The sequence below is a fragment of the Schistocerca americana genome, chromosome 4, assembly GCF_021461395.2.
Source record: "Schistocerca americana isolate TAMUIC-IGC-003095 chromosome 4, iqSchAmer2.1, whole genome shotgun sequence".
Classification (NCBI taxonomy): Eukaryota; Metazoa; Arthropoda; class Insecta; order Orthoptera; family Acrididae; genus Schistocerca; species Schistocerca americana.
The window spans coordinates 632,986,039-633,130,217 of NC_060122.1; the positions used below are offsets into that span (position 1 = coordinate 632,986,039).

At 39.4% G+C, this 144,179-nt stretch overlaps 1 protein-coding gene across 3 annotated transcripts; it reads left to right on the plus strand.

The window, feature by feature from the left end:
• Positions 1 to 1,306: 1,306 nt before the first annotated feature.
• Positions 1,307 to 108,266, plus strand: LOC124612910. Of its 3 annotated transcripts, none has more exons than XM_047141396.1 (6): positions 1,307 to 1,531; positions 8,525 to 8,729; positions 20,365 to 20,569; positions 33,354 to 33,422; positions 57,888 to 58,091; positions 107,841 to 108,266. In XM_047141396.1, exons 2-6 carry the CDS (start codon positions 8,555 to 8,557, stop codon positions 108,007 to 108,009), a joined length of 822 nt encoding a protein of 273 aa, XP_046997352.1. In that variant the 5' UTR covers positions 1,307 to 1,531; positions 8,525 to 8,554; the 3' UTR covers positions 108,010 to 108,266. The 3 variants fall into 3 exon arrangements, with proteins under 3 accessions (XP_046997352.1, XP_046997354.1, XP_046997353.1); XM_047141397.1 differs by lacking the exon at positions 1,307 to 1,531 and adding an exon at positions 2,024 to 2,247; XM_047141398.1 differs by lacking the exon at positions 33,354 to 33,422 and having other exon boundaries at positions 1,311 to 1,531.
• The last annotated feature ends 35,913 nt before the right edge of the window (positions 108,267 to 144,179 follow it).

A 144,179-nucleotide genomic window follows, 5' to 3' on the forward strand; every position in this document is an offset into this window, starting at 1 on the left:
TTGCAGGACATTGTCACATATGTCTACTCTGTACTTCACAATACTGCGAAACATTGACTAAAACTTCTGTCATACGATGTTGAATCGTTATTGGGTAATGTATGCAATGAGTTTTCTTCAAGCATGAAGGATGTGAGTGAGTTGAAGAACTTGTTGAGTTCCTGCAGTCAGAGTACTCCACACTATTTCGGCATGTTCCTACACGATTTTTGACTCTATTTTTCTGCTGTAGATAGACTGTTTCAGTTGGACTCCTATTTTCTAAGATAGGGTGAAGACAATACTGCCAAACTTATTTGGACATTTGTAGCCCATGAAAACGACCGTGAAGTGGACGATGAAGTAACAATCCTAGAGATTAAAATTTATTTTATCCACAATGTAATGCAATTATTTAATACAATCAAAACACGTAGAAAGTGATTTTATATTGAAAACTAAAATATATTCTTTATTCCTGAAGTTGCGTACAGAAATTATTAATAGACAAGTAGTTCATTCATATTCAAGGTATTACAAGAGCTGAAAAAAATGTATGCAATGTGAACAAGCAAAATTTGTCAGAGAAGCTCAGCAAGACTAAACTAGGATTCTAGAATATCTAGAAAAATGGCTTGACTTCAGTGAAGACACAGTTTTCAAGCTTAGCTCTCAGTTAAATTTTGAAGAGCCCCTTAAATGAAGAACATAAAGAAACTCATAGGTTATTTCAACATAAATGTAAACGGTGACGAACTGCTTTCTAAAATAGGTGCACTGATCAACGTTTTGCCATTCATAGACATTTCAATCAAATGGGTAACATTTTTTAAGAGACGCGAAGCACATAATTTGCTGAAAGTTGTTCAACATGTGCTAGTCGTATCATCGCCCAATGCCTTTGTAGAGCGGATTTTCAGTGTGATGCTAAATATCTGGAGTAATGAAAGAAACAAACTGAAAGTAAAAATGGTGAAAGTTGAACTATTTTTGAATTTTAACTACCGTATGAAATGTGCTGTGTTTCCTAAATTTGTCAGATACGACAACGTGAAAGAACTTGTTAAAGTTGTGAAGACAGAGAAGAAGTTTAACTTCAAAATATAACCAGCAAAGAAATTGCTGGATTCACAGCATTAACAGAAATTATCGTATTAAATAAATGCATGCTTCCTGTTGTAGCAGCTATAATGTATGTCTTGTGAATAATAATAATAATAATAATACATTTTTTAGTTGTCCGGTTTTAGCTCCAGTTATAAGACCTTAACTGCGTTATGGGTCTTTGCTTGCCCAGCTTGGGCGTATTGCCCCTGTGTCCTGTTATTTTCAAATTTCTGTAATGTTGGTAGACACCTCGTCGTCACGTAGTTATAACAACTTTGCTTAATTTGGTGCGGCGCTTTTGATTTGAAATATTGAATGTTTGTGCTGTGTAATGTGTCAAAGTAATATCAATAATAGTGGCGATTGCATGAGCTCTTGACTTTAGTACTATTGTTTGAGCCATTAGCATACAGAGACGGTATAAAGAGGATTAGCGTTCAATAAGGTAAAATCTTCTTTTGTTTAGTTGCCCGAATTTTAATTGATACGTTGTTACTCAATTTTTGCATGTGGTCTCCTTCCAAAATAAAGAAAAGTTGAAACGATTTTAAAATTAGTTTTATACTGGGTTGAGGTCAAATGTTGCTAACTCGGAATGTAGCGTCTATAGAAAGATGCTGAGGTGAATGTTTTATGCGAAATTCGGACGAGTGCCACACAGCAATTCACATTTAGGTGAAACGCAATGGTGATGGTTATTGTGTTTATAGTTGACGTGTTCACATACAACTAGGAAAGTTGTGTTAATGAACTGTACATTGGTTAAAGTTTGCGACGTATATCATTGCCATCGCAAAAACATTTGTAAGTAACGACGTGTATTTATTTAATAGTTTGAGATGTAGGTCTATCTAACAAGTCGAAGAACACATTATTTTTATATTCGTTTCACAATGAAGCAATTAGTAAATATATGCGTTCAAAACTTTACAGATCGAGTGGAACAGTTTTCAAATTTTAAACATGAGACTTGAACTCTGCATCACTGTGGATAAAAAAAAAAATTAATTTTCCTGCAACAAACGAGCCCACTGATGTAAAATAACAGAGATAGACTGAAGCAAAACTTCTGGCATGTATGGTATATCAGAAAAGGACATCTCCCACTGACTGTGTTGGTTGGAAGCTTGGGATCTTTTAAACCTAACGTGACAACAAAACGTAGGTTTACTCATAAAAATGTGCATTTCATTCGTGGAGCTGTTGTTATAATAGTAACTGTATTGGCTTAATTTTAAGAAACATGCCTTGTTATTTTGGGCAATACAGTCCGACCACTGGCACCGTGTAGTTAATATATGGGACTTTCGTGTCACATGTTAGTTCCTTCACATGCCTTCGTTGTCAGATGTTTGCTTTATACTACTTAGAAATTAATTCTTTCTGGAGTTCTTTTCTTTAATATGTTGTTTTCATGACAAAAATGCCCTGGTAGTTCGTATAAGTGCCTTATTTTATGCTGTTGTTGAATCTCTGCAAGTTAAATATTTTGCTACATGTCAGAAATAGTTTTCCTCATCAATGTGGCAATTTAAATTCATGACACAAATAAACAATTTTATGAAAAATACAGACGCTTACCAAGTAGAGAAACTGTTGAGCAACACTGACTGTGCAGCTTTCAGAAGATAGATTGCTGTAGTTGGTTACTAGTAGTGATACTATGTGGCGAGATTTGGCTTGCACCTGTAACAAGGAGGTCGTGCAGTGAGCTTTTATGGTTTGCCTAAATTGGTTAGGCATGTGACTGGAGGGTTCTTTTGAAAAGGGTGCAGTGAATTTGCTTTTCCAGCTTGTGGTTGTTCACTAATGACCTCATCATTGACAGGCCATTGAACTTTCGTATTCAGTCAGGTTAACTGAGATCATCAGTACCCCCTCACCAGGTTTTGATCAAATTATCACCTTTCTAACTTAGGTAGGCATTGAGCTATGCTACAGATAAGTCTGCCACCCAAACTTGCAGTCCAGTAATCAATATGGACTCAAGAAATATTGTCCTTGTGCTATTCTCTTCCTGTCGATGCATATGGGGCAATACAGTCACTGCATTACAGGCTGAAGCTGATGTTTGGTACTGGTAGCTTCAGCTCACCCTTTCATTCCTACATACAATTGTTAGAGGTCCATCTTGGCAATGGAAAAATTGTGTTTCATTGCAGTTTTTTGTATTTTCAAAACTATTCTTGTGCCACATAACATCTTATTGTTAGATCTGAACTCCCAACTTTCCATTCTTAAGCATGTAGTCACAAATGTTTGGTATGCTGTAGCAACATACAGTGAATACATCTGTTCAGTTAAACAGTATGTACATTCTGTATTCATATATATAAATGTGGTAAACTTATTTCGATACTATATTTAACAGTTTTTCACCATTAGTTCCCAAATGTGCAATCTTTAGGTATGCGTATTGTTAGCCAAAAACACACAATTTTTGCATGTCATAAATACATTAAAAGGTGTAAACAGAAAACTCCATCCAGTGATAGCATGTCAGTCAAAACCCATAGTAAATTTAAATAAACATAAACTGAAGCTAAAAATCAATATTATTAGTATAGCCGACTATCTAACTGTCAAATGGCCATGCAGCAGATCACCAAAGTCGGGCTGGGCTGGGCTAGCACTTGAATGAGTGACCATCCTGTCTGCTGAGTGCTGTTAGCAAGTGGGGGTCCACTCAGCCCATGTGAGGCAAATTGAGGAGCTACTTGATTGAGAAGTAGCTGCTCTGGTCTCGTAAACTGACATACAACCAGGAGAGTGGTGTGCTGACCACATTGCCCCTGTGTATCTGCATCAAGTGATGTCTGTGAGCTGAGGATGACACAGCAGCTGGTTGGACAGGTGGGCCGTTCAGACGGAGTTTAGTTTAGTTTTTACTATCTAATCGGGCACAGCTCTTCATAAAGGTGTTTTTTAGATCTGTTGTTCACAAATAGTATAGGTAATGTCTGTGTTATTCTTCTTAGATACCTGGAGCTCGGATAATCGTATGTCGTATTCCAAATGCCTTTTGTATTGTACTGTTTGTAGATTATGATGGGCCTATATTTTGTTATGACAAATATTTCTTGAGAATGTGTTATTAGCATTGACCTAGTTATTCTACTTTCCATGGCTTCGATGCAGAAAGCTGTAGGCATATGCCATATCAATTCAGGCAGGTTAGGAAAAAATCTTACCTTCATAGTCTTGGATGTTTTTAAATTTACCATGTGTTAAAAGGAGGACTAAGTAAGGAACATGTATTTTTTTTGTTTTCTCAAAAAAAAAAAAATTCTGCTCAGGGATAAAGCCCTCCCAAGATGACACTGCGCATATCATTTTGAAGATGCGAATTTTGGAAAAAATTTTAAAATTCTGTATCTCTGCAACAGTTCTAGATATTTTGTTGTATTTTTTTTTTATTTTAAAGGAAATTGATTTATGATTACAAAGAAATCCTCCATTTGGACTTAACCTGTCAAAGTTCTTTCACTGTAGCATTCCGAAAATTATAATAAAAAAAATTCCAGAAATGTCTAGCCATAAAATTTTGGAACCTTTTTTTTTTCCTGTTGATTAGTGCCATATAGTTCTACATTAGCTGAAAAGGAGAGCTTCCACTTTTAGGTTTTATAAACAATAGAAATTTTTGCTATACGTAAAACATGTTTTATTACATTATCACATAACAAGCTCATAAAAATCACCTAGCCTTGTTTAACATGATTTTAGTTTTGTAAGATGAGTAAGAGACTCATTTTTTCCAAGCATTTTAAATGGTTCCAAAATGTATGTGAAAGGTCCAAAGACTATAAAAAAAGCTTCTGTGTACTTGGTTTTGTACTGAAATTAGCCAGTCTATCAACTAAAAATGTATTCCACTGCTTCAGTATCTTCCTTTGATGTAGAGGGATGCCTTCCTGTTGAACCAATAGGAATTGGAGTACTCACAATCTTCAAAACATTGTGAACAGGATGTGAGCACTGATGGCATTGTTGCTGTCCTTCAGCTTGAAACCTTTATCCAGCAGCTGGCCCATGTGGTAGTATAAAGTTCAATATAAGTTCATTTAGCTTATAACTGGTGTCTATTATATCTGCCATCCACCAGTCTCTCTCTCTCTCTCTCTCTCTCTCTCTCTCTCTCTCTCTCTCTCTCTCTCTCTCTCTCTCTCTCTCTCTCTCTCACACACCCACACACCCCTTGCCAGGTTGTGAATCTGGATATTATCCTGCTGTTTCTGAGGTGTTGGCTGAATGAACGAAGTTTCTTCTTTCTTGCTTTTTAAAATGTGTGCAGTATGAGTTCGCCCATCACTTTTAGTCCAAAGTGTGTCTTCTGAATTCCTTTCACAGAAGTAGTTTGTTTGGACCATTCTTCATTTTTCTGCTCATGGAATTCTTCGATTTCCTCTTTGGACAAAAGAATGAAGAATGAAGGCTGTGGATGTGTAAGATTTCACAACTCTCATAAAATCCTTTGCATTCTGAATCGCAGCTGTATTTGGTCTGGAAAGATTGTTTTGTAGCATGGTGCTCCAGCAGGCCGCCTACACCATCACAAGGCCCCTTCCCGTGACCAGTAGCCACTGCACATCCAGTCAGTTGGCACAAGCGACTTACTCAATTCAAACAGCTGGCAATGATTTTCAAAATGACTAGGAGTGCCATCAGAAATGATAATGATCTTCTTTGCCCCTGTTTGCAGTTGAAGAATTTTGCGCATTGCTAGCGAAGCGTGTGCAGAGTCATGCCCTGTGTCATAACTGCAACACTCGTGGTCTTGTTTTGAAAATATGTCGCTCCTGAAAAAAATTGAAACCTGGTCATTACTCCAATGATATCCTTGTACTTCTTGTGGAATAATTGCAGACCAGTTGTCAGCAAAATAACAGCGAAGCACCAAACTTAGTACTTCAGCCTTTACACAAACTTTCACTTCTGCAATGTGTTGTTGTAACAACTTCTTCAAGTGCTGGTGTGTTACTGCTTTCACTGAGCAATTACAAAGTTCATCAATGATACTGTCGAAGGCAACAGTTTTCTTAATTCATTTATTTTCCTCCCATGTCGCATATGTAATTTCTGCAGAGTTATCTGCTATGTCTTCCAGGCCAAGTATCGGTAAAGACAGTCCTCCCTTTCCAGGGCAGTCACCACATTCTGGAAACAAACAAGTGTCTCGCTTTACGTCACAGACTGCTAATGACTTCACATGCCCAAGGTGTCATGTCACATGCTAAAGTTACCACACAAAGATCAAAATTCACGCAGTGCACATATAAACAGACATCTCTAGGTAGGTGTGGAACTATCCACTTAGGTCACAGTGCATAAAATTTTGATCTTTCAGTGAGTGAAGTTGTATAGTTGCTCTTATAATATGCAAAAGTTTCTTTAACACTGAGAGTCGTGTACCTCTTCACTTTCACAAATTTTTGACCTTCGACTGCTGCAGTTAGTGTCTTATTTGTTGGCACTCTGGCGAGAACAATCCCATTTATCTTCCACTATTTGAACTTGAGCTGCTTCTACAGGATGACCATAACAGGGTTCTGGTCTTCCGAAAATTCCTTTTACGGACCTTACATTTCTTGATTTGTCTACCATGTACTTTGATTCTGATGGAACGTGGTTCAAAATTGTTTTCTTTGAAAATGTCTCTGGAGTAATAGTTAAAACTAGCACCTTTTCACTGGAAGATGGTCAGTATTCAACAGCTGAACTGATATTTGTGAAAAATTCCTGGCAGGAGGTGCAAGAGTGCTTTGGTTCATTTTCTTCTGAAGATGGAATTTCTACTTTGAAGAGTGTGGCCAGTTTTGCTGAAGTGTATTAATCCATAGCTTTAGTAATTTCTGTGCACTTTCATGATGCATCAAGCTTATGATGATTTGACTTCACTGACCACAGTTTCTTAACAGAACTAACACCTACCTCTGTAGTTGACTGATTCAGGATATTTAATTCTTGCTCTATTTATGCAAAATCTGCACCATGGGAGAAATAGTCAGCACACTTCACTTTCCTGTGACCCCAGTCAGAAGACAAGACTCTTCAGTAAACAAATTAGCACTGAACAACTACAATACAGAAACCTGCCATGAACAACCCTGACAAAGAAACTGACATAAAACTACAACAAAGTGTAAGAAATAACTGCAACAAGGAAAGTGAAAAGAAATAACTGCAACAAAGACAATACAAAAAAACATTGTAAGAAAGAAATTAGTAAGAAACAACTTCAGTGAAGACATGCATTACCCTTGAAAGTTAAAAAATTTAAAAAAAATAAAATAAAACCTGTCCAGCTTAATAATGGAAGCTCTCCTTTACAGAGAATATAGTACTGCATGGTACTAATCAACAGAAAAAATCTAACTTTTCTGGATCAGAATGTTTGAAAAAAAAAAATTTCTTTAAATTATAGGAAAAAATTCAAAAGGCAATAGTAAAAGAACTTTGACAGTTATGTGTCCAAACAGCGGATATCATTGTAATCATAAAGCAATTATCTTTCAAATAAAAAACACCTCTAACAAAATATCTAGAACTGGTTAGAGATACAGCATTTAAAAAAAAATTCCGAAATTTGCATCTTCAAAATGGTGTTCACAGCATTGTCCTTGGAGGCCTGTATCTCAAGGCAGGTTTTTTATGTAAGCCTGAATTTTAACATATGCTAAATTCAATAACATCAGAGACTATGATATACTATGAAGGCAACTCCGTACATGAAGTGATATGCATTATGCCTGTACTGTCCTTGGACACTTTAAAGTTGGTTAAGTATAATGTGTTAGTCTTTTATATAGTAAATATTAAAAAGTTTGTAAGCTACCCTGAAGTCATTCTGTTTAGCACTAAACTCTTGAGATGTTGAATTAGTATTGCCTTACCTTCCTTTTTGGAGGGACATATTTACAACATCACTGTAAATGAACAACAGCTCAGCTTACTGAGATACAAACTGAGGGCTTTTGTTGCTTTTTGGATTTGATGTCTTTAAGTATTTGTTAGCCGTATGTGTGGAATACCATAAAGAAGACATTAAGCTGCAGACAGGTTGAAGTAAGATACTTACATAAAGCTTTCATCCACAGCCTTCGTCAGTAAAAGAGAAATACACACAAGCAAGCACACCTCACCTCATGCATGCATAATTGTGCGTGTCTGCAACTTAACGTTTCTTGTTTACAATAAGTAGCAATCTGTCTCTTCCTGCATTGTTGTTACTTCTACCTGGAGTTTCTATTGTTCGATTGTGTGTGGAACAGCTGTTTGTAATCCAGAGATATTTTCTTTACTATATTTCCTATATAAGTCTAGAAAATTAATCACATTTTAAGCAGATCTTGCCAGATTTTGTGTTTGCATATCTGTATTGTATCTTTTAGTAACTGTCACAAACAGATTGGTGGCAAGTAGTGTTTCTGATGTTCAGGCTGTGGAGTACTTGCCGTGGGAAGAGGACATGGACTACTTACAGAAAGTGCTTGCAGAAATTTCAGTGAAAGTGGATAATTTTCCTGTTGGAGCAGCAAATGTCCATGACAGCGTTTCACTAGAGTTTGAAATAAACACAATACAGTCCAAGGTACAATGCACTAAAGCTGATGTACTCATCTTACAAGCATTGACAGAAATTGGTGAGTTGTTCTGCTGCTCCTGCTCCATGTGCTTCAAGCATACATGACATATTTAGCAAAATCAGTTTAGTTTTTTGATAAACTTCAGCAAATCACTAATATTTAATTTTAATGTTGGTCTTCACAGAAGCATCAGATTCCACGCGACTGCTTTGACCCATGGCATCATCAGTGTGGTGGAAATGGCTAGTTCCAGTGTACACAAAATGACAACAATGACGTCACTACATACACACACAGACAGATGCGAACAAAATTAAAAATGACACAATAACGTTTCCAAAAGTGAAATGGAACTAACGGGACAACCACAGAAAATTGGGGGTATATGGCAGGGTCAAGCTAAATATACAGCAATAATAAAATGCTGCACCATTCCAAAACAAATAATATCTAAAAAAATTTAAACTACAGAATTCCGCTACATTAACAAAACCACAAGAATCGAACATTTCCTGTGACCTATATTGCTCAACCACAAAAAGAGAGAGAGAGAGAGAGAGAGAGAGAGAGAGAGAGAGAGAGAGAGAGAGAGAGAGAGAGAGAGAGAGAGAGAGAGCTACTACAGGGGAATGGGACATATATAGCTCAACTGCAGCTGTTGATACAAAAAAATTAACAGCTACAATTTCCAGAAATGGATCCAAAACGATCAGCTCAAAACTCTCATAAATCTCCCAAGTTGTTGCCACAAACATGACACCTAACATATCCAGCACAAGACTTAAAAATCTTTCAGTCTTATCCATACGTACCAAAATAACAATTAAAAAAGTTAGACTTCTTTCTGCACAACAAACACCAACCTAATGACCTAACAAAAATTCCAAACATGTCAACAAATAGAAAACCTTAATAACTCACCGAAAATACTTCCACAACCTATGTTATCGCACTAACTATCTAGACTCAAAACCGTGTTAGCACGATGACAGTGAAAACTCAAATAAACCCAATACCACACATTAAGCTCAGCACATTCACATCCACCACCAGAGGGCATCATCAGATATAACAACACGACATGTACAAACACAACCAACTCAAAAACTGCGTGCTGTAGTGGCGTTGCACACCACAACTCTCTTTAAGTCACAGGTCATAGCGGTCGTGTGGAATTGCACAATTCCTTTGTACTCTCTCATCATGCTTTGTGGAACATAACTTACAAGTTAGTAGTGCTTCATTTGCCGATCGATCATACTAACGATATTAGACATATAATGACTGTCCAGATTTAAACAATATTACAGTTTGCTTACAGGTAAATGTTCGATTCAGAGACAAGGAAAAAACAGTGATAAATGGCTATTTTTTCCACCGCTAATAACTGGCATCATTAACCCAAAAATCTTGCAGATAAAGACAGAATACACAAATGTCGTATGTCCATCCCTTACTGCTGAAAAACTAAGAAACGGTTTATAAAAAGGAGACATTATTTCTGAAGTGAATTTACCCTATTATACTGCACAAGAAATGTGGTTCCACTCAAAATGTTCTCAGCATTTGTCTTGATTTCCCTTTTTAACAATTATAACAGTGTTAAATGCAAAATGAGCAAATAAATACAGAAATTTTTGGGTAAATTACTTACACCTGACATCATTTTTTTCATTTATATATTATACACTTCTGCCTATTTATTTATGTCTGCTAGTTCCATATCAATGCACCTAGTATATTTAAACAGTATAAATTATCTTTATTCATTTATGTAATATGTATGCAAGGCTTTGTATTTATGTATGTTAGTTCATCAAAATACCTATGCTTATTAAACAATGTAAATGGCATTTGCTAAGAAAATATTTAGACTTCATCCCATAATTTGTACATTCACTGATGACTTCGACACACTATATGTTGTCTAAGGATGGATAAATAAATAAATGTCCTTATTTTACAAGAGTACTTTTAGCTAGCAAATAGTCACTGAACAGTTAACGTAGCGAGTTATGGTGCTGGAAAAGTACTTACCTGCAAATTCCAGGGATCATAATTGTAAGCTCTATAAATGTGTCAGTCAGTTAACAGACGTAATTATTAGTGAAAACATGAGGCAACATGGAGATTTGTGAATGGAAGATATGTTGTGCAGTTCAGGGAAGCTGGTGACGGGGGAAGAATCTAGATGGCATGGGCACTGAGGCAGTAGGTGTAGTCATATAGTATACTCCAGTGAACACTGCCCAGTGTGACAATGAATGTCATAAAGTACTTCATCAAAATCATTTGATTCATGTACAAGAGAAAAGTCTTACTGCGGTAAAATTTCACCATAAACAAAGAACAGATGATGTTAATGAACAGCATAATAATAATAATAATAATAATAATAATAATAATAATAATAATAATCCCGTGGAGGTCCGGGAAAAGAATAGGCCTCCGGTATGTTCTGCCAGTCGTAAAAGGTGACGAAAGGAACAAACCACCAATAGGGCTAACCCCCCTTTAGTGTGATTAGTTGGTTCAGGACAGAACTAAAGAAGCCTCGGACAAGCGCCGTCATGGTCGGGGACGACGCTTGAACCCTATGCCCGCCCACAATGGTAACGACACTGCTAGCCAACTGGAAAATGATTCAAATCCAAATAGAGGTGTTTTGCAGGATATGTTTCCTGGAACCACCCTAGAAGGAAAACAGAGACAGAGGATGAGATGGTCAGATGAAGTTAATCGACACCTCATGTTCTGTTGTTACCAAGCAACAAACCTAGGAACCAATACAACTGGATACAGATCACAAGTATACACAACATTTATTACCAGATACCCAGAATTAAAAATTTTAACAGAACAACGACTAGCTGATCAGATCCGTATAATAATCAAAAATAACAGGATACCCCAGTCAGAATTAGAAAACATCAAACAAAAAGTACAACAAATACAGGAACAAAATAATGTGCAATCAGAAGAAGAAGAAAATGCAGTAATGGACTCAAACATCCCAGAGCAAACAAACAAAGAACAACACGCATCAATTAAACAGTCGGAGGAAAACGAAATCTTAAGACAGCCACCAGAACAAGCACAAATAGAACACGAAGTCACACACATGTTAGATATAGAAGAAAAATTTCAGCTGACATATATAGAATACAAAGACACAAATACAGACATTAGGCCATTCTTGCATAGACAGCCAAATAACCCACAAGTCGATACAACAATAAAAACTATCAACACAATCATACACAACAAAATAAATGAAAACACAACTATGGAAGAGTTAAAACTACTGGTTTATATAGGAGCACTCACTACACTAAATATACACGCTAGGCAGAGATCAGAACCAACCAACACACAGAAGAAACCCACAAAACCAGCATGGCAACACAGGCTACAGATCGGAATAGAAAAACTGAGAAAAGACATCGGACAGCTAACACAATTTATAAGAAATGAAATGTCAGAAAGAAAACGAAAAAGGTTAGGTAAAATCTCACAACAAGAAGATAGAGCAATTAGATGAAAAGAAGCAGAAATTACAAGCATTGGCCAAACGACTTAGAAGATACAAAAAAAGTGAAAATAGAAGGAAACAAAACCAAACATTCAACACAAACCAAAAGAAATTTTACCAGACAATAGATAACACACACATTAAAATAGACAATCCACCAAACATAAGAGACATGGAACACTTCTGGAGCAACATATGGTCAAATCCGGTACAACATAACAGGCATGCACGGTGGAGACAAGCAGAAACAGATACATACAAGATGATACCACAAATGCCCGAAGTGATAATTTTGCAACATGAAGTCACCCAAGCAATTAATTCTACTCACAATTGGAAAGCCCCTAGAAAAGATAAAATAGCAAATTTCTGGCTAAAGAAATTCACCTCAACACATTCACATCTAACTAAATTATTTAACAGTTACATTGCAGAACCATACACATTCCCTGATACACTTACACATGGAATAACTTATCTGAAACCTAAAGATCAAGCAGACACAGCAAACCCAGTTAAATATCGCCCCATAACATGCCTACCAACAATATACAAAATATTAACTTCAGTCATTACACAGAAATTAATGACACGTACAACACAGAACAAAATTATAAATGAAGAACAAAAAGGCTGTTGCAAAGGAGCACGAGGATGTAAAGAGCAACTGATAATAGATGCAGAGGTGACATATCAAGCTAAAACCAAACAGAGGTCGCTACACTATGCATACATTGATTACCAAAAATCTTTTGGTAGTGTACCCCACTCATGGTTACTACAAATATTGGAAATATACAAAGTAGATCCTAAATTGATACAGTTCCTAAACATAGTAATGAAAAATTGGAAAACCACACTTAATATCCAAACAAATGCAAATAATATCACATCACAGTCAATACAGATTAAGCGTAGAATATACCAAGGAGACTCATTAAGTCCTTTCTGGTTCTGCCTTGCTCTGAACCCACTATCCAACATGCTAAATAATACAAATTATGGATACTATATTACTGGAACATATCCACACAAAATCACACATCAGCTATACATGGATGATCTAAAACAACTGGTAGCAACAAATCAACAACTCAACCAATTACTAAAGATAACAGAAGTATTCAGCAATGATATAAATATGGTCCTTTGGAACAGACAAATGTAAGAAAAATAGCATAGTCAAGGGAAAACACACTAAACAAGAAGATTACATATTGGATAACCACAGCGACTGCATAGAAGCGATGGAAAAAACAGATACCTATAAATATCTAGGATACAGACAAAAAATAGGAATAGATAATACAAATATTAAAGGAGAACTAAAAGAAAAATATAGACAAAGACTAATAAAAATCAGAATTGACAGCAAGGAAACAAGACAAAAGCTATAAATACTTACGCTATAGCAATATTGACCTACTCATTTGGCGTAGTGAAATGGAGTAACACAGACCTAGAAGCACTCAATACACTTACACGATCACAATGCCACAAATATAGAATACATCACATACATTCAGCAACTAAAAGATTCACATTAAGCAGAAAGGAAGGAGGAAGGGGATTTATCGACATAAAAAACCTACATTATGGTAGACAATTTAAGAAAATTCTTTATAGAACGAGCAGAAACTAGCAAAATACACAAAGCAATCACTCATATAAATACATCGGCTACACCACTGCAATTTCATAATCACTTCTACAACCCTTTAGATCACATAACATCAACAGATACGAAGAAAGTAAATTGGAAAAAGAAAACACTACATGGCAAGCACCCGTATCATCTAACACAGCCACACATCGATAAAGACGCATCCAACACATGGCTAAGAAAAGGCAATATATACAGTGAGACAGAAGGATTCATGATTGCAATACAGGATCAAACAATAAACACCAGGTATTACAGCAAGCATATTATTAAAGATCCCAATACCACAACGGATAAATGCAGACTTTGTAAACAACAAATAGAAACAGTACATCACATCACAAGTGGATGTACAATACTAGCAAATACAGAATACCCCAGAAGACATGACAATGTCGCAAAAATAATACATCAACAGCTTGCCTTACAACATAAACTTTTAAAACAACACGTTCCTACATACAAGTATACACCACAAAATGTACTGGAGAATGATGAATACAAATTATACTGGAACAGAACCATTATAACAGATAAAACAATGCCACATAAGAAACCTGACATCATACTCACCAATAAAAAGAAGAAATTAACACAACTAATCGAAATATCCATACCCAATACAACAAATATACAAAAGAAAACAGGAGAAAAAATTGAAAAATACATCCAACTGGCTGAGGAAGTCAAAGACATGTGGCATCAGGATAAAGTTGACATACAGGAGTCATACACACAATATCCACCAGTACATCAATGCAATACAGCTACATCCAAACATATATATACAACTACAGAAATCCGTAATTATTGATACGTGTTCAATTACCCGAAGTTCCTAAATGCAATATAACACATACCGTACAGTTAAAAGGAAGTGACGCTTGATCAAGGTCCGCGTCACTCCATTTTTAACCGGACTTAATGTCTGAGAAAGTGAAGGAAATAATAATAATAATAATACAATTTTGATATATATACTTAATTTCCCCTTGCTCAAATTATCATTTCATCCTCTATGAATTCGTCTATTGAATAGTACTATTTTGCCGACAGAATCTGCTATAGCCTCTTTTCTAAAATTTCTAGCTTCCTATTAAATATATTTTTGCCCATTAACTTGTTGTGTATTGTTGTCCCCCTACATTGTGGAGTCTGTGCATATAATTTCAACTGGAGTGTGGCTAGCATAACATTATTTTTGTTTTGTGTGTAATATGTATGGTTAAAATGATTCTCCTCAAATAATTTTTGTCTGCTGTGTAGGAAGATTATAATTTCATAACTCGGATAGCAAAGAACAGCAGTACGTTGATAGATAACTTTTTTATAGACCAAGATAAGTTTAAGGACATAAATGCTTATCCTGTTGAGAATGGTCTTTCAGATTATGGTGCACAGCTAGTTACAATACATGACATAGCGCCATGCAGTATATCAAATCAGACTTTCAAAGCAGTGCGTTCAATTAACAATATAAATATTGCAAACTTTAGGGAAAGCCTACAGCAGCTAGACTGGGATGAAGTGTATAAGGAACCCGATGCAAACTTGAAATATAACTTATTTCACAACATATTTTTAAGGGTATTTGAAAATTGTTTTCCCAAGAAAATAGTTAAACATAATTCCAAGAAAACATATAAAAAACCTTGGCTAACTAAAGGAATAAGAATATCTTGCAACCGTAAAAGAGAGCTGTATCTAACAGCAAGAGGGAGTACTGCCCCCAAAATTGTTCAATATTATAAAAACTATTGTGCGTTACCAAGAAAAGTTATTAAAAAGTCCAGAAGCATGTGTATCATGTCTGAGATCAGTAACTCTGATAATAAAATTTAAGCAATTTGGAATATTATTGAAAGGGAAACAGGGCAACCAAGAGCACAGGAAGACTTTAGTGGCATAAAACTGAATGACAAGTGTGCTAACAAACAATCAGAAATTGAAAGTATTTTCAATAATCATTTTTTAAATGTTGTGGAGAAAATAGGATCTAGATCTTCACTAGAAGAGGCAAGGCTACTAATAGAAGAGGCCATACCTGTGCAGTTTGATACAACTGTAATTCCATTAACCTCTCCCTCTGAAATCAGTAAAACAATAAACTCACTGAAAAGTAAAAGCTCTTACGGAATTGATGGCATTTCCAGCAAGGTACTTAAAGCTTGTTCTCCACAGATAAGTAGGATTCTCAGCCATGTATGTAATAGCTCTTTGGAGCAGGGTTTTTTCCCCGATAGACTGAAATATGCCATTGTAAAACCATTGCATAAAAAGGGGGACATGTCGGATGTCAACAACTACCGTCCAATCTCTCTTCTGATAGCTCTATCAAAAATTTTTGAGAAAGTAATGTATTCAAGAGTAGCCTCACATATTTGTAAAAATAAAGTACTAACAAAATGTCAGTTTGGTTTTCAGAAAGGCTTTTCAACAGAAAATGCTATATACGCTTTCACTGATCGAATATTAAATGCTCTGAATAACCGGACATCACCCATTGGTATTTTTTGTGATCTCTCAAAGGCCTTTGATTGTGTAAATCATGAAATTCTTTTAGATAAGCTAAGTCATTATGGTTTGAGTGGGGCAGTGCACAAATGGTTTAATTCATACTTAACTGGAAGAATGCAGAAAGTTGAAATAAGTGGTTCATGTAATGTTAAAACAACAGCTGCTTCCTCGAACTGGGGGGCTATCAAGTACGGGGTCCCACAGGGTTCGGTCTTAGGTCCTTTATTGTCTTGATATACATTAATGACTTACCATTCCACACTGATGAAGATGTAAAGTTAGTTCTTTTTGCTGATGATACAAGTATAGTAATAACATCCAAAAACCAAGAACTAAGTGATGTAATTGTAAATGATGTTTTTCACAAAATTATTAAGTGGTTCTCAGCAAACACTCTCTTTAAATTTTGATAAAACACAGTATATACAGTTCCACACAGTAAATGGCACAACTCCAGTAATAAATATAGACTTTGAACAGAAGTTTGTAACTAAGGTAGAATTTTCAAAATTTTTAGGTGTGTCCACTGATGAGAGGTTAAACTGGAAGCAACACATTGATGGTCTGCTGAAATGTCTGAGTTCGGCTACATATTCTATTAGGATTATTGCAAATTTTGGTGATAAGAATCTCAGTAAATTAGCTTACTATGCCTACTTTCATTCACTGCTTTCGTATGGCATCATATTCTGGGGTAATTCATCGTTGAGTAGAAAAGTATTCATTGCTCAAAAACATGTAATCAGAATAATTGCTGGAGCCCACCCACGGTCATCCTGCAGACATCTATTTAAGGATCTAGGGATCCTCACAGTAACCTCACAGTATATATATTCACTTATGAAATTTGTTGTTAATAATCCAACCCAGTTCAAAAGTAATAGCAGTGTGCATAGCTATAACACCAGGAGAAAGGATGATCTTCACTCTGCAGGGTTAAATCTGACTTTGGCACAGAAAGGGGTAAATTATGCTGCCACAAAAGTCTTTGGTCACCTACCAAACAGCATCAAAAGCCTGACAGATAGCCAACTAACATTTAAAAATTAATTAAAAGAATTTCTAGATGACAACTCCTTCTACTCATTGGCTGAATTTTTAGATATAAATTAATGGGGAAAAAAAACAACTTAAACATTAGTGTCGTGCAATATTTTGTGTAATGTAATATCTTGTACAGACATCTTTTATTAACCTGACATGTTCCACATCATTACGAAGTGTCGTATTCATGATCTATGGAACAAGTATTAATCTAATCTACGTGGAGGGAACAGTTAGGATATGTAATTTCCGAAATAATGGGCGACCAGACTCTGTTTCTTGTGCAGTACACATGTATCTGACAATTCTCTTTTGCAGTTTCATATTTGAGATTCAGTACTCGAACTTCGCCAGAAAATTATCCCATATCTAATGACAGATTCAAAATAAATATAATAAGCAATTTTTAATGTACATATCACCTCAACAACAGAATTACATGAGATGTGAAAAAATCTTTAAACTCAAATGAGAAATACACTGAGACAGTAAATGGTAAACATAAGACAACCATTAACATACTGACCCCAAATATTGGTCAAACTACTGTTTCCCTAGCGGTTTGCAGCATCAAATAGGACACTATACACACAGTGGTTTGCTGCCAAGCATTAACACACAACTACTGAAGCACGCTCACTTGTCACCGTTATGGAAATGTGATTATTGTTTTCTAGGTATTAAACCTTGAACAGGCACACCTATGCATAAAGTGCACCAAACACAGATAACGTCTTGTACTATTCCATCAGTTGTTGATTTACAATTGTCAGCCCATATGTGTTCATTCATTATTGCTTCAGCTAACATAGTGACAAGCTAAACTGTCTTATGTCCAAGAAAGCAGCGGTAATGTAAAATAAACAGCAAGCTAGTTGAGAAAAAAATTTACAGTCCCTGCAAGAGAATGATGCAGGTTCCAAGCTAGAAGCACAATCCCACAATGAGGCAGTTGTCTGCAATATCATTAGCAATTAAGCTGTCAACTGGGGTCTGAGGCAGCTGTGCTGTTTAATGCTTAAAGTGGGTAATCACTGTGGGGGTAAGACTTCTACATGGCAACAGAGTAGTGTAATTAAAGTTTATTTCTTTATTGTTTAATTAAACAGTGATTTAGCTCATATAGTGTGTGTTTATTTTTCTTTACTTGAACTAAGATTAAACTGTGATTTTGCTCGTAAATGTTTACTTTGGTAACATAAAGATAGCTGTTTTTTACATGTGTACAAAATACACCATGCCCCCACTCATGTTATAAAAAATGGCACGCCTACTTGAGAGGTTAAATATTGTTGTACTTTTACGTAATGGTTGTCAGTACATGCATTATTCAGATCTGTGAAAGAACTTTTTTTGTAAAACAAACTGAGAATTAAGTCTGGAGAATATGGAAGAGTTGTCGTGGTTTGTAGTCAAAAGAATGGTCCATGCGGCTCTCCAAGCTAGTCTCTTCTGTGCAAGCCTCATCATCTCTGGATAAGTACTGCACCCCACATTCCTTTGACCCTGCCTCTTGTAGTCAAGCCTGGGACAATCTACACAATTTTTGCCCTATCCCATCCTGTCCCTTTGTACATGCCATGTACACACCTCCCTCCATTACCTCGTACCTGTTTCATGATGTCTTAGGATATGTCCTAGAGACCTAGACCTTCCTTTACTGAAGATGTGGCATTAAGCTCTTTTGTCCCAAAGTCAAATTAGTAATCCTTTTTTAGGTTCCCCATATACTCTTCTCTCTCTCTCTCTCTCTCTCTCTCTCTCTCTCTCTCTCTCTTCCCCCCCCCCCCCCCCCCTCCCCCCCTTATTTTTTTCTCCAGAATCTTGTAGACCCTCTTATCTGTACAGTTTCACTGGCATTTCATTTGCATATAACCGCTTTCTAGGCAAATACTTTGAAAAAAAAAAAAACTGTCTAAAACAAATTCTATGTTTGACATTAACATATTGCTCTTCTTGCTGTTACTGCCCTGCATTTTATATCCTCTGTACATCTGTCATCTGCTATTTTTTCACTGCTAAATAGCAAAACTTATTTACTAGTTTGTTTCTCATCTAATCTAATTCTATTGGCATCACCTGATCAAATTTGATTACATTCCATTACCCTCATTTTGTTACGAAGAAATATGCTGTAGGCCACAGCCTAATGCCCATACAACTAAAATCATTAAAAACTTCATGGTTTTATTCCTGATGAATTCAGTTGCTTTTCCACATTACTCCTGAGTTTTGGTTACTGTGTGCTCTATTGCTTTATTATGGAATGGATAGCAATTAAAAAGGGCCATCACATCCTGCTTGCTGTATTTGTGGTTATAGTGAATGTGGTGATCCTGATGAAATTTTTTCCAGTCACATTTTTGCACTGACGAAAATAAATGATGATTAAAAGGTTGCTTATCAGATGAACATGAGGGATGGAGCAAAAGATCCTGTCACACGCAAGTCACATCTGTGTAAATTGTAACATTGTTTTTCATTGATACTACTCATCCGTTTTGAGAGTTCTGAACAGTTAATAATTGTTTTCACTATTATTGTATCTATGGGGTTAACAGTCAATAGTTATCATCCCTAATAATTATTATTAATTGTAATAAATAACACACCATTTTGGTAGTGTGCTGAAATTTTCACATATTAACACATTTTGATCACTTATTAAAGTGACTGAAGATCACAACAACACATTAAAATGTTGGTAGTAAACAGTTTCCTGCTTTTTGCACATCCCCATTCAGTTGTTCTTGCATCCCTACTATCCAGATCCAAGTTCTACCACTCGGTGTTCACTCTTCCATGGTAATATTGTTTGCATTTTTCTTGTTCTTTATTACCTGCTAAAGCAGATCTAATTGTTGTCATTTTAAAATTGATAAATGCAATATGTAATTTTGTGGTCCCATCAGAATAACAGTGTTTTTGGTTTTCAGCTAAAAACTCTAATGCAAATAGAGGCAAAACAGATCTCACACACATAGCAAAATATGAGAATGCTCTGGTGGATGATGCATCAGCCATAAATCACCCACGAAATATGGCAGTTCTTGCAGAGGAGGCAGCAGCTTTACAGGAAGCTCTTGAAATGCAACCCGAAGAAATGGAGCACCAGCCCTTATCGTGTCGCTCACTCTTGGAGTAAGTGAAAGTTTCGTTGTTGTTGTTGTTGTTGTTCCAGTAAGTGATCTTCCCTATTTCCTTCGTAGGGTTCCCATACACCCTGATTTCCCTACAGTAGTCTTTTGTTTCCAAACTCTCTTAGGTGAAAAAAATGTCCCAGATTTTGCAGTCTTCAATCACATAACCTTTCAGAATCCTTTCTATCAGAACTATGGACACATTACTCACGCTTATTGCAATCTGTGAAAATATTATTTATCAATGTTGAAATACTCCTACTGCAAAGTAATCTGCTCACATGTAACCAGCATATGTGAACTCAAGTTAATTGTTGGTTGTTTTTCATCAATCACTTGATTCTGGTGAAACAGTTGTAGAACCATTAAAAGAACTGCCGAGCTCATTAGTGAGGGACTACCCCAATTACACTAAATTAGTTAGAGGCAACTTTAACCTGTTGAGTGTAGTCTGGAACTTCTATAGATGGACTTTAGGTGGTACAATCAGTAAGCCTTGTTTAGTGACTGTCAACACATTTTCTGAAAGCTGTTATGACCAGTTAATTCAACAATCCACAAAGAGTGGAAATATTTTAAACTGTGTAGCTACAAAAAGGCCCAATCTTATCAACAGTGTCCATGTTGTCATACTAACAGTGGTTGGTAAAATTCACAAAGCAATGAAGGAGGAAAGAGCAGATAAACAGGTGTTACCATCCCACTTAGACAATGACTGGACATCAGTTAGTTCAAATATGACGGGCGCAGAAGAATTATGTGAAGAGTTTAAACTGATCGTAAATCAGGCTTGGGAAAAGTATGTGCCAAGTACTTAGATTACAGATGGAAAAGACTCACCATGGTTTAATAACAGAATTTGGAAAATGCTAAAAGAAACATTATTGCACTATCTGTCCAAAAACGCCCCCCACTCCTGGTCCTTTTGTGAGTTCGTGCATACCACATGCAGGGTCCTGAGTTATTCTGGTCCATTCTTCCTTCCCAGGCTGCTTTTGCTCTCCCACATGGGTTTCCTTTCCCTCCCTCCCATCCTTCTGCCTTCTCCTATGCCCCCACCTTGCCTCATTCTTTATTTTTATTGCTTTCATTTATGTTGAGATGGCTATCCACCTTGTTCTCTGTATTCCTTGTGATTTTGTTCATCTTGCCTATTCTGTCATCCTTTTGGCATTTTTGGTCCCTCCTTGGGGTGTGATCTCCACTTCTAAATTTTCTGTCTTTAGTGTAAGCCATTTGGGGAACAACTCCTCCTCTAGCATCTAAAACATGGATTCCTCTCTCTCCTTCCCATCATCTTGTCCCATTATAGTCTGTCCCTCCCTCCTCCTCCCCCTCCCACCCCACCCCTTCGGTCCCGTTAGTTTCCCAGGAAGTGTAGCCAATCCGTGTAGTGGGGCTATTATGTCCCCATCTGGCTGAGCCCACTGACAACACAGGGATCACACTTCTGGTACCTAAACTATTGCCTCCTCATGTATGCCTAGGATTGGTTGTTCTTCATTCTGGAGCATCAGAACTCTTGGTAATGGCTACCTTGCCAGACAGTTCTTGCTGTGGCTGGGTGTTGCCCATGGAGAGATCCCGTGGTCAGAGTGGGTGGTATCAGTGTGGATGCTTTGTGTGTGAAACATTTTAAGCTCCCAAAAACTTTGGCATCTCTTTGGTTTGTAATCGATCATTTAATGCTGTTGCTTATGACCCAGAGGCCAACCCTTCCCTGGCTACACCCTGGGAGAAGGGACAGGTTCGCCGGCTTGTGGTGAAATACTTTCCTTGCTACTTCCTATCTGGTCTCACTGGGATTGAAACCGGCACATTCACTGTCACCAAGCTGTAATTTTTTGCAGTAAATATTGAAGAGTAGCCCTTCATGCTTGCGACCATGCTGCTGACGCCCTGGTGTCCATTACTCCTCAACCAGTCTAGTTTGTCATTTTTCCTAGGGAATCATCCTTCAAATAGATGATGAACTCCAGGGCAATCTGGAATGACAGGACATTCATTTTGTTTAGCATGTTCAAAAAGGTTGTACGGAAAATTGCACTGGTATACCAGCACCTTTATTCTGGCATTTGAGGGAGATAACCTTCTGGAGGTCAAGGTTGTGTGTTATTGGTATGACTTGAAGCAGTATGTCCCAGCACCCATGAGGTGATTTCGGTGCTTGTGTTATTTCTTCACACTGTAGAGCGGACCCTCTATGCAGTGTATGTGGACAACCACTCCTTGAGGGGAGCCCCTGTGTTCTGCTGCCAGTGTGTTAATTGTCTTATTCGTCACTCAGCATGTTCACCAAATTGTCTGGTTTATAAGAAGGGAAAGAAGATACAGAGGTATAAGTTCCTTGATCATTTATCCTACACTGAGTCTCGTCAGAAATATGACTAGACTTCACTGTGTGGATAACATCTGACTTTGCCCCTGTTATGTCCTTTCCCCTTTCTCCCTCCTTATCCCAGTCCTACCCTCCCCCTCCTCTCACCCTCCCCTGCAGTTCCACCCAGGGGGCTCATGGTCCTTTCATGAGTACGTGCATGGTGAGCACGGGGCTCTGAGCTATTGCAGCCTTCCTTCTTTCCAGGGCTACATTTCCTTGCCCTTTTCCTCCTTTCCTCTCCTTGCTCCTTCCCCTTTGCCCTCTCCTCTCCCTCTCTTAGTGTCCTTGTTTAAGTTGGCCCCTCTATCCTCCTGGTTAAGTTGGCTTTGCAATTTGCTTTTGTTGTGTAATTACCTCATCCTTTTGGCATTCCCTGGTCCCCCTCTGGGGTTTGACCTCCATTACTAAATTTCTATTCCATAGTGTGAGCCATTTGGGGAAGAGCACCTTACCTAAAGTGTCTGATGTGTGCCCTCCTAGTTCATTCCACCTTTTCCTTCACGTCGTTGTCTGATGCTAGGGTGTATAGCCATCACGGTAGCCAGCCCGTGTGGTGGGGTTGCTATGTACCCTTTTAGTTGATCCCCTGAGAACACAGGAATCACACTTCTGATACCTGAGCTGTGACCTCCTTAGGTAAGCCCAGGAGTAGTTGCTTGTTGTTCTGGAGCATCAGAACTCCCGCCAATGGCGGCCGTGCCAGACGGCCCTTGCTGTGGCTGAGTAGAGCGTGTGGGGAGAGCCCCCGTTCAGAGTGGGAGGTATCAGGACGGATGCTATGCAAATGAAACGCATACAGATCCAGAACTCTGGCAGTTTTTCTGCGGCCGTCTCTCTGCATGGAGCTTATTCTTTTAGTGCTGCTTCTTCTGCCCCTTCGGCCTTCCCTTCCATGACTACCCCCTGGGGGGAGGGTCAGGCTCGTCGGCTAGGGGCGAAACCTTTCTCCCGCTATCTGGTTTGCACCAGGACTGATGGGGATACTTTCACCAATACCAAACCTTCATTTTTTGTGGAACACATTGAATAGAAGTTTGGTGAAGTGGACTCTCTGAGCAAGATGCGGTCGGGTTTGTTGTTGCTCAAAACTGCCTTAGCTGCCCAGTCTGCAGCCCTTCGTGCCTGTAACCATCTTGGCACAATTCCTGTGTCCATTACCCACCACCAGTCTCTGAATGGGATTCAAGGTGTGATTTTTCACAGGGACCAACATCCTTCAAACTGATGAGGAACTTGGGGACAGTCTCGGATGGCGGGGTGTTCACTTTATTCGACGTGTTCAGAAGGGTCCGAAGAACAATCACATTGATACTGGTGCCTTTATCCTTGCCTTTGAAGGGAATACTCTCCCTGAGAAACTAAAGATTATGGTTTAACAATGTGATGTGAAACCGTATCCCACCACCTATGAGATGTTTTAAGTGTTTGCGTTTTGGATGAAAGTCTTCCTGCTGTTTGCAGGCCCCTCTCTGTGGTGACTGTGAACGTCCACTCCATGAGGGGAGTTCCTGTGTTCCCCATCCTGTGTGTGTTAATTGTCATGGCAATCATTCTCCACGTTGTAATGGATCTGGGAGATGTGTTATTTTCTACCGGATTTGTCAATACCAAATTGTAAATGTTTTCTTATATTTTCTTGCCAGAATTTTGTTTATTATAATTTGCCTTATTATATGTTAATTTACTTATATTTTTGTGAGTGAAAGCATATTGATTACTATTAGTAAATGTGTCGAAGAATAGCAAAGAGACTGATTACAAGCGGAAGCTTGTGTGTTGTGTCAAATGTCTTCGACGCTGGAGTCGTCTTTGACTATAGTCAGTCGGCAGTTAACTCTTGGTGTGTGTTGACAGTAGAACAATGTGCAGGTCGCTGTCATAAATAATTTTGAATTATGTTACTATTTTTTTATATAAACTTGAAGAAGAAACTACATTCGAAGAAATGGTATTTGAAGCACCGAAAATGAGGCAAACACATTGAACCAGGTCATTTCTGCAGCCGACAAAGATGCATTGTGGAATCGTACTTCCACTAGACAACTGAAGCCAAGACCAATATCGCCTTGTAAACATCTAACGGAAAAGGTACTGTCATGAAATATGCCAAATTTAAGTAAATAAAAAATAGTGAGCATATTTCAACTTTGTGTCTCAGCCGGGATACCATATTTCAAGTGGGGGCTCAGCTGGGATAACATATTCAAACTGGGGACTGTAGCCGGGATATTGTGTTCACGAGATCTTCAACAGTGCTACGAGGAAGAAAATTTTTGTGTGTTAATACCAGTTTTTTCAGAATGTGTGTTACAGTATTTGTGTTCATCAGGAAGTAAAAGTTTTGGAGAAGTAATGTTTCGGCAAAAAAATGTAGTTCACGACAGAAGTAATTTCAATGGAAAACGTGGATTTGCAACAGTAGAAGAGTGTTCCAGATAAGTCACGAAACCCTCGTATTTTGTTAAAACAATCTTTTTATCTTGTTTTGTATTGTTGTGTATAAATTTTTTTCTTCACAATGACTTATGAGATTTTCGAGAGTATTGTGCCTAAAGTAGAAAGTAGTAATTTAATAGACTTCGAAAATCAGGACAGGTCAAATGAAACAGAAAGAACCAATCAATTTGATTTAAAAAGTTTTCTCGTAAATTTCACGAAAGAAATTAAACAGTCAGTTGACGATAATAAGACTTACTGGGATGAAAAGATTGATAACATTTTGTTGCACGTCCAAGCAGTCAATACCCAAGTGGGTGATCTTTCGAACAGAGTTGGCAGTGTTGAGGAAAAAATTGAATCTGTGGAAAAAAAAAGTAAATGAAATTGATGCTGAATTGAGCGATGAAATTAATACTGTAAAAAATGAGTTACTGGCAGATAGGGAAAGAAATTTAATTGATTTTAATGAGATAAAAGGGGAAATTAAAAATTTGGATGAGAACACAAAGTTTTAGTAAAAAATGTAGAACAAGAAACTGACAATCGTTTGGTTACTCTAGAAAAAAAAAATAGAGTGCAATGATTTAGAAAACAAAAAAACTGTCAAAGAACTTAGCGAAAAAATTGGAAGTTTTGACATTGAATTTCAAAGCAAAAATCACAATGTCAACACATGCAATCTTGTATCTAATATTCCAGTGAAGCACTTTTCGGTAGATGGACACTTACATCCCGTTGATTTTATACAGTATTGTAAGGATTGTTTTTTACCTCACTCACCGGATGATATGAAAATTAAATTTGTGAAAAAATTCTTGGAAGGGGAAGCTTTGACTTGGGCAAACCAGATTGTAATTGTGGGGATGACCTTTTCAGAATTTGAATCAAAATTTCTGCAAAATTTTTGGGATGATCTTAAACAAACTAGAATCAAAAGTGAATTTTTGAATGGGAGAAACTATAGAGAATCAGATGGGAACATGAAACAATTTTGCAAAAGTGAACTTCACAAACTTATTCATTTAACAAAACCTTTGGATGACTTGGTCAAAACTGATACCTTAAAGAGAAGATTGCCATCAGCAATGCAGTTGAGTTTAGTTCATTGTCCTGATAGTAATGTAGAGCAGTTTCTCAATTATATTGAAAAGTTGGATAGGGTAACAACAAGAACACATAGTGGGTTTACTCAGAAAGGTAATGATCAAAATTGGGGAAATGATAACTTTCAAAAAAGGGAACAAAACAATTATCATGGTATCAGTCAAAATTCACGGGGATATAACAAGATTCAAAAGAAGGACCATAATTTTTATCCAAAACAAGACCAACATATTCGCGGAAATAATCAACAAAATAGAGAACACTTTAGGGATCAAAATCACAGAAATTTTGTTAGAGATCAGTACAACAGAAACTACCAACAATCAGGTAATGTTTGGCATAGGAATGGGAACAGAAATGTTGATCAGAGACATTGGCAGAACCACAATCAGCAGTTCAAGCAGGAACAAGTTGTAATTCAGGAAATAAAAAACGAGTAGACGCCCCCTTGAAGGTCCGCAAGGTTGAAGCAGAAGGTGAGCATGATGAAAGGACCAGTGGATGTGACTATCATAAACCCAAACATGACAGTTCCAAACCTAAACTATCACATGAGGTCATTAGTTGTTTCTGATTGAAGAAATTTCAAGAGGAAAATAATGATGATATTGATAAACATAAAATTTTCAGTACACAAGAATATACAGTAGATAAAAGTAATTGTGATTCATTTAATTTAACAGAGTTTTACACTTGGGCAGAAAAGAACAACACTTTGTCAGATGATGTAATTTGTAGTAGTTCAGAGATGTGTGTGAATGAAAGAGAGAATGCATGCTGTGAGAATGAAAATAATGGTGAAAGGGATCTGGTAACTTTAGAAAGGGGAAATTATATTTTGGGGAATAATTTGAATGTGTGTGACCTGAATATGTATAATGATAATGATGTTGATGATAAAGTTGATTATGATAGTAATGGTATTGATGTTGACGAAAGGTATTTCATTAGTTTAAATAGGGAGTTGGGTATACACATGGTTGAAAATGGATTAAATAGTGAAAATGTTATAGAAATTCCCAGGGATGTTACCAGGATGAATAAGGCTCACATGCTGGGTGTATGTAAAAGTGTGAATTTTGATGTTGTTGGTAAAGAATCTGATTACACAAATAATGATGATACATGTATAACTTCTAGCCTAAGTGAAACTTTTACAGATACTAATGATGCACACACATTTCTTATGAATCTATGGCTGAACAGTTAAACTATTTCTTTTGACAAGAATTTTAGAAAGATGCTTATTAATGTATGTGAAACTATATGTCCAGAGTGGTGGAAAAAGACGAGCTATTTTATTTTTGAAATGCTGAAGGATAAGTACTTCAATAGTATACAATGTGATTTGAATGAAAATTCTTGGCTATTTGAGATAATAGAGTACTAATGACAATTTTGTATCTTGGGCAAATTTTATAACTGTGACAAATAATACATGTAATTATATACCATATGATTCTGATAAGTATAGGTTTGGGGAAATGGAAAGTGATTTATTACATGAGGATACAGGTTCTGAGAAAAGTGATCAATTTTGCAGTCCTTATATAAAGTTCAAATTGGGTCATGGATTGGTAAATGTTTAATTGATACAGGAAGTGAGATCTTGGGAATATCTGAAAGGTTAAGCAAGAAATTGAAAGTGGGGAAAGATTTTGTTGAAATGCCAGTTGTTGAGGTAAAGATAAAAGGTGCTACTGGGAAGAGCAGTAAATTGGTAAAAAGCCAGGCTTTAGTGACATTTTTAATTGAAGGCAACTTGTTCACACATGGATGTTTCGTAATTCAGGAATTTAATGAGGATTTTCTTTTGGGTATGAATTGGATAGTAAAAGTAAATACAGAATTTGATTAGGTTTGAAGAAAACTTTTGATAGAAACTAGTGAAAGGGAATACATTCAGACAAATTTTGTGAACACACTTGGTGATCAGAGTAATGGAAATTTTGACAGTATGAATTTCCTAAAAGAAAATAGATTGGAGAATATTGAAACTCATAGATTTGATACTGATGAAGTTGAATTTGGGAATTTAGTAAATTTGAAAATTTCAGAAACACAAAATTTATCTGGGAAGCAAAAACAAGTTAGAAAATCTGCTGTGGGAATACAGTGATGGTTTCAGTGACATACCTGGTAGGGCAAAGGGTTATCAGTGTGAGCTTCAGGTAAAAACCTCATGAACCATCTTTCATAAAACCATACAGTATTGCAATATCAAAAAGACCTGCTGTTGACAGAGAGCTGAAAAAGATGGAAGGATGTAATATAATAGAAAGGAGTACCAGCGCATATAATAATCCTCTAGTAGTAGTTTCGAAAAAAGATGGTGGAGTAAGATTGGTTTTGGACTCGACACTTAAACAAAATTTTGTTCAGACAGACAGACCATCCTGAAAATGTTGATGAGTTGCTCTATAAATTTACAGATATAAAATATATGTCAAGTTTGGATCTAACTTCGGGTTTTCATCAGGTAATTCTAGGAAATATACTGCTTTCTTGTACAATGGTAAGAGTTACCAATATTGGGTTAAATTCTTCTGTTTCTGAATTTATAAGAGCTTTGGATCATGTACTGGGGCAAGAACTTGCGTCTAAACTGATAATTTATTTAGATGACATTTTGGTTACAGGGCAAAATTGGGAGGAACATTTTTCGATTTTAAAGTCAGTTTGTGAAAACTTAGAAAAGGGGGGATGACATTGAAATTAGAGAAATGTAAATTTGCAGTTTCTGAATTAAAATTTTTGGGTCATGTTGTCACAGACAAGGGAATTTTGGCAGATCCAGAAAAAATTAAAGCAATTTCAGAAATTCCTATTCCTAAGACTAAAAAACAATTAAAGTCGTTCTTTGGGTTATGCGGTTATTACCGAAAACATATAAGTGATCAGAGTCTGAATGCACCATGTTTAAGTCAGTTACTTAAGAAAAACACTGTTTGGGTTTGGGATAGAAGTTGTCAGGAAGAGTTTGACAAAATTAAGCAAGAGTTGAGGAAGCAACACTTATTACACAGACCTGATTTTAATTTACCATTTTGTTTGAACACTGATAGCAGTAATTATGGGCTTGGAGCAGAGTTATTTCAGGAAAGAGTAGAGAATAGAGTTAAGATACATTGTACCATAGCATTTGCAAGCAGAATGTTGCTCAAGCATGAAAAAAATTATACAGTCACAGAGAAGGAACTTTTGGCAATTCATTGGGCTTTTACAAAATTTAGAATTTACCTTATTGGACATAAAACCATAGTATTTTCGGATCACAAACCATTGAGTTACTACAAGAGTGCAAATTATTGCCACAGTAGATTGACCAGGTGGGCAATATTTCTGCAACAGTTTGACTTTGAAATCAAACACCCAAAAGGTTCTGAGAATGTAGTAGCTGATCCACTTTCAAGGTTACCGATTGGGGGAGAAGAGATTTTTGAACAAGAGGAGGAAAAGCAGTTTAAAATTACATACTTGAAATGGGTGGAAAATGAGAAAACAATTAGAGCTATGTGTAACAAAATTAGAAAAAAATCAAAATTTGGATCAGAGTTGGAAATTAATCAAAGAACGTTTAGGCAAGAAGGGGTATGAGAAACTTGATAAATTTTATAAATTACATAAGGGGATTTTATTCCGGAGAACAGATGTAGATTCTGATAATTGGAAACTGTGTTGGCCAGAGGCAGATGCTGATAAGCTGATCATTTACATACATGAAAGTTTTGGTCATTGTGGAATACAGAAGTGCATTCAAAAGATACAAGAAAATGTTTATTTTTACAATATTGGAAAGAAGTTAAGAAAAGAATTGGCAACCTGTGACATGTCAGAGAGTTAAAGTGAGCAGTCAATGATGTGGAGAGATGCAAAACATTATTCCGGAAAAACCTTTAGATCTTATCGCAGTGGACTTATATGGAATGTTACCAAAGAGTAAAGGTGGTCACTGTTACATATTTGTTATGGTAGATGTATTTTCAAAATTAAACTATATCCAGTGAAGAAAGCTACTAGCCATGAAATTATAATAAAAATTGAAAGGGATTATTTCGCACAGGTGGGTAACCCAAAAGCTATATTATCAGATAATGGTTCACAGTTCACCTCTAAAATTTGGAAAAAGTTTATTGAAAGATCAAAATTGAAGCATATACTTATATCTGTTTATTCTCCATCCATCAATCCTGCAGAAAGATATATGAGGGAAATTGGGAGACTTTGTAGAGCCTATTGTAGCCATAAACATCTAACCTGGTTTGAGCACATTCGAAATTTTGAAGATATTATGAATAGCCTACAACATAGTTCCACAGGATTTTCACCGTATGAGATGATGTTTAATATTAGACCTCCAAATCTTATATCAGAACTTATTGAATTTCCTAAATGTACACCTCTAACTATGCAAGAGAGAGAAGATATTGTCAGGGAAACTATGAGGAAACGAGGGGAAAAGAGGAATAAAAGACATAACAATAGGGTAAAATTAACCACTTTCAAAATTGGGGGTCTTGTTCTGGTCAAATCTCGTGAAAAATCAAAAATGTTAACTTCAGAAATTAAAAAAAATTCTTTGATATCTATATTGGGCCTTTTGAAGTCATAGAAAATCCACACCCTAATGCTTATCGTTTGGTGTATCCTAAGTCAAAGAAATTATTTGGTCTCAGGAATGTTGTCTCTTTGAAACTATGTAAACAGAAATTATAATTTCAAAATTTAAATAACCTATTATCATCTAAAACAAAAGTCCTCCACTGGAATATAGAACAAAACTACCTGTACAACCAAGTATGTATATATGCATGTATAAATTAATAATTTGAAGTCACATGTTAATCGAAACTGATGAACAAACACTGTTGTAACAGAGAATGAGAGAAAGATTTATTTTTACTTTTTTGCAAAAAAAAGTCTCCCTAGTGAGCATTTCTGTGTTTTTTTTTTTTTTTTTTTTTTTTTTTTTTTTTTTTTTTTTTTTTTTTTTTTTTTTTTTTTGAAGCTAAGTCTTCCCTGTGGGTGAAGGCATGCATGTGGTGAGGACATGCATGCAAAGGTATAAGTTTCAAAAACAATTTTAGATAAAGCCTCATGATAAATGAGCAATTTATTGTTGTTTATACAAATGTTGTGGGGAGCGAAAGTACTCTTCACAAGAATGTGACTTGTAGTAATATTGTAGTAGAGAGGCAAGTGTACATAAATAATTGCAAAAAATTTAGATAATACTGATGTATCTTTAGCTGTACTGAAAGAAGAAAATCATAAGCAAAAAAAATACAAAATAAAAAAAACCATGAGTAAAAAAAAATTTAAAAAGAAAATCATAAGCAAAAAATATACAAAAAACATGAGTAAAAAAAATTGAAAAAAGAAAATCAGAAGTAAAAATATACAAAAGGCAAATATATAAAAAAACACTACACTATATATGTCCAGTATCATTTTTACTGTACAATATGTAAGCATAATGAAATTAACATTAATATAAAAAAATTTAAATCGTATTCTAGGAAATGAGTTTTACCTTTCTATTATTTTCAATCTGTATGCTGTATGTTAGAATATTTCTCATGTATGTTTTATACCATGTATATTTGTCATGTCAAATAATTTCTTTACTTGAATTTTTTGTGTATGAGATTGATGGGGAAGAATCATTGCAACAACAGCCAGTAACAAATCCACAGATTCAAAGAGTCCAAATTTGGAAGAGGTTATCAGACTGCATCATTAATGTACTAATTGTGTAATACAGATCCATTACTGAGAGTGGTCGGGATTTTGTTGTATATGTTCATAACAACAAAAGCCCTGGGGAGCAGTTGTAATGGATCTGGGAGATGTGTTATTTTCTACCTGATTTGTCGATACCAAATTGTAAATGTTTTCTTATATTTTTTGTCAGAATTTTTTTAATTATAATTTGCCTTATTATATGTTAATTTACTTATATTTTTGTGAGTGAAAGCATATTGATTACTGTTAGTAAATGTGTCGAAGAATAGCAGAGAGACTGATTACAAGTGGAAGCTTGGGTGGTGTGTAAAATGTCTTTGACGCTGGAGTCATCTTTGACTATAGTCAGTCGGCAGTTAACTCTTGGTGTGTGTTGACAGTAGAACGATGTGCAGGTCGCCGTCATAAATAATTTTGAATTATGTTACTATTTTTTTATATAAACTTCAAGAAGAAACTACATTCGAAGAAATGGTACTTGAAGCACCAAAAATGAGGCAAACACATTGAACCAGGTCATTTCTGCAGCCGACAAAGATGCATTGCGGAATCATACTTCCACTAGACAACTGAAGTCGAGACCAATATCGCCTTGTAAGCATCTAACGGAAAAGGTACTGTCACGAAATAAGCCAAATTTAAGTAAATAAAAAATAGTGAGCATATTTCAACTTTGTGTCTCAGCCAGGATACCATATTTCAACTGGGGGCTCAGCCGGGATAACATATTTCAACGTTCACCTGACTGCCCAAGATACAGGAGTACAAGTCCCTTGATCGTCTAACCTACACTGAGGCTCGTAAGAAGTATGCATGTCTTCACCCTGTGTCCATGACGTCTAAATCTGCTTTAGTTACATCTTCACCCCTCCCTTACCCCAGTCCCAAACCCCTATCCTGCCCCCCTCCCCTGCGGCTCCCAAACCCTCCCCTCTGGGTGTCACTCCCCCTCCCCAGCCAGAGAAGTGTTCCACTTCTTCAGCGTCTGCCGGTCAAGGGTGCCCCTCCTGCGATACCCCTTCCCAGCACCTTCCAGGCCAAAGGTCTGCTGCCACACGACGACCACGAGAACCACGGTCTGTGGGCCCCCAGGTCGCCCGATCTCTTTCTGTTCCAGATCTTGCTGCAGATGGCTCGTTTATGCCCCACAGCCCTCCTCAGTCTCAAACAGAAAAGAAGAAGAAACGTAAGTCCCGGGACAAGGTATCACCAGAGGTCCCATCCCCACCTTCGCACCCTGATTCTGACCTGTTGTTCATGGATGTCACCCCCTCCTTGTTGGTGAAAGGTGGTGACCCAGGGGCATGGCTGGCTTTAGCCTGTTCAACCCCATTTTAGTCATTGTTTTGTGGTTATCCAATGGAATTGTAATAGATATTACCGTCAACTTCCGGAGTTGAAATCCCTTATTTCGTCTTACTCTGCAGCTTGTGTTGTTCTACAGGAATCTCATTTTGCTGTTGACCACTCACCAATTCTTTTGTGGGTTCCGTGTTCTCTGTCTAAATCGGGTTGGCCCCCTGCGGGCCTCTGGTGGCGTTTGTACGTTGGTCCGTACGGACATTGCTAGCATTTGGATTCGTCTTCAAACGACATCGGAAGCAGTTGCTGTTAGGGTCCACCTGGACTCTGAGGTCACGGTTTGCAATCTTTTTCTTTCTCCTGACAGGACTCGTACACCTGCTGCCCTAACTGCCCTTCGTAAGGGGAGCTGGAACGATCCATTTCCTCCATGTTAATTTTAGCCAATAAAAGGAACAATTTGTCTAAAAACATGAAACATATTGCTCTGAAGTTTGGACCACATGTTCAGTGAATATTTCTCTACAAAGTTATAATGCCAGGTTGATAACTACTTATTGGTTTTTGTTTTACAATTTTTTTAAACAGATGCTTATTTTTTCTCTAAAATTTTGCACTTTTTCTTGTATAACTCTTGAATTATACAATATTTTTTTTACAATTGCTTATAAAAATTAAGGAAAAGAAGTAAACAATATTGTGTATAAATTTCATTGATACACTGTTAGCAGTTTTTGAGAAAATGTTCCTCAAAGATGAAAATTTTAACATTACGGGAAATGGCTTCCAAAGTTTTTTAATACACTCCTGCCCCCATATGATGGATTATCAGCATCTTCTTCTTTTTCCAGTGTTAGTTTCCTTTTCACCAGTCTTTTCTTCCCCTTTGCTGCATGTTGTAGGCTTTTGTCTCTTCTTCCTACACCTCTCTGTCTTTCTTCATCAATTAGGCACAGTGTAGAAATGGTGTTGTGTCCTGATTGGAAACCTAAATGTTTGAGCACTTCACACTTGATAATGTTTCCTTCATTGTATGATGCCAAAAATGCAGTGTTTTTATCTGTACAAACACTCTTTTGGGAATCCTAATCCCAATTCAATTATTTACACTTTCATTTGGATTTTGTGTTTTCCCGTGTAAACACTCTTCCAATAAACTTGGCTGTGGTAAATGTCTGAACATGGGCTTAATTACATCAATTACAGCATCTGGCTAACTGTTTTTATGTGCATATTCGTCTCCTGATTTGTACTTACACCATGAGTCATCACCTGTGGGGCATAGTGCTTGTTGTGGGTGCTCATTTGTTGATCCAGTATGAAAAAATAATGCCCATACCCTGCTCTACTCATATGCTCAATGCTTCTTGTATTTTGCCTAATTGCACATCCATAATTGCTTTGCAATCTATCTGTCAATCTTCCTCTTCCTCCAAGGGTCTTATCATCACTAAGCTTCTGGGATCTTCATGTCTGCTTTAGTTTGCGCAAGCAATCCCCCATGCGCTTCTGCACATGTCCAGTGCACTCCTGTTTTTTAATGTGAGTTTCATTGCCATAAGGTTTGAGTTCCTCTACAGCTTTATATCCCTTAGAATCACCATCTCCTAGATAGTTCGTGTATCATACATTATACCACTCCTGTGATCTGGAAAAAAATTGCTTTCACTCCCTCTACTTCCATCACTCCACTCGTGTCATGGAAATTTGCTTCACAACTTTCACCATGTTCATCCTTGGTATTGCCCTTACATCTACAATGTTTTGAGAGAATTGAAACATCATGTACTTTGCAACTGTCTCCACTGGTGGCTGTCACAACTCCATTTAGAGTTTCATGACCTCTACGTTACCGTGATCCATCTAAAGCAACAGTTAAATCTCTACAATTCCCATTATCTGTCACACCTTCAACTGCTTTCTTCATTGTAGCTTGAGCAATATCTTCAGCAGAAGACCCCACCAATTCATTATAAAATCAAAACTTGGTTGGTGGTTTTGGCAAGTTCATAATTCCACATAACGTTGTCCCTGCAGCACTGCCCTTACCAATGCAACGCAAGCCGTACACTAGCCTAACGTTTACATCATACACCTTCTTTCCACTATTTCCATTATGAGAACTACTGTTAGAATTAGAAAATGAAACTTCTGCAGCACATTTGTTACACTTCAATAACATTTTACATGCCAAACCAATGTGTGAAGTTATTTTCAATTCCAGTCCTCTTTCTTTGTACACTTGGCATAATACGTTATGTTTCAGAGTAATAGAGAGCAAGGAAATGTTAATTATTTCATTCACATCATCACTGTCACTTTCATAGTTTTCAATTTTTTCTTTGCTGTCACAAAGTGTCTTGCTGGAACAAGTTCTATCACATTCATTTGGAATAGTCAGTGAAGTAGTCTAAACAGCATCTCCCTTTGAAACAAAAGATGATTTCTTCTTCCACTCATCGTGCCTTTTCTTAAACACTCAATTGCTGAAACGGGGCATATTGATATCCAGAAACGAAATACGTAGAACAGGTGCGAGCAAAATTAATCAAATACGCAAAATTGAATAGCGAAACAACACAAAGCAAACTCCACAAGTCAACGCACACGGTATAGCGTTCATGTTTACTGATATGAACAGACACTTGTGACAGAGATAAAGCCATACAACGTTGAAAACAAAACACTGTCTAATTCCACAAAGATACCCTGCTTGCAGCCAGCGAGCGTCGTCGTCAGAGGTGACACAGACAGAGTTGCTACAACCGTTCACGCGGCGCGTCAACTGTGCAGTGATAAAAAACACACTTAGAATTCACTTAGAAGGGTGAAACTTGATTTGTTTTATTCAGAAAACTCCAAATAATTTGATAGTTAAAAAAAAAAAACCATAAAACGTTAATTTTATGTTTTGCGTCTTTCCGGCTCCCCCTAAGCATCTTCTTCCTCCTCGGGGATTTTAATGCTCTTCATCCCTTGTGGGCAGTGCATTTCCATCTAGTCTGGGTCTTTTCAAACTCCTCCCTTCATTAAACTGGTTGCCACACGACAACCTTTGTGGTAGTGACCATTTCCCATTGATTCTCTCGCTCCCTTCCCGCTCCCCAATGCACAGGTTGCCTCGTTGGTCTTTCCAAAGTGCCGATTCCCTCTTTGTCGGGTTGTATTGATGACGTCCTACATGACGTGTTTGACGCGATTGTTTGCGCTGCTAGCCTTGCTGTAACGCGCTCATCTGGACCGTTTCACCGCCAGCAAGTCCCATGGTGTAGTACGACCATGGCCATTGCCATCTGTTGTCGCCGTCAAACTTTGCAACACCTTAAGAGGCACCCATCTGTTGCCAACCTTATTACCTTTAAACACCTTTGTGCTAAAGCCCGTTACTTAATCAAACAGAGCAAACGGGTATGTTGGGAAAGCTTTGTTTCTTCCTTCAGTTCTACTGTCACTGTGTCAGGGGCCTTCCCCCATCTCCTGGATGGCTTTTGCACGGACCTGTTGATTCTTGTGAAACATCTTGCGACCCATTCTGCAACAGGATCAGCTTCCTATCCAGCTACTTTCCTTCACCAGAAACAGCGGGCCGAAGCTTCCGCCTTATGTTTCACCCCTTGTCAGAATCTTCCAACGAACCTTGTACTAAATGGGAACTTCTTTCCACATTTTCTTCTTCTCATGATATGGCCCCTGACACAGACTCCATTCATAACCAAGTGCTTCAACATCTCAGTGCTCCACAACGGCAACATCTCCGGGTGTTTAATTGTATAGTGGAGGGATAGCATCGTGGTTCCTGTCCTTAAGTCTGGTAAGGACCCCCTGTCTGTTGAAAGCTATCGGCCAATTAGTCTGACAAATGTTGTTTGCAAGTTACTTGAAAGGATGGTAGCCTGTCGGCTCAATTGGGCCCTCGAATCTCGGGATACATTGTCCCCTTACTAGTGTGGCTTCCGAGAGGGACGGTCTCCAATCAATCATTTACTTCGCTTGGAATCCCTAGTTCGGCAGACTTTTTCCCAGCGCCGCCATTTGGTTGCAGTATTTTTCGACCTTTGCAAGGCATATGACACGGCTTGGTGCCGCCACATCTTAATTACACTTCAGGGCCCACTCCCGACTTTTACCTGCCAGTTCCTGTTCCATCGGTCATTCAGGGTTCGGGTAGGTACTGTTTTTAGTTTTCCATGGACCCAGGAGAATGGCATCCCACAGGGTTCTGTATTGAGTGCAATTCTTTTCCTCATTGCTATAGATGGACTTGTGGCTTCTGTCGGTCCTTCGGTCACCCCTGCTCTGTATGTGGATGATTTCTGCATTTCGGTTGGTTCCTCTTTGATGGCCTCTGCAGAGCGCCAGCTTCAGGGAGCTATATGGCGTGCCTCTGCATGGACCCTCTCACATGGGTTTCAAATCTCTCCTTTAAAATTGCGGGTGGTCCACTTCTGTTGCTGTACTACGATCCACCCCGATCCCGAGCTCTGTCTCGATGCCCAACGATTACCTGTGGTCCCACAGTTTTGTTTCCTGGGTCTTCTTTTTGACAACAAGCTCACTTGACTGCCTCATATCAGACTTCTGAAGGTAGGATGTTTCCATAAACTCACTGTCCTTCGCTACCTTGCCCACATCTCTTGGGGTGCGGACCGGTCCATCCATCTACGCCTTTATAGGGCTTTAGTGCTTTGACTACGGTTGTAAAGTTTCTGGTTCGGTTGCTCCTGGATCCGGTCCACCATCATGGTATCCATTTGGCCGCCGGTGCCTTCCCTACTAGCCCTGTTGATAGTCTCCTGGTTGAAGCTGGGATCTTCCGCCCCCCCCTCCCCCTCCCCCCTCTTTCTGTTCGGTGGTTCCAGCTCCTGGTTTCTTATGCAATCGCTGTCCATTTCTCTCCCACTCATCCTTCCTATTCTATCCTGTTCCTAGACCATGGACGTCACCCACCTGATTCCTGCCCTCAGGCGGGTTTACCAGTTGGGCTCCACCTTGTCTCTTCACTGAGATTTTCAGCTTCCTTCTTTGTCCTGTCTCCCACGTTCCCTCCCAAACACCCTCCTTGGTTAGTTCCTTGGCCCCGAATTCGGATGGATCTCCGCCGAGGTCCGAAAGATTCCATTCCCCTGATGGCGTTCCGTTGTTTTTTCCGCCAAATTTTATGGGAGTTTCGAGATGCTGTTGTTTTTTACACTGATTGCTGTAAATCTGGGATATGCCTTCATGTCCTCTGTTGGCACAGAAAATCATCTCCTGCCACCTACATGTGGGGTGTTTACTGCTTAATTGATGGCAATTTCCCAAGCCCTTACCTTTATTAAACAGTCCCCACTCATCTACATCTACATCTACATCTACATCCATACTCTGCAAGCCACCTGACTGTGTGTGTGGTGGAGGGTACCTTGAGTGCCTCTATCGGTTCTCCCTGATTATTAAAATAGTTTTATCATTTTAAACACTAATGGCGTCGATGCAACAATGGACTTACACAAAATGACCAGGGCAACTTTTAATTATTACATAAATGATAATCATGGGTCAGAGAAGGTACATTTTGCTACTACCAAAAGAACACATACTACCAAGCTATTTGCATATTTATTTAACAAAAATTATCAAGATACTACATATGATTGAAATAATTATTTACAGACCATGATCTATATGCGACCATTGGATAGGACATCCGAACCAACCAGACGCAGAAGGCAGAGGAGAAGACAAAAGCGTGAAACAACGAAATCTCTTTCTTATACACTATGATACAGAGATAATAGTAATTACCATTCTATGGGCATGTATAGCGGTTCCATTGTAGTTACATATTGATAAGTTAATTTACATTACTTTTTTCAAGAAGCAATGCTGTAATTGTCATTGCTTGCTAAATTTTGTAGTTTAAAAAAATTATTTATGCAGGAGGACTGTACAGACATGCTATCATATGACTTTCACACTGAATCCCATATAGAGGACCTAGAAATAGGCACTCCTGGCTGTGGGAAACAGCTGAAAGTGTTGAAAGCAGATAAGCTGCTAGGTCCTGATGGAATCCCAGTTTGGTTTTTCAGAGAGTACTCTCTGGCACGGACACCTTATTTAGCTTGCATTTATCATGAACCCCTCATCTGGTGTGAAGTCCCAAGCAATTGGAAAGAAGTGCAGGTGACTCCTGTGTATAAGAAGGGTAAGAGAATGGACCTGCAAAATTACAGCTCTGTATCCTTATTAACGGTTTGCTGCAAATTCTTAAAGCATATCCACTGTTTGAATGTAATAAATTTCCTTGAGGCAGAAAATCTGCAAACCAGCATGGAGTTTTCTTAGTTAACAGAACAGAGTACCATATATCGTCCACAACAGTGTGTGTCCATCAGAGAAAGAGTATCATTAGGGGTGTCCTAAAGAAATTTTTGATAGAACTACCCTTGTTCTCTGTAAAGAAAATGATCTAATGGAGAGGATGAGTAGCAGTTTGTGACTGTTTGCTGATGATGCTGTAATGTCACTGTTGACTATAGAATGATACGGGATGATGTGGGTAGATTTCTATTTGTGCGGCAAAGGGCAGCATGCTCCAAGTGTCGAGAAATGCAAAATACTGCACATGAATAGGGAAAACAGTACTCTAGTGTATTAGTATTAGTGGTGTTCTGTTTGACACAGTCATCATTTAAAAATCTACGTGTAATGTTACAAATTGATATGAAATGGAACAAACATGTGAGTTCAGTAGAGGGACTTTCGTTATTTGGGAGAATTTAAGGAAAGTCAGGTAATCTAAAACAGAGACATTATATAGAACAGTAGAGAAACCCATTCTTGGGTAATACTGGAGTGTTTGGAATACCCAACAAGGTCAAATTAAAGGAGGACATCAAAGCAGTTCAGAGGTGTAATGCTAGATTTGTTACCTGTAAGTTAGGTCAGCATGCGAGTGTTACAGAAATGCTCCATGAACTGAAATGAAAATCCCTGGATGAAAGATGACATTTGTTTCACGAAATACTGTTGAGAAAATTTAGATAACTTGTAACCTACATCACTTTGTGGATGAATGTTTATCCATCAGTTTCTAACAGTTAGGCAAAAAGAACAATCGTGCAACAAATTTCTAGAGCAAGTTTTTTTGCAGGCATAACTGGTGGAATAGAGGCACATGCTAACTAGCATTGTAGCAGAACTATTTGCAGGTTTCATCCTCTCGGTGCGAAGCAGCGAGACTGTAACCAGGTATATCCTAGATGCCATACTTAGTCTTCACTCATTCTGACATGCTCCAACTGGATTTTACATAAACGGTGTTTGAGTTAAATAAAGGCCAGTGAGAAGGTTGGTTGGCCAGTAAATAAGTACCAAATGTGTCTAGTAAAAACGGGCTATTTTGTCGAGGCCCTGTGTCCTCCAGTTAAGATGCTGTACACCGATAATAATTTTAAATTGAAAATAAATATGGCACGCACCATAGTTCCCAGAGCCTGCACTGAAGCCACTAATTCCAAGTAATCATCTTCCTAACATAACTTTGACTAACTAGAAATCTCATTGGAATATCAAACAAAGTGAGGTGCCGTGCAAAACATTTATAACTGAAACACCAGGTTAGTTCTGATACTCCATAGCACTTAAACCTACAAGATTGTCCACCGCTATAGAATTTACGCATGCAATCGTGACCAGAAGACAATCTGCACTTACCTGCCACATCATAAAGTGTGTACACAATAAGATAAGAAGTGTAGTCCTGCTTGCCAGTAGCAGTGTGAGATGACATTGTAGTGTGACATAAGATTCGTTCATCCGATCCAGCCATGTCTAAATCTACAGTTACTGTCAGTCAAGAATATAACTTTTAAGCACTAATGGAAGTCGATTCCTATGCAACTGTTAATAATTATACTTCACAAATGTCAAATGAACCATCAAAAAAATTATTGTATAGCTAAGGTTGAGCTGTCATCAGCTACAGGTCTGTCATTAGTCAACACCCATTGTGATCTGCTGGAAACAGATCATATGCCAAGCTTCTAGAACATTCTAAATGCTTCACTTTTGCCCCTCTACGGGCCCTCTCTTTCAACACTCCAGAATGACTAATGTCTTCGTCAGGCACACCTTATCAATCAGTGTGACACCTGCCTGAGTTATGATGTGCTACTCAATTAAAATTCACATAATTCCGTACCCAAGTGTCAGATTTGGATGCGGTCTGCATCAGTCAGTTATAAAATGAAGCAAGCATATATTTAGAATATGTTCCTTCATAACTTATTCTTTTTCTGAACTTGGTAAGCTACAAGATGGTATTTTTTGGAAATGTCTGTGGTCAGTGAAATAGCATATTACTGCCTAATCTCAAACAGGCATTCGCATCTGACTGCTGAATAATCAATGTTTTGCATAAGAACCACAAATTCATGGTAAGAGAAATTAGGGCTTGTATGGAAGCAAATACAGTTGTTTTCTCCTTGCTCCATTTGAGAGTGGAACAGGAAGGGGAATGACAAGTCGTAACTCAAGGTACCCCCTGCCAAGCACCATTTAGTGGCTTGCAGAGTATGCATGCAGAGAGATAAGTAGATTTAACAAGACTTTTAATGAATAGTAACTGCTCAGAGGTAAGACTCAGTCACAGCCTCCAGACCCAGACAAGTTTCACAATCAAATGATTGTTCAAGAGAGTCAGGTAAAGGAAAAAGTGCCTTACCCAGTGGCTCGCAAGTTACTGGCTAGTCGCAAACCCTGTGTTCTCCTGTCTAGCACTTGTCGTTCAGATCTTGTTACCCCTCGCTCCATGAAGGTCATGGCTACTTAGACATGCGACTTCAAATTTGGTTCTGAGATTGTGAAGTCGCCCAGTGTTAAGGTAGCATCACAGTCTCCCTGTCCCGCTGTGCAACAAACTATCAAACTCTCGCCTAAAGGAGCGAAGTTGCCCACTACACAACTGGCTGGCAGGAAAAGGCAGGAGTAGTACTCCTGAGAAGACTTCCTCTGTCCCTCCAGCCAACCACAACCCAAGTCTTCCTCTAATCAGAAGGGCTTGAAGAAGTCCACTAAGGACAAACGGTGTCCTCCTTCACCAACTCAAAAATCCTACTCGACGGTGTCGCCACATGGTCAATAGCCCGGCTGGCCTCTGTCTAGTGTGCACCACCAACCATTTTTCAGCGTTGGCCTCCACACGTTGATGTTTCTGTGGACCCCATGGAGCAGGATCCACCTGCTTCTGTGCCCTGTAGTAGTGACTCTACACCGGCTGTCCCTCGGCGGCTACCGAGTTGACACCCCTACATCTCTTCCTCCTCTTGACTGTCCTCCAATGGAACGTTCACGGCCTTCGGTCCCACAAAGAGGATTTACAGCTGTTTCTAGCATTGCAGCATCCTCTTGTACTCTGCCTTCAGGAAACGAAATTGCACCCTCAACGCAGCTTTGAGCTTCCACATTACATACCGATTCGTTTTGACCTTCCTCCTGAAGTCAGCGTCCCCTCTCATGGGGCTGTCATGCTGCTACTGCGGGATGACCTTCATAGTCAACCCACCTCCCTGACTACCTGTCTTCAAGCTGTTGCTGTTTGCCTTTTCCGTCTCCACCTGACTTTCTCCCTCTGTACCATTTATGTGCCTCTGTCCTTCGATGTCACCAGGGCAGACTTCCTTCAGCTTATTGGTCAGCTACCTCCACTGTTTTTGCTACTCAGTGACTTCAGTGTACATCATCACCTTTGGGTTTCTCCCAGGACCTGCCAGAGAGGTGCCCTCTTGGCTGACATTCTGAACCATCTCAACCTCTTCTGCCTTAACAATGGAGCATCCACTTTCCTTTCTGACTCCTTGCACACCCATTCCCATTTGGACCTATCCTTTTGCACTGCCAAGCTTGCCCATCGTCTTGACTGGTCCGTTCTTTCTGATGCCTACTCGAGTTACCATTGCTCGTGTGCTCTCTGTCTGCTGTCTCCTACCCCATCTACATCTACATCTACATTTATACTCCGCAAGCCACCCAACAGTGTGTGGCGGAGGGCACTTTACGTGCCACTGTCATTACCTCCCTTTCCTGTTCCAGTCGCGTACGGTTCGCGGGAAGAACGACTGTCTGAAAGCCTCCGTGCGCGCTATAATCTCTCTAATTTTACATTCGTGATCTCCTCGGGAGGTATAAGTAGGGGGAAGCAATATATTCGATACCTCATCCAGAAACGCACCCTCTCGTAACCTGGCGAGCAATCTACACCGCGATGCAGAGCGCCTCTCTTGCAGAGTCTGCCACTTGAGTTTATTAAACATCTCCGTAACGCTATCACGGTTACCAAATAACCCTGTGACGAAACGCGCCGCTCTTCTTTGGATCGTCTCTATCTCCTCCGTCAAACCGATCTGCTACGGATCCCACACTGATGGGCAATACTCAAGTATAGGTCGAACGAGTGTTTTGTAAGCCACCTCCTTTGTTGATGGACTACATTTTCTAAGCACTCTCCCAATGAATCTAAACCTGGTACCTGTCTTACCAACAATTAATTTTATATGATCATTCCACTTCAAATCGTTCCGCATGCATACTCCCAGATATTTTGCAGAAGTAACTGCTACCAGTTTTTGTTCCGCTATCATATAATCATACAATAAAGGATCCTTCTTTCTATGTATTCGCAATACATTACATTTGTCTATGTTAAGGGACAGTTGCCACTCCCTGCACCAAGTGCCTATCCGCTGCAGATCTTCCTGTATTTCGCTACAATTTTCTAATGCTGCAACTTCTCTGTACACTATAGCATCATCCGCGAAAAGCCGCATGGAACTTCCGACACTATCTACTAGGTCATTTATATATATTGTGAAAAGCAATGGTCCCACAACACTCCCCTGTGGCACGCCAGAGGTTACTTTAACGTCTGTAGACGTCTCTCCATTGATAACAACATGCTGTGTTCTGTTTGCTAAAAACTCTTCAATCCAGCCACACAGCTGGTCTGATATTCCGTAGGCTCTTACTTTGTTTATCAGGTGACAGTGCGGAACTGTATCGAACGCCTTCCGGAAGTCAAGAAAAATAGCATCTACCTGGGAGCCTGTATCTAATATTTTCTGGGTCTCATGAACAAATAAAGCGAGTTGGGTCTCACACGATTGCTGTTTCCGGAATCCATGTTGATTCCTACATATTAGATTCTGGGTTTCCAAAAACGACATGATACTCGAGCAAAAAACATTTTCTAAAATTCTAAAACAGATCGATGTCAGAGATAGGGGTCTATAGTTTTGCGCATCTGCTCGACGACCCTTCTTGAAGACTGGGACTACCTGTGCTCTTTTCCAATCATTTGGAACCCTCCGTTCCTCTAGAGACTTGCGGTACACGGCTATTAGAAGGGGGGCAAGTTCTTTCGCGTACTCTGTGTAGAATCGAATTGGTATCCCGTCAGGTCCAGTGGACTTTCCTCTATTGAGTGATTCCAGTTGCTTTTCTATTCCTTGGACACTTATTTCGATGTCAGCCATTTTTTCGTTTGTGCGAGGATTTAGAGAAGGAACTGCAGTGCGGTCTTCCTCTGTGAAACAGCTTTGGAAAAAGGTGTTTAGTATTTCAGCTTTACGCGTGTCATCCTCTGTTTCAATGCCATGATAATCCCGGAGTGTCTGGATATACTGTTTCGAGCCACTTACTGATTTAACGTAAGACCAGAACTTCCTAGGATTTTCTGTCAAGTCGGTACATAGAATTTTACTTTCGAATTCACTGAACGCTTCACGCATAGCCCTCCTTACGCTAACTTTGACATCGTTTAGCTTCTCTTTGTCTGAGAGGTTTTGGCTGCGTTTAAACTTGGAGTGAAGCTCTCTTTGCTTGCGCAGTAGTTTCCTAACTTTGTTGTTGTACCACGGTGGGTTTTTCCCGTCCCTCACAGGTTTACTCGGCACATGCTTGCTCAAGTGGCAGATTACTAAGGGTGACTGGCACTTTACTCCTCCCTGGCAACCTTTGCAGACCAAGATTTCCTCAGTTGTGACGACGTGGTGGACTATCCCACCATTATCCTTACTGCTGCAGAACGTTCCATTCCTCGCACTTCCTCTTTACCACGTCGTGTCCCAGTCCCTTTTACACCTGCCCAGTTGAGTGTCTGTGTGCTGAAGCTGCTGAAAGGTATGCATGCTGTTTGTCTGCCATGCGTGGACTGAGGCATGCCGCGACGCAATTCGCTCACGGAGATGTGCTCTCCACGTTTTTAACCGCCACCCTATGCTGGAAAACTGCATTCATTGTAAACAGATGTGTGCAAAGTGTCGTCAGGTTCTTAGAGATAGCAAAAGAGCTAGTTAGATTTTGTTCACTAGTTCTTTTAACAGTTTCATGCCTTCCTATGTCGTGTGGGCCAACCTCAGACGGCTCTCTGCCACGAAGATCAATTCACCCATTTCTGGCCTGACAGTAGTTGCCCATGTCATTGTGGAACCTGTTGCTATCTCAAACACCTTGGGCCACCATTTTGCGGAAGTTTCGAGCTCTTCCCACTGTCACCCTCCCTTCATCCATCAGCAACAAGTGGAGGTGGCTTGGGCGATACCTTTCTCTTCTCTGAACTGTGAGTGCTACAAAGCTGCTTTCACTATCAGGGAGCTAGATAATGCTCTCAGTTCATCCCAGCCCTCCGTCCCAGGGCCAGACGCTATCCACATTCAGATGTTGGAGCACCTCTCTCTTGCGGGCAAGCACTTTCTGCTTAACACATACAGCTGCATCTGGGCTGAGGACACATTTCCTGGATGCTGGCATGAAGCCACCGTCGTACCCATACCTAAAGCCTGGTAAGTACAAAAAACTTCCTTCTAGGTACTGCCCCATCTATATTACCAGCTGCGTTTGCAAGGTGGTGGAACGTATGATTCATGCCCAGCTGGTGTGGTGGCTAGAGTCTCGCCATTTACTCACAAATGCACAGTGTGGATTTAAAGTGCAGTTTTCTGCAGTTCACCATCTCGTTACTTTGTCCACTCGTTACATGAATGGTTTTCTGTGGAAATCCCAGACTGTGGTTGTATTTTCCGATTTGGAGAAGCCCTACGACACCTGCTGGAGAACTCGTATCCTCCGTACTCTTTACATATGGGGCTTCAATGGGTGCCTGCCCTTTTTTGTACGGGCATTTTTACAAGACCGTGTTTTCAAGGTGTGTGTGTGTGGGGGGGGGGGGGGGGGGGGTTCTGCCTTGTCAGACACCTTTAGTCAGGAAAATGGTGTGCCTCAGGGTTCCGTCCTGAGTGTCATCCTCTTTGCTATCACCAGTAACCCTATAACGGCCTGTCTCTTGCCAGGTGTCTCCGGCTCCCTTTTTGTTGATGATTTTTCCATCTATTGCAGTTCTCCGCAGACCTGTCTCACTGAGCGACATCTTCAGAGCTGTCTTGATCGTCTTCATTCCTGGAGCATTGTCAATGGCTTTCGCTTTTCCACTGACAAAACTGTCTGTATAAATTTCTGTCAGCACAAATGGTTTCTCCCACAATCTCTACATCTTGGGCCTGTTGCCTTTCCATTCGCTGACACTACGAAATTCCGGGGCTCCAGCTCGATAGGAAGCTCTCTTGGTCATCGCATGTCTCTTACTTGCCAGCCTGTTGTACGTGGTCCCTCAGTGTCCTGTGTATCCTCAATAGTACTTCTTGGGGTGCCGATCGAACCACCCTCCTCCATTTGTACCGGTTGCTTGTCCGTTCGAAATGTGACTATGGGTGCTTTGTTGATGAATCTGCACGCCCATCCATTTTACGCCGTCCCAACACTATCCATCATCATGTCATCCATTTGGCCACGGATGTCTTTTACAGCAGCCCGGTTGAGAGTCTGTACGCTGAAGTTGCTGAAAGGTATGCATGCTGTTGGTCTGCCATACGTGGCCATCCTTCCTATGCTTCTTTCTTTGATGATTCCTTAGATTGTCAGTATTGGGCTCGTCCCTCTTCTCTGTCACCTCTTGGAGTCCGCTTTTGCCACTTGTTGTGGTGGCTTAACTTCACACTACCTGCAACTTTCCCAGTGGGTGTGAACCCTTCACCACCTTGGATTCGCGAAGTGGCCATATTAACCTTGGTATTCATTCGCTTCCTAAAGACACTACTCCAGCCTCGGTCTATTGCCTTCAGTTTCACAACCTTTGAATGGAACTTACTGCTAGTACCTTTGTATACACTGAAGGCTCTCGGACTGACCATGGGGTCAGGTGTGCCTTCATCATTGGCACCCATGTCATTCAATATCAGTTTCCGGCAAATTCCTCAGTATTTACAGCCAAACTTTTCGCCTTGTATCAGGCCAGTGACACAGCCTCTGCTCAGACTCACTCAGCACCCTCCAAAGTATCTGTATGCTGTACACTGCTCATTCCTTAGTGCATCGGGTCTAGGAAAACTCACTTGCTCACTCTTGGTGGAGCCAGTATCGTGTTTCTGTGGGTCCCTGGTCATGACACTGCTGCCAAGATTGCAGTCCTCGTGCCTCAGCCTGTGAGTGCCTGTATTCCCTCTGTCAGGAGGTGTTGTCCCTTTGATATCGCCAATGGTCCTCCCTCCACAGGAATAAGCCGGGAGTAGATTATTATAACTCGGCTGTGTAATGGGCACTGCCTTCTTAGCCATTGTCATTTACTCAGTGGCGCTGCCCCACCACTTTGTATGCATTGCACCCAAATGAAGCACAGGCTGTCGCCTGTGTTGTACTTTTTATGCGCTGAAGCAATATGGCGAAGGCCATTTAATTTTAAGTTTTGGATGTCCATTTTTGCATGGTGTTTTTTTAGCCCTTTTCCCATATGTCTTCTTTAGCTGTCTCCTATTCTGTCCATTGAGACTGACATATAGTCGTTTCTCTCATCTCTCTGTTTGTGTTGTATAGTTTTGACTTGGGTGCATATGACCTCAGTTGTTTTTTGCGCTCTAAAACAAAACAAAACAAACAGTGACAAGGCAGTATCATCAGCCCTAAGTTCCATTGACAGCTTTGGACCAGTCAGTCTGTAGCGGTTCCCCTACTTTGTTTCTTCGTTTGTTGTTTGCTGTTTGCTGTTCTCAGTGTCGACGTACTGCGTTGCTACACTGGCTGAAAAATGGGGTTTGTAATTTGGACACTGATTACAGTAAAAAATGTAGCCAACAGATGCACAGTTGTTTTTCACAGATGTTTACTTTCACTTTTCACAACCTCCCATATAAACACTTGTTTTGTATTAATTATTTATTTCTCTCTGTGAGACTTGACGCTCAAGTGCAGCTGCCTATGTGCAGTGGCAGCGTATACAACTGAAATAATTGTTTTTAATAAAACTGTACTTCAGGCCCACAAAAAGAAATGAAAGAAGTATTGCAAGATACCATTCTGCATTTATCTAGATTATTGTCTTTAATACTTTTTGCAATTAAATGATTATTAAAATAGTTTTATCATTTTAAACACTAATGGCATCGATGCAACAATGGACTTGCACAAAATGACCAGGGCAACATTTAGTTATTACATAAATGATAATTATGGGTCAGAGAAGGTACTTTTTGCTACTACCAAAAGAACACATACTACCAAGCTATTTGCATATTTATTTAACATAAATGATCAAGACACTACATATGATTGAAATAATTATTTACAGACCATGATCTATATGCGACCGTCAGATAGGACATCCGAACCAACCAGATGCAGAAGACAAAGGAGAAGACAAAAGCGTGAAACAACGAAATCTCTTTCTTATACACTACGATACAAAGATAATAGTAATTACCATTCTATGGGCACGTATAGCGGTTCCATTGTAGTTACATATCGATAAGTTGATTTACATTACTTTTTTCAAGAAGCGATGCTCTGTCATTGCTTTAACACATGGTCTATTGGTGTATCACTGCTGCTGCTGTTAAGTTGACGCGTTGTTGTCGTTCTAACCAACACAGGTTCCTCGTCTGAAACTGGGTCATGAGGTGACGGTCTCATGACCGAAAATCGGGTCCTTATATATCATCGCAATAATAGGTACTGAAACTACACATTCTACAAAGTTAAATTTACAGAAACTACAATTAAAATGTAACTCATTAAATTAACTGAATACATCGAAAAATTTCGTCTTTTTAACAGTTTCTTCTACTACAAGAGTTAAGCCGCATTATTTGTTTAAATCTTGACATCAACAAATATAGTTAAGCAAACAATGCTTTCGACAAAAGTGTTAATTACTTCAGAATTAATTAAGGGCTGGCTTTGCTAACGTGTTTTTGAATAGAACCCAATATATCCTTTAAGATTACTAGTATTTAGTCTTCCAAATGTTTATAATTAGTACAGAATTGATATTTGTGGATAAGTCAACAATAGAATTTAAGTTACAAAATAATTACTGATTTCAACCCATAACAAAAGATACTACCTAGGAATAGTCGAAATAAATTAGAAAATCAATTACATACCTAAAACTAAGCACGAAATTAGATCTGGTGTCATATTCTTTAAAACTTAAGGCCAACCTTTCTCTTCTATGAAAATGCAGATAATATTCACATATGTTAATGGTAATTAGGTAAAATTGAAGAAATGAAGTTTAAGGAGGCAGATGGCAGAACAAGAGGGGAAGTATAAATATCCTAGCCTGCTTAGTCACAAGTCTGATGAATGTTGCTTGAAATAATAGTGTACTGTGATTTTGTGGGAACTTTGAATCACAAGGCCTTTTATACTGATAGCAATGTTGCTTCCAGGAACGGCAGTTCATATGTGATCTCCCTGGTCCAGTTTAAAATAGCCATCTGACAACCTTTTGCCAGGCACGAACACCATATCACTGTTTTTCATGATTCGCGTGAAGCATACAATACTGCCTGGCATCACCATGGTTCACAACAAGGGTTTCAGAGTTCCTTTACTACTTTTTAACCTCTTGGTCAACTTGAATGTTTTGGGTTGGTTGGTGTAGCTGCTGTCACCCATGGAAGTATGAGGACAATTTTTGTCATGGCTCATCCACTTATCCATGTGGCTAGTGATTTCTTTTTCGTACTATTAATACTTTGGCATGTGCTGCAATTGTTTCTTTATTCATCTTTTCTGATTGTTTGTTTATTCTGTGAAACTGCAGATGTACTTTATAGGTTTCCTACTTCCAAATAAATGAAGTGAAAGTGGACTGCCAATAAAACATTGCTATAAACTCTGAACAGTTCTTATACATGTCGGGAACATGTCCTATACACCAACTTCACTCCTGTTACAGTACAAAAATTGGCATGAGCAGGTTCGAACCTGGTATCCTTGTGACAACGAACGAACACCCTACTGGCTCTACGTGATGGAGGCTCACAGCTATGCTTTTCCTGTGCTCTGTTGGTAAACTTACTGTTTACGCACATTCTACTGGATGACAGCACATAGCACAAACTATATCTTAGCTTTGGTTGATACTCGGTCGATATACAATGTTCGGTGTTGATCTGACTGACTGACATCCATAGGTCCGTAAGTCATTGTAAGGTGATTGGAGTATGTACATGGGTAGGACAACCTAAAGGGATAAGTTATACAGAAAACTGGCTGATCTAAGATGGTGACAGCAGTGGCAGGGGACCATTGGTTAGGAATGATGTTAAAAAGGTATGTGTCATAAAGTGTGGTAAAGTTTCTGTTGAGAACAAACAAGGTAAGAAGTGAAAGTAGAAGACCAAATGGTACATGTATTGCAACAAATAGATGCTAAAGTGAGAAAGAATCAGTAACAAACAACTGTATAAATGGTGGCTATTACTATGAAAACAAAGCTGAGACACCAGGCAGCATTGAGCATTAAAACAATTGATGTGTATAATTCTATGTAATCATAGAGATACGAAGCGAAGAGACTTGACAATCATGAGTGCGAGAAATGTGTGTCTATTAGTGTTAAGATTAAGTATGTAATCAGTGTTGGTATTTCTTGTGTAATGAAATGGACTGAGCAGCCATGAGTGCCAGAGCAGACTAGAAAATCACTAAGGTACTTAAATTTAAAGAAAAAAAAAAGAAGAAGAAAGAGAAAAAGGGAGATACTGTTAAAGGTAGAATGTTTCTATCAAAATATTTCAAGGACTGAGGTCAAAAAAATTTAGTTTTATAGCCATTTTTAGGCAGGAGCTTGTAAAGAGTAGTGGGAGCATTCAAATCCTTTCAAGATTACTACAAATAGAACTATGACAATATCATAACTAAGCAGTCACAGCAAGTAGAATGAGTCAAGGCCACAACAAATCATTGCCAGCACTTGGTGGTGTTAGGACACCACTGCATGGCCATGTTAAGAGGTTTGTGAACACAGCCCACACCTGAGAGGGAGAGGGAGAGGGAGAGCTTATGGACTGGCACTGATGTCTGCAATGAGGTGATGTCATCACACCATTTGTTCGAGCAAAATAACCCTTTCCTATCCCATATTTTTTGGAGGCTCTCGCTACCAAAGTGTCCCATCCCAACTGCTTCTATATGACACCAACGTTGCCACGGATAAGAGAATTAGTGTTCTCAGGCTGTGTGCTCAGATAGTTGTAAAAAGAGAGATTGAGTGTTTAATGAGTAAAGTAGTAAATGGCCTAAAGAAGTGTGTAGTGCTATAAAATTTTGAATTGGTTTTGTTTTTGTATTTGTATCTAGCATTTAAGGGTCTTTATTTATTTTTTACTGTGTTTATGTTGGTTTTTGTGTGTTTGTCTTGTAGTAATATCAGTAAATTACTTTTATATATAAACAAAAAATAAACAACCAAAGAAGCGCTAAGAATAATTCAGAACGTCAAGCTATCTGATTTTCAGAATTTTACTTAAGAATAAGAAGGTATATGGGGGAGAAAACTGGCAGCTGTGCAAGAAAATTGCTCTCTAGGTGCTGACTACTCCTGGATCTAGATACCAATGGAGGCAGGGTGAGATAAGGCAGCAATCTGCTATCTCAGTGGCCACACTTATTCATGACTGCTTAAGTTACACAGTTAAGTAGAGTACAAGAAAGAACGATCATGGAAATTATCATGGTGTTCTGTATCAAAAATGAGATTGTTGGGCACAAACCACCTTGTTATCCAATGTTTTTGTCAGCAGATAATTTAATTGTAATGGAGCACTGGCATCCAAATTAGCTGGGTCACATGCTAGCCAAGTACAACTGTTGTAGCGTGGAAGGCAGATGAAGGTCTACTGAGATGCAGCACACACAGGATGAGGCTAGAGTGAGGCAGAGGAAGGGTTCTGAAGTCTTGGCAGAAGGAAACAACTGGAAAATCTAAGATTAAGATACAGTTTGTGAGGACAGACCCCCCCCCCCCTCTCTCTCTCTCTCTCTCTCTCTCTCTCTCTCTCTCTCTCTCTCTCTCTCTCTCTCTCCATCAACAAGCAGTTGGACTCATCTCAGACCCTGAAGGCAGGGATAGGAAAAGTAGTCCACCATCCAGAAATATATTTTTTTTTTGAAAATGGTAAAATTATTTCAAGAAGTGTTAGGGAAGAATTTCTACTGGAGAAACCAGGGTAGGACAAGATATTATCAGTATTACAAAAAGTGTAAATATTAGAAAAGTGACTTGTCTGATGCCACAGTTGTTGAAATTATAAATAAGGGGTCCAAGACCATTGTGCAGATCAAAATGCTTTGAGCTTTGGCTGAGATAGGGCGTTTCTGGTGGCCGCCTTAGTGGTGCAATAAGCTTTGTAGTTGGTGATTTTATGTTGACAAGAGTTGAAGATGACCAGTCCCATAGACTGTGACTTTAATTGATGTTACGAAGGTACAACTTTGTGACAAAACTTAGACGTAGACATTTTTAGCTTAAATGAACAAAGCTTATATCATGTTGTTATATCATCTCTCACCTTGTTGTCACTAAGTTGGCCAATGCTTATTATCTGGTTGTGAATGGTAACTGTGGGTCCATTTTATCATGTTAGTATATATTGTATTTCCTTTTGCCAAGCAGATTCAGAACTGTCCTGGCATTTTGTTTTCCTAGCCTCATGAGACAGTGGCAGTATTACTGTAATCAGTTCCATTTGTTTCTTCTCCATCACAGTGTGTGGTGAGTAAAGCTTTGCATTTTTCTTATTACTAAGGTACACCAAATGAATTCTAGGACATAGCAGCCCAGAAAACAGTGACTTTGCTAAGCAATTCTTGTCCTAAGACCTTGTCCAGTGCAGATATAAACATGCCTGCGCTAATGTTCAGTCCAAAAGGTAGAACACGGAATTCATAACTTCTGCCACCACAAACAAATACTGTATATTTTCGTCTTTATTCATGGAGCTTTATTTGCTAGCAGGACGCCTTGAGGTAGAGTGTACTGCAGTATTTGGTATTGTAAAACTTTAAAAGCTGTTCGTCCAAAGTTGTCTGGTCTGTCTTATGCGTACTGGTCGTAAAATCTTTGTCACCAAGAACTAATTTTAGATATCCGTCTGGTTTACTTACTGATAATATAGTACTAGAATAGGGTGAAAATGAAGGAAGATTGTATAATTCCTCTTTGAGTCATATGATTGATCTCTTCCCTTACTGCATCTCGTTTTGTCCATGAAATAGGATATGACATTACACAAAATGTTTCTCAGGTTACCTTCCATTCGGAAAGTGGTTGCACTGAGTGACTGTTATATGATTTAATAAATTATAGAGAGCAGCAATCAGTTGTGTGTGTTTTTTTTTTGCAGGTTTTATTACGCAAATCCAGATTTTGGATAGTGCCTAGTCATCAATGCACTGTTTTATAATCTCAATGCATGTAAGTTCAGTGTTGTTCGGGCGTCAATCGCAGAACTGTGAGTGACACCCGAACAACAGGGAACTTACATGCATCGATACTAGAAAATAGTGCATTGATAATAACTAGGCACTAGCCAATATCTGGATTTTCATAGAAAAACCTGCAAAAAAGAATTACTGATTGCTGTGTTCTATAATTTATAAAACAGAATGTTTCATTATCAATGTGTGCTTCTTGTTCAGAGTCAAATTTGTTTGTGAAATATACAGTTCGAAAGGAAGACTGTACTATTACATTTGACTCTGGTTTGTTTTTGTTACTTTTATCAAATGTTTGACTAAATCAAAAGAAAAAAATCTGATCCTTTACATAAAAGTGGCATTTACCTTTACCTATGTCAGTCTGTGTTTTGTATGTTCTAAATATGTCCATGGCAATAAGACAGTCAACTGTAAGTTTGCCAATTATAAGAAAATTGCACTTTACTGTAAAATGTGCAATTTGTAATGGAATAAGTGCCTGATGTTTTACCAATTTAATCTTACTGCCTGTAGCAGTTTGCACGTAGCAATTTTGGACAGGAAATGTTGGAAATTTGTCTCTCTTCTTTAGTTAACAGAAAAATGCATTTGACATTAGGTTGGTAGTTGAACCTGTATCTAAAATTAACTTTGTGTCAATGTTAAATATTTTCACATTATTTATTGCTTGTACTTGTTCATCCTGGATATTATTCGTTGTATCTAACTCATGCTGATACAGATCATCCTTGATGTCACCTTGTTCGTCAAATCTTATGAAACATGTTTGTAGTTTCACTGTGCCCCTACTCCCTGAGAGGTCAATAGTATGGGGTTTAACTATGACCTTTGGGTTTTCCATCTGCTTAGATTAGATTAGATTTACTTCATTCCAATTGATCTGTAGGAGAAGGTCCTCCAGGATGTAGAACATGTCAGAAAAACAATAATACATGACAAATATTTACAACTGAAACAAATAAGCTAATGTACCATTCCACAGGTCCCAAGTGGAATGATCGTCATTTTTTAATTAACAATATATGAAAGTCATCTTACAAATACTAATGCACTGAATTTGAAATAAAAAGTTTTTTAATTTATTTATAAAGTAATAAACATGTAATATAACTACTATAATACTTATTTACAATGAACACATTACTGCACTGAAATGGTGCAGAAGTTATACTGTACATATATATTATGTACACAAATCAGTTGGTTTTACTGAGAAATTCATTAATGGAGTAGTAGTAGTAGTAGTAGTAGTAGTAGTTGGCCACCAATAAATCCTTTAGGCTTCTCTTAAACTGAATTTCATTGGTTGTTGAACTTTTTATGGCTGCTGGCAAGTTATTGAAAATGTGTGTTACTGAATAATGCACACCTTTTTGTGCAAGACTAAGTGACTTTAAATTATTGTGAAGATTATTCTTATTTCTAGTATTGTTTCCATGAATTGAGCTGTTGATTTGAAAAAGTGATATATTTTTAATGACAAATTTCATTAAGGTATAAATATATTGGGAAGCAGTAGTTAGTATCCCTAGTTCCCTAAACAGGCTTCTGCAGGATGTTCTTGAGTTCTCACCACATATAACTCTTACTGCATGTTTTCGTGCCCGGAAAACTTTAGCTTGGCTTGATGAATTACCCCAAAAAGTAATCCCATATGACATTATGAAGTGAAAGTAAGCATAGTATGCCAGCTTTTTCATTTTTATATCCCCTATGTCTGACACAATTCGCATTGCAAATAGAGATTAGTTAAGTCGCTTCACTGGTTCTGTGGTGTGCTCCTCTGAGTTGAATTTATTATCAAGCTGTAATCCCAAGAATTCAACACTGTCCATTTCTTCTATCTGCTTGTCATTGTATGTTAGTCATATACTTGTGGGACACCCCTTACAAGTTTTGAACTGCGTGTAGTGTGTTTTTTTCAAAGTTTAGTGACAAAGAATTGGCTAGGAACCAGTGATTAATGTCCACAGATATTTTATTAGCTGATCTTTCTAAGACTACACTTGATTTGCTATTTATTGCAATGTTTGTATCATCGGCAAACAAAAAGAACTTGGCATCTGGTAATGTTACTGATGAAAGGTCATTGATATACACAAGAAAAAGTAAGGGCCCCAAAATGGAACCTTGTGGGACCCCACATGTAATTAGTTCCCAGTTGGATGATGCCTGATAGCTTGATACGTCTCTTTCCTGCCAGAGATGCAAGATTTGGACCATTTTGCAGCATTTCCTGTTACAGTATAATATTCTAATTTATTTGAAAGGATATTGTGATTTACACAGTCAAAGGCCTTTGACAGATCACCATATATACCAGTTGCCTGCAATTTTTTGTCAAATGAATTGAGCACATTTTCACTCTAAGTGTAGATAGCCTTCCCAATATCAGAACCCTTTAGGAATCCAAACCGTGACTTTGACAGTATGTTATCTGAGATAAGATGGTTATAAAGCCAATTGTACATTATTTTTTCTAAAATTTTTGAGAATGCTGGCAACAGTGAAATTGGACGGAAATTTGATGCTATTTCTTTATTTCCCATCGTAAACAGTGGCTTAACTTCAGCATATTTCAACCATTCAGGAAATATTCCACTGATAAATGACTGGTTACACAGATAGCTTAATATGTTACTTAGCTCAGAATCACATTCTTTAATCAACTTTGTTGATATTTCGTCATACTCACTAGATGTTTTTGATTTGAAAGATTTTATGATGGACATTATATCTTCTGGGGTAGTGAGGGTCAAATTCATATTATGGAAGTTACTTGAAATGAAATGTCTGATCTGAGTGACTTAATCCATTACTTGGAGTAATTTCAGTTGGTTACACTGTGTGGGTACTTTGCCAGTTTGTGTCGTTGGCTGCTCGTGACATTCCTTCGCAAGTGCTCATGTTGTTATTAGTAAAAGCTGCTGTGCCGTTATTTTGCTGCCCAAAGGTTGCCTGCAGTACAGCTTATGGCATGGTTAACACATCACTTTATCAAGATGATATGTTATGCCTCACATGGCTAGTCAGATGTTTCTGAGGAGTACAGTTCCTAATTCCATGCATGAATAATATTTAATAATCAATGGAGAGGTGAAAAATGTAACACTGTGGCCTGGCCTTTATCAAGAGTCTTAGCTGTTTTTCAGTTCAGTGCTGACTAATTTCTGTATTTATTTTCGCAATTGTAGCTGTCATAGTCAACAAGCATTTGGACACACAAGATTTAAAGTTTGTTTTCATTATAGTGTAAACTATATGGAATAAATTTTGCTGTTTCTCATTGTGTATATTTTTCAATTTAGCATTAGAGGTAATTATAAAAATCTTTTGTTCATAGTGTTCGTGTGTTAAGCTTCCATTTTGTGTTTTTCTTTATTCACATCTCAAAAGATTTTTTGCTCTCTCTCACTTGAACCAACTAGCATTATGGGTAGGGTAGAGGGTTGACTACCGATTGAAATATTTTGTGATTTGGGTACCACTCTGGGATGTATTATAATTAGTGCTCACTGTTTTCTTATATTGGCAGACGTATAAAAAACATTGTGCCTAAGTGTTCATCAACTCAACTTGAATTATTGGAAATTCAAAACGATATCAACCAAAAACTAAAAGAGATCGAAGAAATGGAATGTACGCTTATGAAGAAGAAAGCAAAGTATGCCAGTGATTTGGTGAAACAGAAGAAACATTTGGATAAAAAGAGAAGTTCTAAAGATGAGGGATATGACAGGTTGGTTGGTATACATAAATCATAAGTTACAGGCATAGTATAAATATTGCACTTTGCGAACTAGTTTCTTTGTTAAAGGTTGTTGGTTGCAGAAAAGTTTCATTTGTATTGTACAGAAATCCAGTCTGTAAGAGGGAGATGAACACATGGCGGAAAATCATTAACTGTTGTCACACACACACACACACACACACACACACACACACACACACACACACCCCTGGTATTGTAAGTTCGTGTGTTTTGGGCACGGTAATTATTATAAGTATTCCTTTCATGAGAAGTTGAAGAGCTGCCATAAGTGCAATGCAATTGTTTTAATATTTATCACATTAAACAGATATTGTTAATGCAAGCCATTACACCCAGACAGGCAGTCTTCCTGTATAAGCAGTTTCACTTAATGATGGTGATATATGGGTGCTCTAGTGCAGAGCATTGCAGGAATTGATACGAAAAAGTATAAACTGGGTAAAAGTGAAATAATCCAGACTGAATCTTTCAGTCCGCAGCACTGTGTGCACTTGCCAGATTAAAACTGTTTGCCAGACCACGATATGAAGTGGGAACCTGGGAAGCAGGAGGGGGAGGTACTGGCAGAATTGATGTTGTGCGAGGATTGCTAAGTTGGTAAGAGTTTTGTCTGCAAAAGACAACATTCTGGCTCTGAATTCCAGTCTGTTGCATAATTTTAATCAGCAAAGAAGTTTAAAAACAGAAATAATCATTACCAAATACTATTAGCATTTGATAACTTAGAGTGGCAACAAATTTAGGTATAAAAATCACGAGGCACCATCCAATGACTACAGCAAATCATAGGTTCCCTAAGATTCGCACATTTGATAATAGTTTAGATTATTCCTAATCTGCTCGTACTGATTGTGCAGCATGTTAAAGATTACTCTGTTATAATGCAAATGGAAATAATTAAAGGACTGGTGAATGTGGAAACGTTAGTTAATAAAGTTATTGGATTAGTGCTTTGTTGAACTGTGTGAGGGAAGAGAGGAAGTGTATGGCCATAGACTGTACATTGGGTTTTATGCGCAGATTGGTTATCTACAAGGATAACAAAAGTCAGAATATTGAATTCTCCATGCAGATGTTCTTTTACAAGGGAAAATGCTTAATCTTGCTGCCATCAGTTGCCATACCACTGCAGAGATACGTGATAAAATGGCCTGGAGATGCCAACAACTTGCATATGGAATTTGCATGTGCATTAGGTCCTTACTTAACAATGATTTGCACTGGTCCCATGAACAGTGATTCTGAAAGAGCAGTAGTCATACCCAAGCATGAAACAGTCAACTGAACAGTTACAGATCTTACAGGCTGTGATTTCAGGCCAACCTGGCGTAGTGTCGTGTGACTACATCAGTGGAGCTCAAGTGGTATGGCAGCTTCAGCAGGGGTGTCCACACTCGAGCTCAGTTAGTTGTAGTCCCAGGTCTAATAGATGAAATCCAGCAAATAATGAAGTCCATGACAACTTCAGTCACTTTATTCAGTATTGTATATGACAAAATAAGACTACTAGTAACCTGTCTTTAAACAGCAAGATGTCAGAGGGCTAAGTTCTTTGTGCCAGTGTCACCCAAACAGATCTGTGCCAATGCCTGCTTCCTGTGGGCAGGTCAACAGGCGTCTTTACTAGATGTGGTTAGGCCCAGCTTGTGACGGTCAGAGACTTCTGAAGTGGTTATGAGGACCTAGTCTGCAGTGTCAGCTGGCAGCATAGCTCCAAGATCCACATTTGATGATTTACTGCTGTGATGGCAAATTCCAGCAGAACTTTGTCATTGGTCTTTGTGGAAGCAAATGAGAGGCTGCTACATCTTGCCCCCAGAGAATAATTTACACTGAAGATTGAAATTGTTCAGAGTGACTGGAGAGAGCACAAAAGTTGACATGGAACAATAATTTTACAGTATTATCCCAGTACTCTTTGTCACTGGGGAGGATGGTATGTAAACTCTAGGAAGGATTACATTGTCACAATTCAGTATCATATTTGTAGCCTGTGAGGGGAAGCATTTGTATGGCCACTTTCTCCTGTGTACATGTTGCTCATAGCTTCATGATGTTGTCCATCATTCCACTTCTGCTCTCCTGCTATTAGCGTCACAGTTAAAACCTCGCATTTTGGGGTAGTGACATCTTGGTGGCCTGGGCTTTCATATGCCTCAATCTTGCAGACTTTTCCTTAAAACTCAGCAGTTATTACTCACGTGTGAGGTATTCAGTGAGTGCTGCTTTACTTTCATGGTCAAATGTTAACTTTGCCCATTTTAACATTTACTGTATAGAACTCTATCCACCATGCAAATTAATCTGTTCATATAAAGTTATCTTTGGAGGTAATACAAATATTATTATAGTTATGTGAGAGAAGTCAAATAAAATTCAAGCACCTGCCACAACGGGACCGTGGAATGGTTCTGTTTAAAAGTAATACCCACACATGTTAAGACTATATCCCACTAGAGATGGTCAATCCCTGTTTCATAGAAAACCGTTGGCTCCTGACGGATCCACAACCACACCTACTCTTGCACATCCTCGTCCGACTGAAACCAAAGTCCATGCCTGTCTTTCTTCAGGTTGCCAAAGGTTTAAAACTCACATTTTGAAAAATCCTAGTTGTATGGAAGATGTTGCAGTGCTTGGAAACCAGATTGCTAAAGCGTAGCATTCGTCTGATTGGCAGTGTGGGATGGGTGTATTTGTGCAACAGGATGATTCCATCTGATAGCCTGTGGTAAACGGCAAAGCCAACAGTGGAAACACTCCACGTCTCTGCTGCCAAAGAAATCCAAAGCAGGATGTCTCTTTCAAGGACAACGAAATGCGGTAGTGGGTACAGTTGTGGATCCGTCAGCAGCCAACGGCATTGTGCAAAACAGGTGTTGATTATCTAGTCTCCCAGGGGATAAATGTCTTAATGTGTGTTGTGACTACTTTTGAATGAAACCGTTCCATGGCCCCTTGTGGCAGGTGTTCGATTTACATTTGACTGCTCCTTACAGTACCCTTGTCATTACCGGAATCAGAGGGGCATATTTCTTAGGTTAGAATCATGTTATAAACCAACAACTAGAAAGAAATTGGAACAGGACAATAATATATGTAACAGTTTCTAGGGAAGTAAAATGAGTTTGTTTCATCAGAATATTGGGGGCTGAGAAACAATATAGGTTAGCTGAGCTTCTTGTGTGCCTAGATGAAGTAGAAAGTCCGGAAATGATAATGTCCTGTGCCAGTCTTAACGCTATGTAACCACAGAGATGGAGAACTTGATGTCAACTATTATAGTCAATACAGTCACTGTGCGATAGCGATGGAAATGTTACCGATGATGGTGTCACTAAAGTGGAGTTACTAAATGCAGTTTTCCGAATTCCTTCACAAAAGACGACGAAGTAAATATTCCAGAATTTGAAACCAGAACAGCTGTTAGCATGAGTGACATACAAGTAGACATCTTAGGTGTTGCGAAACAACTCAGATCACTTAAGAAAGGCAAGTCTTTCGGTCCAGATGGTGTGACAGTCAGGTTCCTTTCAGAGTACGCAGACACAATGGTTCCTTTGTTAGCAATCATATACAACCGCTCACTTGACTAAAGGTCTGTTCCTAAAGACTGGAAAGTAGCACAGGTCACACCAATATTCAAGAAAGGAAATTGGAGTAACCAATTTAATTACAGACCTATATCACTGACCTCAATTTGCAGTAGGATTTTGGAGCACATACTGTACTCGAACGTTATGAATCACCGTGAAGAAAATGACTTACTGATACATAACAAACACGGATTCAGAAAATATCGTTCTTGTGCAACGCAACTAGCTTTTTATTCCTATGAAGTAATGAATGCTGTCGACAAGGGATCTCAGATCAATTCCATATTCCTATAATTCCAGAAGGCTTTTGATACCATTCCTCACAAGCGTCTATTAATCAAATTGCGTGCATATGCAGTATTGTCTCAGTCGTGTGACTGGATTAGTGATTTCCTCTGAGAGGTCACAGTTCGTAGTGACAGACGGTAAATCGAGTGGAACAGAAGTTATATCTGGCATTCCGCAAGGTAGTGTCATAGGCCCTCTGCTGTTCCTGATTTACATAAATGATCTAGGTGATAATCTGAGCAGTCCCCTTAGATTGTTTGCAGATGACGCTGTAATTTACAGTCTTGTAAAATCACCAGACGATCAATTCCAATTACAAAATGATCTAGTGAGAATTTCTGTATGGTGCTAAAAGTGGCAATTGGCACTAAACAAAGATACTAAAAGAAATCTGATAAATTTTGGGTATACGATAAATCGCACAAGTCTAAGGTCTGTCAATTCGACTAAATACCTAGGAATTACAATTACGAGCAACTTAAATTGGAGAGACCATGTAGATAATATTGTGGGAAAGGCAAAACAAAGACTGCTCTTTGTTGGCAGAACACTTAGAAGATGCAACAAACCCACTAAAGAGACAGCCTACATTACAGTTGTCTATCCTCTGTTTTAATATCACTGTGCGGTGTGGGATCCTTACCATGTAGGATTGATGGAGGACATCGAAAAAGTGCAAAGAAGGGCAGCTCATTTCGTGTTATCGCACAAAAGGGGTGAGAGTGAGATACGTGAGTTGGGGTGGCAGTCACTGAAACAAAGGCGGTTTTCTTTGTGACGAGATGTATTTACGAAATTTCAATCGCCAACTTTCTCTTTTGAATGTGAAAATATTTTGCCGACACCCACCTACAAAAGGAGAAATGGTCATAATAATAAAATAAGAGAAATTGGAGCTCAAACGGAAATATTTAAGTGTTCCTTTTTGCCATGTGCCATTCAAGAATGGAATGGTAGAAAGTAGTATGAAAATAGTTCGATTGAACCCTCTTCCAGGCACTTACGTGTGAATTGCAGAGTAACCGTGTAGGTGTAGACTAGCTTCATTTTTGTGTAGAGTTAACTTGGAAGGAGGAAGAGTTGCAACATGTGTAAAAGTTGGACATGAAGTCAGACATATTGGGAAAAGCAACTTTCTTGTAGATCAGAACCTAGAGGTATGTCCTTGTGAATTGTTACTACAAAAATACTTTTCTTGTACTTGTAACAATCTATAGATAACCTCTGCTGAAACTTTCAGCCATTTATGAGAAATCCAGAGGCATTATTGAGTTACGTATCAGACAAGAAGAAACAGTTAGTAGTTCGTGGAGATCTGTGTGTAGATTTCTTAAAATATTCTGGCAGGAAAAATGAACTGGAATCATTATTTGGCTGTTTCATTCTGATTTCAGTGGTAAATTTTCCAACTCGTGCAGCAAGACAACAGGATCCTGGTCAATGACATTTCCATATATTGGCTGAAACAGTTAATGTGTCCCCAGTTGTTAGGCTTTCTGATCAAAAGGCACAGTAAACTGAAAGAAACATTGTTTATTTCTGTTCTGAACTGTATGCATACAAAGCAGGAGGCTTACTCATGAGAACAGGGTACAATGTTTTACGAAAAAGTTAAAAGTTCAAAGTAAATTTGTGTTGGTGTTTGAAAGTAGCACTGAGCAAGGTGGTGCACTTCCCCGAATCAATTAAGGCAATTGCCAGGACGGTTTCTTCTGAAAGGGCTCTGCCAATTTCCTTCATCATGCTTCTGTAATCTGAGCTTGTTCTCTGTAATCATCCTTCCTTCCTTAAAAGTAGGTTTCCAAAAAAGTTGTCAAAAAAAAGTGTCAGCAGTGGATAACACCAGGGGTTAAAATTTCTTGTAAGAGGAATAGTGAAATTTATATAGAGGCCAGAATAAGTCAAGACCTCACATTACTTGCATTCTGCAAAATACGCTGTAATATTTTAAGGAAAGTCATTAAAATGTCCAGAAATACTTGGGTTCTGACAGAAATTAATAATGCAGACAATAATATTAAAACTATATAGCCGATTGTGAAATGGTAGATAGGACAACCAGTCATTGTATAAGATTCCACATCAATTAAACGAAATGACTTTTGATGGATACTTCACAAATGGCAAGGATTATTAACAATCACTTTTTACATATAGCAACAATGGTTCAGTTGAAGAAGCAAGAGAATATAAAAGAAATTATTCCACAGAACTTTAACCAATTTGAATTAGCACCAATGTCCTTCACTGAAATTGATATGATTATAAATATTAGAACAACTAAAAGCTCATTCGGTACTGATCAGAATTTCAAACAGAACTCTGAAAAGTTGTTTTAATTTAGTGTCCTTAGTGATTTACAAATAATGCATCAGTGGTACAGAGAACTTTTCCAGGCGTTAAAATATGCTATTGAAACCTCTTTATTAAGAAAAAAGGCGACAAGAAAGAATTACATATAATTATTATCCAGTTTCCTTACTGTTGTCTTCTTTCCAAAACACACTAAAGTAGTGCAGAGTAGTCTCACGTTTAAGTAGAAACAATGTACTTAGCACATCCCAATTTGGATTCCAGATGAGTCTCTCTCCTGAAAATTTTACTTATAAATATACTCACCAAATATTACAAGTCTTGAGTTACACTCTTAGAAAAACTCGTCTTCTATGGTACTGACACCTTTACCCACAACTGGTTTGAATCATAATTAACAAACAGAATGCAAAATTTGTGCTGAATACTCCAAACAATGTTGAAAGGAGAGAGAATTTTAGTGATGGGAGAAATGACAAAATTACAAGGTTCAGTTTTGCATCCACTCTTATTCCCCATACACAAATTACCTTCCATTTAACATTTATGAAGCACAATTGGTACTTCTTGCATACAGTGCTAGAGGAAATTGTAAGTGATGATTTCAAAGAATTATTAAGTGGTTCTTTGAAAATGGTGTGCCCCTAGCTTCAATGTTCAGTTTCGTACAAGAAGCAGTTACACCAACAATTGATCACATGAACAGGAGTCAGTAAACAGGGTAGAATGCTCCAGATTGTTGGGTGTTTGTACTGAAGAAAGCTTGAGCTGGAAGAAGCATAATACTGAGCTACACAGTAGTAAAGTTCGGCTACTTTTGCTCTTCCTATAAATGCTAGTCCTGGAAAAAGAGAGAAAACTGCTGACATATTTAGGATATTTCCACTTTATTAGACCAATTTTTAATTCATAACTCGCAGACAAAAAGAGAGAGAGAGAGAGAGAGAGAGAGAGAGAGAGAGAGAGAGAGAGAGGTCTCTCTCTCTCTCTCTCTCTCTCTCTCTCTCTCTCTCTCTCTCTCTTAGCTACATGAGGACGACTCAAAATGTGTACACTAATGTTAGCATTGGTGACGTACACATGTCCTATAAACTGATATTGTTCCACATCATTTCGATAAATGAACCACTCAAATTAGCTACAAAATGTGTAACTAACAAAATTATTGATTTACATATCATAACAGTGATATATATTATCTGAAGTGGCAGGCATTATCATGCCAGGAGGTGGTAGACGATACATGGATGTGGAACTTACCACATCATCATGGGTTTCATTGTGCACATTCTACTACCTGTTAACGTCGTCTAGCAAATAGTGCCAGATTGTCCTTGATTATAGCACATGACATTTGGTGTTACAGACTCAGCAGTGCTATGCACCCATTGTGGACTTACCTTCTGGAAATACTTGGACTGGTCTGCAGGGATGTCATGAGGATATTGTTCATAGGACCGATCACTGGTAGATAGTGTGGACTCAAAAGATACAGTCACACCTGCAGTTCTTCTTTGTCTAGATTATCACTTATTTGTCTCATTTTCCATACAAGATTACCTTCATCTTCACTCCCTGTCCCCACCTACCCACAGAAGGCGTTTAAACTGTTTTGTGACAACTTCATGGTGAACACGTGTCCCTGAGACTTTGCAGTACTATTTTCCTTTCCATGCTGCAGATCTAAACTCTGTTTCATATACTTCTCTCAGAGGCTCAACCAGTGATGGCCTGGTATCGGAATTATGAAATTTGACTTTCAGAGCTCTTTGTGGAGAAGTTACACGTTTACTGTGTTTCAAGTATCCAAAAACAAACTTAAATCAAAAGAAATCAAACAATGGAAAATCCAGGACGGGATGCAACAATAGTATGAGAAGGAAAGTTGCTACTCACTATATAGTGGAGATGCTTAGTTGCAGATAGGCCCCACACGAAGTCTTTCACAATTAAAACTTTTGGCCATTGGCATTTGTCAACCACACACACACACACACACACACACACACACACACACACACACAAAGTGCATACACTCGTGCGCAAATGCAACTCACTCACACGACTCAAGCCCGCACAAATTGAACATACCTTATTCAGCGTTAATGAAAAAAGTGCAAAATATTCCCATTTTTCTAATGCAACAAAGAAAACAATCAAATTTTGACAGTTTAATATAGTCAGATAGATAAAAAATACTCACCAAGCGGCAACTGGAGAATAAACATAGAAAAAAAGATTTTACGTACACAAGCTTTTGGAGCCAATGGCTTCTCCTGGCAGTAAGGTTGAAGGGGAAGAAAGAAGTGTGGAAGAAAAGGACTGAAGAGGTTTAGGAAAAGGGGTAGAGTTTGGAAAAGTCAGCCCAAACCCCCCCGAGTCAGGGGAGACTTACTGGATGGAATGATAAGGAAAGACTGATTGTCACTCAATCTTTCTTTCTTTCTCATCCCGTCCAGTAAGTCTCCCTGGACCCGGCGCTTGGGCTGACTTTTCCGAACTCTACCCCTTTTCCTAAACCTCTCAAGTCCTTTTCCTTCACCCCTCTTCCTTCCCCTTCTACCAGGAGGAGGGGCCACTGGCTCCAAAAGCTTGCATACGTAAAATCGTTTTATATATGTGTGCTCTCCTTCTGCCGCTTAGTACTTTTTTTTATCCATACAATTACATTATATTTTCCTAATACAGTATATTTAAATAATCACAAAGTAATTTTTCAGACTTTCTCAGTAGTGTATTATGAAACAGCCAGCTTGACTCAAAAGTTTGTTTACTTCAGTTACATTACAACAATGAAATTTTCAAGTAGTTTTCCAACAGCAACAATCACCATTTTATTTAGTGTTAAATAATCCCCCATTTTTATTTATGCTCAATTATGCATTGAATGTGTCGTATACGTAGTTTCTGAACTTGTAATCAGATGATATGTGCTACCACATAATGTTCAATATTCCACACTGATCATAATAGTAATTTTCTCATCCCAATATTATGTCATTATAATAAAATTGTCAATGGAGATTCAGATACCACAAATATGTTGGATCCACAGAAACCTTGAGGTAAAAATCATCAACATAACCACAGACGAAAATTTTGGTTCAATGGATTGAGTAAGTCACCTTACACGTTCTCTAAAACCATAATACGGAACACCAGTAAGTCCCTCATACATCACCATCCTAATATCATCATAGTTTCCATATCTCATTACAAATACCGTAAACACTGCAGAATAAATCACAAAACTTAATCCCAATAGCTCCTATAAAACTCTGTAAACCTCATCGTAATACCATGAATATCACAAAATAAATTTCCATCACCTTCACATAACCCCATGATCATCATAATACTTCAAATAGAAAAGTTTCCTTAGTATAATTAAACATTGGAAAATCCAGGATGGAATGTAATGATATTATAAGGGAAGTTGCTACTCACCATATAGCGGAGATACTGAGTCACATATAGGCACAAGAAAGACTGGCACAAATAAAGCTTATGGCCACACACACACACACACACACACACACACACACACACACACACACACACACACACACACACACATTAATATAATTGCTATACTTCAGCCAGTACTTTCTTTTAAATGAATTTTCTATGCATTTGTGCCTAACAATTTTACTGGCAACACTGTCTTTGCATGTGCTTGTATGCAGTGCAGTTTTTAATTTTTCAAACCACTATTCAAGTAAAAATTTTCACAGAAACCTACCAAGGCAAAGTCTTATTATTGTGAGTCTAAGTCAACGTAAAAGATACAGTAATCCCTTGTCATACAGATGTTCTCAATATACAGTTCTGCTTTTAATTCACTCTTACTTCTAAATGTTTTCCTGACAACTGTTTTATAATTACACTCTGAAGTTTCACTATTTTGAATAACAGGTTAGCATATGATTGGTGATGTCAACACATGCACTGTTTGATTCTGATGTCGCACTACTTATCATGTTTTCACCTTGTACAGTGAGAACATCACTGGTTAACTCAGTTGGATGATCTCTTTCAGTAACAATACTATTTTCACTGGTTTTGCATTTACTGTAGTCTTCAAATAGTATTTCTGTAATTTATTATTGTCGTAAATTCTATTCACTAAGCAGGTTACTGTTCTCGCCTGACTGTTACTTACTTCATCTTTAAAAACTTTCATTTGTGCACCTGATAATCCCAAAATATCTTTCCAATTTAGCTGTCTATCACCTTCCAGTCTGTCTGTATCCTGATCCATATCTGACACCCCCGCCCCCCCCCCCCCCCCCCCCCCCACTCCCCACCCCCCACTGCTTTATTTTGATACTTTGCCAAATTTTCAAGTAGTTTTCCAACAGCAACAATCACCATTTTGTTTAGTGTTAAATAATCCCCCATTTTTATTTATGCTCAATTATGCATTGAATGTGTCGTATACGTAGTTTCTGAACTTGTAATCAGATGATACGTGCTACCACATAATGTTCAATACTCCACACACCAAACAAACAAATAAAATGTCATGTACGTGTCCTCCCTCCTCTGCACTTAGCTTGAAAGTGTTCTGTTGGTATTTTTATTCATTGTTAATAAATATTCTTGTAAAAAAAATAATTAGACCACATTGTTCTCTTCTTGGTTACGGCCAAATTATTTCCGGTCTTTTCACTCTCATGCTGCTGACTTTGTTACACAAATTTCAAAACACAATTTTTCCTCTTCTGTCTGAAACGCAAAATTATATTATCTTCTTTACAAGCTGGACCGAACATCCACTTATAATGTCTCATCTGAGATATTGCCATTATTGAATCTGAATTATGTACTCTTCTAGCATTACACACTAGTATTTTAGTACATGATTAACCTCACAGGAAAAGGACAACATAATGTAAATTTCATACAACAATAATAGTATGAATAAAATTTTATTCTCGTCTTTGTGGTAGTTCCAAATTTCAGGTCCGTTATCTTCTTTGTCTAGTGATGGAATAGAAGTCCTGGGTTTTATGTATCATAGTAAAGAAGCTTTTTCCTGATAACACTGTAAAATGTTTTATTTCAGATTTACAATAAACACTCCTTTTATACTAAAAAATGTTTCGCCATAAGTGCACATTTTTCATGATAATCACATTTCACAGAGAGCATGTTTTAAAGTTAAAAACAATATTGACACATACAGGCTGGCAACTACAGATTTAGACAAAGAACACGCACTTGACGTACAAGTTGCATATTGTCATCTCATCAATGACTGTTCTTGGATTACCTGAATCGGCACAAATTTTGTTTCTGTGTATTAGAAATGACCTTCTGGTATGGTCTGGAAATGGTAAAAGTTGATTTCTTTATTATGGGACCTGCAGCTTATATTGTGCAGAAAATTGGAAAACAGTAATTTGCTTGACTTTTATTTTGGTATACAAGCTTAGTTCAACTTTATTGCTTTCATCAGTATGTGCCCTGACATAGATGGACACATCACAACTTTGAATGAACCATTATTGCTGTCTGTAGTTGTTGTTATATTATTTTCAGCAACGTTTTTTTAGCTGTTCAGTAAAAACGTGTTATATGTGCAACACCAAATTGTCGAACAGCTTCGGAACATTGCTGAAAATATTACAACCAACTACTACAGACAGTGTAATGGTTTACTCAAAGTTGACATATGTCCATTGACAATGTCAGGACGTGTACTGATGAAGCCATTAAAGCCAAAATAAGCTTATGTACCAAAATAAAATATAAAGCAGCATACTGTTTTCAAATACTCTGGTAAAAGTTCAAAATAATACCTATGTTGACTTCGTGTTTTTCAATATTGAGTAATTCAACCAAAGCTACAGCTTTTGAAGTTTACAAAACTGTAAGAAGAAAATTAGTGACATAGATTATTTTAAACAATTATGAAGTATAACTTTTGAAATTTCTAATTACTGTATCCCACTTTTGTAAGACAATAAATATTAGTTTTTCTGCCATGTGAATGCATTTATGAAAAGTTAACGGTGTTCTTAAAACATAACAATAATTTTCCACCTGCTGAATAAATAAGTTTCATGAACAATTACTTAAATAGTATTTTGGAAAATATCTGAATTGTTTGTCATTTTTTCATAATTTATGTAAAATGGAATCTGTAGGATAAATAATTTTTGTAGCACAACATTAACTTACAGAAATTTGCAAAATTATTCTTACATTATGGACGAATTTGGAAACACAGGAGATAGAGCAAATGCACCGATGTATAGTGTAACTATTTGGGAAACCTGACTCTCATAATTCATAGCCAAAAATCAGATTAAACTTAGTGAAAAGAGGGTGATACTGCAGTTTTATCTCGGGGTAGTTGTCATAAATCCTCATTTGTTGTAAGGGGTCCCTGTTAGTTTCACATTCCAGGGTTAACCGTGGATACATCACTACACCCTCTGATGGGTATAATTTTGTGAAAGACTAAAATTCCCCTGTGTGTCCTGGGATATACTTTCTTGAGGATGATACTAGAACAGTTTTTATGGGACTGATCTCTACCCTGTTTCCTACACAAGTTTGTGTGATGTTCAGAGTACATTGTGCCATTGTCACCTGCTAAGTATTACTGTGACTAAATCATCTGCATATCCTTGCAAAAGTAACTCTTTAATGCACCACTATGTTCCATAGTGGTGGGGGAGAACTTCACCTCACGGACATCCTCTGGTGGTGTTCAACAGTTTTCTCATCCGTTGTGGTGGCTTCTACCTTTTGTGTACTCTGCGTGGCCATAGTCCATCTACACACAGTGGTCTTAATGCAATGCTCTTCTGCAGTTCTAATCATGGATTCGAAGGTCATACTACTAAAAGCCCCCTCAATACCCAAGAAGATGCAGAGAACAGTTTCCTGACAGTGTAGAGCTTTTTTCAATATTTCCCAGTAAGTTGGTGAAGTATAGTTTCGCATGGCTTGCGTGGGTGATAAGCATGTTGATTCTCACATAGAAAAACTTCAGTTACACTTCTTTCCCTAACATTTGTATTAATAAGTTTTTTCTAATATCTTCAGGAGAGAGGACAGACTAATCTGTCTAATGTCCTTCGCCTTGGTATTATTATTTCTCTCTGGCATCTGATTAATCCCTCTCCTCCTTGTTGCAGCAGTGCCAGAAAGATTCCATCCAGGCCTGGAGACTTGGATGGTAGAAACATCCCCATTGCACACTGGATTATTATTATTATTATTATTATTATTATTATTATTAATAATAATAATAATTCAACACATTCTTTGGCAGATTCCCTTTTCCCCCTTTGGTTGCCTGTAATCCAGTACCTCCAAGGGGCTGAATCTTGGTCTGTGTTATCTGCCAGTGTGCATGGAGGCAAGTGAGTCTTGAGGAGCACATCCAGCATCTCGTGCACTGTCCTTGTGTATCCACCATCCTCCTTTCTTTGAGTAGTGCCTCCTGATTAAGTTGGTATTCTTGCAAGGATTTCATAAAGTTTGACCCTCCTAGCAGTACCGATCATCCCACAGAATTCCTTCCAGGATGATAGTTTCATTTGCTTATAATCACAAGATTGTATTTTGCCCATTGTCCTTTCCTTCCTACAAATCCAGTCTATTGTTCCACCGTGGTACATTCATGTTTGTGGACCTTTTGGTGACTGGGCAGTTTTCTAAGTATGAGTTCTTAATAGCATACAACATTACATCTGCCATTTCCTCAAGATCTACTGGATTAGTCATTGAAGTTCTTACTCAAAAGAGGTGAGAGTTTAGGCCTTTCTTACCTTAGCCCCAATTCATTTTCCTAGGATTCATGTTGTACCTGTTAGCACCCATTTCCAACTTCAAACTTATGGTAAGATAAGGATGGCTGTAATACCACATGCCATTATTTTACGTAACTACCCATTAAGGTGGCTTCAAAGATTGTCAGTTACTTCTTCCCTTCATCTTCTCCTAAAAGTAGGGTCCCCTATCTGTACTCAAAATCTTGAAATTGCTCTCAAGTAGTTATGCAAATAGGTCTTTGCCTCTGCTGTTGGTGTTGCTGCTTCCCCACGCCAGGTTGTGGGCCACTGCAAGCAGCTGTCTGCCACTCTCCTCACTTTCTGGGAAGGACCACACATGGCAAAGCCAAGGTGAAACAACATCCAGACTTCGTGGGGTTGGGTGCCAATCCCTCATTACAGATGACGGATTTCACAGGCTGTTCTCGTAAGGAAGTAACCAGAGGCCAATACAGATTGCCTGGTTCTTCATGTTTTACATTGTTTCAATGCATGTTCTGGGTTTCTTTAGATTTCTAGCATAAATCAGTTTACCTGTAGTTCATCTGAAGCCTGATAGGAAATCCCTTTATATAATTAGGATATCTGGATGAGGGCCATGTCCACCTGCTGTCTTCCCAGATGACGACTCACGGTGGCAGTTGCCCCCTTACTGTGTTGCAGGTTTATCTGCAATATTTGCAGCCACCAACTTGCTGCCATAGTTGCTTCTGCTGTCCTTAATTACACTGACACCAACGTGAGAGAACCCTGAATAATTTTGCCCTTCGGGATTCTTCATCAACTTCTACCCCAAGATTTTATCCATCAGATGCAACCTTCTGGTTCTGCACCTGTACTTTCTTAAACAGTCTTTCAAGGAACGTACTGAATAAATTTTGGTACCCAGATTGACAACTTCGTGGTCTTGAGAGCTTATCTATTCTCTTGACCAGCAGCTTCACCTCCTCCCACTCAGGTATCTTGGGCACCATGTCCTTAAGCCAATTCGCTGTTTCCATCCCCTCACAGACAAAGATTAGAGCTCTTTTACCCAGATAACACCTCCTGAATCACCTTCAATCCTCTCAGAGAGCCATTTGAGCTGGTTCTTCCTGCTGCGATGTGATGTTGACCAGTGAATATCTCTGTGGGATAACCATTACCCTTATCACTGTGTGTGTGTGTGTGTGTGTGTGTGTGTGTGTGTGTGTGTCCTCCCTCCCCTCCCCTCCCTCCCTCTCAAAAGCACCTGCGCCCCCCCCCCCCCCCCACACACACACACACACCTTTGGGAAACCATTCTTTGCCTTCTTTCCCTTTCTGTTCTCTGAGGAGCTTTCTCCTCTGAGCCCTAGACAAGGATTTTCAGTTACTGGACTAGTCTACCACATAATCCACTTGTGGAAAGGTTTTTCACTTATTGGACTGGTCTGTCACCTGATGCAGTTGTGTAAACGGCTTCCCTCACTTCCAGCCCCGATACTTGGATGTTTGAGGGCTCATCAAGTTCAACTTTTGTGTCATACATTTTGGTCCCATGAGAATTAGGGATATATCAAGTCTGGCACCAGCCGAACCCCACTTGGTGGAAGGATAATTACTTTGGAAGATCGTATGGTACCCCTGGCGCTCCATTCATGACGCATCTTTTCATGTGCTACGTACCCCTCGGTATGAAACACATCACATCACACCACACCTTGGCTTAGGCACCTAGGGAATTGGGGATAGACTATGGAAATGGAAGTGGGAAGATACGACGCATTGTGGGGACAGGCTTCATCAGGTTTGTCTACTGACTCCTGCCTCACATGGGAGACACATTTATTAGCTGTGCTACAGCTGGCATAGCCCTCAGCTTCACACTTGCCCTCAAGCCTCTCCACCTTCAGTGTCAGTGTTTCAAGGCAATGTCCCTTGTGGAGTGCAGTCAAGACACACTGCACATAATGCAATTCCTGCAGCAATAAGGCTGGCAATAGCATTTTGTTTACTGGCAGCCAGCAACTTGCAGCTCGATTTTAGCTGTTTCTTTTGCATTTCAAACTGATGTATTTCTGTTATTATTCCTTATACTGAGAAATACTTAGGAAGGTTCTTACTAGTTACATGAAGGTTAACAATATTAGGAAAAGATAGATTGCTGTTCACCATAAAGATGGTGCATATACTTGCAGATAGGCATAACGTAAAGACGGTTACACTTTTAGCTTTCGGCTATTCAGAAAAGATAAGATAGGGCAAAGCACACACACACACAACGACCATCTCCAGCAGCTCAGACAGGAATGCAGCTGTCACACTGAACAAAAACTTCGATTGGGCAGGGAAGGGGGAGGGATAATTTAGTACAGATGGGGGGAGAGAAGCACACTGTCTGGCGGAGCACGCAAGGACGAAATGGAGGCATAGCGAGATCGTCAGGGCGTAGCATTGGGAGGGGGGAGTCAGCACTCTTCTGTCCCCCCTAACCTGTACCCTGCTATCCCTCTCCTTTCCCTGCCCTTCCAGATTGCTGATTTCGTTCAACGTGACAGTTGCATTCCACTCAGAGCTGCCAGATATGGCAGTCGTGTGTATGAGGTGTGCATGCTTCTGTGAATGAAGAAGGCTTTGGCAGAAAGCTAAATGTGAAATAGTTTTTCTGTTATGCTTGTCTGCAATGCTACATGTCATCTTTGTGGTGAGTAGCAATCCATCTTTTTCCTAATATTGTTGATATTCCAACCTGGAGTTTCCATGATGCGGAGTTTAGTTTACTTTCATTGCGTCATTTATATTTTATCATTCAGGAATGTCATGGACCTCAGAATCCACTATAATTGAGGTTACTTTTTCCAAACTGGTAATCTTTGCATCCTCTGTATTTCATTTCAGTTTCTGATAGTTCATTGAAGAGGTCAGTCATCTTCTGTTCAGATGTCCGACTCTATAATTGCTGTGCTATGAAGCCTCAATAACATGAATATTCATAAAGTTTTCACTTGTGATTTTCAGGCTGCTACTTTTCTTCCCCTACTTAGACTTACTTTGTTCTTCACAGTAATTTCATAGAAGATGACTTCATCTTTTTAGTACTTGCCAAATGAAGCTAATATTTGGCACTCAGGGCATCATATTTTAAATTTTTATTCAAATAATCTTTAGAAATGGTGTTACAAATTATTTTTCATCTGTAATCATCTATAGATTTCAGTGTGCTTTCTATGGAATCTGGAGATATTATTGCATGTGAATCAACTAAAAGCATAACTTCAACAAACTACACACACACACACACACACACACACACACACACACACACACACACGTACATAGGCACCAGTTGCTCGTCTGCTAAACTTCACGAGAAATTGCCACCGTGCCTGGTAAACAATGTGCTATGCTATACACCTTCCATTTCAAACAAATTATGCATTTGTGTGCCTGCTTGGGTTCTTGACATACTTATAGGCCAACATAATGAAGAGAAAGGTGCCCCTCAGGCTATTATGTTAAACTTTACCCTTCTTAGAATGACCATTAACAGTATTGTTTTTGTTCATCTTGTAGTATTGAGATGACTATGTAATAGCTGCAGCTAACAATTAGAAAACTACAATTATAGGCTGAAACCAGAGACTTCAAATTTTCTTCAAATATTCATCAGCCATGTCTGTCATGGTTTTTAACTAGCCCAAATTACAACTGCAGTACATGACTTTTAGTTTCAGGGGATCAGTAAAGTAAAACTTTTATTCATTATGCATGAGTAGCACTGTAACTGCAACAAATGATTGTTGTCAGAAATGACTAAAACTAATCGCCTTTGGGGTGGTGGAATTTCTATTTTTCCATTATCAGTTTCAAGTGACTTACAGTTACATGGTACAAACCATAGTATTCGTTCATGGCATTGACTAGGGGGTGGGGGTCATTATGTAGAGTTATTTGATTCAATAGTATTACTCTTTGTGCACAAATCACTTTCAGAAACATTGTTCATGGTAGTCATTTTTGTTGATTACACAACACTGCACACACTTAGTCACATGTTACCAATAAAATCCACTACACGAGGCAATTCTCCAAACAGAATTGGAGATTATGGTGCCTTAAGGAACAATGATTCCTTAACTTTTCTGGGAAAGTGTAGCGTGCTATCGAAAGAATGGCATACGAAACGGTAGTGCAAACAGTTGTAAAGCACTTATCCAGTGTTTGGTGTCCTATCAAGTTGACAGGATAGTAGGAATTGAACAAATGTAGAGGTGTCTTGCTAGGACCATGACAGATTGGTATATCACTTCCAAAAGTGTAAAACATGCTGGTTGTTGTTATGAAGCCCTGTTGAGTAAATTTAGAGGAGGAGTGTTTGTAGAAGTTTGCAACTCTTCTGCCACTACCATCATACAATGCGGGTTTACTCTGAGAGAAAAGATTTGGCAGTCTGGATCTTTGAATTTCAGGAACATACAAGGTGTTATCAAAAAGTAACGGGAATGTTTTTTAATTTTGCAGTGTTCGTACTTCAGATTTTCAATTTTTTTAATATTGTTGGTGCACATGTTCCTGATGCGTGTTGGCACTTTCAGCTGTTTTGAATATTTAGTTTATTGTTGACAGTCTGAAGGGTTATATGTGTTTTCAAGTGCTCAGTGAATTTTTACATTCAGAAAAGATGGATCACAGAATTTGCATTAATTTTTTGCATGAAAAATGGAATAAAGTGCAACAACACATTCAAAATGTTGAATATGGCTCCTTATGGATCCATTACAAGTAAGACAAGAGTTTGAGTGGTATAAATGTTTCAAAGAGGGTCAAAGAGGGTCGAGAAGACGTTGAAGACTACAACCGCCCTGAACACCCTAGTACATCAGTTAATGACGACATGGTTCTAAAAAGTGTTCCTGCTTTATGATCGCACAGTTAACAAATACTACCTTGGAGTTAGGCATCGTTTGCATGACAGTCTGAAGAAAAGACCAGAATTGTGGCTAAACAACTCGTAGAAATAGCATCACGATAATGCTCCCACTCTTGCCTCAGTGCTTGATTGTGACGATAATACCCCCCCCCCCCCCCCCCCTCTGCAGAAAACGACAGTTACATTGCCTCAGCCATCATATTCCCTGAACAGGGTCTCTTACAACTTCCTTCTGTTCCTGAGGCTGAAGAGAACAATGAAAGGACATTATTTTGCCACTGTTGATAATACAGAAACAGAATCACTGAAGGAGCTGAACACCATAACAAAAACTGAGTTCCACAAATGCTTCCAAGATTGCAAAAAAGTGCTGGTGCAAGAGTATTACATCTAGGGGGACAATTTTGACATTGATGAACAAGTAAAGATACTCTAAGAAAAATGAAAATTCCCTTTACTTTTTGATCACACCTCTTAGATGCTAGTCCTCTGTGCTATAGTAGGCACTCCAGTCTCTTCAGCTGTGTTTTCAAGTATGCTGAGCATTTGGATATTGGATGTGCTCAAGGCAAATGCTCCACCAGTTTGTTGACCATTCCCAAGTAAAAGGTATGAAGAATCTACTCCATTTCTTTCCTCTTTTAATAGAAAATTTTACCTGCTTATTTATTAATTTACCTTCAGTGTTGTCAAAATAAACATTCAGTATGACAATGTATATTATTCTTTTTATACATAGCTAGATTTTCCAGTGGTATGTAAGAACTCGACATAAAATCGACCAGTACCCAGTACAGACATACTTTCAGCTTTTAAAGTAATCGGAGTTCCTTGTACTTATTAAATTCTCCGTGCCCATCCCATTCTTTTTAGCCCTCTCCATAGAATGAGGTTAGCTGCCAACTATGTTAAATATGTACAGGACAAATAAGAAGTCACCATGGCCCTCCAGCATTAATCTTCTTTGCAGGAAGGACCTTCCTTAAACATTTAAATCCATCAAGAGCATTTTAAATGGAATGGATTTTACAGCTGGTAACTGACATGGAAGTTTCCCTATGATCCTGACATTGTGTGTTTTGCCAATGATTGTGGTGCAGTAGATGGTAATGAGATGCATGTGGCATGATCGATAGAAGGAATGGTTGTTGGTGTGCGGCTCTTAGGATAGAAATGGGTTCTAGGAATGCCATAAGGTTTGATCACGACAGCTCAGATTCCTTGATAGAGGAAAGTCCAGAGGAGCTGCCCATCAGATTCTGTATTAATTACGTGATGGAACTAGTGCTTGTACAGGTTTAGTTTAGTGTATGTCACTGGAACAATCGAGTGAACTGTGAGACTAAAACACTCTGCATCTTCTTCTAATTTATAAGACGACCAGTGTGCCCTCATCAATTTCTTCCAGAATTATACAATATATTAACTTCTCATGGTTGGGGTTCACAGTCATGTAGAATTTTTTTAAAGGACATCATACTTGCCATTGATTGCAGAAATTATGTATTTCAGTGTTGGAATTTCAGCCTTTGGGACATACTCAAATGGTGCTGCAAGAGATTCTGCTTCAGCACATGTCAGACTTCAAAATCCTCCAGCATGTATATATGTAATCGTAAAAAATAGGCCTTTTCAACGTAGAAATTCTAGAACCTGACAAGTGCAAAGAGAAATGGGGACCAGCTGCCTCAGTTCTTATTCCTTCTTCCTCAACAAAAATTTTGGCATGCAAATATATGTGCACTCTTTTAACACAGAACATTTTAAATCCTTTTACTCATTCTCTATTTGTAGTTGGCTTGAAGTTTAAAAGTTTGCGCAAACATAAACGTGACCTCTTAGCAGCAAATAATCCTTGGCAGATAGGGACATACAAACCGACAAAAATACACACAGCATACATCTGTTTAAAAAACAGATAGAAGTTGGCTTGACACCTTCTTAAGAGACAATCTGAACTCGTTCGAATCTGACTATGTTAAATGTAGACCAAATCTGCTTTAAATTGAAAGAGATAGTATAGATGGCAGTTGACAGATATATCAAATGAATTAATGAGATATGGTACCAATTCTCCTCCTCCTCCTCCTCCTCCTCCTCCTCCTCCTCCTCCTCCTCCCCCCCCCCTTTCCACCCACTTCCTCAAGAGATTCTGCTTGTATGTAAACTACACTAGCAGCAAGACACAATAAAAACCTTCTTTGCACGGTAACAGAGCTGATGTTACTTATGACAGCACCACTAAAGCAGTGTTGCTAAACATGGTTTTCTAGAATTCCTTCACCAAAGATGAAGAAGTAAATATTCCAGAATTTAAATAAAGAACAATTGGCAATATGAGCAACTTAGTTGTATATACCCTCGGTGTAGTGAAGCAGCTTAAATCGCATAAAAGAAGGCAAGGCATCTGGTCCAGATTGTACAACAGGTAGGTTCCTTTCAGAGTATGGTGATAAAATAACTCCATATTTAACTACCATATACAACCACTCGGTCATCGAAAAATCCGTACCTAAAGATTGGAAGCCTGCGCAAATCACACCGATATTCAAGAAGGAAATAGGAGTGATCCGCTGAATTACAGATCCATATCACTAATGTAGATTTTCAGTAGTATTCTGGAATGTACACTGTGTTTGAACATTATGAATTACCCTGTACAAAATGATTTATTGCCAAGTAGCCAACAGGTTCAGAGAATGTAGTTCTTGTGAAGTACAACTAGCTCTTTGTTCTCACAAGTAATGAGTATTCTCAGCAGGGGATCTCGAATTGATTCCATGTTTAGAGATTACCAGAAGGCTTTGAACCTGCTTCTCACAAGTGACTCCTGCTCAAATTGCATACCTAAGGACTATATTGTCAGTTGCGTGACTGGATTCGTAGTTTCGTGTCAGAAAGATCACAGTTCATAGAAATTGAAGACATTGAGTAAAATAGAAGTAATATCTGGCATTCACCAAGGAAGTGTTACAGGCTCTCTGCTCTTCTTCACATACATAAACAATTTAGGAGACAATCTGAGCAGTCCTCTTAGGTTGTTTGCAGATTGTACTATCATTTACTGTCTTGTAAAATCGTTACATAATGAAAACCAATTGCAGAGTGATTTAACAAGATGTGTGTGGTGTGTGGAAAGTGACAGTTGACTCCAAACAAAAGTGTGAAGTTATCCACATCGGTAATAAAAGGAATCTGCTAAATTTCGATTTCATGATGAATCTCACACATCTAAAGGCTGTTGTTGTTGTCGTTGTCTTCAGTCCAGAGACAGGTTTAGTGCAGCCCTCAGTGCTACTCTATCTTGTTGCACCCTACATCCTTCTGAATCTGCTTAGTGTATTCATCTCTTGGTCTCCCTCTACGATTTTTACCCTCCATGCTGCCCTCCAGTACTAAATTGGTGATCCCTTGATGCCTCATAACATGTCCTACCAACCGATCCCTTCTTCAACTCAAATTCTGCTACAAATTTCTCTTCTCTCCAATTCTATTCAGTACCTCCTCATTAGTTATGTCTTCTGCCCATCTAATCTTCAGCATTCTTCTGTAGCACCAGATTTTGAAAGCTTCTATTCTCTTCTTGTCTAAACTAGTTATTGTCCATGTTTCACTTCCATACATGGCTACAATCCATACAAATACTTTCAGAAAAGACTTCCTGACACTTAAATCTATACTCAATGGTGACAAATTTCACTTCTTCAAAAATGCTTTCCTTGCCATTGCCAGTCTACATTTTATATCCTCTCTACTTTGACCATCATCAGTTATTCTGCTTCCCAAATAGCAAAACTCATCTCCTAATTTAAGTGTCTCATTTCCTAATCTAATTCATTATCACCTGATTTCCATTCAACTGCTCTTCCAGGACCTCCGCTGTGTCTGACAGAATTACATCATCATTGGTGAACCTCAGTTTTTATTTCTTCTCCATGTATTTTAATTCCTACTCCGAATTTTTCTTCTGTTTCCTTTACTGCTTGTTCAATATACAGATTGAATAACATTGAGGATAGGCTACAACCCTGTCTTGCTCCCTTCTGAACCACTGCTTCCCTTTCGTGCCCCGCAATTCTTATATCTGCTATCTGTTTTTTTGTACAATTTGTAAATAGTCTTTTGCTCCCTGTATTTGATGCCAGCCACCTTTTGAATTTGAAAGAGAGTACTCCAACATTGTCAAAAGCCTTCTGTAAGTCTACAAATGCTATAAATGTAAGTTTGCCTTTCCTTAATTTATATTCAAAGATAAGTCGTAGGGTCAGTATTACCTCACATGTTCCAACATTTCTACATAATCCAAATCTCAGAGGTTGGCTTCTACCAGTTTCTCCATTTGTCTGTAAAGAATTCGCATTTTGCAGCTGTGACTTACTAAACTGATACTTCATTAATTTTCAGACCTGTCAACACTTGCTCTCTTTGGGGTTGGGATTATTATATTCTTCTTAAAGTCTGAGGGTATTTCGCCTGTCTCATACCTCTTGCTCACCGGATGGTAGAGTTTTGTCTCTCCCAAGGCTATCAGTAGCTCTAATGAATGATGTCTACTCCTGGGGCAATGTTTCAACTTAGGTCTTTAAGTGCTCTTTCAAATTCTTCATCCAGTATCTCATCTCCCATTTCATCTTCATGTATGTCGTCTTCCACTTCACTTCCATAATAACGCCCTCAAGTACATCGCCCTTGTATACACACTCTATACACTCCTTACACCTTTCTGCTTTCCCTCCTTTGCTTAGAACTTGTTCTCCATATGAGCTCTTGATATTCATACAATTAGTTCTCTTTTGTCCAAAGGTCTCTTTAATTTTCTTGTAGGCGGTATCTATCTTACCCCTAGTGATATATGCCTCTACATCCTTATATTTGTCCTCTAGCCATCCCTGTTCAGCCATTTTGCACATACTGTTGATCTCATTTTGTAGACGCTTGTATTCCTTATTTGCCTGCTTCATTTAATGCATTTTTATATTTTCTCCTTTCATCAATTAATTTCAATATCACTTCTGTTAACCAAGGATTTCGATTAGCCCTCATCTTTTTACCTACTTCATCCCCTGCAGCCTTTACAATTTCGTCTTTCAAAGCTACTCATTCTTCTTCTACTGTGTTTCTTTCTCCTGTTCTTGTCAATTGTTCGTTAATGCTCTCCCTGAAACTCTGTACAACGTCTGGTTCTTTCAGTTTTAGTCTACAGTTTATAACCAATAGATTGTTGTCAGACTCTACTCATCTGTCACTGGAAACGCATTAAACTTTAAAACCCGGTTCCCAAATCTATGTCTTACCATTATATAATCTATCTGAAACACTTCCAGTGTCTCCAGGCCTCTTCCACATATACAAACTTCTTTCTTGACTCTTAAACCAAGTGTTAGCTATGATTGAGTTATGCTCTGTGCAAAATTCTACCAGGTGGCTTCCTCTTTCATTCCTTATCCCCATTCCATATTCACCTACTACTTTTCCTTCTCTTCCTTTCCCCAGTATTGAATTACAGTCCCCCATGACAATTAAATTTTCATCTCCCTTCGCTATCTGAATAATGTTTTTTATCTCCTCATACATTTCTTCAGTCTCTTCGTCATCTGCGGAGCTAGTTGGGGTATGGACTTCTACTACTGTGATAGGTGTGGGCTTATTGTGCATCTTGCTACAGCAATGTTTTCACTATGCTATTCATAGTAGCTTACCCACACTCCTATTTTTTTTATTCGTTACTAAAGGCTGCAAACTGAACTAAATACTTAAGCATTACAGTTATAAATAATTTAAATTGGAAGGGTCGCATAGATAATGCTGTGGGTAAAGCAAACCAAAACTTGCAATTTATTGGCAGAACACTTGGAAAAAGCTTACACTATGCTTGTCCCCACCCAACCCCTTTTCTGAGGCATTGTTGTATGGTGTGGGATCCTCATCAGACACGACTGGCAGAGGACAGTGAAGAAGTTAAAAAAAAAGGGCAGCTCATTTTGGATTATAACGAAATAGAGAAGTGAGGGCCACAGATATGATACACACTTTGTGGTGGCAATCATATAAACAAAGGCATTTTTTATTGCGGCAAGATCTACTCATGAAGCATTGACCACAAATTTTGTCCTGAGTGTGAAAATTTGTTGTTGGCACCCGAATCAGATCTCACGTGAAAAGATTTAAGTTTTTGTTTTTTTCCCCCACGTGTGCACATGCACATGAGAGATATCAACGCACAAGTTGCTGAAGTGGCATCACATAAAAAAACTTACAGCAGGCAGCCAAACTTCCCTGAAGGGGACTCCCAATCGATAATGCCATATGCCCATTTCATTTCGTGTAATGATCCCAGTGCTAAAATTAGAGAAATGCAGACGTAGAGTACTGATAATCATTCTTCCTGTGTAAATTTCATGTATGGATTAGAAAGATGGAAAATTGATACTGATAAGCTATGTACCCTCTGCAACATACATGGGGGTTATTTGCACAGTACAGGTGCAGACGTAGATTGTTCAGTGATTAAAGGGTAGCCTAATGGAGTTGTGGACTGTGTAGGTAGGATGTCACTGAAGCATGGCTTCATTTCATATCTTGACTTTTTTTACCGTGATGAGTTAATGTTTCCAGACATTAAAGGCCAGTGCAGTCTTTCTGCATTGTCTGGAAGTAGAAACATAACTGTTAAGGAGGATGTAGGAGATTTCCCAGGAGAGGGGTGTTTTTTTAATGGTGGGGGGGGGGGGGGGGGGGTGGAAGTGTTGTAGTTGTGGTAGAGAAGCCATGTACTTGTACATTAGTATAAGGAGACCACATTGTTGGTACAAGGAAGATGATAGGGTGGTGTTGGGCACAGGGAATTGTTTTCTGGAACACTAGGAAATCATTGTCATCTTTTATCTAGGGTAGGAGGCTCCAAGTTATCCCCCTTGTATTCTGAGCAACAATGTATTACAAGTTTAATATTTGGTTGATTAGTTTTTATTATTAATATCTATGCATGCTACATACCTTAAACGGTAAGGACATATATTATGCCACTATAAATCTGTTTGTGGTGGACAAAACTATTTGTGTGACTTGGATTGCATCATGTAACTATAAATTGATTTTTGGTTTGCATACTTCGTTCACAATCAAGTTTTATCATTAAACCTTACATATATTTGGGGTCTGTATTCCTCACAAGCATTGTTATCGGAAGCACAAAGTACAAGAAGTATGTTTCAGCTAGACAATTTTGCTAGCAACTGGAACAAGTAAACATGCGCCTGATTACTCGTCAATCATAAAATGGAATACAGAGTAGAATTTTCACCTGGTATTGCTAATTTTGGTTCACCTCTCTATAGAAAGCCTCAGTGGAGCTATGAGGGGCATTCAAAAATAAACGAGCTAAAAGCAAAATTACAGAAACCAGTATCTGTATGTTAGAACTATTGACCCTTGCTGTTGAGTCACTTGTCTCACTGTGACACAAGGCCTTGAATGGCTGTATCATAATATTTCCAGGGCTGCAATGTTAACCAGTTCCACATGTACAGCTGGACATCGTCGTCCAAGGTGAATCGTTTTCCCCTCACAGCATTTGTAAGGGGTTAAAACATGGCGTAATTACAGGGAGAGAGGTTCGGACTGTATGGAGAGTGGCCGAGAACCTTCCATTTGAATTTCTGCAGGAGTGCCCCGATTGTTTTGACCGCAAGGCTTTGCATTGTCTTGGAGCAGAATGAACCCACAGGTGAGATTGCCTGGTCATCTTGATTTGATCGCTTAGTGAAAGGTGGTCAAGGTTTGCAAGTAACGCTAGGCATTCACTGTTGTGCCTTACTGTGGGAAGTGAATCAGAAGGGGACCACCTTGGTCAGAGAAGAACGTCAGCGTAACCACCTTTCCTGCACTTGTGTAGATGGCCTCGTGTGTGTGTGTGTGTGTGTGTGTGTGTGTGTGTGTGTGTGTGTGTGTGGTGACCCTGGATGCTTCCACTGGAGACTTTGTCGTTCTGATTCTGGTTCGAAGTGACAGTACTGACTCATCTTCAGTCTTCACTCATGCCAGAAATGCATTCCCTTCCTGAGCATAGCGCTGCAGATAAGCAATACAGTGGGCCATTTGACATGCTTCCTGGTGTGGTTGAAGACTGTGGGGCACCCATTGGGCACACACTTTGCGCATGTGCAGTCCTTCCTTCATGATGGTGTGAACACTGCAGACACTCAATCCGACCACAGCAGCTACGGTTTTCACTGTCACTCAGCGGTGCTGGGTAATAAGTGCATCCACCAGCTGGACGATGTCATTGGCAATGCAGTGTGGTGCTCCAGACTGTGCATCATTGGCTAACGACACCTGTCCTTCCCTGAAGTGCTTGTGCCACGCCTTGATCCTTGCAAGGGACATGCAGTGTTCACCATACACTCGTGACATTTGTCAATGTATGTCCATTCCTCGTACTCCTTCCACTGCCAGAAAACAAACACCACCTCTTTGGTCTTATGTTGATGCCTCCATGTCACTGTTTACAATGCGACCGGCAGCGTTTGGTGATTAATGCATACTGCAGCTAGCTCTGTATAGTCACATCATGTACACACATGCCCTATAGCGACGGGCTGTGAACTTCCACGTTGTGGTCGGAACCATGCCTCATTACACATCCCATGATATTACCCTCCTAGTCACCAGTTCATGCATTCCAGATGCCGGCTCGTTTCTTTTTGAATGCCCCTTAGATATTTAACCAAAATGCTATCTTGAATTGGAAGTTCAGCCTCCCATCAACTGAATAACATTCCGAGTAGGTCTATTGCATCTGTATGGCATAGGGCATCAATGTTCTTTGGTCAAGAGCCAATAACTGACATTGTGGGGCTACACCTCGGGTTATATATGTACCGATTTTATTACTAATTGGTGGTGGTGGTGGTGGTGGTGGTGGTGGTGGTGATGGTGGTCGTCAGCATTCTTCTGTAGCGCCACATTTCAAAAGCTTCTGTCTTCTTTTTGTCTAAACTAGTTATCGTTCATGTTTCACTTTCATACATGGCTACTGTCCATACAGATACTTTCAGAAATGATTTCCTGACACTTAAAACTATGCTCAGTGTTGAAATATCTCTCCTTCAGAAACACTTTTGTTGCCATTGCCAGTCTACATTTTATATCCTCTCTACTTCGACCATCATCAGTTATTTTGCTCCCCAAATAGCAAAACTCCTTTACTACTTAAAGCGCCTCATTTCCTAATCTAATTCCCTCATCACCACATGATTTAATTCGACTCCATTCCATTATCCTTGTTTTGCTTTTGTTGATGTTCATCTTACATCCTCCTTTCAGTACACTATACATTCTGTTCAACTGCTCTTCCAGGTCCTCTGCTGTCTGACAGAATTACATCTGCATCATCTTCAAACACGAAAGTGTTTCCCCCCCCCCCCCCCTCCATCGATTTTAATTCCTACTCCAAATTTTTCTTTTGTTTCCTTTACTGCTTGCTCAATATGTAGATAGAATAACATCAGGGATAGGCTACAACCCTGTCCCACTCCCTTCCCAACCACTGCTTCCCTTTCATGCACCTCGACACACAATTCCCATCTGGTTTCTGTACAAATTGTAAGTAGCCTTTCACTCCCTGTATTTGACCCCAGCCACGTTTAAAATTTGAAAGAGAGTATACCAGTCAACATTGTCAATAGCTTTCTCTAAGTCTACAAATGCTAGAAACATAGGTTTGCCTTTCCTTAATCTATTTTCTAAGTTGCAGGGTCAGTATTGTCTCACGTGTTCTAACATTTCTACAGAATCCAAACTGATCTTCTCCGAGGTCAGCTTCTGCCAGTTTCTCCATTCGACCGTAAAGAATTTGTGTTAGTATTCTGCAGCCATGACTTGTTAAACTGATAGTTCGGTAATTTTCACGTCTGTCAACACCTGCTTTCTTTGGGATTGGAATAATTATATTCTTCTTGAAGTCTGTCTCGTACAGCTTGCTCACCAGATGGAAAAGTTTTTACAGGGCTGGCTGGCTCTCCCAAGGCTATCAGTAGTTCTAATGCAATGTTGTCTACTCCTGGGGCCTTGTTTCGACTTGGGTCTTTCAGTGCTGTGTCAAATTCTTTATTCAGTATCTCATCTCCCATTTCATTTTCACCTAAGTCCTGTACCATTACCATAATATTGTCTTCGAGTACATCGCCCTTGTACAGGCCCTCTACAAACGTCTCCACCTTCCTGCTTTCCCTTCCTTGCTTAGAACTGGTTTTCCATCTGTGCTCTTGATATTCGTACAAGTGGTTCTCTTTTATCCAAAGGTCTCCTTAATTTTCCTGTAGACGCTATCTATCTTAGCCCTAGTGATGTATGTCTGTGCATCCTTACATTTGTCCTCTAGTGATCCCTGCGTAACCATTTTTCACTTCCTGTCGATCCCATTTTTGAGATGATTGTATTCTTTTTTGCCTGCTTCATTTACAGCATTTTTATATTTTCTCCCTTCATCAATTAAATTCAGCCTCTCTTTTGTTACCCAAGGAATTCTACTAGCTCTCGTCTTTATACGTACTTGATCCTATGCTGCCTTCACTATTTCGTCTCTCAAAACTACCCATTTTTCTTCTACCGTGTTTCTTTTCCCTGTTCATGTCAATTCTTCATTAAAGTTTTCTCTGAAACTTTACAACCTCCGGCTCTTTCAGTTTCTTCAGTTTTAATCTAATCCCAAGATTAAATGTCAAAATAAAATTAGTTTTGACTTTATACATGGAAGACTCAATAGAGCTGTTTCTTCTATGCACACTCTAAAGCCCCTTCTCAGGGATAGTGTCTAGGGAAAAGTACAACAAAATATACATGCTCTATGGTTGTGGGGTTTGCCGTCACTTACACTTTATTTGAACTAGATGATACTTCTCATTGACCAGTTTTAGTTAAGGACATAGATTGTCCTAAGATCCTTAAGACTGAAGTCTGTTTGTAAAGCTTTGGCAGGCAGACACGTGTGTGTGTGTGTGTGTGTGTGTGTGTGTGTGTGTGTGTGTTTCCACCCCCCCCCCCCCTCCCCCCCCTTGATGAAGGCCTGTGAAATTGAGAATTGCCAGGATCAGGGAAATGACATGGAAGGACTAGGCCCCTTCATCATTTATCCCTGAACAACTTTTTTTTTTTTAAAAAAGAAAGCAACAGGTCCTCTTTGAAAAACGGGTAGCAAATTGGCGTTAATTTGTGATTACTAAAATGAAGGCATTGAAAATGTTGAATGAGACAGCATCAAATTACAAAAATAATAACAAATAAACAAATTAAAGAAATTAGACCTTAACAATATTGGCCTTTTTAAAATTTTTAAGGTAACAGTTTTAAATAAACCAACCAAACAAATAATTAAAACAGTTCTAGATAAATACCTTCAAGAAATTAGGCAGACCCCCAAAAGATTTACATCAAAAAATTTACAATAAAACTTAGAACAAGGATACAATGTGTATTAAACATTAAAGGGGAAACTTTTTGTGCAAAGGCAGTTAATCAAAGGTCTCTTGGCTAATGACAAAATTTCATTTAGAGTGCAAGTCTGATAACATCAGGTAATCAGCTTGAGCACTGACAACCGGGATGTGCAACGGCAAACCATGCTAGGATATGCTAGTCGTGCACACAGCCACATGGAAGACAGGCCCATGCTGCAAGAAGCCACCAACACAGAACACTTTCCCAGCAACTCAGTAAATGCTGTTAACAAACAAGAAAGTTAAGTGTCTGACTAGGTTATGCTACAAGTTAAGTCATTGTTTAACTGTGATTGCACCTATTGAAAATGTTATGCAAGTTGATATACCTTAGCAAATATGCTTGGCTAACAGAGAACTGCAGAAAGGGAGCTGTAATTTTTTCAAGGACTCAATATAATAAACAACACTAGGGTCTCACTATCAGCTGGAGCTCACAACATGGATAATAGTGATATCCGAGAGCCCACTGGCTTTTAAAACAGTCAAAACAAGTATTAAAACATAGAAACAGCTGATTCTCTTGCATAAAAATTTAACAAACACACAAAAAACTAGATAAGGCATAGGCTCTGATATAGCTGTGTTTGGCAACTGGGCGCATTACATAACTATTGCAAATTTTTTTGAGAGGAAGTGCTGACCAGCAGATTAAGACAAGTTACATCAAAATCACACAGGGCAGTACACTATTCCTAAAATCACGAAGCTGGGTAATAAGGTGTGCAAGATGACTCAAAGAACTTACACACAAAGATCTGTTCGAACAGCTTGCACAGCAAGAAATCAGACACAGAGCTGAACCACTAGACCTATGCCTTCAGCCCAGTACTGGCTTAGAAGAGTGAATGGCAACCCGGATGTTGCGCCAATCCACACTGCATGTGCATTGCTCCAAACACTGCTGCCGCCTCCAGGCCCACACTGTGTGAAAATCTCTGTCAACTGTCTGCACTGCACTCTTCGGAGGCCTCTCGCCTAGACGTGTCTCCAGCGACTGCTTTTGAAGACTAGGTGAGGCAATGATAACTGCACAAGGGAGTAATCTGTGCCCCCTGGTGAGAGACCAGCTAAAAGCTGTTGACAGTGAAATGAGCCTCCACAGCTCAGCCTATTTAAGCCAAATGCTTTGTTTGACAGTCCTTTTGTTTCGACTACTGCAACCCAACATCTCCTCTTTATGGTGAGTAGCAACTATCCTTTTCATACTATTGTCATTATTCCATCCTGGATTTTCTATAATTAGAATAAAGCTTAACCAAATTAGCCCATACACGAAACGTATCTATAATTCAGTCACATTACAAAACCTAGTCATATGAAATATCTCGGTGTAAAAATACACAAATTATTACTACTTGCTAAACCGTAACTTAATAAACACTTGGATTAAGTATTAGCTGCCTCTGGTCATGATAGAGGAGCAACTTCTTAGTTTCCTTACTATTTGTTCTACTAAGCATCTGCCGTCACTCTTTCATTATAATGAAAAACCTGATAATAACTAGCAGGTAACGGCCTCTTTGGCTAAATACTAGAGAAACATTGTAATATTACCATTTTTTGCACTTGTTTTGTATTACAAGAACTCATTGCCAACTAACAACCCCATTTCCTTAACTATTGTCGGTAAAAACTTACAAAAGATATTCAAAAAAGCCTTCTGTAGAACTTACAAGAAACCAGTATAGAACTTTAAAAAATGAGTTTGTGTAACACTTGTTGATATCAATTCTCCAGTGTACCTCTTCATCTGCTAAACACTATACATTCCCTTGGAGAAAGCCCTTCTTTGCGTACCTTCAGCTTCAACAATTCTGTTTGTACATTCTTCCTTTTCGTCAGAACTGTTTCCATGTACTCTTCTAACTTTATTTTCCAATGCCCTGTATGGCCAATCACATTTTTGTTTATTTAGTGTGCAGTAGCAACCACCGCAGCTTACTGTTGGTCCCTGGTGATGTCTAGTCTCCCTTTGGGAATCTCCACTTCCTTATGAGTTTTATTAAGAATATCCAGTTGTTCCAAATAACTTAAAATTTTACTCACTCTGTCCACTCCTCCACAATAATTTTCTCCCATTCATAGGTTGGCATCCTACTGATTAATACTCTCATTAGAGGCTCTCACTTATTGGTTAAGGTAAGAAATTGGTCCTTGCCAAGTTCCATTCAAGATATGCATGGGGCTCACCCCATTTGAAGCTGTATGAGCTTGGATCCGGTAATTCTATGGTTAGTCTCTGCTGGTCTTCTACAGACCCCTATTTCTCTTGGAATTGCTTCCCAAAATCTTTCTAATTCTGGAATGCCTTTGCATTAATGACTCCCCAGTAACCAGCTTCCACATTTAGATACCTGTCACAAATTTGATTTTCCTTTTATCACTTCGTGTTGATGGAAAAGCATCTTTGAATGTTAGTAAACAGATTGCGCGACATATTTCCTCGTCAGGATTGAAACATGGAAAGTTATTTACAATTTCCAGATTAAGTTCGTCCACCAACCATTAACATCCTATTGTCATTGTTGATGAGGGCGCGGTACTTCCTTACAATTCTCATCTGTTTTCAGATTCCTCAAATTTCTCCTTAAAATCAGTAGTGAGAGTCCTACAAACTCTATCCACACACTCTTATTATGTAGTAATCTCTCTAGTACTTCAAATGTCTGTGTAATTGACAATCTCTGCCATGTGCTTAGTAATTTTACTTAACCTGCTTTTTTTGTCTGATATAGTGTACAAAATCTATAGGTACTGTTCCCGTTTCTCTAGCCAGATTTTATTGAAATGTTTCTTTAAATTCAGTAAAGTTACTATTAATGTTCACATGTTTCCTTAAAGTTTTGAATTCCTGTCTGATTTCCTGTAACCAAGTTCCTTCATCCAAGAAACCCTCTTCCTGTAATTTTCTTTGTGCATTTACATCGGGTAACGCTTCCTGCTCAGTTTCCATGGCAGTCTGCAGTACCTGCAAATAGTTGTTACATTTCTCTTTCAAGCATCTGTAACTTTTAATCAGTTCTTGTAGTTAGTTATAAATTGTATAATTGTTCATTAATTATGTTACCATATTTACCCAATTTTTCTAAAATTCGGCATTCAAAAAATTCAGGGTCATCTTACATTAACAGATGGAGCTTTGGCTTTTGAGGTCATGTGCAGATTTATCTTGAAGAATTCAGAATTGCAGGGATGGGCGAACAATATTCGCATTTGATCAGTCCAAAGTGCTTGATACAGTATTCACATTGCTTGAACAATCGTACAACATTTGACTTGTGCAGTGCCAGTCCAAGGGAGAAATGAGAAACTATCAACTAAAACAGTCTATTGTTCTACTTAAAATTTGACAATTTTGTGAAAAAAGGGAGTAAATGGCATTAAATTCTATCATCTTACAAACCCTAGTTGTATTTGAACAGGTTTGCAATAGAAAGTCTCATACATGTATGGAGACTGTATACAAACATTAATGCTGCTTTTTAACATTCAAGAGCGAAAACTTTGTTCTTAAAAAAATCATTACTTGATTCTGAACCCAGATCAATATTTTATTTGATTCTGAGGAACTGTAATGATTTACTAAGTGGATTGCAAGTGAGAAATTCGGTTGCTGTTCATGCATTAGAATACGAACATTACCAGCTGTTATCATCTTTAGAATATGATAAGTGGCATTCAGGTGAAACAAGATGGAAAATTAATTCAGAATGAAATGTCTAAGAAACAAAATAAATTGTATTAATTTGACTGTCATTTTTATTGCAAGAATAAATTACAGCAATAAGATCTGTCATGGAGATAGTGCCAAGAGGCCACAGTGAATCATAGGACAAGCAAAAATTCAAGAATTGGATGTAGTTGTGTGATCTTTTATTTATGTATTAATAGGTGTTGTTACATATTAATTGCACCCTAGAAGATATTTCAGTCTGTGTTTTGCATATGCTCAAGCACATCACTAAAGGAAAGTTGGAGGAGAACAGTCATACCAGCTTGGCTGAGAACTACACTGAAGTGAAGTGCCAAAGAAACTAGTATAGGCATTTACAGGCATTTGTATTCAAATATAGAGATACGTAAACAGGCAGAAGCAGCGCTGCAGTTGACAATCCCTATGTAAGACAAGTGCCTTGTGCAATTTTTAGATTGGTTACTCTGCTACGATGCAGGTTATCAAGATGTGAGTGAGTCTGAATGTGATGTTATGGTCGGGACACGAGCGATGGGACCCAGCGTCTTTGAGGTATCAATGAAGTGAGGATTTTCCCATATGGCCATTTCATGTGTGTAATGTGAATATCAGGAATCCGGTAAAACATCAAAACTCCGATATCGCTGCAGCTGGAAAAAAATTCTCGAAGTACAGGACCGACGACAACTGAAGAGAATCGTTTAGTGTGACTGAAGTGCAGCCCTTCTGTGAAATGCTGCAGATTTCAATGCTACGCCCTCAATAAGTGTCAGTGTGGGAAACATTCAATGAAACATCATCGATAAGATTTTGGAGCCGAAGGCCTACTCATTTACCCCAGATGACTGCATGCGACAAAGCTTCGTTCTTCACCTGGGCCCATCGATACCGACATTAGACTGTTGATGACTGGAAACATGTTGGCTGGTCAGACAAGTATCTTTTCATATTGTGTTGAGCAGATAGATGTGTACGGGTATAGTGACAATATCATGAATCCATGGACCCTGCATGCAGCAGTGGACTGTTCAAGCTGATGGAGGCTCTGTAACGGTGTGAGGCATGTTCAGTTTGAGTGATATGGGACCCCTGATATGTCTAGATATATCTCTTACAGGTGACATGTACGTAAGCGTCCTGTCTGATCACCTGCATCCTCTCGTGTCCATTGTGCCTTCTGACGGACTTGCGCAATTGCAGCAGGATAGTGTGACACCCCACATACCCATAATTGCTACGGTGGCTCCAGGAAAACACTTCTGAAATCAAACATTTCTGCTGGCCACCTAACTCCCCAGTTATGAACACTGTTGAGCATATTGAGATGCCCGCTCATACTCCTACGGATTTATGGACAGCCCTGCAGGATTCGTGGTATCGGTTCCCTCCAGCACTATTTCAGATATTAGTCGAGACCCCGCCAAGTTGTGTTGTGGCACTTCTATGATATTAGGCAGGTGTACGAGTTTCTTCGACTCTTTTAGTGTAGGATGGAGTGCAGGGAGAGTGTAACAGAGCAGTTGGATTTTTTCCATGTGTTGTCTCCCCCCCCCCCCCCCCCCCCCCCACACACACACACACACACACACACACACACACACACACACACACACACACAAAATATTTTTGCAAATATTTTCAGCCTGTTTGTTAATATAGAATGTGCACATGATCTAAAAAAAAAAAAACAAATATTGACACAGGCTTTCCTAAATTAACTTTACTATCTATTGCACTCCTTTGGCTATCAGAAGTGAGTTTATCTGAAAACTGTACTAATTACAATCACCAATAATCTTAGATTTGATTTCAAAGTCATAGTACGTCAAAAAGATTAATATTGCCATATAGCTAATTATGAAAAAGTGTTAGTGAGGTATCTTCATTCATCATATGCCTGATTTCAGAGATCACATATCCATTCAGTTCACAGGCCCGCTTATAGAGGCCACCTGGGTAGGCCACCTGGCATGCTCTGGTGAGTCGCCAAAGTAACACTATCATTTAAGAGATTGCAAATGAGCAATGCAAACATATGTAGGGCTTTCTTTATTTTCTTTATTTATTTCATCAATTGTTGTGCCAACTGGCGCATTTGCAAGAACTGGCCAGCTTATCATTCGATGGAATGTGCAAGCTTCTCTCGACTTATTACTTTTACAGAACGAACGTTGTTGCGATGCGTGTAGAATTTTACTGTTGTCAGAAACACCCAAACCCATCTTACAAAGCCTGGGCTGCAGAATTACAGGGGTTGAGCTGTCATTGTAAATTTGTCACCAGTACCCATTATGAATCCTACCCTGATCACTGTGAGAATCTGATGCTTATGGAAGTGCTGAATAAAGCACAGTCCTTCGAAGCATCACGCCGCAGGTCATCAGATTGTTGTGTGGGGTAAGGAATTGGAAGTTGCTCAGTCGACCCGTTATGCACACTGCAAGTGTGTCCAGGATGCTGGGGAAGCCACTGCAGCAGTATGACCTCCAACTCAGTGTTGCGTGGGGGCAGCATCGGTTACGGCTACAGCAGTAACAGGCTGTGTCACAGCAGCAGCTGCATACCCCCTTCCATCTCGCCCATACCGCTTCACTCAACGCAAGCATTCACGTGCCCTAGGCATTGGGCTATTTGCAACAAATGTCAAAAGAAAGGCCACATTGCATCGATGTGTAACTCCTCTTCAAACATGGTGAGCACAGTAGTACTGATAGGCAGAAACTGTTTCTCTGCAATGACTGTATCGCCAAACAAATTGTTTATTGACTTGCGTGTGTTTAATAATCTGCTAAAAATGCAAGTGGACATAGGAGCAGCAGTAACTTTAGTAAACACACAAACATATATGGACTTTGGGGGGGGTTAGCTACACTAAGCAGCACATTCTGATCCCAGGTATCTCCGCTTCTGTCTTACAAATCTGTTGTTCACCCTCTCTCCTTCCTTGTCGTCGATCATTCCCATACCACAAACCTGTCAGAATTAGATGTGTTTGATGCTTTCGGTTTCTCCATTTGCCGATGAGGTAAATCTAGTGTCAGATAAAGTTCCATATCAGGAATTGGAATGCCTCTGCTCTGAGTTTTCGTCTCTGGTGGTTTCTTAGGCGCGGCAGGTGTCTGTCACATTGTGAGGCTCTGTCTAGGTCGAATTAGACAGCCTTATGTCGCTCAGTGTCATTCAGCGTATTTCTTCCAGTGAATGGGCAACACTACTGGTCATCCTTAAGTAGCCGACAGATAAGCTTCGCCCCTGCACAGACTTCAGTGTCATGATTAATGCACAGTCTGTGGTAGGTACGTACACTTTGGCCCGCTCTGATGAGTTGCTCACAAAATTCAGGCGGCCTCTACTTTTCCAAGACTGATTTGCCAGAAATGTACCTGCAGCATCCATTGGATGAGGGCACTAGACGCCTTCTCATTGTCAGTACAACTTTCAGCCTATACCAATATAAACACTTGCCTTTTGGTGTCACTAGCATGTCTGCAATTTTCCAACGATTTTTTAAATGGCTGACAGTCATTGTGCCCGACTGCATCTATTACCTCAATGATATCGTTGTTTTGGGTTCTTCCACCGAAGACCACCTTAGAAATCTCTGCTCATTGTTTTTTGTTTTGCAGTCTGTGGGTCTCAAGTGCAATCTTGCCAAATCTCAATTTTTCAGCCATGAGTTGAGAACCTAGGTCTTGAGATTACTCACACAGGAGTCAAGCCATTGTGTCAGCATGTTGTCGTAATTGCGGCTTTGCTGCAGCCAGCCTCTGTTAGGAACTACAGGTGTTATTAGGTAAAGCTGGATATAACTTATGTTTTTACCGGACGCATTCACTGTTGCTCGGCCCCTGCACATACTTTTGTGTAAAAATGTGCCTTTTTTCTGGTCCCAAACTTGTGACTGAGTGTTCACCTTGCTTACATCTGAGCTTCAGTCTGCCCCATGTCTGGCCAGCCTGGTCAGCATCTCGTGTTGGCTACAGGTGCATCTCAGCATGGTCTTTGCGCAGTGTTGGCACACAAATAAACAGACAGGTGGGTATGAACAACCCATTGTTTAAGCCTCTAAGACCTTAACTCCCACTCAGCAGCAGTATTCACATATTGAACATATGCTTTAGCGACTATGTTCGCTCTCAAGAAATTTCAAGTCTTCTTGTGTGGTACCAGGTTGCATTTAATCACAAACTGTTGGTTGCTCTTTGTAACCCTTCAACTTCCATGCCAGAGAAGGCAGCAGCATATCATTTACAGCAGTAGGCTCTCTTCCTCTTCTGTTATCATTATCAGATCCATTATCGCCCGATGGTGCAACATGCAAATGCTGATGCCTAATCTCGCCTTCCAGTCAGGCTGGGCCTGGCATTCAATCAGAATGAGTTGCTTTGTTTCTGTTTAAATACTGAGAACCAGAATACGGTCAGGGACCGATGACCGTCGCAGTCTGGTCCCTTTAACCCCCACAAACCAACCAACCAGAATCCGGTCAATGGTTTTCCCATCACTCGTGCCACGATAGCATCGGCTGTCATTGAGGATCCTGTACTTCATCAGGTCCTCTTTCATGCAGTACTGTTGGCTGGAAAAGCTCCCAGGCCATGCATCAAGTCCGTTGCACAATTGCTTTTTCTTCAGCACTGCCTTTGTGTGTTTGACTGGGTTCTTTTGTTAGCTACGGAGGACACTGTTTCCGGGTTGTCATTCCTGCTTCCTTATGCCGTAAGTTACTGAGACTTCTCCACATTGTTCATTAGTATACCTCTCATTCCAAAGCTTTGTCGTGCCGGCGAGTGTATTGGCCAGGTATAGATGGGGACATTAGGCAACTTATAACCACTTGCACTCACAGTGTTCAACAATAGGCAGCACCGGAGGTGCCTATTTTCCCCCTGGCCGATGCTGCAACACCCATGGGAGCATCTACATGTTGATTTTGCTGGGCCCTTCCTAAATCAGTATTGGCTTGTAGTGGATGCCTATTCCAAGTTTCACTACGTGGCACATTGTCCATCCATATCCTGGGTGGCCACCACTTTTGTCCTGTCTTAAGATGTTTGCATGGCCACTGAACAGAAGACAAAAGGGAAAGGAAGTTAACTAAAAATACACAATAAATCAAGAAAGTAATGTTCTGGAAATAATAGCCCCCAATCGTAATAGCCTAAAGAAGAATGCCTGGAACCATTGTGTATAGGGAAGACGATATTCACAGCAGCAGTGGGTGCTGAGAACTACCTTGCATCCATTCCCTCATTGTATTTGTCTACATTTTGCAGTTATCAATAGCCACAGCTGTTGCCTAGTGACTATTGCTCGTGCTGCAGTTGCTGGGTCCCACTGCTACCCACTATCATTAAGAGTGAACACAGTTTTTCATTCTGCAGTAATGAACTTAAGCATTCAGCACTGCTACTACAGCAATAGATGAAGATGACGAGTAGCCACAAAATATTATAAGGGTGAAGGAGGTCAAACTGAAGCACTGGTGTGTGAGCTTCTGAAAGGAATAACGAGAATAGACAAAACTGACTATTCATTTGGTAAAAGATAATATGTAATGTAACAAGGAAAATGGCCAGTAATGATATCAATGAAAGGAAGAATTGATAGTTGATTTAACCCTGTTGTAAAAACAACAGCAGCAGCAGTTTTTATGCCTAATCAATGCCATAACCTTGAGTGTATTGCGCCATAGCTGCCTTGCATTCCATTGTTGATGTTTTCTCGACACTGTTGCAATGGCTTCAGTTCATTTTGTTAGCTTTCTCAGTTTATTTTCTGAATTGTAAGCAACGATGTGTTGAACGTTGTAAAAAGTACAACGCGCGTCTGCTGGTGTGACAGTTGCAAGCTTTGTTCCAGCAGTCAGTGTCCAGAGGAAAGTTTACTAAAAAGTTAACTGTACTTATTCGTGTGTTTTTTTTTTTAGATGCAAATTAAACATTACTTTGGTTACACGGACATCTGAATGTATTTATCCATTTCATTTCTTTGACATGTTGTTCCAATTCAAATGGTGTATGAGACGAATAAATTTGCAAAGTACTCTAAGAAGGTGGTGACAAAGTTGATCCATACTCTTCAGACTTGGAGGAAGTAAAGTAAATTTGAGTGATGAAGACGCTGAATAATACCATGGCAGTGAATCTGAACTTGAATGTGAGTATGGTGATGATCCCGAAGATACAGCAGATGTAAGAGGGCTCTTTATTGAAAACACAAAGTTTCATATTGATGTGAAAGCAAGTGTGCAAATTCTATCAGATCCAAAGAGAAAGGTGATGGGTTATAACTGATGAAGTTAGTACTTTTTTAAAAATAATTGACCTTGATTTTATTGATGAAATCGTAAACTACACAAATACCTAAATAAATAAACAGCGAGACACACATCCATTCTCATGCAAAAGAGGTAATGAAGTGACAAAATGATGACTGTGTTCGGGATTTTTTCCCCTCCCAGAAGAAGAAGAAGAAGAAGAAGAAGAAAATGTCATCATGCTAATGTATGTGAATTCTGGGTAGCAGATGGAACAGGAATGAAACTACTTAGGACTGCAATGAGTTACAATAGGTAACTGTTTTTTCTAAGCTGTATGCGGTTTGTTGATATAGAAATGAGGAATGTCAGGAGAAAAACTGATGATGATCTGGATTTGCCAGATAAAACCTGCAAAAAAAGAAAGACTGATTACTGTGCTCTATAAATAACAAATCGTACCACAGTAGCTGAGTGCACCCACGTTCCTAATGGAAGGTAACCTCATAAAAACTGGTAAGCTGGCTGCAATTTGTACAGTATTGAATCCTTTGCTGCTAACTTTCAATGTTTTTACAGCTTGGTGAATTCACCACGATAGATGAAATGCTTCACCCCTATGGAGACAGCTGCAGATAGATTCAGTAAATACCCAGCAAACCAGCTAAATATGGGAGAAAAATGATCGCTCTGTGTGATGCAAAAACATTTTATTTCACTAATCTGGAGGTTTATTGGCATACCACCAAAGAACAGTATCGGGTATCTAATGGAAGAACAGATGTAAAACTCTTCCAGAATTTCTCCCAAACAAAACAAAAGAAATTGGAAGTGCAGTGTTTGGATTTCAGTAGGATAAGACCTTAGTTTCATATGTTCCTTGTAAAAACTATATGCTATCATACTTTTGTCTGGTGTGCATGACATGGCGTCAGTGGATGAAGAAACACACAAACCTGAAATCATAATTGAGTACAACATGAGCGAAGGTGGAGTTAACATTGTAGATAAGATGTGTACCATCTTATTACATGTTTTATAGCTGCACTACATTTTGTTCTACATATTTTCTGGTAATATTACTGTCTGTGAATTTACTCTTGCACAAATCAGTTAAGTGATGACATGATTGGACAATCTTGATTCACTTCTTCTTTTTTTGCAGAACACAGTAACAAAATATTGTGGCAAAATTTACATTATGCTCTTATGTCATCGCTTTGAATTCTTTCTAGCCAGCTTGCAAATTTCCTATTGTGTAGCAACTTTGCATGAGATTTCTGTGTATACTGTCCCTTTACTTTACACATGTTTAGCACTAAAACAACAGCAACTGATATAAGAAACACCACATTACCATCGGCACTACAGATACGCACTGTGCATGCATAACAAAACGGGTGCATAACAATACGGCCACAAAACAACACGGAAACGAAGACAAAATACCGCGTGTTATAAATGTTTAGGTGATACAAATTCAAGAGCTACTAGACTTTAGCAAATTAAATAGTGCTGTTTGCTGTATGTAGAATGGATCAAGAGATTTCAAAAAATAATTTTACCATAAGCCAACCAAATCTTTTTAAAGTCCACCATAATCCACACCAGCCAGTAGATGCAGAATCTGTACTCTAGACAGGTACTCAAAACCACCAAATTTAGTGTGAAAAATCAGTAACTTCACAATACTGATCCAGAGTCCAGTCCACAGCCATCCACACCACACCGACCGAATGATTAACGAACTCAACCTAATAAAAAGTCACAAACCCCACTAATCGTGTTTGTATGAATTTCATTAAGTACATACAAAATAATCAGAAAGATGTACCTGCTGAACGTTGGGTCGACAATGTCACCGGCATTGTTTCCAGGTAATACTGGTTCATTTTCTCTCGATCCTACCTCTTCTTTCTTCCTTTTCATTAAAAAAACAAACAAAGATCTTGTCTACATTTCAATGTAATTTTTTTGAAAATCTGACAAATACAAACAAAAGCACACTTTGCTTACAATTAAAAACCACTTGAACAGCACATTCTATTGTCTGATTCGACAAACCATCCAACAATGCCCTGTGTGTACAGTAGCACCGCGTGCGCACTCGCAAACTGCACACTTCTATTGGGCAGGTGGCAGTGGTGTGTGTGTGTGTGTGTGTGTGTGTGTGTGTGTGTGTGTGTGTGTGTGTGTGTCTAGCTACGTTCCGAATGGGTGGCGTGCAATTCAAAAACTAGTCACATAAGCACTTTCTTCGAGAAAAATTTGAAAACATACTACACCTACTTCAAGCGGATTATGTAGCAAGTGATGAAAATTATACTGTAGTTAGTATAGTACTAGCACAGTAGGATAATATCAAGTTTAATTTGAGATTTGTCATGGGTGGACCTAGATGCTTTGTTGCAGGAGGGGGGGGGGGGGCACAAGCTTGAGCCTCTTAGCCCCCCCCCCCTCCCCCTGAATCCACTACTGAATTGAAGGGTTGTGTTTTTTGTGCTAATCAGTGTAATTCTATCGACATTTGTAGACTGTGACCATATTTTATTAGTTATAACATGCTGATTAAATCTGAAGAAATTGGAGAAAGTAGGCATCAGATCCCAAGAGATTCAAAGCGATTACTAGGCAATGGTTGGCTGCAACAGTGAAAATAAAAACAATAGAAGACAAGTGGGTAGCTTCGAGAGATGAAATATTGAAGGCCACAGAGGATCAAAATGCAGTGAATGAAACAGGCAAAACAGAATATAGACATCTGGCAAATGAGATTGGTAGAATGCTCAAAACAGCAAAGCAGGGATAGCTGGAGGAGAAATGTAAATCTGAAGAAGTATGCATGACTATGGGAAATATAGATGCTACCTATAGATAAATTAGCAGAACTTTTGAAGAAATGAAAAGCTTGGTTAGCAAGCCAGTACTCAGTAAAAAGGTGGAAGGGATATATCGAATGTTCATAAATGAAAACAAATGTGGAGATATTATGGAAAGGGAAGAGGAAGTAGATGATGAGATGGGAGATAAGATATTGTGAGATGAAATTCACTGATCAGTGAAAAAGCTTAGTTGAAACAAGACACCTACAATAGACTACATTCCCTCTGAGCTACTGCAGCGATATAGCTGATAGCAGAAGTATTAATATGTGTTAGTGGTAGAATATACCATGTAAAAAATTCCAACGCATTCCATCCATTTTAAGAACTTATCACATACTTTGTAAGTGCTGTAGATTTGACGACTTCACACAAGCTACACTTCATTCATAGACACACAAAGTTTTATCTCTGATCAGGAGTATATTATTGTGTCATGTGGTTTTAAATCCATCACTGGCATAGCCTGAGGGTGATGGTATAGTTATCAACCAAAATATCAGAAAAAGAAACAACACAGTCCCAAAAACCATACCAAAATGATAATGGGATATTTCGCCTGGTATGCGAAGTACGAAATTGGCAAAATCCCCTGAGACTTATAGAAGAATCTAGTAGTTTCAGTTGCAATTAAGGCAACTGCTGCCAGGTGCGAATATTACTAACTTATCAGGTTAATATTTGGCTCTGAGCACTATGGGACTTAACATCTATGATCATCAGTCCCCTAGAACTTAGAACTACTTAAACCTAACTAACCTAAGGACATCACACAACACCCAGTCATCACGAGGCGGTTAATATTTCTTGGTTGGAAAATACCAACACAAATCCGTTACAGAACAACAGAAAAAGTGCTAGGAATAAACCTTAGGAAATATCACGTGGGGTTCCAGAGAAATGTAAGAATACACGAGGTAATACTGACAATACAACTTATACTAAAAGATAGACAGAAGAAAGGCAAGCATATGTTCATAGCATTTGTAGATACAGAGAAAGTGTTTCACAGTGTGGACAGGAGGGTAGGAGGGATAAAATACAAGGAGCAAAAACTTACCTACAACTTTGGCAGAAACCAGATTGGAGCCATGGAGGGGGAGGTAGTAACAGAGAAGAGTACGAGAGATAATTGTAACTTACCTGCACACTGATAGACCTATCAAGAAAACCAAGGGGAAAAGTGGGAACAAAATTAAAATTCAAGGACAAGAAATCAAAACTTTGCTATACGTGAAAAAATTGCAATATCATCAGGAAACTTCAAATGGCTTGGAAGAGACATTGGATGGAATCGGTAAGATTTTGAAAATGGGTTATAAGATGAACATCAAGTGAAGTAAAAAAAAAAAAAAGGATGGGAGGGAATGGAATGTTATTGAATTAAAGCAGATGATGCTGAGGGAATTAGATTAAGAAATGAGGTACCGAAATAAAAAGATGAGTTTTGCTACTTGTGCAGCGATATAGCTGATAGCAGAGGTATTAATATGTGTTAATAGTTATTTACTGGAGATATTTGTTTGGACTGTAGCACTTAATTAAAATGAAATCTGGTCAGTAATCAGTACAGTCAAGAAGAAAATAGCCGTTAAAATGTGGTTTTACAGAAGATTGAAGATTAGCTGAGTAGATCAGAAAAATAAGAGGAGATTCTAAATCATATTGGGAGATCAGAAATTTATGGCATAAGTTACTAAAAGCAGGAATCAGTTAATAGGATATACCCTGAGGCATCAAGGAAATATCAGTTTGGTTATTTGGTTTTGGGATGTGGTAAATTACAGAGAAAAGTACAAGGCTCAACTACAGTAAATGGATTCAAATGAATGTAGATCGTAGTAAATCATACATGAAAATATTTGCAGGTGAATGTGCCTGACAATGTGTTTGGTGTCTGAAATGTCACAGGATGGTGGAACGAGAGACAATGGGTGAAGGGTGTGGAGACCCAAGGTTTGAGGCCAGGATTATTACGGGAGTGGACAATGTGTTGTAAGGATAACTCCCACCTTTGTAGTTCAGAGAAGCTGGTTGTGGAGGGAAGTATCCAGATGGCTCGGGTTGTGAAACGACCATTGAAACTGAGCATGTTATGCTGAGCTGCATGTTGTGCTACTGGGTGGTCAACTTTGTTCTTGACAACAGTTTGGCAGTAGCAATTCATTCCAGTGGACAGCTGGTTGGTTGTCATACCATCATAAAAGGCTGTGCAGTATTTGCAGCAGAGTTGGTGTATGACATGGCTGCTTTTTTTTTCACAGGTGGCACAGCCTCTGATGGTTTAGGATAAGCCTTTGACGGGATTGGAGAAGGTGGTGCTGGGTTGGTTGATTGGGCAAGCCTTGCATCTTGGTCCGTCACAGGGATATGATCCCTGTGACAAGGGGCTGGGTGTGGCAGTGGCATAAGGATGGACTAAGATGATGTGTAGTTTGGGAGGATGACAGAACACCACTTTAGGAGGGGTGGGAACGATCTTCAGTAGGATGTCTCCATTTCAGGGCAGGATGAGGGCTAATCAAAGCCCTGACAAAGGATATGGTTCAGTTATTCCCATCCAGGGTGATATTTGGTGACGAAGGGGGTGCTCCTTTGTAGCCATTCATTGGGGTGATCGGGGTGTTGGAAGATATGGGAAGGGCAATTTGTTTGTAGACTTCATCTGGGGCTCTGCCTTTCTATGAAAACTTTTGTGAGGCCTTCTGCATGCTGGGCAAGGGAGTTCTCATCATCGCAGGTACATCATCCACAAGTTGGTAGCCTGTGTAGAAGGGATTTTTTGGTGTTGACAGGATGGCAGCTGTTTGTGGTTAGCAGGTTCAAAATGGTCAAAGGTGTGGACAGACCCATCAGCGAGTTCAAGGTAAACATCCAGGAAAATGGCACATTGAGTAGAGGAGGACCAGACAAAGTGGATGGGAGAAAAGGAGTTGATTTTGTGGGGGAATGTAGATGGGGCACGTAGGCCGTGGGTCCAGATCATGATGATATCACCAGTTAACATGAACCAGACGAAGGGTTAGGAGTTTCGGGAGGCTAGGAAGGTTTCCTCCAAACGGCCCATTAATAAAGTAGTTTCGAGTCAGGATGTAGTTGGTAAAGTAAATGAGGAATGAGGTGGTGGGTTTGAAGTCTGAAGGACATTGGGAGAGGTAGGGTTCAATAGTGACAAGCTGTGTAGGGAGGTGACATTAACAGTGACAAGAAGGGATCTGGGATCTAAAGGTGTGGGGATGACAGAAAGTCGGTGAAAGAAGTGGTTAGTATCTTTGATGTGGGAGGCTAGGTTTTGGGCAGTTGTTTGGAGGTGTTGGTCAACAACAACACATTATTTCCAGTTTCCTAACTTAATCCCTACCCCAGTGGACTCCTTGTCCACTTTTTTTCACCAGGTCAGAAACATATTCCTTTCTGTGGCTGAAACCCAGCCACACTTTCTGTTCCTTAAATACCATAGAATGCCTTGCACAGCCTAACCATAAAATTCCCCTTATGATGATTCCACCCCTCCATTCACAGTGCACTTCACCTCTCCAGATCCTGCCAGTCCCTATCCCTCACGAACCTGGTACTTCAAAAACATCTCTCCATGACACAGACATCCCTGAACTAACTCTGTTAACTCTGCAAGATATTGTTACTGTGAAATCCTCATCACATACACATCATCTCTGAAACAGAACCCTTTCACTCCCATCATTTGGAGGAGCATTCCAGATAGCCCCTCCGTAAACTATCCAACCTCTTAACATCCTACTCCTGCCTTCGGGAACACTATCCATCAGCACTCATTCATCTCACATTGAACCCCCTTGTCAAGCCCTCATAGCACCCAGGCCCTGCCTAGCTGACCAAGTTAACACATCCTCCAAACTTCCCTCCCATTGCCCCACAAAATCCTGAAATCGAGGAAACTCAAAACGTCTTCACTAACCTCTACACTAAATGCCCCAGTTCCACAGAAGTGACAGTCCCATCCAGCGGCCTAAATTTCAGCTCTACACCCAAATTTAACACTGTTGGACTTCTCAAAGACGTGCTCTCTTTCTCTCAATTCCTACAGTGGAAACACTTCTTTGCCACCAATCACTACAACCAAAACCAACCTAATCCCAACACTGAACCTTGCCTCTCCAAGTTCATACCACTACTGTACTGTGACTCCCCTCCCTTTCCCAGATAACCATCCCCTAGTCAGCTTCCAGAAATTCCTTACCCCCGTCTTGGCTTCACCGTCCTTCCCCAGGTCTCTTCCTAAGTGCACTAACCGTTCGGCAGCAGAAGGTGGGGTGACCATGCACAACCTGAAAACTAATCCAGTCCTAATCATCCTGCCTGCAGACAAAGGCTCCACCACTGTTGTGATGAGTCGCACAAGCTGTGCCAGGGTGATCCCATCCTGGCAGTCCAAAAAACCTCCAATTCCTACTGAAATTGATAGGCCTTCCACTCTTGTTGCCCAACATCTCCAACCGATTGCACAAAATCTCTCCTGCCACATCAAACATAGCCTCCCAAAATTCCCAGTCAATAGTTTGGTTCAGGTTAATTGATGATATTGTCATGATCTGAACTCACGGCCAAGGCACCTTATCCACAGTCCTTCACAATTCAACATATTTCCTCCCAACTGCTTTGCCTTGTCCTCCTCTACCCGATTCCTAAATGTTGACCTCCACCTCACTGATGGCTCCAAACAGATTTCCCATGCCATATCCTCACACATGCCTATTCTTCCAGCCACCCCCAACAAAGGAGAGCCTCTTTGTCACCAAATATTACCCTGGTCTGGAATTATTGAATCATATCCTTTGCCAGGGCCTTAGTTGTCCCTCATCCTTTCCTGAAATGGACGTCCTACCCAAAATCCTTCCTGCACCTCCTAAAGTGGTGGTCCATCATACACCCAATCCCCACAGTATCCTAGTCCATTCCTATGCCACTCCCAGCCTCTTGCCACAGGGATATGATCCCTATGGCAGACCAAGGTACAAGACCTGCCCAATCCACCCACACAGTCCACCTTCTACTCAAGTCCTGTCACAGGGTTATCATACCCCTTAGAGGCTGGGCCACCTGTGAAAGCAGCCGTGTCATACATGAACTGTGATGCAAACACTGGAAAGCCTTTCATGATGGTATGACTACCAATCAGCTGTCCACCAGGATGAATGGCCACTGCCAAACTGTTGCCAAGAACAAAGTTGACCAAATGGTGGCACAACATGTAGCTGAGTACAACAAGCAGAATTTCAGTGGCTGCTTCACAGCCCACGCCATCTGGATCATTTACTCCAACACCAGTTTCTCTGAACTATGCAGTTGGGAGGTATCCTTATAACACATCTTCCACTCTCGTAATTGTTCTGGCCTCAATGTCAGGTAACCTGCTTCCATTCTGGAAACATGCCCCAGCCTGTGGCTAAGCCATGTCTCTGCAATATCCTTTCTTCCAGGAGTGCTAGGTTTGCGGAAGAGCTTCTGTGAAGTTTGGAAGGTAGGAGACGAGGTACTGGCAGAAGTAAAACTGTGAGGATGGATCGTGAGTCGTGCTTTGGTAGCTCAGGTGGTAGAGCACTTGCCTGCGAAAGGCAAAGGTCTGAAGTTCGAGTCTCGATCCGGCACACAGTTTTAATCTTCCAGGAAGTTTAGAGATAATGAAGTTCTTGCATCCCATTTGAAGAGTGATTAGACATGCTATCACCATACACAATATGTGTAAGTTTCATTTATTCAGAAAAATCAGTGGAAATCTTCTTAACTTCAAACGGTTTGATTAATGACAATGTCCGTGTCATCAAATTATTATATTGATATCTATTTTGGATTCATAACTTCTGAATAAAGTTTAATTAGCTTGTTTTTTCATAGATTGAAGTAAACAACCATTCTGTTTCTATGTGGTGAAACACCTTCCCACTTATATCAGGTAGGTAGGGTCTATCAGTGATAGCTCTCTCAGTGAATGACAGAAGAAATAAGGGGCAGATGTAAATAGCTATCTTTTTTTCTGTAGAAATTTCAGAGCCCAGCTAAACCTCCCTTTGTCCCAAAATTTTGTGGAAGTATAGGTGCTGTTCCAACAAGGGCAACAGTGCTACTGTTATATGAAGACATACTATCTTGCGATGTATGTTTGTTCCCCAAACTGTGTTGGGTTCTTGTTTTTATATTCTGTTCTGGTTGCAGTTGGAATCGAGCAAAATTATGTATATACATTTGTGCCTATGTAGATATTGTAATATAATTTTAATTAGTGTGTGAACTCCTTATTTTTGTGCGGTTGTGTACTTATTTGTATAAAGTTGGTAGCATATGCTTCAGTAAACCCAAGCCAAACGAAAATAAGTAAATCTTTTGTATAAAGAACTTGCAATTTCAGTATTCACCCCAGAAAGTTATCTCCTTTCAAAAAATCATTATTCAAAAAACTGCTGGAAAATTGTGCAACATTTATATATTGTTTGTTTTTGGGAGACTAATAATATCGTTTCGTTTTCAGGAAGAGCAAAAATTTAAAAAACATCGCAAGCGAAATTAACATGATGAAAACTATTATACAGGCCCTTATATTTTTATCACCAGAGTCGCTAGAAGAGAAAAAAGTTCTTGAAATACTTGAGTTTACAAGAAAACCTCTGAACCTTGTAACATATAGCACACAAATTTAAAATGTGGAAGACTTCATTAACACTATTTAAATCTGTTTTATTTGCTAAGTAGGGAGGCTTGTATCATAAGAGTTTTGCTTCACTGTTCAGATGGATCTAATATGAAAGTCGTATTAGTACCATCGCCTTTACCAGGTGTTAATGTATTATTTGGATCATCTTCCATGTTCTTGTATTACTAGTTTGTGAACTTTGTGTGTAACTGAGAAACAGACATTTGTAAATGCAATTACAGATTAGCAACAATCTTTTTCATATATTACTTATTTTGCTTAATAATTTTGTTGCTCTGGTCTAATATTTTGGACAAGAATTACTAAAAGATAGAAATCAATGAAATGATCTGTTGTACTAGGTAGCAATGAAAGTGAGACTGGAAGGAGGATGTTAGTTCCCCTGCCCCTTGTCTTCCTTTCTTATGTAACAGGCAGTGCGAAGCTTTTCACTGAGGCTGGCAATGTCTGCTCTCCCACTGCTCTCCTGGTAGCATCATAAGAAGCAACTAATACTAGACAGGTATGTTAATTACATGACACTGTAGCACATATGAAAGTGTGATTCATTCACCAATTGAGCTTTGATTTCCATCACATAACTTCTGCTATTCTTGTTCATGAATTAGGATGGCTCAGTCAAAAGACCCAAGAGATCAAACAGAGGGAATAATGTGAGGTGAATTAATTTCTTTATGACTTTAAATACAATCACAGAAGTGAAATCGTGACATAGCAGACCGCAGCAACAAAGGGATTTTACTCCAAACAGTACACAGAATGCATGCAGATGACGGGGGAATGAAAACCTGTGGTCATGAATAAAGTTTCAATTGCCATGGGAAGATAATTATGTAAGAAGAACTGTTGTGGATTTGAATGACTTCCAGGGGGACATTGTTTGTTGCAATACAGTGTAATTTTATTATAATAAGTATCCCACAAGGCAAAAAGTGGCAGGTGCCGTACACAACAGTATCAGTTTCACAGGAGGCTGACAACCATTTGGCAGAATTCTGGAATCTTTCAGATGAAAAAAGAAAAGGCAGATTTTTTTTGTGATATCATTTGTCTACAAGTAAGAAGTAAAATAGATTAGAGAAACACTTGACACACTTTATCGGGAAAAGTCAGTGAGCAAGAACAATGACAACAGCAAAATTTTTAAGGGAGCCATTACTTCTTGCGTCATAGACATTTTCATTCCTGATATTTGAAGGATTCTTGATTAATCTCTTTTGAAACTGAAAAAGTGTTGCTACTTTTTACACCTGACCTTTGAGATTAAATGATAGAAATACATCAGTGCCTCACAACAGCAGACTGCATAAATTGCATAATCCACCAAATATCCTCTAGTACTCTTTAAAATTCTAAGATTATAAGTGAAACATCAAAATTTAAATTCTCAATTGATTCCTCATTTGTTGTGCATGATTTCAAACGTCAAATGCACATCGTATTTTTCTCTGCTTTGTTTTGCTTCTTACTTTCAGACAAATGAAAGCAGAGAAGTTTCATTTCATGATCTGATCTGTTGTTGTTGCGTTTTTTCCAACATAACAAGGAAATCCACAGTTTATAATATAAGTGAAATTCTGGTGACTTTCAGCTCTTGAGGTGGTAGACCTCCAAGCGTGCTGGTGTAATTGTCAAGCAGCAGTCAAGTTGTAGTTCTGAAGTGCTGCTCTGTGTCAAATGATGGAAGTCCTCTTAAACACACATTCTCTGACAACTTCCGATGAGTTGCAGCAACAGGATAGTTGATTTTTGTCAATATCATTCAAAATGGGAAAAAAAGTCTAAAGATCGAAATCTGCTCGGTACCACATGACCAGTAACAAACACGCATCTGCCCAGGTAGATCACACCTGAAGGCAAAGTAAGCCCATTAGACTAGTGAGCAGTTACCACCAAGTTCAGTATCTAAGGCAGCTGAAGTCACTGGATTTTTGTGTAGAATTTGCCACTGTAATCTAGAACTATCAGTTTTGAATAGCATGAAGGCATTTATCATTACTTGAAATATTAAGAAGATCATTGAAATGAAAGAGAATATTCAGTGGTTTCTGACCACCTTGAATTTAATCTGTGTGCATTCAAAGAATCTCAACAATTTCATCCACTATGCCACTGATGAGACTGGTGCTAACTGAAATGCTTAACTTCAACATTACTCAAGTGCTGACTGCAATATTAATTTCATCAGAAAGTCCACCACAATGATTGGCATTTCATTTACAGTGTTTCTTTGGTGCTATCTTTCTTACCCTCTCTGACATTTCGTAATACATATTGATGCCACAAACTTTTGCAGCAAGCTTTGCAAGCATCTGCTGGTCACATGCTGGTCACACTTACTGCACGGTGTATTTGTTGGGTAGATGTAAAAAATAGCGTCACACTATCTGATACCAACTCAACTTAAGAAGAGCCGGAACAATGGAAATGACAAAATTAAAGTTTTTTGGTTTTCTCTTTGTAAAATTATTTGGAGTTTTCTGAATAAAACAAAGTTTCACCCTTCTAAGTGAATTCTAAGTGTGTTTTTTTATCGATGCAAAGTTGACACGCCGTGTAAACAGTTGTAGTAACTTGGTACGTCACCTCTGATGGCGCAGCTTGCTGGCTGCACGCAGGGTATCTTTGCAGAATTAGACAGTGTTCTGTTTTCCAACGTTGTATGGCTTTATCTCTGTGACAAGTGACTGTTCATATCGGTGAACGTAAACGCTATGCCATGTGTGTTGACTTGTGGAGTTCAATTCTGTGTATTAGACGAATTTTGCCCATACCTGTTTTACGTATTTAGTTTGTGGATGTCAATATGCCCCGTTTCAGCAATCAAGTATTCAAGAAAAGGCACAATGAGTGGAAGAAGAAATCTTCTGTTGTTTCAAAGGAAGATTCTGCGCAGACTGCTTCACTGACTATTCCAAATGAATGTGATAGAACTTCTTCCAGCAATAAACTTTGTGACAGCAAAGAAAAATTTGAAAACTATGAAAGTGACAGCAATGATGTTAATGAAATAATTAACATTTCCTTGCTCTCTAATACTTTGAAACATAACGTATTATGCCAAGTTTGCAAAGAAAGAGGACTGGAATTGAAAATCGCTTCACGCATTGGTTTGGCATGTAAAATGTTATTGAAGTGTAAAAAATGCGCTGCAGAAGTTTAGTTTTCAAATTCTAACAGTATTCCTCATAGTGGTAATAGTGGAAAGAAGGTGTATGATATAAATGTTAGGCTAGTGTATGGCTTGCGGTGCATTGGCAAGGGCAGTGCTGCAGGGACAGTGTTATGTGGAATTACTAACTTGCCAAAATCACCAACCAAGTTTTGATTTTATAATGATTTGTGGGATCTTCTGCTGAAGATATTGCTCAAGCAACAATGAAGAAAGCAGTTGAAGAAGCTGTGACAGATAATGGGAATTGCAGAGATTTTAACTGTTGCTTTACATGGATCATGGCAACGTAGAGGTCATAAATCTCTAAATGGAGTTGTGACAGCTACCAGTGGAGACAGTTGTAAAATAATTGATGTTGCTATTCTCTCAAAACATTGTGGATGTAAGAGCAATAAGCAAATTTTCACGACACGAGTGGAGTGATGGAAGTAGAGGGAGTGAAAGCAATTTTTTCCAGATCACAGGAGTGGTATAATGTATGATACACTAACTATCTAGGAGATTGTGATTCTAAAGGATATAAAGCTGTAGAGGAACTCAAACCTTATGGCAACGAAATTCACATTAAAAAACAGGAGTGCATTGGACATGTGCAGAAGTGCATGGGGGCTCGCTTGCGCAAACTAAAGCAGACATTAGGATCACAGAAGCTTAGTAATGGTAAGACCCTCGGAGGAAGAGGAAGATTGCCAGATAAAGCAATTGATGGATTGCAGAGATATTATGGGTAAGGAGTTCGGCAAAATACAAGAAGCACTGAGCCTATGAGGAGAGCAGTATAGGCACAATTTTTTCATACTGCATCAACAAATGAGCACCCACATCATGCACTGTGCCCCACAGGTGATGACTCATGGTGTAAGTACCAATCAGGAATGGAATAGGCACATAAAAACAGTTTGCCAAATGCTGTAATTGATGTAATTAAGCCCATATTCAGACATTTACCACAGCCGAGTTTATTGGAAAAGTGTTTACATGGGAAAACACAAAATCCAAATGAGTGTGTAAATAATTTAATTTGGATTAGGATTCCCAAAAGGTTTCCAACCAGGACACAACACCATTTTCGCAATGCACCTAATTGAAGAAGATGGACTAAGAGGTGCAGGAAGAAGAGAGAAAAGCCTACAACATGCAGCAAAAGGGAAGAAAAGACCAGTGAAAAGGCAACTAACACTGGAAAAAGAAGAGGATGCTGATAATCCATCATATTGGGCAGGAATGTATTAAAAAAACTTTGGAAGCCATTTCCCGGAACTTTAAAATTTTCACCATTGAGGAACATTTTCTCAAAACTGCTAAGAGTATATCAATGAGACTTATACACTATATTGTTTACTTCTTTTCCCTCATTTTTATAACATTGTAAAAGAATATTGTATAATTCAAGAGTTATACAAGAAAAAGTGCAAAATTTTAGAGAAAAAAATAAGCATCTGCTTAAAAAAAATTGTAAAACAAAAACCAAAAATATTTCTTAACATGGCATTATAACTTTGTAGAGAAATATTCACTGAACATGTAGTCCAAATTTCAGAGTAATATGTGTAATGGTTTTAGACAAAATGTTCCTTCTATTTGCTGAAATTAACATGGAGGAGATGGATCGTTCCGGCTCCCCTTAAATATAAATCTACCATAGAGGGCATCCATGTCCTCAGAAGTAAAGTTGCCTCCGTGATGTCAATTGAGCAATATACTAAAGACATTTTCTTACTGTCACATAATCTGATCAAGTTCCACTAAACTGAAGAGGTCCCTCATAAGACTTCAGCTGCTTGAAAACAGGCTGCAACTAAAACAGTTCTCCAGTGAGAACAATGTTGAAATTACCAAATTCACCATTTGTGTGTTGTTTGCCTTATTTGAGTCGCCTGTCGATCACAGCTAACTTAGAAAGCATGTCCAGAAAGTAAGTTTCATGATATTTCCTTTAAAGTAGATGTATTTATCCGGGAAAACTGCAGATGTGCAACAGATCTACGACGTGACAGTCAAATGCCGGCCGGACAGGTCCTGCCTTGTGCCAGTATCGCAGCAGCAGTGCCCTGAAATGGTCTGTCTTATTTGTTCTCCCACCTCCTGCTTATTTGTTCTCCCACCTCCTGCTTATTTGTTCTCCCACCTCCTGCTTATTTGTTCTCCCACCTCCTGCTTATTTGTTCTCCCACCTCCTGCTTATTTGTTTTCCCACCGCCTGCATGGTTTGGGCAGTGATAAGGTTCCTTAATGCACAAAACATTAGCACCCATTAAAATTCGTCGTCAGCTCTGTCAGGTCTACGGGCAGAACAGATGGAACGTCACTGGTATAAGCTTTCTTCCAAAGGTTGCCAAAGTGTCCATGACGAAGAGCGGAGTGGGTGACCGTCCTTATGAGAGATCACATGGTTGAGCTGGTGCGGCAATGCATCCTGGACTACTGTCGCTTCATGATTGTGGAGCTCAGCAGCCATTTTCCACCGATATTGTGATCGTCGTTGCATGAAATTGTCACCAAGCACCTGCTTTTCAAGAAATTGTGTGCTGGTGAGTGCCGAAAAGCCTGACACCCGAGCACAAAATGAAACTGTTTGGAGCAGCACTAACATTTCTTCAGGGGCCTCGCGATGTCAGCAACAAGTTCCTCCATGGGATCATCACGGGCGATGAGACATGGATATCTCACTTGACCCCGGAAACCAAGCAGCAGTCAATGCATTGGCATCACAGTGGATCTCCGGTCAAGGTGAAATTCGATCTGCCTGTGCTCATTGACTTCCTGACCAGTGCCTAAAACAGTGAATTACTGTGAAATGATGTGGAAACTCCGTCACATTCAGAACAATAGGCATCGACCTGCAGGTGTTGTGTTGCTCCGTGACAATGCTCTTCCCCTTCTGGCTCAGCGCACAGCAACTGTTTTGCAGAGGTTCTGCTGGGAGCTGTTTGATCATCCGGAATACAATCCTGGTTTCACTCCCAGTGATTTCCATCGTTGCTTGCACCTCAAGAAATTCCTGTGCTTCAGCTAAAGTTTTGACGACGATGAAGAGCTGAAGATGACTGTCACACACTGGTTCCATTTGCAGGCGGCAGACTTATACAACACAGGGATACAAAAATTGATCCCATATGATAGGGGTCTCAATTCTTTTGGTGACTTTGTCGAAAAATAGCTCATACATCTATGATCCAATGAATATCACCAAATTTAGCAACTGCTTTCTCAGCCAATGATACATAAGTGATTTGATGCTTCTGGTCATTTTGAAGACTAGAAGCTTGATAGAAAGTCATTCTACTTACATTCTTAGCTGCAACATCATTTGCAGTAGCAACAAAAACATTAGCCTTTTTGTAAGCAATTTGTGAAATTATCACACTGAGCATGAAGCTTTTGCCAGTTCCAGTGCCTCCAGAAATGAATAAAAGTAGAGATTGAATGTCTACACAATTAATGGCTGCATTGTTCAGACATTTGACAAGATCATAGACTTTTCTTTGCTTTATTGTGAGTGCATTGTGCCTAACTTGGGTTCTTCTGCTGACAATATGCATTGAGATATTTCAATCAAAATCCACATCAAAGTTAGGCTCTGCAGGGGTCATAATTTCACCCGTGACAGACTTGAAGTCATAATCTATGTCTGGAAATGCAGTAAGAGCTTCAAGAGCAGTCAGTAGTTCACAATGCTTGTTCTCAAGAACTTCTGTGCCTCCATCCAATATTGACTGCAAAGAGTCTATTAGAATTGAGTGCTTCCTAACTGCTCCTAAAAAGTTTGCCATTATCACTACATAAATGGTCTTCTTAATTTCAAAAAGGACAGTACAAAAGTAGCAGTTTGCAGGCATGGTTCTCAATACTTGAAAACGCTTGTATGTGATATTTTAAACAGTCCTGACATCTTCCTTTTTCCGCATCCCACTTTTGCCATCTAAAAGTGTAATTTTGGTACCTTCAATATCATCCCTGACATCAATTTCTTTATTGTACTCTGTTTCATGGGATATACTGATTGGTTCATAAGTTACTGCGAACTCAGCGAGACATATGTTCTCAGAGTTTATGCTCTCTTTTTGTATGTTTCGAAAATAGTTGATCCCAGAAGAATTATCCAAAATGAAGCAGAGTGGGACTTCCTCCTTTGTGAACAGTGTTCATAAATACATTATGTGATCAAAAGTATCCGGACACCTGGCTAAAAATGACTTAAAAGTTCGTGGTGCTCTCAATCGATAATGCTGGGATTCAGTAGGGTGTTGGCCCACCGCCTTGATGACAGCTTCCACTCTCAGAGGCGTATGTTCAGTCAGGTGCTGGAAGGTTTTTTGGGGAATGGCAGCCCGGCCTGTGCTGCGATAGTGCCATGTAAAACCACAATGGGTACTAGTCCCCTCCATGAAAAGCACGACCACACTGTAATACCACAGCGTCCAAATTTTACTGTTCTCACTACACATGCAGGCAGGTGACATTCATCGGGCATTCACCATACCCACACCCTGCCATCGGATCACCACATTGTGTACTGTCATTCATCACTCCACACAGTGTTTTTCCACTGTTAAATCGTCCAATGTTTATGCTCCTTACACAAGTGAGGTGTCGTTTGGCATTTACCAGTGTGAGGTGTGGCTTATGAGCAGCTGCTCAACCATGAAAGTTTCCTCACACCCCACCTGACTGTTATGCTACTTGTAGTGGATCCTGATGCAGTTTGGAATTCCTGTGTGATTGTCTGGATAGATGTCTGCGTATTACACATTACGACCCTCTTAAACTGTCGGTGGTCTCTGTCAGTCAACAGACGAGGTCAGCCTGTACGCTTTTGTGTTGTACGTGTACCTTCAAATTTCAACTTCTCTATCACATCATAAACAGTTGACGTAGGGATGTTAAGGAGTGTGGAAATATTGTGTACAGACGCATGACACAAGTGACACCCAATCACCTGACCACGTTCAAAGTCTGTGAGTTCTGCAGAGCACCCCATTCTGCTCTCTCGCGATGTCTAATGAGTACTGAGTTCGCTGATATGGAGTACCTGAAAGTAGGTGGCAGCACAATGCACCTAATATGAAAAACGTGTTTTGGGTGCTTTCTGGATACTTCTGATCACATAGTCTATGCACTGTCAACTTGACAGATGCTGTGATAAGTGAAAATATGACCTTACCCTGTTGTCTCAGCCTTTTGATATATTAAGGGGCATGTCAGTAAAATGTCTCCCATGTACTGGAGCAATGAGAAATCCGACAATACCGGCCTGTAGCATGGTACATCCCCTTCAAACCCCCATCAACATGAGCCTGCTGGAACACTCATCTTGGATGGACAGCTGTTCACAATGGGGCTCCCCCCTTGCTTCTCCCACCTGATGCGAGTTGCTTGCAGTGACCGTTTTCTGAGTGCCAAGGACACTACCCCTATTGACGTTCATCATCAGTTACGCGAAATCTGTGCGCCACAATGTGTAGATGTCAGAAATGTGTCGAAGTTGGTTGGAGTGTTAAAGGACGGATGTACATACATCCGTGATTAACAGCATTCTGATCAGCCTTTGGTATTGGGTGAAACAATTGCAAAAGTGGAGAAAGAAATGCTTAAAGATTGGTGTGTGATGGTTCACAAGCTGTGCGAATGGGACCTTGAAGCCAGTAAAATTGGTAAGATTCCGACCAAACTTTTGCATTATTGTGAGGTGGGGGCCTGCCCCTCCCCCCTCCCCCTAAAAAAAAAAATAAAAAAAAAATTGCTCACCAAAGACCATAATGGCAAAGCGATGAAGTGGCATGCAGATTCCAGGAGCGCTATGCAGAACAAGACGAATTTTTTGATTCAGCTGTCACTGGCATCGGAACCTGGATACACTACATAAAACCTGAAACTAAGCGAAAATCTCATTAGTGGTTGCATTAGAATTCTCCAAAGCCACAGAAGTTCAAACATCCATTGTCTATGGAAAAGTGCTGACCTGTGTGTTCCAGGACAGAAAAGATGTATTGTTATGCGAGTTTATGTTTGTTGGCACAAAAATACACACTGCTTGCTACTATTAGTCTAAAAACAACTCTGCTGTGTGATTCAAAATTGAAGGTGGGGAATGCAGAAAAAGGAGTGTTTAAGTCACATCATTGCTCATCCCTATACTGCCCATGCATCAGCCAATCTCCAGCCTAATTTGGATGGGACATTCTCATTCATCCCCCCTGCAGCCCTGGCTTAGTGCCTAGTGATTTTCATCTGTTCCCCGAGTTGAAGTCACACCTGGGTTGAACGCATTTGCAGACTGACAATGAGTCGAAAAATGAGGTCGAGTGGTACCTGCCCAATGTTGCAGAGGAGATCTGTGGGAAGGGCATACGAAAAATGCCACAGAGCACGCGAATGTGCATTGATCACAACAGTGATTATGTTGATAAATAGCTGAAAATCCAGCCTTTCCGTCAATGTAACATTCATTGCGAATAAATGTATTTTATAAATGAAGAAAAGAGACTGTATTTTACACATACTCCTCGTATTACAAAAAAAGGTTATCGTGTGTCATAAATGTTTGCTTATATGTTATTGTTCAATGTACTAACTGTCAAAAGTGATGGCAGCACTGTACATTTGTTTGCTTTGAAGATTCTAAAAACAATTCATGCGGATCTTATGGGCAGTTGCAGTTGAGCTTTCTGTACTCACAGTGTTACAGAAGGTGGTGATATATATATATATATATATATATATATATATCAGGTTCCAAATATCATTGCTTTTCTCATATGGGGAGATCATGTGAAATAACTGTATAGTGTGCGGGTGTATGTGAATTGTTAGTGATTCTGTGTGGTACCTTCTAAGGTAATAAAGTGGCTGTTGTGTTTGTGTTGGGGGATTGGTTTGGTGATTTGCATTGAGCAAGATATTTATTCGCTTGCAGGATATCTTGTTTAGTGTTGTAATGGAGCCATTCTCCTGTTGTGAAAATGTACGAAGTAAAGTGATGATTGAGGAAGAATTTGTCCTAGAAATTTTAAAACATACCTTTGCTTTGGTTATACAGTGTGTGTTGCCCAAAAATGTTCTAAGAACTTCCTCTGAATTATTTAGTGAGTGTACCCTAAAGGAACCATTAATGTGAGCTTTCTGTAGAATTATCATTCAATACATCTCCAGAATTATTGTGGTGAGTGACCATTCATTAAGGAAATGGTGGTGGGATGCATTTGCCAACACCTGAAATGGTAGAATTTTGATTTGATTGTGTAACCAGGACCTAAAGTGGCATTAGTGTTGGTTTCTTGTTCGTGTTGTTGTTGTTGTTGTTGTTGCTCACTAATGTTGATTTGGGGAATTAGCTTTGCAGGCATTCATTCACAACTGACAATAAACTGCTGCAAACATAACACAAATCAGATAAATATTTGAATAGTGAAAAATTAAAAATCGGCCCCTGATTTCTCATTTGAAGTAAATAGAATTTTCGCTTACTTAATCTTGAGTCCTAAGGAACAAAAGAAAGAAAAAGGAAGTGATATTTTGTAAGTACGTAAAAGAGAGTATAGAGTGTAACACGAAAAGATATGACATACAGGTTTTTTTTCCTGTGGTTAGACACCAATCGGTTATTGTTGCATAACAGTAATAATAAGAATGATGATAATGTCTTTGTTCACTCAGTATCCACTTCTTTTAATGTAGCTTCACTTTCCCTGTCCTTTATAGTTTACGATCAAACTGTATATCTTTGTGTGTCCATTACATAAAAATTCAATTTTGTCTTTTTGTAGGTTTTAATATTTGGTTCATATGTATAGCAAGGTTTTGATTGACACTGGTTTTGGGATTTTATTCTTGATAACAAATGCTAAAAATTTGTGCCTCACCTCACTATATTTCCTGCATTGAAATGATATATGGTTTCATAACTTCATGAGTTACCACAATCACAAGCTGGTGTTCAGGTTTATATGTGGTTGGCATAAATGCTCTGGAATTTGTGTAGTATTTGCACAGTCACCTCCTTTGTGTCATGAGCCCTGTGTCCATTTTTCCCGCCAGGATTCAAATGTTCATTACCGAATAAGTTATATGCAGGGAAGCTTTATGTCTGCTGGTTCCCTGTTGCGCTTAGGCTGTGTTGCCAGTTGATATGCTTTTTCATTGCCCGGGATTCCACAGTGGGCTTCCCCCCCCCCCCCCCCCCCCCCCCCCCCCCCCCCCCCATAAAGGCAATTTGTTTTTTCATTCCGAGGCATTCATAATACCAATAATGAACTTGGAGTAGGTATTTACTTGTGGTGTTAGAGACCTTTATACTTGATATTGCCTGAAGTTCACTTTTCAACTCTGATAGCATTGCATAGGATGTGTGGTTCTGGTTCACACATCATTGTACTGCATTTAGTGCTGCAATTGTTTAGACTGATAGCTGGATGAAGTCACTGATAATTTATATGTTTGGGCTATATGCAGTTGTGGACTAAATATAGCACCTCCTTATGTTCTAAGTCTATCTATGCAGTTAAGATTATTTGCTTATTATTTGATCTAAAGAAATAAAAAAGAAGGAAATGAGTAATTTAGGTAAGTGATAGGTAGGAAAGAAATGTTTGACAGTCAGAATCAAACAATGGAAGATGGAGGGTGGAATGTAACAGTATTATGAAAAGGGTAGTTACTCACCATATAGCAGAGATGCTGAGTCACAGATAGGCACAACAAAAAAGACTCGGAAAATAAGCTAATGGCCAACAAGGCCTACACACACACACACACACACACACACACACACACACACACACACACACACACACACACACACACGTGCACGCAGTCTCCGATAGCTGAAGCCAGGCTACCAAGTACTTCTGCAACTACATAAATTTAATGACAGATAAGAATAATGTCCAAAAACCTAAATTCTGAAAGAAGATTGGTAATTTTTGTATGCAGATTTGGTGGATTTTATAGCTTTTGTCATCAACAATGTAGGTCAACAACTAAGATTACACTGTATTGACCATATTGGCATTTCCTTCATTCTGCTTTCTTAAAGTTTATCATTCTAGTTCTAGTGTTGTAATGGAGCCATTCTCCTATTGTGTAAATGTACGGAGTAAAGTGATGATTGAGGAACAATTCGTCCTAGAAGTCTCTTTGGCAGTGAAGATGGGTTATATTTTGACAATTCAGATGGAGGTTCTCTTAAGATTGTAAAGGAGCTGGAATCTGCTGACAGTGACAGCTTGCTGAGACTACTGTAGTGACTGCACATAATTATTCAAATAATTGTTTGGAGGATAACGATAATGATATTTTTGCTGATATACTGGTACAATAAGCTTCTGAGAAACACCCAACGATACAGAAAAATCAAATTATTGCGAAAAACAAAGTGCTTCATTCGTAAGTGGCCTCAAAGGAAATACCACACTGCCCCTACCAAAAGGTGCAGAAAAATCACATGATTGGGAAAGAACAAAGTTACTTCAATTGTAAATGATATTTTTAGATACAAGGGAAATATCACACTACCCCAAACAATGCTAGAGTTGTCTTTGCCATATCAGTGTTTATAAATTTCTATTGGTGAATTAATGGCAAGAATTGTAGATGAAACTAATCTTCACAGCACACAGGAAAACAAAACATTTAATTGGAATGTTCACAACATTCATAGATTTCTAGGTATATGTGTTTTTAAACAATGGAAAATCCAGGATGGAATGTAACAATACCAGAGAAGGAAAGTTGCTACTCACCATATAGCGGAGATGCTGAGTCACGATAGGCACAACAAAAAGATTCACAACAATTATAGCTTTCGGCCAGTAAGGCAGCAGGATCTCCAGTCACTACTCAAATCCTTAGACCCATCCCAGAACCTCTCCCCAGAGTCCATCTCTTTACTTACCCCTACCACTCCCCGCACTCCGACCTTCTACATACTTCCTGAAGTCCATAAACCCAACCACCGAGGACGCCCCATTGTGGCCGGTTACTGTGCCCCCACCGAGAGAATCTCTGCTCTCATAGACAAACACCTTCAACCTATTACTCGGAAACTATCCTCCTATATAAAAGATACCAACCATTTCCTCAACTGACTTGCCACGGTTCCTGTCTCTTTACTACACAGTAGCCCTGCTCGTCACTATTGATGCCACCTCCCTGTACACTAACATTCCTAATACCCATGGCCTTACTGCTATCGAACACTACCTTTCCAGACACCAACCACCTCCTTCCTAGTCTCCATGACCAATTATATCCTCACCCACAATTACTTCTCCTTCAAAGGCATTACCTACAAACAAATTCGCAGTACGGCTATGGGCACCCACATGGCACCATCCTATGCTAACCTATTCATGGGCCATCTAGAGGAATCCTTCCGAAAAACCCAGAATCCTAAACCCCTCACTTGGTTCAGATTCATTAATGATGTCTTTGCTATCTGGATTGAAGGTGAGGACACCTTATTCACATTCCTCCAGAATCTCAACAACTTCTCCCCCATTTGCTTCACCTGGTCCTACTCAACCCAACGAGCCACATTCTTAGACGTTGACCTTCACCTCAGAGATGGCTACATCAGTACCTCCATCCATATCAAACCTACTAACCACCAGCAATACCTCCACTTCAACAGCTGCCACCCATTCCATACCAAGAAGTCCGTTCCATACAGCCTAGCCACCCGTGGTTGTCGCATCTGCAGTGATGAGCAGTCCCTCTCAAATTTACCGAGGGTCTCACTGAAACCTTCACTGTCAGTAATTATCCTCCCATACTTGTACAAAAACAAATCTCCCGTGCCTTGTCTTTCCAGTCTCCCACCACCTCCCACAGAGAAGCATTTCCCTTGTAACTCATTACCATCCAGGACTGGAACAACTGAATTACATTCTCCACCAGGGTTTCGATTACCTGTCGTTGTGCCCTGAAATGAGAAATGTCCTTCCCACTATCCTTCCCACCCCCTCGTATCGTGGTATTCCACAGTCCATCAAATCTACACAATATACTCGTCCATCCTTACAAAACCCCTGCTCCCAACCCCTTACCTCATGGCTCTTACCCCTATAATAGACCTAGATGCAAGACCTGTCCCATACATTCTCCTACCACCACTTACTCCAGTTCGGTCACTAACATCACCTATCCCATCAAAGGCAGGGCTACCTGTGAAACCAGTCATATGATTTACAAGCTAAGCTGCAACCACTGTGCTGCATTCTATGTAGGCATGACAACCAACAAGCTGTCTGTCCGCATGAACGGCCACCGACAAACTGTGGCCAAAAAAAACAAGTGGATCACCCTGTTGCTAAGCACGCTGCCAAACATGATATCCCCCATCTCAATAACTGCTTCACAGCCTGTGCCATATGGATCCTTCCCACCAAAGCTTTTCTGAATTGCGCAGGTGGGAACATCCTACGTTCCCATAACCCTCCTGGCCTCAACCTTCGTTAGTCTCTGTCCTCACCCATCCAGCCCTCTCCCTGTTCCCATTCCAGCACTACGCAGTCGTCATTTCGCTGCCACGCCCAGTCTTTTAATTTCTTTTTATTTCCGCTACTTACCCCCTCCCCACTTTCTCTCCTGCCCTCCATCTAAACTGCAACACTTGACAGTCCGCCACTCCCACTATACTATCCCTCCCCCTCCCCGCCCCAGCCTCATCCTTACCCCCACCAAGTTGCCACTCCCATCATGCACTGGTGCTGCTGCTCACAGTGTGGTTTCAGCTCTTAGACTGCAGACGTGTGTGCAAGCTGCGGTTTTGTGTGTGTGTGTGTGTGTGTGTGTGTGTGTGTGTGTGTGTGTGTGTGTGTGTGTGTCTACTGCTGAAATAGGCCTTAATGGCCGAAAGCTATAATTGTGTGAACTTTTTGTTGCACCTATCGCGTCGCAGCATCTCCGCTATATGGTGAGTACCAACTGTCCTTCTCTGATGTGTGTGTTATTAGCTCTTTGTCTCTACCTACCACCGTTTGTAATCTCTGGGATGATGTTATTGATGTTGAGCTAGTACGATGACGTCTCAAAGATACTTGAGGGTCTGACAGTCACATTGCATTTTATAGACAATATGAAATGACCAGACCCTGAGAGTCAAGATCATGAAAAATTGTACAAAATTAGGCCTATAATTGATCATGTGAATAAAATTTGTCTTTCAGTTACAATGAGTGAGCATGTGTCAATTGATGAACAAACGTGATCCATCAATGCAAGAACAATGTTTTAAACCTCAGTCTGCTCCTCTTCCCCCCCCCCCCCCTCGAAATTCTTCAAGGATGTCAGGGAAAATGTTTGAAAAAATATTACGTTCTTAATTCAACAAAAAAATTTTATACTTTATATGCCGTATATGAAAGAAAAACCACATAAGTAGTAGTATGAACTTCTTGTTTTGTGTGGAAAAATTAGGTTTGCTCACAACACGGAAACCTACAGTGGGCAAGAAAATAAGCCCAGTGTCATGTTAGAGAATGAACCAGATATTGGAGTATCTGCAAACATTCTGATTCACCCCACAAAAACTGATTTCTTGCATTCCACAGTATTTAAAGACATGTGCCGTCCATCTATTTTTGATTGTAGTGTTAATTATATCGTAACTTTCTCATAGAATATTCACACAAGCAAAGTTGACACTCGGTGCGGTGGCTCATGGGAGCGGCTGTAAATAGGAAACGCCTTTACAGACACTACCATCAGCCACCGCACCGAATGTCAACTTTGTTTGCATGTATTGAGTATTTATACTTGACAAATGTTTATCAGTGACGTAAATGTTACACAGTTTTGCATAAATATAAAGTATAAAATTTTTTTTGTTGAATTAAGAATGTAATATTTTACAAACATTTTTCCTGACATCCTTGAAGAATTTCAAATACCAAAAAAAATTGGTGTTCCAAAAAAAAAAGTGCTGACTGAGATTTAGAACATTGTTCTTCAGATCTACATTTTTATGTTGTGTAATAGCTTAATATTGGCGCTGTCACAGGCAGCATCCATACTGAACGTGCTGTGGTGCACAGCATAGCATCACACCACACACAAACGCATGGAGCAGAGCAGTGCACAACGGAGCAGAGGGTTCGTTGGTGTGCAGTAATGTTCCACTGTGCATACATCAGTACAAATTTAAAAAAAGAAATGTTGTCCAAACAGAGCCGTGCATGTATTAACCATTTCCTTCACTGTATGGATGTTGTGTGGAACTTAGTCATTCTGTTCAGAGCACTGCGGTTTGTTGTCCACACCTGACATGCCACATTGTGGTGAACCCTTTTTGTTGGTTTTGCATAGCTCAGCACAGCTGTTCTGGAAGTGTCCTAATACCAAAGGAATCCATTGCTCAAAATCCCTACTGTACAATCTTCTTGTCAATTTTACAATGCTACACAGTGGATCAAGTTGCAGCCATCACATTCGTAGCGGATAATGTGGTTACTATTTTCTCTGCAGTGACATTGATTAATTAAATCTGTGTTACAATGTGTTCTAAGAAATGCAAATACGAAGAACACAGGTTATTTAATAAAGAGTGTGAGGAGCAATTTCTTTTTGTATAGAAGAATGATAAACCAATGCACCTTTTGTGTCAAATGACATTGTCGCAGTCCAAGGCCAATAATCTCAAGTGCCATCATGACAATAACCACATTGGGCAGGAATGAGTTTCCTCTTGGTTCTTAGTGAAGGAAAGCTCAGTTGTCATTACAGGAAAAGTTTCAATGTCACAGCATGGTCATGACCATGCCTACCAGTGCCTTCGTCTTGGCTTTAAATATTGCAGAATCAAAGAAACCTTACATGGATGAAGAGTTTCTAGAAGTATTGAACAAATTGTTTATATTTTAGACCCCAAAACTAAGAAACTTTAAAAGCTGGTTGAGGAAATACCCACAGAGGGGTGAGTGTCTGCTATTAGTGATATGGTAAGTAACTTGCAAAAATGTACAAGTGACTGCTTAGCAATGTGTCTGGCTTTGCATGACTACAGATATCCAAGATAAACTGCAATGTGCAGTTTATTGGTATCAAATAACTCTGAGATGATGGAAGAGCTCTTTATTGGTGGGAATATCAAATTTTGTGTGTTCACCTTGAGGTCCAGAGACCAACTGACCTAGTTCACAATACCACCATTAGAAGGCACTGTTTGTCACCACCACCACTACCCCTCCCCACTATCCCAAATCCCCTCCCCTCCTCCACTTGTGATGCAACTTTAGTCTGTGTTGAGCTGTAAGACAGGACTCGAGTAAGTATTTATTTTGTACACTGCAGAATAATGTTCATTCAAACAATATGAGTTGCCATTGATAGAGCACTAGACAGTAGCTGCCTCCAGTTCGTTAGTAACTGCTGGATGTGTGTATTTTCGCTGTTAATCTAGCACTAGAGTTGCTCCAGCCAGTCTAGCCAATAGCCCTACGTGGTAAATAACGATAGGGCAGCAAGCTGTCTCTGAAGTACAGGGAGTAACCTCCTGGCGATATGAGGAACAGCTGCTACTGGGAGGAACATAAGGATGGGGCATTATAATATTGGAACAGTGACACATTGTGCCTGTAACATCCTGCCCCTATATGCAGAACTTGTGTAGTAACATCATTTGGGAATGAAACACACTTACACCCATTTAAAAGTTGCTAGTAAATAGAAACATGGGAAATATATCGTATGATATTTTTTATGGACCTAGTGCTCATATACAAATCAAACACTCATTTTTTTTCCAGAACAGCAACACTTACATGAGGGCGTTGAATTTTTTCGTTGACATCCTCTACGGGGTTCATTGCATGGCAATAAAGACTTAAAAAGAAATAAGTCTTGAATTGTAATGTTGACTCAAGGTAGCCTGCACATTTGTAACCTGCCTCTGTTTTGTCCTCTGCAGAAAATGTTTCAAGAAACTCTAGAAGTTCTTCAGTTTTTCGATATTTTCAAGATACTAGAAGCTCGCATAGTCGATCGAGTTGGGCAAAATGGTCATAGATCAACTTGGTCCTTGGCGCTCTCACAGCGTATGCTTTTGAAAAGGCCCATCCTTTTGTTGGATTCCCTTATGGTGTTTATAAAGTCCTTGGCTAAAGCCATAATATCCCTTATAGATATAAGATGGCAGACTCTCTACAACTGCTAAGGTCTAAACTTGTGAGCAGTGCAGTGCACATAACATGCTTTTGGTTGTATATCCAAAACTAACTTTTCAGTCCTTTGAACTTACCTTAAGTTATCCATTGACAAATCAAGACGAGCAAAAAGTCTTTTAAAATACGAAACAGAATTTGTGGTGAAGTGGTTGGGGATCTTGTATAAGCCAATAAAGTCTTCGCTGATGATTAAGGAGTCATCGATAGTATGGATGCAAAATGACACTTAGGTCGTGAATCGAAGAATCACTTGTTTCGTCAACCATAACAGAAAAATGTTCAGTCTTCTTGATTGTCGCCAGTACCTTTCTCAACACACTTTCGTGGTAGATCAATGATCTCATTTTGAATATCGTGGGGACGTCCACTTATACCCGAAAACGCCCTAATCAATCTTTATAACTCAGGTATGTCATTCTTTCAGAATGCCAAGAATTGAAGGCAAAAAAATGAGTTTACATCTTCATGCCCTCCTAATTGCTAGTCCTTGTCGGCAGAGAAACGCACGGTAGTAAAAATTGTCTCAAGAGCTACGCGACCTTTCTTCAGATCACTAACTGTTCATTCAATTGGAAGGCCACACTTCGGTTAGTGATAGGAATTTAGTTCAGAACACCTTTAAGTGTAAACATATTTTCATGAAGACGGAATTTTTCCAAAGCCTTTTTCAGATAACAAAACCCTACGGAAGTAAATGCATCTTTTATTATTTTTAAGTCAAGAAAATTGTGATAGGCTTTTAGCATCTGCCTCTTTGCAGGTTTTGCAGAAAACTTTTTCGGTAGATGCTTCATATTCTAAGATGGAAATTTGATCAACCAAGGACATGAAATGATCTTCCCTTACCGGCTTGTCCAGGATTCAGCTGTGAACGGTTCTCACCTGAAGACTACGAAGCAATTGACGACACAGTAATTGTTGAAGTTGACTTGCAGTGTCATCAACTTCCAAACGCGCCTTTTTGGTAACAAATTTAACCATTGCAAACTTAATTAACAATACACTACGGGACTATAGTAAACGAATAAAATAGTCATATAAAATAGTCCACTAGACACTAAAGTCGGAACACTAAACACGTCTGCAGCATGCACTGAACGAAACTATCCGCACTGACTGCGAGAGCAGAGTGGGCTTTATATAGCCACACCATCGTAATTTCTCGAAGCGTCAAGAGGACGCGAGGCGGAGGGTTCCAGGCGCTTCTGCTCCAGTCCTTTTGATGTCGTCGCGCCGAAGTGCTGGCCCGCCGGCGCCAGACTTTACCCAAAGGTTTACCCACCGGGAAGAATTCTAAGTGTGCACGCAGCACTGTAACACTACCATGATTCACACCACTCGTTTTCAGTCAACCTGCTTATTACCGTAATAATTGTTTTAACTCATTACTTACTGTATTTTAAAAGGTAACGATTGTCAAACAAGAAAAACAAAAAATTCCAACATAATTTTGTGATTTTGCAAAGCATAATATAACTAATAATTTTCTTGCGAAGCATAATATAACTAATAATTTTCTTGAATTATTGGGGGAGGGGGGGGGGGGGGGGGGGAGGGTCACTACGCTCTCTCCCCCTCCCCCCAAACGATTTTTTGAGGGGGCTGCGGCCCCATGGAGTCGCCGCCTGTGGTTATTAATACACCAACGCTCACGTCAGTGATGGATACTGAATCTTCTCAAATATTCACGTAAAAATCGGAGAAGACTCGCAACATACGCAATTGGGTAGCCAGCCCAACGCATGTTGAACATTATTTTGTTATCTACCCAGAGGATGCTGCTGACGGGACCTGCCCTGCAGCTCCAGGCAAGAACCGACTAGCAGGCTAGCCAGAACTTTTCTTCGTACCCACTGCTCGCAAGAGCCACAAGCCAGAAATTTCCATTCATTCCAGCGGCAGGCTATCTCTGCCCTCTGTCATGCACTATGCAGTGTCGTCCTAGGAAACATGACACACATTTATCATTGTAATTACAATGAAATATTATGATTGGAGCCGCAATCTGATGACATTCGACAATGAGTGAAGTATCGAAAAATACCTCCTCCTGATTGCTGTGTCTCTGGAAGTGTTAATGGTTGTCCTTGTTACGGCCAGACATAATTTTCCATGCATTAATCGAACTCTCCTAGCCCAAATCCATAACCCCCCCCAACTTGTATGACCAGACATTGTCATTTTCTTTGAAAATGTCATAACAATGACCACAGTAACTTTACAGTTTAGCACAAATTTCACAAGCCTGCCATTCACAACGAATCTATCACACCGAATTAAGTGGTCTTCCACACAAATACTAGGACCCTAAACACAGACAGTGATCGTGGGATGTGTATAAACAGACTGAGAGTGTGGGTGCATGTTCCCAGCAGTATAAGCTCGTAATAAAATCATCCTTATAAGCGAATTTAGAAAGTGGTTCAGCTGAGTAAGGTGGTATTAAGCAGATATTTGCAACTCCCTCATGCTACTCCTAGATATTTCCCACCCTAACAAACAGTATGTGTAACACATTCTATCCCGATGACATGTAGGTAGTTTAACAGGGATTCTGCTATATACTCATGGGGTTATAGGGAGGGGAGGATAATGGTTGATTGAGAAGGATCATGTAGAGTAGATGGTGTGCTATGTTAGGAATCACTTAAAAATGCAACGCTACATTGAAGTTGTAAGAAATGTACAAAATCCTCTGTGCAGTACACTGGATATTTAGACTGACAGTGTTTAGTTTTCCGGTAGAAATGCTGTCCGCGATTTGGAATCAAGTCTCCATTCAGTTGCATACTTGTGTTGGATCCTGTGGAGATGTGTCTTTATGAATACGGCCACTGGTGAATCACATTCATGGAACTTTCATATCTCGAAGTGAGTCACCTTTTTCAAACCTATCTGCTAAGGACCCCTTATAGAAAACTCCAAAGTGGTTTTAGTCAGTCCTCTGCAACTTGTAATTGTTCCTCAGTCCCTGTTCCTCCCTCCCTGCAGCTTTGTCCGTGTCAAGGTCCCAAATTTAAGTTTGAACTGAGCGCAAGTCAGAGAGTGCTGTATATAACAACTGTCTGCATCCTGTGGTGAAACAGGGTGATTTAAGTTAAAGTGACAGGAACCCGTTTTGACCGATCAGTGGAAATGAGAACTTATTGTCGTAGCTCCACCAACTGTGTACAATGTGTAAGGCCAGTGCCAAACGAAGCTTTCTCCTAGAACATAAGGTAGCAGGAAAGACAGTACAAGCAGTTACAGTGGTGTTTCTTATCAAGAAAATTTGTGAGTCTCCACACCATAGGGGAACTGGAAGAAGGATGAGGAGTCTGCTGCAGCATTGCGGTGCATTTGCGAACTACATACAGGTATTGCAGTCCAAAGGAGATACGACTTCCTCAGGGTGCATTTGTATGTGTCACCCAAACATTCTCTCTATCCTCGTCATTTTGTACCATCCAACAGAGAAAAACTATGAACTCGGAAAGACACTACCCTGTCCCTCTCTTCCGATATATTGAAAACAAATACTGTCTGTGTGCTGACATCGAGCATATGTGGCGATCCTTTCAAATATACAGTTATTTGTGTACTGGAGCAGCCGGCCTCTGTGACCGAGCTGTTCTAGGCGCTTCAGTCCGGAACCGCGCTGCTGCTACAGTCACAGGTTCGCATCCTGCCTCAGACATGGGTGTGTGTGATGTCCTTAGGTTAGTTAGGTTTAAGAAGTTCTAAGTCGAGGGGACTGGTGACCTCAGATGTTAAGTCCCATAGTGCTTAGAGCCATTTGAACAATTCCACTGGAGCAGGTAGCAAGTGATCGAAGTCACTTGCACAGACTAGTGTAAAGTTTCATCGCCTATGCTGTAGGAGGACCATATCCCAAAGAGTATCAGTCGCAAGAGCGGGTACCCGTGTTGTTCTGTCATTAGCAGTTTGATACATAGTTTCTCAGCAGTAACACATCCAAGCACCATATGACTACAGCTTTATACACCACCATTCATTTTGTTTTTTCACCACACCTCTGACATCTCTGTCGGGTGCTAGATCACATTTTGATCAGTTGGCTCTCACAGAAAGCTGGACATCGCAAGGTGTAAACAAGCTGCTTCCACAACACACAGGGTGGTTGAAATAATAGATACAGGCAGTGTTTCTTATTGACAGAAATGTGAAAGACATCACAACATATGGAAACCGGAAGAGTCATTGTGGAGCGTTTCCAGACAGCTACCTGAAGGTGGTGATCGCTACATTTAATCTCATCTTTCACGGTGACGTGGAAGCAGATGTCCAGGTGTTCTGTTTCGAAGAGAGCAAGAGCATTGTTTCCTTATACTGCAGCCAAGTGTGCGATCACTGTTTCCGTGCTGGCCATCCCTGGAAGGTGTTGCTCCCACCAAGACGCTCTTCATCACAAAGAAATGGTATCAGTCAATCAATATGTGATGATCAACATACCAGTGGATGAATGGGGTGGAAAAAACGCCATCATTATGGGGCAATGTAATGTAATAAGCGATAGTGTGATCAGTTTTTCCATAATTTTAATGTTGACCAACGTGACAGCAGCATGCTTCTCAATTTTTGTATCATCACAAACCATCCCTCCACCACTTTGTGTGTACCATACAGTAGATTGTGAATGTAGATACATCACTGTGCAGTATGCCCATTCGTCATTAATTCTTGATGAACCTTTACACCAGTGTGTACCAGACATCCTATACCAAAGCAGTTAGGTTAGCTATATACTTCTAGCACTTTCGTCATCATATGAAAGTTACAGTTACGATTGCCCATCTTTTCCTATTTGGATGAGACTTACAGCGTTCTCGCATTCTTAGGATAAAGTTGGAGATTGAAAGAATTCTGCACATCCCTCCCTACAACACTGTCAGAGATTGTTTGTGGCTGATCAAAAGTAGAAGGGTACCTATACCATTACATTCAACATCTAGTGATGGAAGAGAGCAAGCTTACTTCATAACTGCTGGTCAGGGAAGACTATTCTGCACACATCCTCCTCGTGGCATCCATCCAAGTTTGCAAGATCTCTCCAGATGCGCGCATGTCGAGGAGGTTAGCACCCTTTACGGTGTTAGTATACATGGGAGTGTTGTGGTGATATAACACACAGTTAAGAAGAAATGTCTGGTTTATGCATGATGGAGTTCCACTCAGATGGAGTTTGAAACATTTTGTGTAAAACATCTGTGCTATCAATTCTAAAGTGTTGCTCTAGTGAAACTTCCTGGCAGATTAAAACTGTGTGCCCGACCGAGACTCGAACTCGGGACATTTGCCTTTCGCGGGTAAGTGCTGTACCAACTGAGCTACCGAAGCACGACTCACGCCCGGTTTGCCTGCGAAAGGCAAAGGTCCCGAGTTCGAGTCTCGGTCGGGCACACAGTTTTAATCTGCCAGGAAGTTTCATATCAGTGCACACTCCGCTGCAGAGTGAAAATCTCATTCTGTTGCTCTAATGTCTGGGATCAGCATGCAGAAGGTATTGGCAAGAGAGAAATGGTCATAGAACATAAACACATGCACTCCTAAGGCTATACAGTTCTGTACTTACTATAATGTTTAAGACATGTAGTTTCTGAAATGTTAATCATGCAGAGTGCAACACAATTAATCATCTAATGCAGGGCATATATATCCAACATCTGAAATACACCCATCCTACATGTTTTCTATACCACTCACTGTGGTGACGAACTTGATGATGATAAAACTGCTTCCTTCTAACACCAAAGAAAAAACAGTCTTTGTGATACATGCACAATACAGCTTTCCAGAGGTGTATAACGCCCACAGTTTACATCTGATTACGGTTCAGAAATTCTGTTCTCGCATCAGTCCTATAAAATGATCGTGAGCAATGGAAAACGTCTCTTACAAGGAAACAAACACATAGCAGCAGTATTTGACATGTGAAATTATATGCCATACTGCACTAACTCCATTAACGGGACAACTGTCAAGCAAATATGTACATAAAGTTTGCAGTACCTCATAAACACCTGTCACTAACTTAGAATCACTCCAGTTACGAAACTGAAGACTCAATTTATGTCCAAGATGTGGCAGAGAAATGGAGTACTTAGCATTCATCTTCGTTCATCTAAAAGATATTCACACAACTGGTGCACCCCGAGGGAATAATGGAAAAATGGTTAAACGTGTGATAAATAACCTTCAGCAACACTTCCATCTCTCTAAGATGCATCATCAGTCTACCATTAAAACACTAGTCATTACAACTCCTCTCAAAAAGTCGCTCCATCTAATTTATATCATTCTTTAATGCAGATCCATGTCAATTTGGAGGCAGATGATCCTCTTTACCAGGAAAGGATCAAAGACAGCAGTCAATTTGCACCTATCACTATTACCTCAATAGATGTACAGTAAAGTGTTGTTAGAAAACCACACAGCAACTGTTGTGTAAGGTACGTGTCAGCTGACACCACATGGATGTGATTGGTATAGTGTTCAGGGAAGCACATTGTAAATGTTTGTTAGGATTTAAAACACCTAAACACAGTCCTGCACAGGGTCAAACACGCAATCCATTCTTTAGTTGTAATCTGGTAATACAACGCTTTTTAGCAAAGGATGCTTTATAAAAATCTACAAGGTGGTTGCCGATAACTTTGGTGTCATACTTGGGCCTGTGGCCCAAAATATATAAATTTATTGCTCTACATTTGATGGTCATCCATAGCATTCTGCCGTCCTCTAGACAACATGCAGGTTGTTTGCTGTCTTTGATGCTTTCCTGGGAAAGAGAACCATCTGCATCCAAACTGACATGGATCTGCATTAAAGGATGACAGAAAGTAGGAGCGATCGGTTGAGAGGGGTTGTAATGAGGTACGATGTAGTGGTAGGCTGACGATGCATTCCAGAGAGAGGGAGACATTGCTGCATGTTATGTATCATGCAATAAACCATTTTTTTCTTGTTGTTCTCTCAGGATGCCTCAGACAAGTGGCATAGCTTGCAATTGACACGTTCTGTGTGTGTGAGACTTAGAGTGCTATCTACCTGCAATCGGTAACAGCGAACAGCTTCATACCACAGTCAGTAGAGGGTTTGAAACCCATAGGGTTAATCATGTCCATCGATGTAAAAGCTATTTCAACACCCTCCTCTAGACAAATGAAGGTGAATGCAAAGTACTGAATTTCCCTGCCGCAGCTTGCACATAAATCGAGTCTCCAGTTTCATAACTGCAGTGATTCTAAGTTAGTGATAGGTGTGAACCATAGTTATGAACTGCATTGGTATAGGATGATGTCTGGTATACTTTGGTGTATATGTTCGACAATTAACCGTAAATGGACATACTGCACAGTAATCTACATTTGCCATCTGCTATATGGTACACATGAAGTACTGCAGGAATGGTTCGGAAGCATGCTGCTGTGTAACTGATAAGCGTTGAAATAACGTAAAAACTGGTAAAAGTGATCGCATTATCAACTGTGACGATTATTATAGTACACTGCTGCATATCGATGGTGTTCTTTTCCACTCAGTCTGTCCACTGGTGTGCTGTTGATTATCACAAATCATAATGATTGACCGATACCACTTGTTTGTGATGGAGAGAGTCTTGGTGGGAGCAACACCTTCCGGGGATGGCCAGCACCAAAACAGTGATTGCATAGATGGCTACAATGTCAGGAATCCTTGCTCTTTGTCTCTTTGAAACAGAACACCTGGACATCTGCTTCCCTGCCACTGTGAAAGATGCAATTAAATGTCATCGTTTTCGGGTAGCTGTTTGGAAACGCTCCACAATGGTGCAAAATTCCAGGGTCTATATGTGATGTCCAGCTTTCTGTGAGAGCCAGTGGATCGAAATGTGTTAATGTGGTTTAGCACCTGACACAGACCTCGAAGTCATGGTGGAGAAACAAAATGTATGGTGGCGAACAAAGCTGTAGTCATATAGTGTGTAACCCCCTGTTAAATTGTTAGCTTAGTCAGCCGGTGTCGTAATTTTGAAATAAGAGTTAGTATGAATGTCGCGTAATAATTATTTTGCGTGAAGCGCCGTTGCGACACGGGCAAAGGTCAATTGTGAAAACTAAGCCACTGAATATTATAAGTAATATTATTAAGGAATACACCCAACGGACTACACGAAATAAGAGGGCACGTACATTCGCGAGTGAGTGGTTCAAAATGAGAATTAATACTGTGAAGGAAGTGGGTCATAAGTATACTTACGTCGGTACACATTTAGTTGTATGCGAACGTACAATCGGGATAGATGTATGTATGTTCTATCATTCCCTGTGGCCTGGGCAAAAAGACTTGGTTAAAATGCTTTTAGTTACCTGAGAAATAAAATAATCGGACATCGTAATTAAATGAAAAGAAAGATTGCAGGTTCAGGTCACGGCAAAGGTGACCTAAGTATTGAAACGGACATTGGTGGTCACGAAGGGAAAGAGATGAACACATTTACGTACCTCTGTTGTTGAGCAGCGTTGTGAAGATCGTCGCCTCCATCTAAATTCTCCATACAAAATTAAAGTAATAATAATAATCTTCCAGAGCTGCGATCCGTGGTACCGTAAATGAGAAAATCGTATTGTTTCAGAAGTTTCTTTCATTTTTTAGCATAATTTCATTTCTAATCACAGAGCACTTCGTGTATACATACTATCACCAGGATAAGAGAGCAACGAAAGGTAACTATTACTGAAACTAATAAACGAAAAGTGTAAATCTTCTTTTGTCCGTCACTGTTATTAACTTTTTAAGTTAATCTTTGGTATGAGAGTCGAATAATTCTCTATACGTTTATCAATAAGAAAAGATTATTAGGTTCCTTTATATTGCCCTCCTTGGGCGAATTGTCCAAAGAAATGTCAAATTCTAGGAAATGGGCCCAACCACTTTACATACTGGTAATTCCTTCACTACTTAACACACGCACTTGAATTGCACTGTTAGTGTCTTTTAAGGGATTTCTCATCACCACTTTTAGATTACACAAAAGATGCATTACCTTACACACTACACATAAAAATTACTGCATCGTCCTTTACATCATATACATGAGTATTACATTACATTTTATACAAGTCCATAGTTCCGTTCTTTGTGATGGGTCTGTAGCGTCATTGTTGCTGTGTACAAATACCATTTTCAGTAGCACATTGACGGTAAAATTACATTTCACAAGTCTTTTCTATGATTCTGCAATTACATTTTTCCTGAAAATTAAAAAATTCGCAATAACGCCGTACATTTTGGTGTGTCGATCCAGGCTGTAGGGTTCCCAAGGGTATCTGGAGTGGTGTGATAAATTCTTCCTTATAGTTGCTTATGCGCGCCACTGCCTCCCTCTTTTATACCAGGATATATTTGATACCACCCCAGTATATCTCCTTTCTGGGTTTTATAGTTGTCTCATCATGGGCAAGATAAACACGTAACAAATAAAATTCGCAGAGATTAGTAAGTATTAGTCTAACGCGCTCGCGCGCCTGATGTTTGCGTGATATAGTAATTATAGTACGCGTAAGTGGAGACATTGTTTGCACAGCAATCGCCGACGTAGTTTAACAGAGGAGGAATAAGGAGGGGAACCACCTCGCATTCGCTGAGTTAGATGGAAAACTGCCTTAAACACCATCCTCAGTCTGGCCGACACACCGGACCTCGACACCAATGCGCCGGGTGGATTCGTGCCGGGGACCGGCACTCTTCCCGCTCGGGAACCTGCGCTTTAGACGGTGCGGGTAGCCGGGCGGGCGGAGCTACCTTTACTTTTACAGTAATAAAAAATAAAGTCACATGCAAAGTTTAAGAAAGTTTTATTCAAACTGATTATACACTTATACAGGACAATGCCATCTTATGATATAAAAAAGTTACAATTGTGGTTCTCTTCTTAACACTAACATACACATAAACAGAGGTGCTTGTCTGCCTGAAGTTCAATGAACATGGATGTCGTTTTTATTTCGTAACGTGGGACGTGTATCATGAGCTGTAGTGGTAAGACTTTATTTAGCGGGTCAAGAAATCGTGCCTCTACATCTCTTTGCACTATGGTGAGTGTCCATTTGGAGGTAGATTTTGCTTTCCATTCATATTGTCCTCCTGTATCACGCTGTCAGTCAATGATGCGTCAGTTACAAGTAACCACACACGCAACAATTAGTCTAGCAGCACGCTACGCACTGTTTGTAAGCCAGTAGCCGCGCGCCCACTGCCGGGTAGCGATTCTTGCATGCCTGTCAATACATCTTTATGAAGTGAAGTGTTTCGTGCAGCGTTCGCAGCATTAACGAAGCTACTGCACCTGCTTCAACTCGTCGTACACATTGGCTGTGAGAAGGGACCACAGGGCACTTCCTACGTTCACTGCACGAAGATAAGTACTTCGCTTTATTATTTAGCTTGCCAATGGCACAGTGTCCTAGTGCACTAACACCCGTACCGTAGTAGGCTTCCTCGATTCACCAACTCTAATTTATTCCGAAGTAGAAGGCTTGTGGTATAAAACTTATTCTAACTTGCTTCTATGCGTATAAGTCTCGTGTCACTAAATAAATCTCTGTCACTGAATAACTCACTGTCATTGGGTAGCTATACACTGTTCCGTTCATTTTCACCGTTCAAAAAAGTGTAACTTATGAGAACACTAGCTAGTTTTTAGTAGTTTATGCCCACGTTCGTTATTTGCTACTGTATCCTCTTTCAAAACCTTATCTCTGTGCACACTGCTTCAAAATATTTCATTACAGAAGTTGGTAGTGGAATGTGCTCTCAGAAAATACGTGCCTCTAGTACTACAGTTGGCGATCACGATACTATCTTACATCTCCACAGGGCATAAGAGAACACGTTTTCGAGAACAACAGCACTTCCCTAACATAGTATTGTGCTATAAATGCACCTATACATCGAAACGACTATACAAAAAAAATGAATGCACCAAAAGTGCTTGCAGAAATTGTCTTCAAATGAGGCAAAATCAGTGCATTAACTACTCGCGAATTACTGGCGGGGGGGGGGGGGGGGGAGGGGGGTTAGTAATGATACACAAATAAAAAAACAAGTAGAATGAAATAAAAACACACAAATAAACAAATCACTATACTTAAATTCACACTTAAATAGAAAATTAAAATGCAAGGTAAAACGAACAACAGATTGATAATGAAGCTTGGCTGCTGTACGATGTACTGCTTCGTAAGTTTGTGTCTGTGTTTGTACGTTCATGTTCCTGTGCTCATCATTGCATCACTGTATGTGGACAGTTTTTTTTCTATTTTCCTCCTTTTTTTATTTATTTATTGAAGGTGACTTCTTACGTCACTTCGTCAACAAAATATCTTCAACTGAGGTTCGATAAAATATTATAAACGTAAGAGAAAATACGTGATGCATTCTTCTGAAGTCAGCATTGATTCTTAGTACTTTTATGTAAGAAAAGACAAATTATTAAAAATTTCTGATGTTACTGAACGTCAAGTAGTGTACTTTTCAGTGATCTTGATAATATTTTATAAAGTCGACCGTAAATTGTAGTGACATTAGTGTAACGTAGTTGCTTCTCATCGCCAGCTAAAGTCTCGTAGCCTCTCAGTGAACGCAACCTGTAAAGAATTATGTTTGTTTCGGCATTACCTAATTTCTCTGCCGGTCAGTTTCCCGTAACTTTCCCCATACATATTTCCTTTTACTATTACTATTATTATTATTATTATTATTAGAGATGGTGTCAAGTTTGCCTCAGATAAAGTTTACAAATCGTATCTCAGCAGTGTATTTGCACTCTAACGTGTGCATAAAATTGAAAATTATTTGTATTTAAGTAACATCACACTAGTTATTATTCATATGTTGTATGTTCAGATGCACTTTACTTAGAATAGGTTGTCACGTCTATGATATATATTACGCTAAACTTTCATTAGCGGCCAGAAATCATTTCATCATGTTGTTGTTGTGGTCTTTAGTCCTGAGACTGGTTTGATGCAGCTCTCCGTGCTACCCTATCCTGTGCAAGTTTCTTCATCTCCCAATACGTACTGCATCCTACTTCCTTCTGAATCTGCTTAGTGTATTCATTTCTTGGTCTCCCTCTACGATTTTTACCCTCCACGCTGCCCTCCAATACTAAATTGGTGATCCCTCGATGTCTCAGAACATGTCCTACCAACTGATCACTTCTTCTAGTCCAGTTGTGCCACAAGCTCCTCTTCTCCCCAATTCTATTCCACACCTCCTCATTATTTATGTGATCTACCCATCTAATCTTCAGCATTCTTCCGTAGCACCACATTTCGATAGCTTCTATTATCTTCCTGTCCAAACTATTTATCGTCCATGTTTTACTTCCATACATGGCTACACTCCATACAAATACTTTCAGAAACGACTTCCTGACACTTAAATCTATATTCGATGGCCGGCCGCGGTGGTCTCGCTGTTCTAGGCGCTCAGTCCGGAACCGTACGACTGCTACGGTCGCAGGTTCGAATCCTGCCTCGGGCATGGATATGTGTGATGTCCTTAGGTTAGTTAGGTTTAAGTAGTTCTAAGTTCTAGGGGACTGATGACCAGAGATGTTAAGTCCCATAGTGCTCAGAGCCATTTTTTTATACTCGATGTTAACAAATTTCTCTTCTTCAGAAACGCTTTCCTTGCCATTGCCAGTCTACATTTTATATCTTCTCTACTTCGACCATCATCAGTTATTTTCTTCCCAAATAGCAAAACTGCTTTACTACTTTAAGCGTCTCATTTCCTGATCTAATTCCCTCAGCATCACCCGACTTAATTCGACTACATTCCATTATCCTCGTTTTGCTTTTGCTGATGTTCATCTTATATCCTCCTTTCAAGACACTGTCCATTCCGTTCAACCGCTCTTCCAAGTCCTTTGCTGTCTCTGATAGAATTACAATGCCATCGGCAAACCTCAAAGTTTTTACTTCTTCTCCATGAATTTTAATACCTACTCCGAATTTTTCTTTTGTTTCCTTTACTGCTTGCTCAATATACAGATTGAATAACATTGGGGAGAGGCTACAACCCTGTCTCACTCCTTTTCCAACCACTGCTTCCCTTTCATGCCCCTCGACTCTTATAACTGCCATCTGGTTTCTGTACAAATTGTAGATAGCCTTTCGCTCCCTGTATTTTACTCCTGCCACCTTTAGAATTTGAAAGAGAGTGTTCCAGTCAACATTGTCAAAAGCTTTCTCTAAGCCCACAAATGCTAGAAACGTAGGTTTGCCTTTCCTTAATCTTTCTTCTAAGATAAGTCGTAGGGTTAGTATTGCCTCACGTGTTCCAACACTTCTGCGGAATCCAAACTGATCTTCCCTGAGGTCGGCTTCTACCAGTTTTTCAATTCGTCTGTAAAGAATTCGCGTTAGTATTTTGCATCCGTGACTTATTAAACTGATAGTTCGGTAATTTTCACATCTGTCAGCACCTGCTTTCTTTGGCATTGGAATTATTATATACTTCTTGAAGTCTGAGGGTATTTCGCCTGTCTCTCACATCTTGCTCACCAGATGGTAGAGTTTTGTCAGGACTGGCTCTCCCAAGGCCGTCAGTTGTTCTAATGGAATGTTGTCTACTCCGGGGGCCTTGTTTCGGCTCAGGTCTTTCAGTGCTCTGTCAAACTCTTCACGCAGTATCGTATCTCCCATTTCATCATCATCTACATTCTCTTCCATTTCTATAATATTGTCCTCAACATTTCACCATTAAAAAAAAAAAAAAAAAAAAAAAAAAAAAAAAAAAAAACAACACGCACATTTTGCTCCATGTATTCATAGATAATGCCTTGTGGTGTGGATACATCATAAAAAAATTCTCTCTGCAACATGACATGTACTTGCGTGACCATATACTTTTGTACCTTAGGGAGTCCAATATTTTCTGTTACTTACTTTGTGCCTTACAATCTTGATGCACAAGTGGCATAAGAAAACTTACAGCTAGTTTGTTCAGAGGTCTGTGCTAATTGGTCACTCCAGAATCCTTCGTACATAAACTCAAAACTAAAATACCACTGTGATCATAAACTATTCAGTCAAACCTTCTTACTACACCTGGTGCTAACATGGCTAGTCATCAACTGAAGTGTATGTCCTAGGTTGCTTCTGTATTGTGTCCACAGTTACTCACAAATGTAAACAAAGATAGTGAAATGCTCCGATTCATGTAGCTGCATCAAATATACTTACTTTACCATAACCGTATTCCTTTTTTTTTTTTTTTTACCATAGGTTACTTATTCCACTCGTTTGCGTAGATAATGTAAAGTGTGATACTTAAACATGGTAGAATTTCCTCAAGTCTCTGCGTGCATAGAGTCCTTTGATTTTACCATCGTGAGAATACGGAAGTAAATATAATATCCGTCATGCGGAATATGTACAGTAATGTATGGACCAGTGTACTTTATTTGCCACTTAGCGTTTTTCTTGGCTAACAGAGAAGATTTCACATGGGTCTTAAATAACTCCATTTCTCCAAACACAAATCTGGCAACACCATGAAGCTGTTTGTCAAAGTGTTTCCTTATGGCGTTGAACTTGTTCTGTAATAGAGAGCAATACCTGTCTCACCTTTTTTCATCTTGATACCTTAGGAAATTACTACCATGGTAGCATGGATCGCCCCCACAGCTATCCATGGTCAACAAGGGGGAGCATAATGAGGTCACGGTTAGTGTAACTACACATTATTACTATTTGTACGTGTTTCGTTTGTCACTTCTATAATATTCACTCCCGACGTGTTCCTCTGTTGCGCATTCCGATAATGATTCTGCCCTGAGAGCATAGACGTAATACTACTTTGCGAATGAGACTGATAGGGCTGATTACCAATCGGGTACTGCCACTGCACGCTTCGTGAGTCAGTCGTGTTGTTGCTAAATTGAGCCTGAAAATTACTGTAAGCGTTACCCCACTGATTCCCGTTATTGTTTCTATTCCGTTTCCGGTTACCGGAGTAGCCAGAGTAGTTTCTGTCACCATTTTTTCTTTTCCTATTATACCCTGGGTTAAAATTTTGGTTATAGTTGTTACTAAAATTGCCTCCAGAACTTGGGCCTGACATAATGCGCTGCTGCGACAGGATCGACAAAAGCCGGTTGTGATTCACCGGCCCACGCTACTTTGTTGACGCCGTACTGCGGCTGGCGCTGCGCAGGCTGGTTGCCACCACTGCTACGGAAATTATTTTGATTGGTGTGGCTCTGTCTTGAATTTTCATTAATTAAGTCAATAGAGTCCAAGACAGAAAATACTTCAAATTGCTTTCGGGTAGTTTTACTTGCTTTTCCCGACTATTAAGGGGAGTTTAGCTTTTCAGAATGTGGAGGACGACATTGTGTGTCACTGGCTCGTTCCAGAACCTTGTGTTATTTAAATATTTCTCAAAATACTTTTGCAATGATCCAAATTTTGGATTGTATTGTTCAGGGCGGAATAGGGCTTTTCTTAATCTCTCTTGAACGCCATGTGATCAGTACTTCGAAAGAAACGCGTTTTCAAACTGTTCTAATTTCTGACAAATTTCTGACATTTCCATCGCTTTGGATGTAACCTGTAACATATTGTATCTTTTGCTGTTCTGATCACGTTTTAGGCAATACATTTTTGAATGACTTTATAAAAATTACCAGATGCACAGACATCTTTTCAGGGATAAACACTTGAAATTGCCGGTGTTTTATAAGACTCTCATCGAACAAACTGATGACAAAGTGGGTTCAGCTATCTGCTGTTTCCTTCCTTCATCATGGTGTCGTTGGTTGCCGTACATCTCATAATTTGGTGAACACGCAAGTACATTCGGAGTAGGATAGTCACTGATTGCACTATCGCTCTTACCTGTGGGTATATTGTCAAGCTGTTCTTCTGTGTCTTGGTGTCGTTCTTTCATTGCACTAAGTTCCCTGTTAAGTTGCTCGACTATTTGATTCTGCCATCCTGGTAAGTCCTGTGTCAAAGTTTCCTTTTATCTGGCCTATGTTAGTTCGCAGTTTAACTACAGATGTGTTTTGTGATGTAGTGTATACGTGTTCCATTGTGTTATTTTTTGATTTCTCTAAATCTGTTTCTATAGTACGGTTTATATGTGTGTCTTTTTCTTCTAGAAAGTCCTCAAACTGCTCTTTTTGCTGTTTTGTCATGTCCTTAACCTGATCTACAGCTTCCTGCATTTTGTATTGAGCTCAGTTTTCTGTACACTCATAGCATTGCAATTTTCATTTAACTTACGTATCTGATCTGGCACATCCTTAACTGTGGTTTTTAAATGATCAATATCCTGATTCATGGAATTTAAATCTTCACGTACTACTTCTATTACCTGATCCGCTGCCTCTCTTTTTAGTTGCGTTAATTGTGTTGTCAGGTTATTCTGCATATCAGTAAGGTTTTTTACATGACGTCTAGCTTGTTCATTTGAGTGGTTGCGCTCCCTGTCTGTGTATTAATTTGGGCTGTTATCTGAGTTAAAAGTTGTCACATTAAATCTGTTTACATTAGTCTAAACATGTGTATAATGTGTGGCTGTTGTGGTTCAAGTGAGGTTCAAAGTGAGTGGTTCAAAATGAGAATTAATACTATAAAGGAAATGGGTCATAAGTATAGTTACGTTGGTACACGTCTGGACCTTGTACATTTGCGGAATCTGGACCAGATACCACAGTTCATATATTATCATATGTCGCTTGCGACTGAGTACCACTAGTCGCTGCAACTGCGTTATCAGTACCTGCAATGTTTTCTTATTCTGTATTAGGCATAGGATGAGCAGCTGATTCCTCGTCGGATGAATTATCCATCGTTTCGGTCTGTGATCTTAATTTCACCATAGCTGTACATAGACGTAAATCAGCGTGCAGCCGAACTTCACTACTATTACGGCTCGCACGACACGTAAACAAACCACAGATGACGTCGCGCTCGTTCATGAAATTCAGTGCAGTAAACTACGCATCTGGTGAAACAGAAGACTGATAAGTGATTTCTACGCGCCCAGTCAATGAAAATAATTCGCCATCTTGTGATACATACATGTATAATATAGTCACAAAAATCTACAAAAGTAACTGAAAAAGAAATTTTGAAAAAAAAAAACTGCGTGTTACGCAGTGGGTCTCGCAAAAATGCACTAGTACCTTGCGTATTTTCTTTTGCCGGTCAGTTTTCTTGGTAGTTGGTTTAACGTTTAATGTTCCAAAACTTTCTTATTTCTCAGATTTTTAGGATAAATATTTGTAAATTTTATGGACTGATTTCGGTAGTAATTTTCGGGTCTAGTGAAGCAGGTGACACAATCCGTCGGCTTTGACCAATGACGTCAGAATTGGCCAGAGAGCATTTATTACACAGATGAAAAAGCTGACAAGAATGTTCAGAAACAAAGAATTACGAGAGACGAAAAATATAGTTGACATGTGTAAAAACCAGTAGTATTTTCACGTTAAGGATATCGCGTGTTTGTATCGTATTATTTCTCTGGAAAATTAAAGGGAAAAATGGATGGAAAATATTGGTTGCATAGAATATATCACGTCACAAATATATGAGTTGTATCTCGAACCTCAATCGAACTGTGTTGCTAAAGTGCAGTACGGAATACAAGTTTGGCGTACGTCGATTTCTTCGTTTTCACTAGAATTAGTGTCCTGTTGTTCAGTTGAACTATGTATCCCCCTGCTTCAGCAAACCCTAAATGAAGCAGGGGATTCAAATTTTACATGTGTTGTTTATTTCGCCTCCATTATCATTAACAGTCTGTTCTCACGTAGAT

Excerpts from the sequence above, each read along its gene's own strand:
- LOC124612910 (XM_047141396.1), top strand. The coding sequence starts at position 8,555 with ATGGACTACTTACAGAAAGTGCTTGCAGAAATTTCAGTGAAAGTGGAT. Across the intron at positions 20,570-33,353 it reads TCGTGTCGCTCACTCTTGGA|ATCTTGCTGCAGATGGCTCG; the intron begins GTAAGTGAAAGT and ends TTTCTGTTCCAG. Across the intron at positions 58,092-107,840 it reads AAAGATGAGGGATATGACAG|GAAGAGCAAAAATTTAAAAA; the intron begins GTTGGTTGGTAT and ends TTTCGTTTTCAG.